This window comes from Odontesthes bonariensis, chromosome 13 (assembly GCF_027942865.1).
Source record: "Odontesthes bonariensis isolate fOdoBon6 chromosome 13, fOdoBon6.hap1, whole genome shotgun sequence".
Lineage (NCBI taxonomy): Eukaryota > Metazoa > Chordata > Actinopteri > Atheriniformes > Atherinopsidae > Odontesthes > Odontesthes bonariensis.
The window spans coordinates 16,289,197-16,423,362 of record NC_134518.1 but is presented as its reverse complement, the minus strand read 5'-3'; the positions used below and the strand labels follow the sequence as shown (position 1 = coordinate 16,423,362).

General features: G+C 41.7%; 8 protein-coding genes and 1 long non-coding RNA gene across 18 annotated transcripts; 6 read left to right on the top strand and 3 right to left on the bottom strand.

Annotated features, from left to right (window-relative positions):
• The first annotated feature begins 966 nt into the window (after positions 1–966).
• Positions 967–10,616, top strand: LOC142397646 (SLAIN motif-containing protein-like). The gene is made up of 9 exons (XM_075481180.1): positions 967–1,276; positions 1,742–2,373; positions 5,213–5,349; positions 6,079–6,207; positions 7,551–7,691; positions 7,922–8,251; positions 8,372–8,515; positions 9,209–9,506; positions 9,628–10,616. Exons 2-9 carry the CDS (start codon positions 1,751–1,753, stop codon positions 9,680–9,682), a joined length of 1,857 nt encoding a protein of 618 aa, XP_075337295.1. The 5' UTR covers positions 967–1,276; positions 1,742–1,750; the 3' UTR covers positions 9,683–10,616.
• A 431-nt stretch (positions 10,617–11,047) lies between these two features.
• Positions 11,048–18,844, top strand: znf711 (zinc finger protein 711). Of its 2 annotated transcripts, none has more exons than XM_075481178.1 (8): positions 11,048–11,198; positions 12,274–12,354; positions 12,459–12,558; positions 14,110–14,949; positions 15,033–15,179; positions 15,286–15,468; positions 15,721–15,855; positions 16,007–18,844. In XM_075481178.1, exons 3-8 carry the CDS (start codon positions 12,480–12,482, stop codon positions 17,185–17,187), a joined length of 2,565 nt encoding a protein of 854 aa, XP_075337293.1. In that variant the 5' UTR covers positions 11,048–11,198; positions 12,274–12,354; positions 12,459–12,479; the 3' UTR covers positions 17,188–18,844. The 2 variants fall into 2 exon arrangements, with proteins under 2 accessions (XP_075337293.1, XP_075337294.1); XM_075481179.1 differs by having other exon boundaries at positions 11,048–12,100.
• Positions 18,845–21,044: 2,200 nt separating this feature from the next.
• On the top strand, positions 21,045–24,441 carry kctd12b (potassium channel tetramerisation domain containing 12b). The gene has a single exon (XM_075481177.1). It carries the CDS (start codon positions 21,728–21,730, stop codon positions 22,577–22,579), a length of 852 nt encoding a protein of 283 aa, XP_075337292.1. The 5' UTR covers positions 21,045–21,727; the 3' UTR covers positions 22,580–24,441.
• A 52,260-nt stretch (positions 24,442–76,701) lies between these two features.
• rhogd (ras homolog gene family, member Gd) lies at positions 76,702–80,435 on the bottom strand. Its single transcript, XM_075481176.1, has 2 exons — positions 80,352–80,435; positions 76,702–79,704 (listed from the first exon to the last, which is right to left on the bottom strand). The coding sequence occupies exon 2, from the start codon at positions 79,673–79,675 to the stop codon at positions 79,100–79,102; it is 576 nt and encodes a 191-aa protein (XP_075337291.1). The 5' UTR covers positions 79,676–79,704; positions 80,352–80,435; the 3' UTR covers positions 76,702–79,099.
• Positions 80,436–82,257: 1,822 nt separating this feature from the next.
• fhdc2 (FH2 domain containing 2) lies at positions 82,258–91,976 on the bottom strand. Of its 2 annotated transcripts, XM_075481174.1 has the most exons (13): positions 91,912–91,976; positions 91,789–91,826; positions 90,146–90,705; positions 90,005–90,066; positions 88,375–88,477; positions 87,997–88,082; positions 87,669–87,769; positions 87,262–87,332; positions 86,960–87,067; positions 85,794–85,864; positions 85,221–85,338; positions 84,945–85,109; positions 82,258–84,851 (listed from the first exon to the last, which is right to left on the bottom strand). In XM_075481174.1, exons 3-13 carry the CDS (start codon positions 90,593–90,595, stop codon positions 82,971–82,973), a joined length of 3,216 nt encoding a protein of 1,071 aa, XP_075337289.1. In that variant the 5' UTR covers positions 90,596–90,705; positions 91,789–91,826; positions 91,912–91,976; the 3' UTR covers positions 82,258–82,970. The 2 variants fall into 2 exon arrangements, with proteins under 2 accessions (XP_075337289.1, XP_075337288.1); XM_075481173.1 differs by having other exon boundaries at positions 91,789–91,976.
• Positions 91,977–92,047: 71 nt separating this feature from the next.
• LOC142397250 (uncharacterized) lies at positions 92,048–102,906 on the top strand. The gene is made up of 3 exons (XR_012772686.1): positions 92,048–92,135; positions 92,373–92,665; positions 100,045–102,906. It is a non-coding gene; the product is annotated as an uncharacterized LOC142397250 (long non-coding RNA).
• Positions 102,907–110,383: 7,477 nt separating this feature from the next.
• LOC142397641 (UDP-N-acetylglucosamine--peptide N-acetylglucosaminyltransferase 110 kDa subunit) lies at positions 110,384–124,593 on the top strand. Of its 8 annotated transcripts, none has more exons than XM_075481167.1 (22): positions 110,384–110,762; positions 113,030–113,210; positions 114,288–114,531; positions 114,654–114,722; positions 118,078–118,194; positions 118,279–118,358; positions 118,637–118,832; positions 118,938–119,078; positions 119,181–119,281; positions 119,437–119,590; positions 119,783–119,884; positions 120,024–120,203; positions 120,555–120,713; positions 120,830–120,919; positions 121,177–121,302; positions 121,420–121,590; positions 121,729–121,845; positions 122,157–122,327; positions 122,561–122,713; positions 122,838–123,102; positions 123,273–123,396; positions 123,478–124,593. In XM_075481167.1, exons 1-22 carry the CDS (start codon positions 110,726–110,728, stop codon positions 123,656–123,658), a joined length of 3,159 nt encoding a protein of 1,052 aa, XP_075337282.1. In that variant the 5' UTR covers positions 110,384–110,725; the 3' UTR covers positions 123,659–124,593. The 8 variants fall into 8 exon arrangements, with proteins under 8 accessions (XP_075337282.1, XP_075337280.1, XP_075337286.1 ...); XM_075481165.1 differs by having other exon boundaries at positions 120,024–120,221; XM_075481171.1 differs by having other exon boundaries at positions 110,385–110,762; positions 113,060–113,210; positions 122,838–123,090.
• An 860-nt stretch (positions 124,594–125,453) lies between these two features.
• Positions 125,454–130,260, top strand: gcna (germ cell nuclear acidic peptidase). The gene is made up of 12 exons (XM_075480594.1): positions 125,454–125,633; positions 125,735–125,846; positions 125,986–126,058; positions 126,181–126,233; positions 126,338–126,404; positions 126,510–126,580; positions 126,984–127,403; positions 127,497–127,656; positions 127,779–127,923; positions 129,155–129,290; positions 129,403–129,607; positions 129,723–130,260. Exons 1-12 carry the CDS (start codon positions 125,544–125,546, stop codon positions 129,946–129,948), a joined length of 1,758 nt encoding a protein of 585 aa, XP_075336709.1. The 5' UTR covers positions 125,454–125,543; the 3' UTR covers positions 129,949–130,260.
• A 1,302-nt stretch (positions 130,261–131,562) lies between these two features.
• Positions 131,563–133,926, bottom strand: cetn2 (centrin, EF-hand protein, 2). Its single transcript, XM_075480593.1, has 5 exons — positions 133,623–133,926; positions 133,263–133,427; positions 133,025–133,153; positions 132,718–132,855; positions 131,563–132,346 (listed from the first exon to the last, which is right to left on the bottom strand). The coding sequence occupies exons 1-5, from the start codon at positions 133,623–133,625 to the stop codon at positions 132,257–132,259; spliced, it is 525 nt and encodes a 174-aa protein (XP_075336708.1). The 5' UTR covers positions 133,626–133,926; the 3' UTR covers positions 131,563–132,256.
• Between the last annotated feature and the right edge of the window lie 240 nt (positions 133,927–134,166).

The window sequence follows — 134,166 nt, the reverse complement described above, 5'->3', positions numbered from 1 at the left end:
TTTGGTTATAGCCAAAATTGTTATTAGTTGTTCAGATAGTAAAGTTATCTTTCTGCGTCAAAGATCAAGAATAATAATTTCTCATTCAACAGAGCGATGGCTTCAACGAAACTGAAAAATGTGATGTATGCGTCAGATCTGTTTCAAATATATTTCAGGGTTGGGCTTGTACGTGTACTCTGACAACAGGATGCAAAGAGCAAGAGGCAGCAGGAAGACGGACACAGGCCCTTGATTTTTCTGAAATCATTTACTGAAAATGTGATTTTTCCCATGGTTATAGTGCATCGTGTGTATCATCAGGGATACAAGATGAGTAACACCTGCCAAACAAGTTACACAGGTCCTTTTTTGCACCAATTCTTTCTGTATTTACATGCTGTCTGTACTTTGCGTATTTCCCACTGTTTAAACCGTTACTGTAAAAGGAAAAAAAGACTAATTGAAAATAGCAAGTCTATAATTACAAAACAGCCTATGTGTAATTCACTGTCTGATTATTTAAGTGAACGTTTTTATGTTATATTATGAAAGGATTTAAAAAAAATGGAATATAGGAACATCTGATCTCATAAGATAGAATATGGTGTTTGTATTCCTTTTAATTTTTTTTCCTTGCTGTGCTTAAAAGATAAACTCAAACACAAAAGGCATTTTCTCAGTTATGTGAGGGGGTTACAACAGTAAATGGGGAAATTGAAAAAAATTGCAGTGATTATTCCTTTTAAAAACAATCCCATACTCTTATTTTTCATTATGCAGTTATCTGTTGGAAAATATCTGCCCCTCCTCATTGTCATACCATGAGAGAAATCAAAGATCGTAATTTTAATTAGACTGTGCAGGGCGCAATTGTGCAAATGGCGACACCCTGTGGCTACAGCACTATGGTACAATAAGGTGTTATTGCAGTGCGACGTCATGCCATGGGGGGGCGGTAAAGAGCAGGAAACCCGAAGGGGGAGGAGCGAGAACTGTTCCGCTGCAGGTCTGTTCGCTGGGCTAACTATGGTCCATCAACAAGCTAGTTAGCAGCGCGACGTGTAAACGTTATTGGTGATGCGCTCACTTGCAACAGGAAAAGATGGACTAGCTACCTGAGAGGTTTTACCCCCACCCCCAGTGCCTGGACAATCACTATAAAGCCGTGAGGCATTTCCGTTGGTTGTAATTAGCCCCTCCATTCATGCGGTCGCTGGTGGACAGAGGAGTTTGAGCTCTGAGTGGCGGGGAAGCCCAGTCATCAGCTCGCTGGGACATCACGGCTCAATCACCGGTACGGTTGTTTTGTCGGTAGCATGCTAACCAGCTAACATTAACCAGAGAGCTCAAATATACTTGTATATGTAACTACATTGCCAGCGCTGCTAGTCTACAGTATCATCGTGTGACTAATTACTCAACTGTAACGACATAGTAGTAACAGGCGACGTGGAAATGAAAGCTGAAACTGTTCAGTTAACCTACCAGTGTTGTGTTTGTATTCGAGCAATAGTAATTCGTGTGGCTATTTTCGAAATCCTAATGTTGTTAAAGTAGCCAGACAGGACTTAACATCAGTGTTTAGGTCAGTTATAGAGAGCAGCGCAGCTGTTGTTGCTGCTGGCCAGCTTGTGTTCATTTGAACCCGGTGGTTAATCTGTGAAACATTTCACGCGCTTCGCTTGAATTTACTGCCATTTCCATATTACCGAACTGTTCTTTTTAGGGAGACTGTTCATTCTACGCTTTCTCCTAACAGAGTAGCAGCATGGTGGTCCCAGACAGTGCCAGCGTGGTCCCAAATGGGAACCCCACCGTCCACACGGAGACCTCCGAGCCCGCGTGCGAAGATGTTGGGGGTCAAGACCTGGCGGAGGGGGAGCTGGAGGAGGTCCGAAAGCTGCAGGAGCTCGTTCGTAGGTTGGAGGTCCAGAATGAGACTCTGCGCAACAGGGGTGGCAAAACTATCATCCCCAGAGGAGCCAACAGCAATCTCACTGCTGCTGTCAATATCAATGAGAGGCTGATTAGTGAGGGGATCAGGTTAGAGCACGGGGACGAGTTGGGCTGCACAGACTTCAAGCTGTCACCCCCACAGGACAGCAGTAGCAGCGGTGAAGAGATGTCCCCGTTGCCCGTGGCCAGCGCGCTGGAGGAAGAGGTAGAAGAGGAAGATCGGGGTCCGTGCAGGGGCTTCCTAAATCTGTCCTGCAGCCACGGAGCAGGACAGAGTCTGGGGCAAAGCGAGACACCAGAGAGCCCCTCTCAGGAAAGTTATGAGTCAGAGACACTTGCAGAAAGCGACTCAGGGGTGGACCAGTCTGGACTGGATGAAGTGGATGTCCTAGATTTGGAGGATGAGTGTGCAGAAGTAGAGGACGAAGACAGCTGGTAGGTGATATTTTCCTCTCTGGTTTCTACTTATCTTTTGAGTACCACACTTTATCCCACCTGTCCAGATTCTCCGTCGTCTGTTTCTGTTAGTAAACGTGCCAATAAACATGTATAGAAGTAATCTTCAGGTGAAGCTAGGTAATGGAGAACTACAGAGAAGTGGCATTTGGATTTATAATTACATGCAGCACAGGTGTCTTTTCCTGAACTTTTAGAACGGAGCTTGACATAAGAAAACATTTTACACACCAAAATTAAACTAATTACAGAGTTGGTGATCGAGAAAGTGTGCAGGATGTTGCGTTGAGGAGGAAAAAAGGGAGATGATTCAAATTCTGTTAGCAAATGAAGTGAAAACAATGAGAAGCTGCTTCTTCTCAGTTGAACATGATCCTGAGCGCTCAGGCGAGGGTAAACAACAGATGCACAAACTGTCTTCTACCTGTTCGACAGGTTAAGGTGAGCCAAAATTATAACTGGAGCATAAAGTGTAAAGTCTTTTCTCACTGCGTGCCTTAGGTGTTCTTCCTTATTAAAAAAAAAAAAAAAAAAAGTGAGTTCAGGAAAATGCTGCTGTTCTTACCGACTTGGCCTGACACAGATCTGCTTTCGCTAAGCCTCCTTAAACTATCGGCCAACATTAATCACACCATGAATGCAGGTAAGGCTGAAGCATTTAGAACACTTGTGTCTTATTTTGAAAAAAGATTAGCTCTGGGTTGTTTTTTTGTTATTGTTCTGATTTAGTTTGCCAAAAAAGGAACAGTAACAGAGGCCTAATTATGAATAATCCACGTTAAACGATGCCAGAGATCAGTGTAGACGTGACTGCTGATGCTGTGTTCCGGGCTGCATTGTTTGACGCAGGTACCATATTGCGCTCCTGGTGGCTTCTTAAGCAGTTTGAGCGTGGAGCTTAACGGCCAGACCACTCATGACAACGTATTTGCAGTTTCCCATTATTAGCCATACCATATGTGCTTTGTGAAGTTATCATCGCCAAAACACTGGCTAATCCTAACAGCAGCATAATCTGATCTGCTCTGGGCTGGTGGCTGGCACATGGCTAGACTGTTTTGAGTGCTACTGCACAGCATGTGATCTGAGCCCCCCCCCCTCCATGAGTATCAGACAGGCAATTTTATTTTATTTTATTTTTTGTCCTACCCAGGCAATTCAGAATTATTGCCAGCATCCACCGTCCTTGATTTGATTGTAATGACTGAAATCCACCTTCTAGAGCAGGGGTCCCCAACCACCGGGTCGCGGACCGGTACCGGTCCGCGAGACATTCCAAACCGGGCCGTGAGATTTGGGGGGAAAAAAAAAAAGACATGGAAATCGGGAAGTCTTTCATTTCACTCGCTAGATTCTATACTTGGAAACTGCATAGATTGCATTATAGGAGGCCGATTGTGCACGTTTATTTTTTTCAATGATGACTGTCTGTCTGTCATCATATCCTAATTTGTAAAAGCATCTGCTAAATGTAATGTCTGTTGAACGTAAAGTACAAAAAAAAAAAAAAAAGTATTTCCCCCCCCCCCGACCGGGCCGCGGGAACAAATTGCAGAACCAAACCGGTCCTTGGTGCTGAAAAGGTTGGGGACCCCTGTTCTAGAGGAAAAGAATCGTCCTGTTTTCATAATAATCAAAGGCTTCTATTATGTGATCACTGACAGAGATTTTACAGCAGCAGTGTTTACCTCAGCAAACTCTTTAATCAGAGGTGGGGTTTGTGTAGTCTGGTGTGGTTTAGCAGTAATGTTCGTGGAACAATAATCGCAGAGAAATAATAAGACGCGGTGACCACAAGTGCAGTATGAATGGATCAAACGGCAGCATTGGTGCGTTGGTAGCAGTGAACCAAGTGGCCCTCCCCCCCGCCTCCCCTTCAACTCTCTGGCAGGATGTGTGACCTGAACAGTGCTCTTCTTTATTGTTGCTCATTCCAGTGGGAAATGGGTCCTTTTGTGTTTGCCCAATGGGAAAATGATTTGGAGTTGATTGCTCCAGAACCAGTTGGCCCGGGCCTTTTTGTGTATCCAGCTCATGTGATCGCCGGTTCAAAGCTTGCGGTGACTTCGTGGGTGTTGCTGTCACCAGGGCAACATTGGACACACTGCAGAAGAAGCATCAGAAGCACCACATTTGGTGGACGAATTGGCCTTAAAAAGGTGTTTACAAAGGATCCGTCCACATTCCTACTAGGGCGACACATCTTAAGTTTCCTCTCCATTTAAAAGCATTTTATCTGTTTTTTTATTTTCTATTTTCTTTATTTTGCCTTTCTGTGGGTGTTCACTACCTGACGTGGATCCGGATGAGCATAATTTGTTTAGTGGGAGTCAGTGAGGCAAAAGTCAAGCCAAGATTAGACCAAGTTTGAGGAAGGCATTCCAAAACAAACATCTTGCCTGGGGTGTCAGATCACTCACTGATTAGTCTGATTAGATCAGTCACTTCGGTCAGGGTTTGTCTGATGTGGGATCTTTGCCGCAGCAGATTCCTCGTGCCAAAAAAACTATTCAGCGACTTGCTCTTAATTTTGAGTTCAGTCATGCCTAATATTTTGTACATTCTCCCTAACGCGGTGCTGTTAAGCGCATACCTTGCACACCAGCTCCGCACTAAGATGATGCTTGTGCCATTCATTTCCCACAATGCACTTACTGACAAACATTCTTCACAGGAATTTTTAATCAGAAGCAGATTAGGCTTAATTCGTCTCCTGTTAGTGCCACAGTTTTCCATTCTCTGCATTTCTCTGGTGTATAAGTTTTCCTCCTTTATTTATTTATTTATTTATTTATTTATTTTTTTTTTTTCTTTGCAGGTTGTACGTGTCTCCCAAAAAGCAAGTTGCAGATCCAGGGCCCGACTCGCCATTGAAGTGGTGTCGGCAGGCTCTTGACCATCGCAGTCCAGAGACAGAAATGGCTTGTCGGACGCTGATCAACCGTCTGGACCAGAGTATGCATTTGACACATAAATGTGTTCTGTGTTAAACTCTTCGCAGCACGCAGACCCCGGCATTGTAGATGAAGCACCTTTCAGCCTTTTTGAGATTTTAAGCTCCTCTTTAAGCCTCTTAGTAACTGAGATTTTGTGAGTCATGTTCTGGAACCTAATTCAGCACATTTACTGCTCTGCTACAGGCGACCCCTTTGTATTCTTATTTACTGCTCAACTCTGCGGTGTGTGTGCCCACATCTGTTTGTTTGAGTTGTCTGACAAAACCCGAGTACTTACATTGAATGCGTGCACACCTCTACGTGTAGACAGAAGTTTGCATTTGATCCAACAGACCCCATTCATTATTTATCACGCTCGCAGCTTCAACTTCCTGCACAGCAGAACCTGAACAACAGAGCTATTCACACCACAGCTGAATGAGTACATGAAGTCATGGGTTGGATTGGATTACCTTCCCCCTGAGACATTCTCCTTTTTAAACGGCAGCACAAGGCCATGAAACAGCTTGGTGGCAAAGAGAAGGTCTCAGTCAAACTGCAACTAATGGAGGAGCAGTATGTGCCTATAAAGCCTTGTAGAGGGAAAAACACACCTTTGTTGATCTGTGAACATTTTGTATATTTACAGTAACTCTTGTGTGAACGATTTACAACTAACCCTCAATAAACTGAACCACACGCTGTCCTCATGTTGGGTATATGATCTTTTCTGTCCTGTCCCCTGCAGCTTCTCGATGGAGGAACATGTACAGCAGCCCCTCAGAGGCATGCGCCGCAGGCTCGGCGAGCTCGGGCCTGATCTCTCCTGGGTACCACAAATCAACTAACAAATCCCTACTAACCTGTGGCAGCTCAGGTATGGCATGACATTAACACACTGCTCTCCAATGGGAATAACGTCACTTATTGTAAGGGAGTCGGTCAGTTTACATGTGTGCGTGCTGTGCCATCAACAGTGCAGCCTGGTTGGTCCTTTTTTTTTTTTTTTTAAAGGACCATTTCTTGTATTTGTGCATGCTTACGCACTTAGCTGTCCACCTATACTTGTACATTACTACAAACCATTTTCCAAAGCTGTTTTCTGTAAATGTTCCCGAATGATTTCCTGTTTCCACCAGATAACTATTCATTTTATTATCTGATATTTGATTTAAAAATATGGATTTCCTAACACGTCGATGTATAAGTGGGAAGTTATGGTACGGCGTATGTTGCTTTCAGTTGATCATCCCTGATCTGCATCGCAGACATAATCTTTCAACCCTCTGCACTACAATTAGACATGTTGTTTTAAAAGGCAGACCCGATATTCACCCTGACGAAGAGTTCAATTTCAGTTTGTTATTGAAATGAGTGGGAACCAGTCTGTGCTTGCCAGATAACACTGTGTCCTTTGGAAGATGGTCAGTAATTGTGTGAAGTATATGTCATTTGTACAGTGCGTACAGGAACGTGGATGCTGACTTTGTGGTGGCGTTGGTTTAAGTCACTTTGCACTTTACTTTCTAATATCCTGGACTGCACAAAGACCAGCAGTGCTGACGTTGTTGCCGGAAAGTCAGTAAATAACAAATCTTTGCATGTCCTTGGAAATGCTTGCCTTGTGAGATGCGATCCTGTCTAATCCCGGACTTTTTACAAAACGCTGCATCCCGTCTGTCCCGGTCTGAGTGTCAGGTGTGTGTCAGACAGGGAATCTAACCAGCACATAGACTTTCTTAGACTTGTGCTCCCGAGCAAAGCAGTCGGGCAGAGAGACACATTAGTTTAAACTATGTCGGGCAGTAAATTCTTAGATTTTGTCACTTTGATGGTGAACATAAAATGCACAAATTCTAACTTAATCAGCATTGTTATGTGTTACTCCATTAAATTACCTTAAAGTCCTCTTGTAGTTGTGTCCAACATTTGGTGCACTAATTTTGTGACGTTAGAAAAGGTTTGCATTAAGTTTCTGGTTTTATGTTGGGCAAACGCTCTTATTCTAAGAGCCAGTCCTCACTGGGGAGGTTTGAACCTACCTCCATCTTTATATGCAAAAGTTAAGTTAGTTTGTATATTTGTGTCATTTTTTTGTTACTTTTGGGATAAGCTCTGAAGCTTTTACTGGCCACTGTAATAAGGTGGTAGTAACTTTCAAAAACTGTGTCTGCCTGAGATTCTGCCTGTTGAAACGGGCAACCCTCTTTGCGTTTTCAGGTGTCACAAGCATGCACTCGGCCCTGAGCTCCCAGTCATCCATCGACAGTGAACTCAGCACATCGGATGACTCCATCTCAATGGGATACAAGCTCCAGGATCTCACCGATGTCCAGATCATGGCTCGCCTACAGGAAGAGAGTGAGTGGAGGTGTCGCGTGGTGTTGTCACTGTCACCTGTGAATGTGCTTGCTGGTCACCGTTTGTTGTAATTGATAAGGAAACGGAATATGCGAGCATGATTAGGATTTATTTTGAAGTCTGCGCTGTGATTGGAACATGAACGCGAATGTCTGTCTGTGTGAAGTGCTCTTGGACGACTCCCTGTATAAATAGTTTTTTGGTTTTAACTTGATGTTTTTTGGTGGCAGGTCTGAGGCAGGATTACGCCTCCACCTCAGCGTCTGCATCACGTCGCAGCTCCACAGCATCTCTGCAGTCCCTGCGTCGGGCAGGCACCTACAGTGACCAGGAATTTGACACCTACAGCCTGGAAGATGAAGAGGATGAGTTCTGCTCCGCCCCACCACGCCGACATCGCTTCACCCCTTCGCCGTTAGGCTCACCACGTTGCCTCTCTCCCTCCACCTCCAACCACGGTCAGGAATACTGCAGCCGACTTGGGGCGCCACGCACAAGAACTCCCAGACGATCTCTCCAAGGCCCCAGTGCAGAGTTGCTCAAATTTGCCAAGAGTGAAGGTAGGCTATAACCAGTAATAATTCAGAGCTGCTCCAAGCTTATCTGGCGAAGACTTCTGGCCCAGAGTTGAGTCAATATTTTTTTCTGTTATTAAATTCATTGTATGTGTGTGATTCCAGAGGAGTTGAGGCACAGCATGCCTAACCTGGCCCCCCGCACCAGCCTACGTTCCCTGGAAGCAGTCCGAAACAGCCGCAGCATGGAGGCTAACCTCCAGAGCTCTGGCAACCGCATGTCTCACCTGACTCACTCCCCCTCCACAGGTAACCCTGCCCTCTGCACCTGCACCCCACCACTCCTTCCCCTTGCTTTTAGCCCCCTGCAGTGTCACTTCATATCCTACATCTTACCTCACCCTTACCTCTGCGTGACCACAAGAAGTCGGCAGTCTTCTCTTGAAGATTTGTGTTGGTGAACGGGATTATTTAAATGTTCGTGCAGCAAAAATGTGACCGTTGCGTGACTGTGCTCACATTGCAGTGGCAGTGTTGGTGCAATGTAACATGCAGCCCACGATGATGCACGTGTCCACTGCTGGTTACCATTACGCCTTCATTATCTGAGAAACATTGTTTAAGGAGAATAACAGAAATAAAAACTGCTCTGGATGTTTCTGCTAGTTCATACAAATACCTCCTATCATTATGACGTGTATTAAAACACACATGACCCAGCTCACAGCTGTGAACAGTTTCACACAGTATCTTATACTCTAACCTCCACTTTCCCTGACTGCTTCCCTAACACCTCCCAGGTAATGTACAGGTCACCTTTTTTCAGTCACCAGCTACATGACTGTACCACTACCCCAAAGTTATCCTTTATACACCAGTACTGCTCTTCCAAAGCTTGTCTACAACTCCTATTTACCACAAAGGGATCAAAGTGTGTGTATACCAACCCCCCACCCCTCCCAACTATTCTTAAAGACCAACTATGCTTATCTTTTACTCAAGGTATGTCTTGTAGTCGTCTGCGTAGCAATGGCCAGTCTCCTCTCTCCATGCGGACTCCAATTAAAGCTGTCACCCCCGTGGGCTCCATGGCAGCTGGCCGTCAGCCTTCCAGAGGTCTGCCTGTTGTCCAGGCACCACCTGAAGGAGGGGGCCGCAGGGTCCAGTCGCCAGGGTCTGCAAACGGAGGAGCCTACGGACCAGGGAGAGCTTCAGCTGGAGCTGGAAGACCCGCAGTGGGGAGAGGTCAGGCTTTGCCATCAGTCTCCACAAGAGGTAAACTCTTGCACCCTCCCAGAAGGTGAGCGCCTAAAAGAAACCCTATTTTGAATATGTCCTTTTAATAGGAGTGAATGTGTTTTTATGCCATTCAACTCATTACAATTTGACAACAAACCTGCTTTATTTTGTTTTATTGACAGGTCTTTGGGTATGACTAAACTCTCAGATGAATCCTGGAAGGATGGCTGTTACTGAGTTCTCTGGTGATGAAGGATATCCACTGCTGCAACCCTCTCCTGACTTCTCCTCGACACAAAGAAGACAGCCACCGTTTCCACAAATGTGTCACTGCTACTCTCGGTCCCCATTTCAGACTGGAACGCTGGATTGCACTGGATTTATAGTTAATCTCTTTCCTTCGCATGAAACAATGTCAACCCACTCATGGAGAGGATGTGTAGGAAGATGAGGAGCTACACAGGCACACTCCATTTGTAATATGGACCAACTCTGAGCTTCCAGAAAATTTGTTTGTGTCAATTTTACTTATTTTTCTATGGTAATTGTGTGAAACTGCTGGAATATTAAGGGTTGTATTACAGTACTGTTGGTGTTGCTGGGTATGAAGGCCGTTTAAATGAAGATTTTGCTGGTTTGTTCATTATCTGTGTGAATTACTACTAGATGAAGGTGCTAATGTTGCATGCTGGGTTTTGTCGTTTTCCCTTTACCCCACAGCCTTTTCATCATCCTCCGACTCCAGTATGACAAATCTGCCAATGTGTCCAACATTGATCTGTGAAAGTGTTTGAGTGGTTCATCGTGAAATCTTTAGATTTGTGTTTTGCTCTTTGCTTACACAGCAATGCAACACTTTTAAACCACACTGCCCTTATCAATTATATTTGAAAAAAAAGGTTTGTGCCAAGGTGTAAGAGCTGCAACTGTTAATTCCATAAATAATCTTGAATAATTAAAGGTACTATTACAGTACTACTGAGTTTTCCATGCATTTTTACTGCATATCTAAAGGTGGATTTGAGCGTTTGCCTTTGGGAACCACTGTAAAAAAAAAAAAAATAAATGTTTATGCACAAAGGCCTTGTGCCTTAGTCAGCTATGCACCCTAATGGAGAGTGCCTCTGAAAATGAGCTGTAATGAAAATAATAAAGACTACCCTGAAGCTGTCATTGTATTTCTTGTTATTTTCAGCCTATGCACGCAAACTCCGCATCTGTTTGTATCACAGGCCACTTACTCAAACTATTCAGACAATCCGCAGCACAAGCAAGCAGATATCCCGGATATTTCCAGGGTGCGTTACCACCTCTCGAATGAGCGGAACGCTACCCACCCCTAGTGACAAAATGGCCTACAGGCCTCATCTGCGCATTCAAAGTCTTAGCGCACAGTGTACAAAGCGCGTACTTTTAAAAAAATGTTTGTGCTATAAAGTTTGAATTTCGTGTCATATTGTCTGGCATAAATACATTTCCATCAAGATAAATATTGTGTAAATTTAACTCTGCTCTTTTATGCATGACGCAAATAGTAAGGGATCAGCGGTAAACGAGGCCACGCATTGTCTGCCCCCCGCCCTCCCTCTGCTTGTCAGGAAGCAAGCTGATTGGCCGAGGCCTAGCAAAGAGTGCCCGGGGATCCAAAACTGCAGGCCGCACTTAGCTTACCGTCAAAAATATACCAAAACAATAACAGACAAATTCGACAGGGGGGAGAAACACCGATAGAGTCAGAAGACGACGTTATCAGGTAAAATTATTTTAAGTCGATCACAAAGGCACGTGGAATGAGACGCAAGGGCCCAGTCAAACGTAGCGGGCCTCTTTCAGCCTTTTCGAAAACAACATGGAAGATAATGCGGCACGAGCTGCGCCACCTAGCATAGCAAGCTAGCTAGCCTTCCGGACGGCCATCGTCGCGCAAATTTAGGATGAAATGTCAACAAATATTATCACATGGCGTAGTAGTTCACTACACATGCCCATGGCATGCATGCTGCCGTGTCATTGTGTGCAAGAAGTGATTGGTATGCTTAATTTGACTGGCTATTGCATTCTTTGAATTAGCTTGTATGCTAAAACAAAATGGCGCTTTGAAAATAAGCCCCTAGCTCGCTCGCTAGTTAGCTCTGGTGGGTGGAGGGCGGTAGCCCCCTTATTATGCATTGCATAACGGCGGTGTTTTCATTGGTGGCCATAAACTCCGAGCATGTGTAATTTCGTTTAGACTTGAGACCATTACATTTATTAAACGATTAGCGCTGCAGCACAGGGTTATTTTTCTGTCCAAGGGTGGTATATATCCGTGAAAATCAAACACTCATAACGTTACCACAGACCGCCGTAGACGTGCTTTATTTGCCTTATATTGAATCGTCATTTGACGACACTGTAGTAGCCCCACAAAACAAGCGACTGTCATCCGCCGAAGATCAGCTATCTGCGAGCTTGTCCCGGGCACACTGAGCGGGACAGCCCTTTGTTTCAGTTGGGCTCTAATCATCAGCCTCAACCAGCTCCAGGTGTAGGGCTTTCAACTCACAGGTTGATGCTGCATGTAGTTCTCCGGAAAGGACAATGGATGGAGCTAGTGACCAACAATCAAACTATTCCCCCTTCAACAGACAATGAGAAGGAAGTTTTCTACCTTGGGTACCAAGTCTTTCACTAGCAGATTTAAAACCTGATATAACCCCAAATTTTAAAATCTTAGATAACTGCATAACAGATAGTAAGAAATCCAGCTGTTTACTTGTCATTGTTGTCTCAAGTTAACAAAGTTGAGCATCAGTACCACTTGTTTTTTTATCTCTGTCTCTTATCAGAGTGATTGATTACCTTGATGGAAGGAAGAACATCGCCTATCCTATTGGTTTTATTTTAAGGTCTTGTCACTAAATGTGAAGGTATGTTTTTAATACTTGCCTTAGAGTCATGGTTTTACCATTCATTTTTATTAATGATAACAAACTAAGTGACTGATTTATATTGTGTTAACTATAATTTTCAGTCTTTTTTACGGAGGGAAGACATGGATCAAGGAGGAGGGGTGTTGGAGCTACACACTCAGGAGCTGAAGATGCCCCATGCTATGATCATGCAAGACTTTGGTAGGTGGTTATGTAGGACAAACTGACAATCAATATACCATAAATAGTATTTATGGCGTATATTATCTGGTCCTTGACAGACGATAAAGTACGTTTCCACTGCTTGGAACCTGGGGATGAACAGATGCACTGTGGGAAAAATGTTATACCATGATATGGTTCTGGTCAGGAGGCATTTACTTGTGAGAGTACCAGTACTTAAGAGATGTATTTTGCTCTTTAAGTACCCTCACATTTGACCAACTCAGACAAGAGTTGCTTGAAAACGGCGTCCTTTAAAGGGGAACTCCGGGGCATTTGAAGCGCAATCCCATTGCTAGAGGTTGTCAAATACTGACAGTAGGACACAGACTGGTGCAAATCGGCGCTCCCTGTGCGGCGATTGCGCTGTTTGCGCAGCCTGTCATGCTAGCCAAATACGTGGTGGCCAAGGGGCAAGTGCTAAACCTTCCACGTAAAACAACAACTTGCACACTGCAGAAACGTCACACCACTTTATAAACCATCCGACAATAAAGTCACAAGCCTTACCATCAAAACCATATGCATGGTTCTCACATTACTGGCATGGGGACGTTACAAAACAACTTTATAAACAGCATGTCACTTACACAACAATACATGCCCAGTAATATTGTTGTATGTTTTAAATACTTGAACGCAGTTTTTCTAGAGAAGATAATTGTTTTGTATATGGGATTATCGTCCATTGACTCTTTTGGGCTTTCACATGCGCGAGCATACCGACAACCGGTAAGTGACATGCTGTTTATAAAGTTGTTTTGTAACGTCCCCATGCCAGTAATGTGAGAACCATGCATATGGTTTTGATGGTAAGGCTTGTGACTTTATTGTCGGATGGTTTATAAAGTGGTGTGACGTTTCTGCAGTGTGCAAGTTGTTGTTTTACGTGGAAGGTTTAGCTCTTGCCCCTTAGCCACCACGTAGTTGGCTACCATGACAGGCTGCGCAAACAGCGCAATCGCCGCACAGGGAGCGCCGATTTGTAGCAGTCTGTGTCCCACTGTCAGTATTTGACAACCTCTAGCAATGGGATTGCGCTTCAAATGCCCCGGAGTTCCCCTTTAAATCTGAGGGTTTTCTGAAAAAATATTTTAATTGTCACTGTCAGTAAAAACATTTATTCCTCGGACACTGAAAATATAAAAAAATATATATATATGAAAGCGATTTGTGAGGTAAAACCTTTTTTCCTTATGTTTATCAATATTTATTTTAAAAAAAAAAGATTGATCTAGAATTGAAAGTCAGCCATTTATTCATCTGCGCGTAGACACAAACAGGTTAATATTTCTTATCTTCTACTGAGGACCTCAGTGAAAATGTAGGAAACTGAAATCTAGAGGAAGCCCTGTCTCCCTTGAAAAAACTAATTGGGTGTCAAAGTAGCAGGTACTCTTGGTTGGAGTGTTTCTCAGTTTTGCTGCATTGTGATAAGGACATGATGCACCTCCTCTCACATTTAAAAAAAAAAATTATATTCTCATAACTTTTTCCTCATGCATCTTTCTTTGTGTCTCTTTCTGACAGTGGCGGGCATGGGAGGTTTGGCCCATATTGATGGGGAGCACATTGTGGTGTCTGTGCCCGAGGGTATGCTCCTTTCGGATGTGATGACAGATGAGGGTATCCTCCTGGAACATGGACTTGAGGTGGAAGGTCTGGAGACTCAAGTGGTTGAAGGCCTGGAGACAGAGGTGGTTGAAGGACTGGAGACTGAAGTGGTGGAGGGCTTACATGCAGATGTAGTGGGCTTGGAGGCTGAGGTTGTGGATGGGCTGCAGACACAGGTCGTGGAGTTGGAAGCTCATGTTGTTGAGGGCCTGGAGGGTGAGGTTGAAGTGGAGGGCCTGGAAACCGAGGTAGATGTGGAGGACCTGGAAGCTCATGTTGTACAAGGCCTTGAGGAAGAAGTAGAAGTGGAAGGCTTGGAAGCTGAGGTTGTTGAAGGTCTGGAGGTAGATGTGGAAAGTCTTCAGTCTCAAGGAGTAGAAGCCCATGAAATTACCAGCGAAGACATGGTCCCCTCAGGTCACAGCGTGATCATGCCTGATAATATACTGGGGACAGAGGTTGCGATAGAGGAAGCTTTGGACACCCACCATCACCATGTCTTAACATCAGACCTAATCCAGGACTCAAACCACCACCACCACGATGACATGCCAGACCAAGTATTTGTGGCAGAGCTGCTGTCTGAGCACCAGGACAACACACTGGACCACCAGCTTGTGTCACAAGGTTTGATGGTGACAGAGGCAAACTCTGAGACCATAATCCATCAACAGCTGCCAGCTGAGGCTGTTCCCCTGCAGACAGATGAAGATGATGATGGAAGGAGCAGCTCTGAGGATTATCTCATGATCTCCCGTAAGACAGCTTGTTAAATGATAACACAACTGATATTAACATGTATTTCTCTCTGCATAACCAATAATGTTTGTGTTTACAAGTTGATGAGGTGGGAGAGAAGTTGGACATAGGAGACACTCCTCTGGAGATAAGCACTGAAGTAATGGAAGACAAGGAAATCAAAGAGGAGGATGACTCTGAAGTCATCAAAGTGTACATCTTTAAAGCTGAAGCAGATGATGATTTAGGCAAGTCACTTTCAAACCTGCAAGCAACACCTAACTTTTCTTTATAAACATTCATGTTCAAAATAATGTTGATCTATACGGTGACGATCCTTTCTTCCATTTCCAGGTGGAACAGAGGTAATAACAGAGGATGATTACCAGAACGGCCATCCTGATCTGGAAGCGGCATCATCAGGCAGATTGGGGGTTGGTCGTGACAAGATGGTCTACATGGCAGTCAAGAACGCACCAAAGGAAGAAGAGGAAGATGATGATGATGATAGTGATGATGACGACGACGATGACATTAGTATGTTGTCTTTGTTTAAATTAATTTAGTCTGCTTCACCAGAAAGGTTCCTTGGTTTTTAAATTCATCCAAGGAGCCAAAACAATAAAGTTGAAATTAGATCAGTAAATAGAGGTCTTTAAAATGTCAGACAGCTGAGTCGAGCAGTTCTCATTCTAACATGACTGTGTTAGCAGGTCTTATAGTTAAAGGAAGATTGAATGTTGATTCTTTTTTGATAATTCAGTGTAAACTGTCACAATGTCTGTGCAGGTAGTACAATTGATCAGGTGAAGAATGGAGTGGCTACACCTTTTCTGCAAATCCGTGAGGGGCTAGGTGCAAACCGTGTACTCAAACCCAAAGCTAAAAAGAAGAAGAAAGGAGATACGCGGCAGTCTCAGACTGGTATGATGAACAAAATAATAATGATGGGACATGATTAAGATTGATGATATTGACAGTCATTTGCTTTTATAGTGCTAGATACATACAACTAAGTGCCAAGAATTGCATATTTTTAAGAATTTTTAATATTTTTTCACATGGTCTCTTCCAGCTGTTATCATTGGACCAGATGGAATGCCTTTGACAGTCTATCCTTGCCACATCTGTGGAAAGAAATTTCGCTCACGAGGCTTCCTCAAATGCCATATGAAGAACCACCCAGACCATCTGCTCAAGAAAAAGTACCAGTGTACAGACTGCGACTTCACCACCAACAAGAAGGTCAGTTTCCACAACCACTTGGAGAGTCACAAGCTCCTGAGCCACAACAGCGAGCGATCTCCAGAATATACAGAGTACACACGGCGCTACCACGAGTCCAGCCCCTTGGGGTCTGACAAGCTCATCGTCAAGGACCGGGAGCCCAAACTGCATCACTGCAAGTACTGCGAATACGAGACAGCTGAACAGGGTCTGCTCAACCGTCACCTGCTGGCAGTGCACAGTAAGAACTTTGCACACGTGTGTGTCGAGTGCGCCAAAGGTTTCCGCCACCCGTCAGAGCTGAAGAAACACATGCGGACCCACACAGGGGAGAAGCCGTACCTCTGTCCGCACTGCGAGTTCCGCTGTGCAGACCAGTCCAACTTAAAGACTCACATTAAGAGCAAGCATGGTGCAGATCTGCCTTTCAAGTGCAGTCACTGCCCCCAAGCTTACGCTGATGCACGTGAACTCCAGCGTCATATAGAGATGGTGCAAGGCCACAAGACCCATCAGTGTCCACACTGCGAGCACAAGAGCACCAACTCCAGTGACCTGAAACGGCACATTATCTCAGTTCACACCAAGGACTTCCCTCATCAGTGCGACGTATGTGAGAAAGGCTTTCACAGGCCGTCTGAGTTGAAGAAACACGCAGAGACACACAAGGGCAACAAGGTGCACCAGTGCCGGCACTGCAACTTCAACGCTCCCGACACTTTCACTCTGAGTCGCCATATCCTATCCTTGCATACGAAGGACCTCCCCTTTAAGTGCAAGCGCTGCCGGCGAGGTTTCCGGCAGCCCGCTGAGCTGAAGAAGCACATGAAGACACACAGTGGTAGAAAAGTTTATCAGTGCCAGTATTGTGAGTATAACAGTACGGACGCTTCTGGCTTCAAACGCCATGTCATCTCCATTCACACCAAGGACTACCCCCACCGCTGCGACTACTGCACCAAGGGCTTTAGGAGGCCTTCCGAGAAGAGCCAGCACATAGCCAGGCATCACAAAGACATGTTGATGTAATGTCATCACAACACACACTCCTCTCCCGAGTAAATCTGTGTCACACACCCAGCAGTAATTTTAGTGTATTAACAAAGAAGTGACAGACGCAGGCAGAACATGAAGACGTTGTAATTGCTGTTCTGTGTTGTATTGGGTTTAAACCTCCTCCCCCAGGGGTAATGCAAGAACATATTTTAGATGGAGTGAAGTCTACAAAAAAGACTGTGTACACTGAGTGGGACAGCTGTAAATTGTCTTTTGTTGCAGAAAATCACATAAGAGCATATATTCAGGGTTTCAAATGTCTATATTTTTATACCCACTCAGCTGAAATGCTGCAAGATGACTGTGTCAGTGCTTTGTGGGCGTCATGCAGGTTCTTCAGATAACGCGGAATGAAGACAGGAGACGTTTGCCTCCATATACCAACCAGTATCTTTTCCCCATCAACCAGCTTTCACCCTGGCATTCCTGTTCAGTCCGTTCTGATCTTGAATGTTCAGGGGCCATTCATGAGTTCAGTGATGTTGGCACACATATTGCATCTTGAAAGAGATATTTCATTAAATTCAACAGTTTGAACTTTCATCGTTTTGGATTTTCCTCCCAAGCCTGAACACTTGGAGTTCCAATAAATGAATCATGTATTAATATTTCAAAACTTTATTGTGTTAAATATGTATTAAAAAGTGGAATTAGAAATGTTCTGGTCCCGTTAAAAGTTTCTGGCAAGGAGGACAGAGGTTCAGCCGGTATGTTAGGAAATCCCTTTTGTGTACACATTTCTGACTTAGTAATCTGGTGTTCTATCTGCTGTGATGAAGCAGATAAAATGCCAGTGTATTATTATTATTATTATTATTATTATCATTATTATTATTATTATATGAACACAACAGATGGTTGGCTTCACGTTTCATAACCCCTGAAGTGGTTGTATTGTATCTGCCACTAAGTTGCATATGTGTGATGTTACCTTTGACACAGACATACTCTGCTAACCATTTTGCAATCATGCCTTACATCTGTTGGTCTTTATCCCTTACGCACTGATGAACACAGCTAATCAGAAAAGAAGTGATTCTTAACTCTCAAACATGCTGTATCAATGCCATTCTCTCGGAGATTATGTGTTTGAGTCAGTAGAAAGCACTTTAATCATTTTTTTTTTGTACTTTAATGATGTATGGGAGTTAATTATCTGGGGATATATCTACGTGTATAAAGGTATATCCGTTGGGGGGAGGGGGACGTGCAGAGCTGAGGGGTAAAGATTGTTCTGAGTGTTAACTCTTAACAAGTGGGGCACGATTCATCACTGCATCATAATTGAATTGTTGAAAGTTGTGGGTGAAACCATTTAACGTTTTGTTCTATGGATACGTGATTGGGTTTTGTGTTTTGTTTGTGCTCACTAACAAGTCTCCCACACACTAGTCCTACAGTCCTAAATAACCAAACCCAATCCCAAACATGGGATTATTTCCTCCAAGTCAGTGGTCATTATATTGGCATTAGTCTTAAAAGTATGCACATATGCTGTCTCCATGAAATTGATTGTGGTATATATTAAAAATCCCTGCATTTCGTGTACTTTAGTCTATATTTTTCTTTCAGTCTGATTGTGGATAAACTACTGGTGGGAAGAACCAAAATAAACAATTATCTTTTTAAAGGTTTCGTGCTTTCTCTTCAAAAAGAAGGAAATCTATAAAAAAAAAACCTGCAGAGAAGTCCGTAGCTTGGTGTAACACAGATATATGAAAGATAAATGACATCTCATTCTGAGGGCAATGAGGCTGTGGTGAATGTTTCGTACGGGCACCACTAACATCTTAGAATATGGACACAACAGCCTCTTCATTTCTGTTGATTCCACAGAATACCTCATAAATCACCCACTGGTGCCGCTGTCAGCAGAAAACGCAGAGGATGGGCAGGCATATCCATAAACTCCTCTCTTTTCCCACTGCATTATTTAACAATCCCATATTATTACGGTGTTACCTCTTTTTTTTTTTTTTGTTTTTAGGATTTCATGCATTTTTTAGAATTGGCAGCAACAACAAGCACATTTAATATTCGGAATGTCCTGAGCAGCCATCTCTCTCCCTCTTAGGTTGCAAGTCTCGTCTCTGCTCACGCACACACACAGAGTGCACCTAACAGCCTCAGAAGGCCATCAATGTGATGAAAATTGACAGATATGCACAGATAATCCAGCTGCTGCTGGAAGGTCAGACCAATTTATTTAATGCAGTCATTTTATTCATATTTGTGAGTATCAGTGGGCCGCGGTATGGATGTGATCAGAATGATGAGCCCGCCAGTGAAAATCCAGGGTCACTGCTGAGGGCCAGTGAGTGAAAAGGTGATAATTGACCCGCAGTTAATGGTATTATTCCAACTTCACCATATTCAATGACTGGCAGGTAGTAATTGCAAATATCTCCCCACTGTTTTGAAGCAAGAGTGTGCTGTTTTGGACCGTACCGGGTTTTGGTGTTCCACGGCATGTTGTCCTTTAGATATGTCAGAGTCATGGACCGCAAATGGAGCTGGGACTTGAAAGCCCTGCCACAATACCTCCAGCTTCTGTGGCGGCCAACATAAACACAGTGGTCTGATGCGGGTTGTTGGCGAGGAGGCTGCAGTGGTGCAAGCCAGCTGAAGCCTGCGAGGCCTTCGGGGAAATTAGTGTCACATTGCCTGGAGATGGGCAAAGCTGACCAGCCTATTAGTCATAAAAAAAAGGCCTGTGTGGTGGAGCAAACATTATCGTGATTTAAAAAAACAAACAAAAGGTCTCTGACTCTCTAGTGTTGCCTGTTAATGTTTTTGAATGTTGGTTTGATGTAGCCTGATTAAAAGGGGGGGGGGGGGGGGTCAAAAAGGTTTCACATGGAAATGTTTCTATAAGACAACAGAGCAAACTGACCGTGGCAAAGACGAGATAAAGCGAAGAGTTTGGATAGTGGTTTATTATTCAATCATTTTCAACAATTCAGGGGTCTTAAAGTCAGAGCTTTCCCACATGGTGGGGGGATGTATCAAAACACATCAACAAAAGATCAGGCGGTAGCAGGTTTTCAGACGGAGAAATACTCACAGGGTTGATAACAAAACAACTTCTACCTCAATTTATAAAAAAAAAAAGAAGGAAAGAAGAAATCAATTTCAAGTGACCTGGAGGTTTTAAAGTTTCCACATGGCAGGTGTGTGAGCTGCCGGCTTAGATCAGATAAAGTCAGATTTCTGTTGAGCAGCGGAGATAAACTTTTCCACTTCAGCAGCTGGAACATGCAGTGCCGCCGCAGGGTCAAACACAGCTCACAAATAATTCAACAAGGTCTCACATCCAAGGGAAATAACAAAAGGGAAAATACACTTTTGAGCAAGGATTTGTTGTGCTTCCACAGCCATAATTATAAGCCTTTAACAATTAACATAAATCAGATTTCACTTTTATTTGCAGAAGCATGTTATACCCTAAAGTATCCAGCAGGTGTCCCTGTTTTCCCATTCTTCTGAAAGACACCGACTCTTATCATTTCAATTTCAGTGTTCCCAAAATATATGCATTGAAATGAAAACCCTAACCCATCTCAACTAGAGAATGGGTTTGAATTACATTACAAATGTGAATTAAGTGGTGCAACAATTCTGCTTTTTGATCACTTTCCATTCTTTTTGAGAAGTGTGCGCAAAAACGGAGCAATTAACATTTCAGCACTACTTTCTGCGAAGCTGGCAAATGCTATTAGCCTAATTCGACTTAAGAGATACAAGAAAGGTCCTCGGCAGAAAGGATATCTTGACCTGGATCCCAGCAGAGATGCGTCACGAGAACTGGGCGTGGCTACGCTGTAACCTCCGTCAGGCTCCAAAGAGAGGTTCATTACGCGAGACGGGTGCAGACAGGCTGAACCGCTGACCAGTTCGCGCAAATCTCAACATCTAAGTGATGGAATCGCAGGAGATATTTTTATTAACCTTCATCGTGTCTAATGAAATCTTCAAAATGCTCTTGTTCTCGTGGTTTGTCAGCAACTTGACACCTGTAGGTAACGCCAACTATGGGTTGCTCAACTGAAGTTGGACCACCTGATCCTGTTTGCGCCAGGGCAACCGACCAAAATTAGAGGAAGAAGAGTCGTTATGAGCTGTTGTGTAACGGCTGAATTTCCTACTTGGAGAACTGGTGTGAAACAGAGAATTTCATCCTCGGTATTTCACATCTATCTGTGCGTAAAGGACGCGGGCACCACGGATCCGCTCACCGCTGCCTGAAACACACCGCGCTATGTTGTAGCAGTGGAGGAGAAGCGCTGTAGTTAGAGTAGAGTGTCTCTCGCTGCTTTTACGGAAGCTTTTCATGCGCACCGAGCAATTGCAATTGCTCTGCGCACCGCAGTTTTTAGTCGCTGAGCTTCTACGGGCGATCCGCTGCGCGACCCGTAAGTCTTTAACACTCAACAGGCTAACTGCCGTCATTCTGCAAGGTTTTGCTGAAAACATCGAGAAGTCTGAGAGTGGACCAGTGCAGCAGAGGTAAATCATGGCTTTACCAGATAGTGGAAAATCAGGGGAGGAGGTCCCCTTCCCAGAAATAATAGAGCTCAATGTTGGTGGTCAGGTGTATATAACCCGCTACTCAACCCTCACAAGTGTGCCAGACTCTCTTCTGGGGGAAATGTTCATCCAAAAGTCAGCCAAAGGACTGGCCAGGGACACCAAGGGGCGTTTCTTTGTGGACCGCGATGGTTTCCTATTCCGTTACATCCTGGACTACATGCGTGACCAGCAGCTGGTTCTCCCGGACCACTTTCCCGAGCGCGGGCGTCTCCAGAGGGAGGCTGAGTTCTTCAACCTGCCGGAGCTTGTGAAGCTGCTGTCACCCAAAATCAGCAAACAGAACTCCCTTGGTGATGAGGGATGTCAGAGCGACCCAGAGGACTCCTCACCTGGGATCGACACAGCACGTAACCTGGGCTCCCTCGGAGCTGCTGCCGCTGCTTGTGCCAGTTTGGTGCCTGGTGCCATGGATGGGAAACGCTCGGGGTTCATCACTATTGGTTATAGAGGCTCTTACACCCTGGGCCGCGACAGCCACACTGATGCCAAATTCCGTCGGGTGGCACGGATCATGGTGTGTGGGAAGACTTCCTTGGCCAAGGAGGTGTTTGGGGAAACGCTAAATGAGAGCCGTGACCCTGACCGCCCCCCTGAACGCTACACATCCCGCTACTATCTCAAGTTCACCTTTCTGGAGCAGGCCTTTGACAAGCTGGCAGATTCAGGCTTTCACATGGTGGCCTGTAACTCTACAGGAACCTGCGCCTTTGCCCATGAGCAGACGGACGACAAGATTTGGACCAGCTACACTGAATATGTATTCTACCGTGAGTGAGACTATCGGCTTTGTTCCCCTGGCCCCCTCACCCTGCCTCAAAGAGACCCCTCCCTCTCCTCCAGCCTCCAGCCATCCTGTCTTTCTCTTTCTGATGGCCTCTGGTCAAGTAGATGTACTGTAGATGGTAGAATTTGTGCCCTTCCATCTCTCTGCAGCCTCCAGCTTTTATCCTGTGAACAGTACCCAGCTGCCGCTCTGACTCCTCATACCTTCTCTGCAGGTCGAATCTACAACTTTCCCCTTCACCCCCAAATCCATCCACGCATCCTCAGGTTCAGCTTTTTCCCCCTTTTAAGCCGCCTCTCCATCTAGTTGTAGTCCCCATTACTCAACCACAGCGGCTCCACATCCTTTCCTGCAGAGACTTATACCTTCTATGTACTGTTTCTTATTTGTACCTAATATACTATATATGCCTTGGTGAAGCACAATACTGTATCCAAGAGCTAATTTTATTGAAGAAGCACCCCAATGTATCCATATGACTATTAAACTAGTCATAAGGGCATAAGGGAAAGGGCTGAAAGAGTTGCCATGATGTACAGTGCTACTTGGCTGCTTTCTCAAGCAGATTGGACGCTCTCCTGCTCCTCTGAACTAAATTACCAAATAATTGGACATCTTATCAGCCTTGATGGATGTAAGCAGCCCCAGCACAAGATTGAAGAGTAATTTCCCTCAAATTTTATTAAATGTGTCCAGCACTATGTGGTTATGGAACGTGCCACAGTAAATCTGTTCAGTGGTTGTTTGAAATGATTGAGGTTTAATACAGCCAAGCCGACAGGAAAAGGATGCTGTAAACTTTTTAATTTGAACGGGGAAAGTAGAAGGTAGCGTGTTTGTGGAGCTTCTTATTTAGAAAGACGCTGGTTTTGTGGAAAAAATGTTTAAGTAGGAGGCTTTCGTGAAAAACCTCAAACATCAAGAGATCTCGTAGAAAAAATGAACAGGCGTGTGGACTGATTATGCAGTGGAGCTGTCTGTATTTTAAAAACCCACACTGGGAGGGCAGATAAGATAGAGGGTGTGACATGGCTCACAGATCAATTCTCTTATTTGGTTCTTTGTTTTACTACACAATAAACATCTTTTTTTTTTTTCTTACAGTGAACCACTTCTTTTTGGATAGGCTTACACCATGACTACTTGTTTTTTGCAAAAGAAGAAAAAGGTGGTAGTTAACCATGCTTTGACTAGAAACCATATTGTCATTCAATACTTGGCTCAGTATTAGTTGGAACAGCTTCCCATTTGATGATCGGGCTCACTTACTTTAAGTGAATACCCACAAAAGAGGGTAGGATTACACTGTTGCCAGCCAAAGCCAAATGTTTTCTCATCACTGTAGCAAAGGCACATTTTATAGTGACTGGGTATAACTTAAGTTATACAAAAGAGCCACATACAGCCTCAGGACTGGTTTGCACATCATATACCTCAGATTCAAATACAAGCTGAAGATGTTTACATTCAGCAAAGGATCCAGTTAATTATGTGTAAACACAGATGGAGTTAGGCAAATATCCAAAAGGTGGACGCTGTAATAAGATTGGAAATTGGATGTTTAAACATGTAGTGAGTTTGGATGTAGAAACAGACAGCGAACAGTGTAAGAGCAGGATTCCATCTGAGCTATAAAGTGTCAGGTTGTAGTTTAGTGTCTGACAGTTTCAAATGTTTTTCTGAAGTGTCTAGAAATTGCGATATTGTGTTTCAGTGTGATGAAGTGCTGTTGACATCTGAGTCAATATGTTGAACCTACTGCGGCGTGTGTCTGCAGGCGTAGATGACACTGAAATTAAAAGTGTTCAGCAAAAAGCAAAGTGATTTGTTAAATAAAAGATGTTGTCTTTCTATTCTGCTTGTATTTTCCATCCATAAGCAAAAGGGTTTTCACTTTTTAAATAGAAGTGAGCACAAACTGGGGAAAATGACACATGTCCCTTTTAATTTGACAGTGCAGCTCAGTCACAATTAAACCAAGTCAAATATTTACGTCAGTGGTTCCCATTTAAGGAAGTGTCCCTGGATGTGAACTCTGCCTGTTATTAAATGCTCAACACTCCTCCCTCAGACATCACGAGCCTCAGCTTTCCATCTGCATTTCTCCTTTTTTTCCTCCCCCCATATTTTCCTTCTTTTTTTTTTTCCCAGCCCAGACTTGTTTTGGACACCTGACCAGAAAACAGAGCCAAAACAGAAATGACAACATACAAACATAACAATCTCTGTTAAAGCAGATTACGATCCCTCATTTTGTTGCCAATAATTGACCCAATTTTGTTGGACAGACAAAATTGTAAAGATGATTGGTTCCAAAATTCAGGACTGATGAACTACTGTGAGCAACAATTTGCCATTTTCCATCCGACTAGAGATTATTTTTGTCTGCTGTCAATAAAAGTATTTTAACTAAGCAACAACATCGTACCAGAGGCAAATTGCAGTTAGAAAACAACCAGGGTTTATATAGGTGAGGCCATCAGGTGTCAATTTAAAAACCCTGGACTCACATTTTTTTAACCAAGACATTATCACATGCTAATTAGTTCAGTATAATACCTCTAAACCTGATCTCAGTGTGGCCTAGAGTAAAGCATCACTGATGAGCTCCACAGAAAAGTTGTGAAACATTTATGTGACTTCCTTCCAGGACAGTGCATCATTTTCCCGGTCCAAACAAACACACCCACAGGCAGCATTTCTCTGCTACTGCCCTCCGGCACGCTACGGCAACACCAGGGTGCCAGATTCAGTCTTTAGCACATGCATGGAAAGACATGCCTCGCATGTGAAATTCCAGACATCAGTGTCCTAAACCACTGTCCGTTTTCACCCTCGACAGTTGCCTTAAGGCTCAACATTCAACAGTAGATGTGTGAGAACACACACAGACGTTTGAACAGCGGCAGAAGCAAGGTGCACAGGCCACACTGTGGTGAAATACTGCTTTTGTAAAATCTCTGTTGTGAAACTTGTGGCTGAAAAGTGTAGCATACCTGCATGTGTGACATATAACAAGCAGGTTCTAGTTGTGTCCCCATAGTGGTATGCCTGTTCTATCCAGAGTGTTAAAATAAAGATATTTTACCATGACATTTTGGCTTCTCTGTCTTTTAGAAAAGAAAAAAAAAAAAGGAGGAGATTTTGCAATTTGTTATTTGACTTTTGACATTTAAGTTCAAGAAAGAAAAAAAAAGAGGAAGAGGTTTTTTTTTTGTGTGTTGCCGGCAGTGTTTTTAACCATATGTTGTTCCTGTGGTACTGTCATTACCGTTGGCAGCTTAACATGGAAACTCCTTTCCTCTCCCAGGCTAATCCTTGTCTCTTAGCTAGCTGGGTCATTGCTTACTGTATTTGAAAAAGAAAGGAACAGTAAGTGCGTCAGTGGAGAAGGGGATTGGAAAATGGGGCATAGTTTGGGCGAAGTAAGAGGAGGTTGGGAGGATAATTAACTGACAGAATTGCTGCTCCCTTCTGATCACGCTTCCTCAACATCTCCAGCATTCAGTGAATGTTATTTGTCGGCTTTCGGCATCCCACTGACAAAGTCATCACAAGGCCGTGCCGTAATGTGCTCCTTTGTGGTTTATCTCAGTTACTACTGTCACAGACAAAATTACGCAACGCCAGTCATACAATCACAGAAAATCAGCATTCAGATAACTAAAGGACGATGTCTTTGCAGTGAATTTATATTCGTACACGTATGATGATATCCAACAGAATTTCCTCACACAGTACAGAGGATCGCATCGTTGGGCGTGCTTCAGTCAATAAATCAATAAAAATAATATATAATAATAACAAATCTTCTCCTGTGCATGTATACTGGAACAAGGATGGTTGTACAAATAAATGGCCAAGTCAAACATTATTTTTGAGTTTGGTATCTTCTTTTTAATAAAAAAAAAAAAATGATATTTTGATTTAGAATGTTTTTTTTTTTTTTAAAGTCCTGCAGTTAAAAGTCATTGCAACAAAAATCAGTACCTGGCCCTCTTCTCCTTTCAAAACAGTTATAAAGTGTTCTACTGAACTCAAGTTATGTGATAATCTTGGCCAAGTTGTAGTTTTTACTTTAAGAAGCTCTACTGGGATTTTGAATAAAGTTTGTGATCATCATCAGGGCCGGAACATTCTTCTTCTACCAAACTTCTGGAGACCGGCCATCATCTTGTAGGGAAATACTTGAGCATGTCCCGTGAATTCACGGTATCTTCAATAAACACCATCTCCCAAACATCTTTGGTGCTCACGCTCCTTTGTATCATTGGACTTCCACTGCCATGCTTGTTGGCCCGGTTCATGCAAAACATATTTAAAACTTTTTTAAATTGGCAGCAGACTTCTTTTACACATCGCCTACAGATGCTGACGTTGTACAGCATCATTCACACTGATTTCCATTGGCAAACCCTGTGACAAGTCTGTCCATGGCATCATTTCAGCAGGACACCCACTGCAGCTCTGATTAGGAACAGTCATCAGGAGTCCTCCATCTTTGCACTGATTTCCAGTTAGTCACCAACCTTCAAATATAATTTTCCATCTTTGTGAAGTCTCGCATTTAGCTTTTCCATTTTTGTTTCTACTTTCACGCCTTTATTTTCAATCTTTGACACAATCTTTGAGGTGACACAATTCTCAATCATTTGCCATAAAAATGGTAATCCATATGGATGTATCAACATCTTTATACAAACCATATATAGATCCATTATTGTATAGTATCATCTTTCAGATAAACCACATGTGTCAACACAGAGTGAGCCGATTTCTCAACATCTTAGTCGAAGTGTACTGTCAGATGTTTGCATGCTGTTGTTTCTGATCATTCAGCTGCAACCATCTGTAACTCTTTGCTTCCTTATGTCCTGTCAGACTCAATGCCTTGTCTGCTTTTGGGTCTGCATGCCAGTACTTGTGCTCTGTCTTGTTTTGTTACGCTTATCTTCTTGCGTTTTTGCTTACGTGGATTTTTGTTGGACAGGTTGGAGGGATAGGTGGGTCAGCATTGGATTGGTGCGAGGGCCAGGCCAGGGCAGTGAACTAACTCTGCTTTGTCACAAACATGCTGAGCTGGCAGTTGGCAACTCTGAACCTGAACTGATGCAAACGCACTCACAGATGGAGGGAAGTTGCTAGGAGAGGATGTGCAACAACCCTCTGGTGTGAGGCTAATGACTTGGAGCTGTAAGGTTTTGGGTGTGTTCATTTTACTCATTTTTTTTGAGAACTTGTAAAAATGCATTAGCAGGCAAACCCTATTTACTTCCCTCATCCTCTCTTCAGAGCAATAAAAAAGTATACATTTTTACACTATCACACAAAAGAATCATTGCAGATCATTTCCTGGGAGTAGAGTTGAGCCAAAGGGTATATTTAGAGAAGTTGAGAGTGACATGTTGCCGTCGTCTGTTTTCTCCATCAATATGTGACATATGCGTGTTTGCTCATTTGCACATAGATGAGCTTTACTGTTCAGGTCCAACACGGCGGTTCATCCATGCTGCCATGTAAGACCACATACAAAGAATACAGTAACACTGACCTGAGGCATCTCCATCTCATTGTGTGTTGGGTTATTTATAGTGTGTCAGGCACAGAGCCAGCTGTGTACCCTATACACTGCCCTGCTCTGTCCTCTAGCATGGGCACACACATGGCTGTAGCTCGAGGGGAGGGGACACATCGAGGTGGAGCATCAATTGAAGTGCAGTCACAATTATGTGATATTTCTCCCTACATTAATATTCTCCTCAGATTACAGTTGTTCTCTTCTAAGCTCCAAAACACAGAATAACTGAAAGAAGAGAGCATGAGCGACACGTGAAAGCACTGAGCAAAAAAAGTGGTTGGAAGTAGGGAGATGGAAATTAAGTTAAGTTAGAGTGTTTGGAACAAATTGTAAGATAAGGAAAATTAAAAAAAAACAAAAAACAAATAGGCTAGAAAGGGCTCAAGTGGCCAGTTCTTCGCATTCAGTAACTCAGAGACTGTGTGAAAGGTTGGGAGCAGTTGGGAGCAGAGAGAAAACATAAATATGAATGATTGGGTGAAGAGGGGTTGAAGCTGTGGCAATAACTGCCAGAGGAAACAGTTGGTAGTCTGTAACACTTGCCCTGCCAGTCTTAACTAGCAACTGGCCTTCAAAGGACCACTTACTGCAATTCATTCCATATATTATGCAAGTATTTACACGATGCTGCATTGATACATTCAATAGACCTCTGGACCCAAGAGCAGCAGATGAAAGGGACCACAAAGCCATAATATGTACATGAAGTGACCTAAAAACTTCTCTCTTTTTTTTTAATAATTTCTTTGTATAATAATGTATCTTTTTCAGTTACAGTTACATACAGTTACAGAGCAAACTATGGCTGCAGTATGCCAATATTGTATTACTATTTTAGGATTCTAAAGAATCTAAAGATTCTAAAATCCCAGTGTCATTATAGTTATTGAGACATTTTGACAGTCATTAGACTGTAGATGCTTCCAGGACTTAACCTGATGTGAGAGCTGGTTTGTTATAAAGCAGGAACTGGGATGTCTTCCATAGAAACAGTTAAGAAAAAGGCATGCACTTTCAGAAAATAACGTGCAGGTGATCAAATGAAACATCTCTTTATCAGTCATGAGTTAAAGTCAACCACATAAATCAAGCCGCACCATTCAGACCCAGTCAGTGAATAAGTAAAATTATTGCTGATTGTCATCACACCTGAAAGCCACCCACAGCTATGAGCACAGGGCACTGGTTGATTGGATTTTTGTGTTTCAGGGACAAACGGACAGCTTGGATCCCGGCAAGATGAATTTTTTCATTATCGTGATCTCATGAGTCACGTCGTCATTCCTCCACTGGCAAAGGCCATGAAAAACACCAATACTTAAAGAATGAACAAAACGTTGAGAAAAACAAAGAAAACCTTTGTATGCCACTTCCTCACAGGGATAATCTGCTGTGCACACAGCAGGGAACAAAGCCCATCAAAACTGTTCATATAAGACAAAATTGAGCCCCCGGCACAAAAAAAAAAAACACCCCAAGAATATTAGAGCACATCGGAGGTTTTATCGTGGTTTTATGGCATTGAATTTATCAAGGATAAAGAATGGATAAAATATTCAAGGTACTTTAGAACAAAACGTGTGTGAGGACAAGGTCTTGGGTCTTTCAGCAGGATGACTGACTGAAGCACACATCAGACAGAAAGAATGAAAAGGAATACTGAAAGTCATAAACTAGCCAGCAATGAGCCCTAATCTAAATCTCATTGAAAACCTTTGGAGTGAGTGGAAAGAGCTTGACCATATGTATGACACAGAGCAGCAGACAGGTGCCAGAAGCTTTTGGATGTGATAATTACTGTTTGAAGGCTGCCACTGCCAAATGCTCTGCAAGCTGTTATTAGTGAAGGGTGTCCACAATTGTGTCTGGTCTACATTAAGTGTATTTTTTCACCTTATGGAACCCCCCCCCCTTTTTGTGCAATTTTCATTCTGCGATAATAGTCTATTCATAAAATCATTAGTAAAGCATGTTTTATTAGTTTTGGCATTCACCATTGGCAAATTTGGTTCGGGGATTTGTTTCTTTCTTTTTTTTTTGCATGGGAAATCGTGTTGAATGAGGACTGAGAATTTTTGCTGGCAACTATCTCTGCCCAAGGGTCTCACATATTTTCAAAACTGCTCACCTAATGAGCATTTAGTTTCTAGTTTCTATCCAAGAAAATAACTCAAGATAGAAACCGAGTCCAGTTTTCATGAATTTTAATTGCAAATCATCCATCACTGAGGGAGAGTAGGTGGAAGATCTGTCAGTGAGCAGTTTCTATGTCTCCGCTCATTTCACATATCTTAGTGTAAACAGTGAGCCGGCTGCCTGTCAGAGCTGTCTTTAGGATGGGATTCACCTTGGCCATCTGGAGACTTGGGCTCTAATCTGCCCCCTCTAATTATCAGTAATCTGAACAGTCAAGCTTGTCCTTGTTGCTGCATTTCAGGGCATGGTTGCATTACGGCTGCGAGCAGCAAGGAAAGCAGAAGCAGTCAGCAGGGGGGGGCCTGCAGGGACATTATGATGCCAGGCTGGTTATGGGCTGTGGAAGCCAAAAAGCTCAGGGTGTTTTTAAAGGAGAAGATAAAGAGGAAGCATGTGATGCAGATGAAAAAAACAGGGCACTTAAACAGAAATATCATTGTGCAAGTCAGCAAAAAACAAAAATAAAACAAATCTTATCGGCTGGTTATTTATTTCTCTTCATTCTTTCTTTCCTCATTCCTTCTCTCCCTTTTCTGCTTTTCAAACGTGGCAGCAGCTCTCTGGTCTCCAGCTGTTTGTGTCAGACATTTCCTCTACGTTATGTAGAATGACAGATTTGTAATTGCTTGGAGACTTGTGAGTGCACTCCAGAGATTTTTTGATACGAGCAACCATGCTTATGCACCAGCGTGTCAACTTACTCAGAGGAATACAAAATTACGATGTCTCATTACGCCGCCCATATGTATTTGCTTGGCGGAAATTAGTGAGAAAAGACAATGAATGAGAAAACTGTGGGAGGTGAAACTCACACTGTCATTAGGCACCTACACATCATATTGCAAAACAGAATTGTGAATTTGAGCAGAATATGTCGTAATTAAATGTAAAACATGCAATTGCCAAAACTGTGCTCCCTTTAGAAAAGCAGGAAATGGGCCATATGTATAAATTCACATTAAAAATGCTACTTCCAGTCTGAGCAACATTACCATGCATTTGCGGAGCTCTGGCTCCTGCACGTCATTGTAGCGTTACCATGGAGATGACTATATCCTCTTGTTTGCTAGTCCTCACAACCTGGAGCCAAAACACCTGTCAGAGGCCATGGTGAATTTTAAAAGAAAAGAACCCTCAGGCTGACTGACCAGGCCGTACGCAAGGTCATTTTTTACAAAGCTGTATTCTACATTCATGCAGTGTTAGGTGTTTAAGTCATATTTGAATTACATCAAAGCTTCCAACCCTTTGCGTAACTAATTATTAGACAGTTGTTCAAACAGGGTAAAGAAATATATTATATACTAAACTGTTACTGCAACCATATATTTGCGAAAACATTTAAAGCAGAGCAAGCGGGAATTAAAGGAAAATCAACATGGAAACAAAAAAAAAATCATAATTTGAAAACACATTGTGCCTCCTGCAGCTGTCCTCTGTCCATCCCACAGGATGAGCAGAGGCATGTGTGCATGCTTCTTAAGCTGCATAGACATGAAATTGAACTAGGCGCAGCTGTGAGCTCTTGGCTATGACCAGCAGAAGTCTAAGCTGCTAGCAGTGTTCAGTGCAACTCATCACCTGCTTTCATGGTAAATCTACTTATGAACAAACAACTCCCGTTCAGATATTACAGGTGGCAGAAGTTAGTAGCTTACTGGTCCAAGAAAAACAGTCCCTGAAGTAGTGTCTGGAAGTTGCTGTAGATCTGAGGGTCCTGTTCAATCATGCCTCGTTTAGATTTTGTTTTGATGAGTAGTCCATTAACTCCAGCTGTAGTCCACAGTGTTATGTTTTCAGGACATCTCAAAGTGCTTGTTTAGTGAATGCTTGAAGGAATTTCTTCAGAACTGGCAAAAAGTCATTCAAACCTTGAGAAGAAGCATAGTGTTGAAAAATTGTTTGGTAAGTTGTTGTTGAGCCAAGCTTCACATCAGTTTCTCATCTCCTTATTTTGTGAGCTCAGTCTTAGCCAGAGCAACTGTTTTAATGACTTTGAGTGTAAGTTGGATATAAAAGGTAGAGGAATATAGTTGACCTTACTGTGCTCTTCTTTAGTTCAGTTAGAAGCCCTGCCTGCAGACACTCCTCTGCTTCTGTGTGCATCACTTTGTCAGGAACTTGCTCTGCCAATCCCCTGCAGAGCGTCATGTAGCCATTATCTGGCAATTTCTGCTCCTAGTACCATAGCAGTGTATCCTTGGTAATGCACCTTCCCCAAGAGGTGTACCTGCTCAACCAAGCTGCAGAGGTCAGACAGGTAGAGAAGAATGATGGAAAGTCCCATCATATGCACCATAAAAATCATTTTGAAGCTGAAATTTTCTAGGGCAAAATAGTTACATATTATTAATTTAAATGCCTTCAGAGTCTATACTCTACATACTGTATGAGACTGACAACTGCATTTTGAGGAATACAACTAAAATACTGAATTATTAATGTACTATGATTATTACTTTACTATTCTACTTTTGGTAATTTAGAAAGTTGCTGGTATATCATATCTTCCTGCGGGATTTTCACTCACTGAAAGAGGTCTTGTGTAAAATTCTGCCGACTGATGACAACTACTGCCTGTTCTCGGCCTTAAAGCACTTTAAAGTCTAAATTATGTGTACATTTTCCTTCCTAATTATCACCTGGACTCCAAAAGTCCTCTGTAAAGGTTGCTATTTAAACCTTAATGGTACAAGTATGAGTCAAAGAAAACGCCACACATTTACTGTGAACTGTATAAAATCGATGGATGTCGCCACCTTCATAATCACAGGGTAACTTGAGCATATACCCTGCCTTATCATCTACTTTACTATAAATGGCACTATAACATCCAGGATGGGTAACATGCTCTATTAAAGAACTCATACAATGAGTAATTGAGACCGTAACATTGATAGGAAATAAAAAGAAAATGTGTAATCGTAGGATTTTATGGTATTATTGAGTCTGAGTGTGTGTGTATGTGTGCTTTGAGAGAGATTCGGGTAAAAGCATTGCAACACACAGAGGACGCATTGGCAGGTGCCAAACCTTTGCAACGGTGACACATTACAGTTACTCGTAGCACTAATAATGGCAATGAATGGATGTGTCACTCTAAACAGACGGGAGAGGCTGAAAGAAATGGAGAAAGACAGAGAGAGGGAGGGGAGAGGCTGTTTGTGAAAACGCTCAAGCTTTTGCATGTATATCCCTGGAGAAGTGGCCTGGGGAAAGGAGCTGAGTGCAGTCTTTAGCTGTTCTCCTCCATAAGGCTTAACAGTGGAGGAAAGCATGGAGCCCATCCCCCAGTGGATTATTCTTCCAACACTGTTAAGCCCCCATACTCCCACGTTCAGGCAGCCCTCAAACACATGTATTCATTACGAGAAACACTGAATGCACCATGCACACACAGTGGAGAACATCCTTCCACCAAACCCTCATTCCCCTGCATCTCCCTTCTTCGTCTCTGTCTTTGTCTGCTCCTCTTTCAAATGCTATTATATGGCCAGAGTTATAACACAAACTGCCCACATGTTTATAACATTTATACATGCATGCTCGAACACACACGGAAGACACTCACTCTTACACGCTCGCTTGAGCACTCATTTTCAGGTGTTAGGAAGGCCAAGTCATTTGGAGAATGGTCTGCACCACCTCCATTGGACACAAGCAGCTTTTCCTGTTATATAAGACAGGTTGGCGAGCCTTACTGAGGGAAAGGAGGCCATTGTGTGTTCACATATTTGGATAGTGTGCCCTCAGCTGTGTTTGTGGCCAATTGTATCTCTGCATGAGCATTAGGCATGTGACAGAGATTAGCTGCTCATTTATATTTTCGTAAACCAAGCAGCATGCGCTGTACTGTAAGTGACTGCTTCACAGAGAGTGGGAACCTCTGTGAATTAATATTACGTGACTCTCACTTTATAAATCACTGCATGTACACTCCATATGCAGGACTATCATTACCATTAAGCTTGGTCTGAGGCTTTATGCAAACTCACATGGAGAACTTATAAACTTTTTGAGAATCAAGTTTGACAATCTCGCTTTAGAGCCAACAGAAGAGCTTATTAGTAATACACACAATTCTTAGATTATAGTAAGATTATTGATTGACTCTCTTTTCCACATCACAAAATAGACAAAAGAGTAAATATGTGCCCAGGTCTCTGTGGCCAAAAACAGTATTATTACCATGACAACGCAAAAAAAAAAAAAAACATTTTGAAAAAGCCAACCTAAGGCTGCGAACCATTATGTAGAGATTAAATATCAAAGGCTGATTACCTCTTCACTAGTTTTTTTTAAAAAAAACAAGGTATTTAAAGAGAGAGAGATAGCAATTACATGGGCTTTCAAATACCATGAAGCACAGACTGTACACAAGCCACTCCATCTATTCTCAGAAGTCACACAACAGCAACCCCTGTTCTCACACAGGGATGAAACGAAGATTCAACCTGCCGTGAAAGATGGTTTAGCTTCGGTCAGGAGGTTTCACACCATCCAGTCAGTCACAGTTTTCCTTCTAATATGTTATGCATCTAAGCAGATGTGATGGAGAATTTGAACATCAAATCAAACTCCTCCCCTTCTCTCATCTCTCATTTGTTTCTTCTCATCCTGAGCAATAATTTTCTGTTCATTTCTACTTCTACAATACTTCTACATGCCCTTGTGCGAGTATGTTTACTTTTGTACTCTCTGAGACAAAATTTGTGCTAAGTAAGAACCCAAAGACTGAGGTGCTTCTTTCTGCGCCAGCCGAAAATTACTGACACTCTGATATGGTAAAGAGAAAGTGATTAGCTTAGCTTTGCTTTGCTTGGCTTAGCTAAGTTACATAATACAAGTAGCAGTAAACTGCAAGCCTTTTTTTTTTTAACAATGACAAAAAAATAAAGTGTGTGAAGACATGGTGTTAGTCAAACTCCCTGCAAGAAAGCAAATGTTTTTTTACCCATTATAGTCATTTTACTCAAACAAGACTCTCTTTCCTCTGCAGGAAACTCATCAGAGATTTCCACGGCAGCAACCCTGGAACCCCCTGCTCCCAGTAAAGTGAAAACCTCTCAGCCTTCTCTTACTCATACAGCGACAGTGGAACTAAGCAGCGCCAGCCGAACTCAAAGCCTTCCAGAAACCGGATGCAACACAACACTGAGCATTCAAACATCCCTCCCTCCTTCTCCTATGCCTCCTCCTCCACCTGCTGCAGACATCCCTGACCTTCCTCTTCCGTCACCCCCAATCCTTCCTCCACCTCCGCCTCTGCCATCCAAACTGCCATCCACCTCCAGCCCTCCTCCACCGCCAACGCCGCCCCCCGCTGAGAGCCCTCAGCGTCCTACTACCCTCAACCTAAAGACACTTCCTCGGCCCACAGTCAGGGAGAATGGCGGCCCTCCACCTGGAACGGATGAGGAAGAGGAGGAGAAGAAAATGATGCAAGAGGATCTAAAGAAATGCATTGAGGACTTCAGAAAGATTAGTTTGCCCAAAGTGTTTCCAGATCGCAAGAGGCACTGGCAGAGTGACTTACTCAAGAAGTACAATGCGTAGAGAGCTTTGTTGTTGCACCACTGTGGACATACTTGACAAGGAATTTAAAACTTCCTACTGTGCACTGGAAAAAATCTAAGTCTTACCAAGTATATTTGTCTCATTTCTAGTCAAAATATCTCATTATATAAGACACAACTGCCTAACAAGTACTATTTCAGCAAGACATAGGGACTTGTTTGAAGACAATACATCTTGAATATCTTGTTAAATGAAAAAGTCTTGAAAACAAATTGTTTTGAGTCACATATATGAAACAAGCTTTTCATATGATTGTTTTTCATATGAAGAGGTTTTTAAGCTAATTTCAAGATCACTTTTATCTCAAAAGTCCTAAATATAACATCTTATTTCAAGAAATCTTGACAAGTGACCAGTTGACTGAGGCTCATTTTGCTCCGATTTAAATTGTGGGAAGACTCTAATAGCGTTTGCATGTCAGAAGGACCCGTTTTAAGTGTAGCTTTTAGGCTGAGCTTGTCTAGTTATCACACAAACAATAACACAGAGACGTCTTTTCCCAAGATAGAAACCAACATACCCATAGAGATTATTTGTCACACAGCTATGTTCAACTATATTGAAATAATGTTTTCAATGACTTTCTTTACACTTAAAGGATCATTCATGTAAAGTCATTAATTAGAGATTTTCTGCTCTTCTCTCTGTACAATGTCCACTAATGAAGCGACAAAAAACCCCCAAAAAACCCAGCAAAGCTTTGTGTGAAGCTTTACGCTTTTGTATTCAATGACGCAAAATAAAGGAAAGAAGTGAAATTTCTGGTGCTAATCTTAACTATCTCACCTCATCAATATTAACTGCATGACTTCAAAGCCTTTCCACTGCCTTTGTACAGAAGCTCTGTAGTTTGCTTCATTTTGTGATTATCTTCCAGCTAGCAAAGGAAAGAATTCAGAGAGAGAATGAAGTGCACCAGGAAGCGGAACGGGTAATCACAGTCAGCCAGAATGTGGAATAATAATGACAGTAATGACTACATGAACGAATGCACAGTACCATTTGTTTCTCTATCTGCTCTGCATAAAATACTCATCCAGCTTCACTAATGAATTACAAGGTGCCTGTGTGTCCCTATTTCTTTGTCCACACTGTGGGACAAATGTGATAAGTAAGTCATTATGAAATGAGGGAAAAAAACAAAAATCTTTTCAGACATCTTGAACTACTTTTCAAGATCACCGGGAAATATGCTAAACAGCTCACTGATCGTACACACAGATCGCCTCACTCAATTAAGTTAATATGAAGACCCACAAAAGTCCACTTTTGAATGCAGAGTCGTAACTGAAACCAAAAGAACATCGTTCCGGTCCAGAGGGAAACTGTCACTTTGTTGCTTTAAATCTAACTTACTTTAATTTTGCTGTAGGTCACTGTTGTGTTTTACTTCTGCGTTTAGTCTGTGGTTGGTTAGGTTTAGGTAGCAAAAATACTTGGCTAGGTTTAGGAAAATAGATAATTAGGATACTAACCTCCATGATTTTGTAAAAAAAAAAAATATATATATATATATCGAAACGTGTCCTCACCATCGCCTTAGGTGGAACGTGTTACCCTGGTAACCAAATAAGTGGAAGAGATGGATTTTGATGGATGGTTTTTTTCTCTTTTGATCTTTATTTCATGATTAATTTGCCCTGTGCAAAGTCAACCTGCAGCTTTTCCATTTGGTCATAATGAGCCTGGTGGCCATCTGTGGTCAGATGATGTTGTCTTATCCTAAAGCTTCTATCACCCTTCAGTCTGGTGCATTTCAGCACCTCGTGGACACTAGTTAGCATTAAGGTTAAGGTAGTAATCCTCAGTTGTTGGCTGAAGCCAGTTAAACATGTTAACTAGCAGACAGGGTAGCTTTACAAGGCACTCTGGTAACCTCTAAAGAGCAATGCATATATCCTCCTGCTCTGAGAAGAGGATTAGCAACAGATTAGGGTTTGTCACAATCCTAAAGTGTGTCTTAACAGCATGCTACTCTTCTTACCAACTAAACGGAAGACAACAATTTATGTCATCCAGGTGGTCTTAACTAAAAGTTTTCACACCAAAATATGCACTCAGACCTTTTCCAGTTGGCTGCAGATTGCTGGAAAATCAATGGAAAGGATTCTACTTTGCAACTCATTAGAAACTATTGCCTCCATCAGCTTTTTTCTGGTAGTTTTCATCAGCTTGGACAGTGATAGTATGCTGGCCAGGATCCCGAACGTGGAGGAGTGTAATTTGACTGTCTGAGTCAGGACGGATGAAGAGAATTAAAGAAAGTCTCTCAGATTTAAAATTCTCATTTACTGTCACAGATCCAACATGGTCTGAAGTCTGAAGTCCTTAGACTTTGCCATCCAACAAAGGGAATTCTTATTCTTTGAAATTGAGAGGCAAAGCAATCTGCCAAGACTAACATAAAAACATTCTTTGACAGAATATTCTAGTAAGTGAGATCACATAAAGGATTCTGCAGATAGAAATCATCACTGGACAGTGGTGCTTTGCTCAATTAGGCTTTCTTTAAAGTAACTTCCTGAAGTTTTGAATGGATGTGCACCTGGTGCTTAGAGGTGCTTGGTTCCAGGCAAAGTCTTGGATAAATCACCAACATCCAAAGTTTCACCCAATAAAATGGTACTATAGTAAACTGAAGCAGTCCTTTATTGAGATGGGATATCAATGCAATTTAGCTATACAACTAGATTGATGAAAGAGGGAGAGGGGACTGATAATAAAACTCCTGCAATTATTTCAGGTTTTCAGGCCTCAAGGAAGAGCAGGAAACCTGCCACAAATATGATGGGCATTGCATTGCATCTTTGTTCCGTAAATGTATCAGTCTCTTTCCCTTTCTCTGACAGGCCGGGCCCCTCACATTTGCATGAAGGAGCACCTTGCAGATTTCCTTCAAACGGCCAGTAATACATTACCATCTCATTTCTTCAGGGCATGCGTTATCTTCAGTACAGTCAGCTCTCCTGACAATTAAAGCAGAGCTGAAAGTGATCCTTGAAAAATAGGGAGCAATAGTGAGGATAGTGAGATTTTTTTAGATTTTCAGCAGTCAGGAATAGTTTCACACTTAAAGAATAACTTTCTCCAAGAGTTGTACAAAGTGCGTGTTAATGAAATGTGGATTTAGGGGAGATGACAGAAAATTAGGCCTGGAACTTGTAAGTTCATAGAAAATAATCTTACATGATTCTCAGTACAAATAGGTGACGCCAACAAATTACTTTATCACATTGTAATACTTGACAGTCCAGTACTTTGCTATGAGTAGATTTCATTGGTGTAAAGTTGGCTAGTGTAAAGCCAGAAAGTGAACATTTTATCTTTATAGTAATAGTGTATGCCTAGCCAGCTGGGTACATCTCGAACAAAGAATGAGTAGATGCCTTAGATAATTTTTTTTTTCCTTTGGCTGATTTTTGACCAATTAGCCAACTGAAAACTGGTAGTAGTAGGAGTAGTAGAAGTAGTAGTCGTGGTAGTAGTAGTAGGAGTTCACTCACCATAGACGTTACTGTAGTTCGATAAATATTGCTAGCAAGGACTTTCTTACGGGAGTGGCACTGGCAAAGCTTAAAGTGATACGCCACCCCCAGGCCAAATTAAGTGTATCCCCGCATTCCCGAGACATAAATAAGTGTGTGGGAGCGTTTTCCTGGCGACCCAGGCATTGTCCGAATCTCACAGCACTGACCACTGCTTGGTTGCGCTCAGGATGATCTCTGTCACTGACAGATCCGATGCCAAATTAACATCATGCTGAATCACCTCGACTAAAGTAGACAAGGTCAGAGTTCATTAATGAGAGTTTTCCTGTGAGTGATTATACATATTTCCACATGTTAACCTGATTATGCAACTCAGGTTATGTCTAAAGTGTGATCCCTTCAAATCACAAAATCAAGACTTTTTACACCAAGCCGTTACCTTCATCCTGTTATGAACAGTCTACCAGTTAAGCGTGTGAGTGCACACATAAAAGTGTGTCCTTATGGCCCCAAATGGAAGGGCTGTATTGGATATCCAGTCGATCTTCGATACCTTGCGTGATTATATTGCATAGACATGTGCTTGCACATGGATGTCCTTCAAACAACCAGATGTAGTTTAATGTACAGCAGAGCCATTTCTCCCGGGAGCCTGGCCACGCAATCAGCAAGACACAAATGCTCTGGAGAGATGTAGACAAGAGGGCCAGAGAGAATTTGTCAGACTCTGTTCACAGCTTTTCCATTTCCATCATTAAAACCTGCACCCTAATCCAGCAGCTACTTTAATCTCTTAATTCTGTACCCTTTTTCTCTGCATACAGTCTGGTCCTGTTTAATTTCCCTCTTTCTCTGTGACTGATTTGAACTCACATATTTCCATAGATTCAGTGTGAAAGCTTTTACTGCATCTCACACATAGAAACCCCACCAGTGTTTCACTAGTGCCATTTTGCTTGCTTTTAAACCCTTCAAGTGTACATGCCTCCATGTGTAAGTGCGTGGAAGGTTTTTGAAACTCATTATTGCCCTGTCCTTGATTGTTGTCGACCCCTGAGCATGACTAATGGTACGTAAGAGGATATACATTAGCCTCACGGGTATCCAGAGTGTGGAGATGAGCAGTGGCATGAAATAAATGGAAACATTAGATCTCTTGATTACCAAGCATCTCATAAAACAGTGAATTTGCAGGATGGCACAGCAGATGGCCTGACAGTCCGTTCCGCGAGCCAAGAGCTTGGCCCGCTACTTTTCTCTGTGGAAAACATGACATGGCCTTTCTGAATGTGATTCACTCTGCCTTGTTGCTGTTTTGCAGAGACTGCTGCGTGACTGGAACAGCCTGCAATGCTCTGCATGGGAATTATAATTGATCAAATATAGAAACAAATATCAAACAGACTAAGCCCCCTGCAGGAGTCTAATTTATTTATAAGAAATTGTATTGATGGTACAAGCACACATTAGAGATGTAAAAGCCTGCACAACACAAGATTTGAACTGACTAAGATTCAGCCACATCATTTCGATACCTTTCTCAAGTTGCTCACTTCACTGTTCCTCTTATTGTTATTCTCCTTAATCTTGCAGCCAGTTTGGCAGCAGGTTTGTGCATGGCAATAAGTGCCCTGCTGACATGCTACTTTGCAGGCCATCTGCTGTCAACATGGAGAAGTGAGCGGCAGACAAGTTTACGGAAGCAGAGTTCTTTGGTTTATCCTGAACACTGACTGGTTCTATTTCTCCATTTTGTGAACTGCAGGATAATAACTATCTGAAATCATGGCGGGAAACCTGAACCCTGGGCATGTCGGAGCCCTTAGTACGTACAAAGAGATAAGGGGTCATGCTAATGGAGCTCGTTTTGATGTGTTTTTGAAGGGAATCTGAAGCAGTAGCAAAAATTTACATTGCTACAGGTGTTAGGAGATGGAAGCGTGTCTCACTCATGTTGTTGTAAGCAGCAGGCATTCTGCCTGTCGTCATTTTGTAGAAAGGAACTTCTGTGGAAAACACCTGAGCAAAAAAGATCATTTTATAGATAGATAACTGACCACATTTGTGTCGAGTTTAAAACACACAGAACGTGGAAGCAAAAAAAAGCTGTCAACAATTTAGAGAACGCTAACACCATTTAACTATATTATTTCTTTTTACATTACTTCACTTTAAGTACATTTTTGGAATTCGTTCTGAAATTCACATTCTGCTCATCCCTGTTACAGTGACTGCAGTTTTAAGTCCATCTGAAAGCTAGAGTTTTTCATTTTCTTATGTAGCTTGCGAAGCGCAGCCCAAGACAAACCACTGTAATAGTGAAAGATAAGACAGATCGCCTCAAGCTGAAAAAGTTACAGTGGAAGAGGAATTCATTGTCAAATGAAAGTGTGCAGTGTGTGCGCCCTACACTGTAGGGTCCAACGGTGACACTATAAAATCTAATATAAAAGAATTCCCATCAGAATGTCTGAGAGTTTCAAGCCACATTATGGAGACTGTGTTTGCTGTCATTGTGCCCTTATTTTATTCTTGCCTTCTATCCTTGATTGAAAGTTTCAAAGTTATTACCCTTTTGTTAACATTACTAATGAATATTTTTACCAAGTTCGCAGGATCCAAATGTGCCTTTAGACTTATTCAGCACGGCACACAGAAAAGGAAGAGATTATTATGCTCTTAGATTGAGAAGATAAAACATAAAAACTGACTTGCAAATGTTTACCAGTTTGGCACACTAGCAGGTAGAACATATTAAACTGCGGCACTATTAACAACAAGGCTTGGGAGTCTTTGGAAACTGAGCCCCACAGAGCTGCAAAGCCGCACTCTGTCAGGCAGAGGAGGTGTTTTGGTGCATTGGGAACAGATAGTAGTTTCCTGGCCTCTGTACTCCCGCTGCGTCAGCCTGAGTCACTGTACTCTCCAGGCATCGTGTATTGCTGAGGAGGCTCCTCAACACACAGAGGCTGTACATCATCATCAGCTCCTGTGTGCTCTCTGTGTGTGTGTGTGTGTGTGTGTGTGTGTGTGTGTGTGTGTGTGTGTTATCTGCAAGTGTCCCACAAGGCCCAGCAAACTCTTGAACAGCAAACAAACACTGCGGTAACAAGAGAGCCGGTCAAATTCCCTGCTGTTCCCAAATATACCCAGAGTATTGTTAGCCTACTTTTACTTTGCGCATCCAAATAGGTTGCATGCGTTAGTAATGCTGTGGCACACTGCCAGTCGCACATCACAAACGCCATGAGTTCATAACTCAAAAGATTTGTGCTGGAAAAACTAAACTCCCACTAAACAGCCGACCCTATAATTTAAGCTAATCCCTTTTTTTATCTTTTGTATTATAAATTCATTTTTACTAATTTGTTTTTTAACAATGGATCAAACATTTAATTTCATGTTAATAGAGGATTTCAGAGTGATGTTAAAAGTAATAGCTTCAGCCACTTGAGTTGTTCTGGTACAAAACCTTGAATACCATGCTGCCTCTATCATTACTCTGATCGTTTTGTTTTTTTTTCTTTAATTTTAGACCATGTCTTGTAGTCACAACTAACACCCCCGCTTGACTTTAACCCGAGGCTCAACCCGGCAAATTCGCACATACTGACAACTGGTCAAGAACCCTTTGTGTGAATTTTTAAAAACATACGATATATCCCTTTACCTTCACTTTCTGATGCACAGAGCAGTGGTGACTGCTGCGTCAGCAGTAAATGCTGACAGGAAAACATCATTCTGTGGTGCTCTCTTATAAACAAGTGACACGGTTTGTGTAAGCAGGATGATGGGGAGAATAGTCAACGAAGTTTAAACTGCTTGGATTGCCTTTTTAGACATTTTAGACATTGCCATGACAACACGTCTCAACAATGTTTTGTTACCAGCTTGGTAATCGCTGCACATATGAAAGTGTTTGGAGGTACTCTGTGTTAAAAAATGATACTCCGTACAGTATCTGAAGAATGACAAATTGGGAGTGAGAACAGGTTGCCCGACTGTGCTTTTTAATGCTCTACAACAGACAACTTAAAATGTCACATGGCATGCAAAATCTGCTCTAAAGGCTTTGCTTTTTCTACACAATTTTGTTGTCGCTTAGGTGACACGTTAACGTATGAATTCACCATATGAATGACTGATGACACCCTGCTGAATCACCAGTTGGCCAAGCAGATACCTGCTGGCAACTTATATAGGAAGAATGCTTACTCATAACACTTTAAAAAGTGATTCTCAAAGGTATGTCAATGTCATTAGTGTGCCCCAATGCAGGCAGTAATGACTGCCAAATACAACTCTTCAAAAAATTGGAACTCAATTTACTACATCGGTACTTTGCAAAGACTCAGTTACCTGAAGCAATTTTTTACCCTTTGAAATAAAGGTTGCTCTTTCTCTGAATAGTGGCCAAATGGAGGACCAGTTTTCTCAGCGGGTCACGTTACAATTGGTCCAGTAGATTAACCATATTGTATTGAAAAAGCGAGGAAAAAAATGTGATTTCAAATCAATTGCCTTAAAGGCAGGGTAGGGGATCTTTTTCTGGAACATTTTTTTACATATTGCTTGAAATACTCTTCACACCCCCATTGCAACCAATTAATTAAAAGTTTTGACACAAATATGAAAAGTTTTAGTGGCCTCTAGAACGTAGCCTGGCTGACGCGTCCACAATCTCGATGAGATGGTGGTCTGGGAACTAGGTGTGCATTTTCTCGTATTTGAGGCGTGGTTTACGAATGCCTAGAGCCGTTTATTGGGCGCTACGAATGTCTATCAAATGACGTCAGGTTCTTCCCATGCTGCTTTGCGCGCGATTCATAGCCAATTGTATCACTTATACCAGATGACGACAGAAATTCGACGAGGAAGAAGAAAAAAATGGAAAATAAAAGTAAACTTGCGCTCTAAGCTACTTAAATTGACAACAAAGTAGGCCTATATGCTATATTCTACATGAATTTTTATGTTGTAGAGTTGTGAATTTATTTTAATAATGGAGAAATTGAGCAGCCTTGCTTTGTTGTCTACAGTAGTAGATCAACCCTCATCTTACTTTGAAGCTCCCAGCTCCCAGAAGTGACGTCAACGAAGCTTTAGCAGCAGAAAAGCTATCAGGCTTGTGTTGATGATAATAATAAACTCCTGGACTATGTACAAACTTCCAAATGCATCGTTTTGTGAGTACAGACCATATTTGTACAACTGTAGAAGTTTGGTGTCATGACATGTGATTTTAGTGTGGTAATTTTGGAGATACTCCCAGGGTCCGTTAGCGCTTGTACTAAGCTATTCGGGATAACTCGGTAACTCAGCTGATGTTCAGCCAATATCGGAAAAACTTCGGGTGGGCTACTTGGCTGGATGTCACGGTTCAAATGACCCTAGGGTGAATCTACTCCGAAACACTTTCTAAGGCTGCATTGAACGGTAACGTTGTGTCCGCTGTCATGTTGGATTAACGCTCTACAAGCTTCGGTGTAGCGCATAGACGTCGTCATCGTCTTGCTGCCCCCCCCCGTTCTGTGATTGGTTCCCAAACTCTAGCAAAAATAAGGGCGGTGGTTTCCAGGCTGACTTTGCAGTGAGAATGAAATCGAGCGCAAAGCAGCATGGGAATTCCCAGGCTATCTAGAACGTACAATCTAGGAAAAACAGTATCCAATCATTGTGAACGGACCGTTCACAATGATTGGATTCTGATACCGTCTATCAAACTGCAATCTGCTCCTCCCTCCCCCTCCCCCTCCTTCCCCCTCCTTCCCCCTGTGCGCGTACCCTGCTCCGTGAACGAAGCTTGGCAGGAAGCTAAACTAGAGCCAGCTTGGTTAGCACCTAGCATTATTAAACGTATAGTTAGCATAAACTAAATACTAAATACTAAATACGGCAACGATCGATGCTTGCTGTCAGAACAGCGCTCGTGCACCTTCGTGCTCGTGCGCGTTCATGTACTCTAGAGGCGTGCCTTCGGGGGGAAAGTGAAGAAAAGGGTTGGGACTTTTTACCTGTGTATTTTCAAAATGCAGCTTCGCTGGACTCAAAATCCAGGATCTCCTACCCTACCTTTAATAAATTGGCCCATAGTGTGTGGTCACCAGCCAAAGTGGTGAGGAGGCAATTCAATATGATTGGTCAAGGTCTGTCAAATACTATAACCATGTAACCTGCCTCGCAGTCAATTAACTTTGGCCCATGTGGGTTTGTCCCAGTGCCTTTTTCGTGCTGCTGTCGGACACAGCAGAGCCTAACTTAGAAAAGACAGTAATGAATAAAAAACAATTTGAAAAGAAGCATAAGGTTGGGGCTGAATAGTTGAGGAATAATAAAAGAAAATAAAAAGCAGAAGGTGCATGAAGCAGGTAGATCAAAGTGATTCAAAATGGCAAACTTTTCTTTTGGTCCCGCTGCTACTTCTGCCTCTACCAGTGGCAAAGACCAGGAAAAGCACCACTTCTTGCGTTTTTCCATTTGATTTAATTTCCCATTGTATGGGGAAAGAGTGGTGAGTGACTGGACGAGTTTTCTTTGTTTCCACACTGAAAAGTTTTTGTCCTGTTTTGTTTTTTAAATGGGCTACATTTTCTATTGAAATGACCTATTAAAAAGTTTCATTGCTCTCCATAAAGTGGTACAAGCGCTCTCAATTTATTCTATGTTTTACAGACTCAAGCAAATTGACGGGCCCAACTAGGCAAACAATATGCTAGTGGAGCTTAGTGCTAAGCAGAAGAATAATCACTCAACAGCAGAGACACTCATCCTCCCCTCCTGCAAAATAAGTGCCACAGTAGTGCGAGGGTCAGATGTTGCATCTGACAATCCAGTCAAAGGAAGAATCAACGATATGCCAGATGGTTTGGGTTAAATACTCCAAGTACATGTTCCCATTAGCATCACTATTTTCCATGTGTGGCCAACATCAAGGACTATTACCAGATTCAAGACCCATTTAATTAGGATGGCTTCCTTTAAGAGCTATTGGGTGGAGGCTTCCTTTCTTGCTCTCCCTTAGAGAACAAAAGTGGAGCGTGCAAAGCACTGTATTGAAAGCGAAAACCATCAATCTCACTTTATATTACTTAGTATATTATTACATATATATGCCGTATATAAATGATTTATTTCATGACCTGACTGAGTTAATCAATTTGATGCTGATTTGATTTGATTTTCATGTGACGATTTTACCTCTTGATTTAGGGGCTATTTCACTCAGGTTTAATTAATGGAGTGCCTTAGTCACAAAGAGTTTGAAATCCACTGACATATATGATAGGACAACAGTACAATTGTTAAGGAGAATGGTCTGGCTGCAATGACTCAATGTCCTGGGATTTGGTTAAACTAACACTCTGAAGAATCAGGACTCAAGAGGAATAAAGACTTGATTTTTGTCATACTACAGTGCAGAAAAACCAAGAATATAAAGATTCCATAACAATATACATAAAGAGCAGATAAGATAACAACAGACTAAAGTCTGTTGGAAGTGGGGCAGGTGGCCATTTACCACTCGTTTGGTTAACAGCCCAAGTTAACGAAGCTGTTCAGCATTCTTGTGGTTCTGTAAAATCTGCAAGAAGGAAGCTCTTTTGAATTCTGGACAGACAGATGCCATCAACTTTGGTCTGTTATTCTTTGTGCCTTCCTCATTACACACCGTGCTATTCACACCGTGCTGTGACACTGTGAGTCAGTACACTCTCCACTGCACAATGGAAGAAGTTGAGGAGGAGGACTTGTGACTGTCCTGCTCTCAAAAGATCAGTGTCTGTTAGAGACAGTCCTCCTCTCAAAAACACCACCATAGGTATGTGCTAATGCAGGCTAAAACGAGCTGTATTAGCGTTTAATGCGACCACCTAGTGGTCGTGAGAGCCACAACATGCAAATTGTAAAATGGCATCCTTGAAGGTAAGTTTCGTTGTAAAAAGAATGCAATTTAGCTCTAACCATGATCGTTTTTGAACACAATACAGACAGTTTTTATTTCTGGCTCTAATCAAGAAATTTTCTTGCCTAAACACGGCGAGGAAGGGATTTGAATCAAAAAACAATTGTTTTCAGGTGTGTTGGTCTTGAACACACCACGAATCCACCCTCTCTCCCCTTTATAAGAGTTTTGGTTTGTTGAAAAGAACACTTTAGGATCATATCTGCTTCCACGTGAAAATTCCCCTTTGAGTTGTATTTCTGGGCTGCTGTTTGTAGGACTTTGTAAGATTTATAAGGTCTCTTCATTTTTCTCCAAGAAGTTTATTTTTGCAGTCCCAACTGCCAAGAAGTGGTGGAATACAGCTTTCAGACCCGGTTATGCACAAACACAACAGTTAGAAGAAGTTGAAGAGTGATGCTGATCTGTAAGACCTGCAAATGCAAAAAACAAAAGCTGTGTTCATTGTACGGCAGTACAAAATTATGGTGACTGTAAGGGAAAAAATTGGAAAATAAGTCGGACTATGATCCTCGTCCTCATTTAGGGTTCCTTGGGAATGATCATATTTAGTAAAAGCCAAATATTTATATGAATGGATATAGTTCAGTCTTAAACATATAATCGATAGTGTTAAAAAGAATGTCTGTGACTAACAAGTGATTGCAGCTTTGCTTGTGAATATGTTTTCTAATTTCAGCAGTAGCCTCTCTCAGGTGGCCTCTCATCTTATTAAGGTGGCCAAGAAATAATTACCTCTAAATGAATTGGGTGGGAAGAACAATGCACTTCAGAACAGACTGCTCTTGTGTCATTCATTATGTATAGGCGCGCTGACAGCTTTGAAGTGATCATCGTACTGTTTCATTCTTTTACTAGAGTCTTGTAAAGTCTTTATTACATCCTGCGGGTGTATCTCTGTCTCCAACACATCAAGGTGAGTGAAGGAAATGTTCTTTCCTGCGACAATAGCTATTACAATGTACAAACAGAATTCAATAAAGAAACGCCACTCACAGAACATGCTGGAATTAGTGAGATTCAATAAGAGTCTGTCACATGGAAAAACTCTCACTGAATGCCTCTATTTAATGGAATACTGAATTAATGGATTAATGAATGGCTGAGAGAGTGAAATGCCAATTCCCCGTCCATTCAATTTCACACATTACTAGAACTCCGCTTTTGTTCTGGTCCATTTGAGATGTCGCTTTTAGCTTTAGTTTTAGCAGATTCTCGAGTTTCACAAACAATTACAATCAAAAGACATATTTTAGGAGTCACAACATGTCAACAGCCGTGCCTACACGTGTGAGAACACATTATTATTCAATACTTTTGGATAAATAACATCCATGTATCATCACATTATCACACAAGAAGCAAAAGTAGATAGAGCAGATCCAGTTGAATAGATATGTGATCGTAAATAATTTTCTAGTTTTAACACATCCCTACATTATCAATTGCTTCCACTCAAGGGTGTTGGTGCGTTTTCTCACATGAAGTTCCTTCTTTATCATTTCTATTGGATTGAGAATATGACTTTGACTAAGCCACTCCAGAACATTAACCTTCCTTTTATTGAAATATTCTTTGGTGATAAAACTCGGGGCCATTTTCTCGATGCATGACTCGCTTTCTTTTAAGATTCTGTTCACATGTCCTGACGGTTTCCTTTAGAATTTGCTGGTATAGTTGAGAATAGTTGTTCACATGCTTTATATTTAGCATCTTGGAAACAGATCTACTCTGTGAGGAGACAACAATCCTTTGGTAAAAGTAAAAAGTAAGGCTCAAATTGGCTAAAGACTGCCACCAAAGGGTTAGATTCCAATTTAAGTGCATTTCAGAAACCGTACATTTCACTTGTACTCAAATAAATTGGTTGAATCAGTACCTTTGATGGTTTTTTCAAACTCGTTCTGACTAAAACATATGTATTCGCACTTGAGGGAACATTAGGCATACTTTTGCAACCTCTGGCTGTAATGTATAAAATGAGAATCTTTTCTTTTTTTAAACATTTAGGCTTCTAATCCCCAATATCCAAGAAAAAGTGGGTGACTACAAGGACATTGGACATTTAGTGCCCCCCAAAACACGTGTGCTTTATTTTGTTCGTTGGTCTTTTAATCGGCATCGTTCAGTATTGAGATCTTTGTCATGAATATTTTGCGTGTATATTTTTCGTGACTTACATAGTAAAGCTGTCATCTGCAGCTGGGATCGAGTGGTAATCACTGTGCTTAAAAAAATCACTCAGAAGCAGCAGGGTTTCTAAGACTATTCACAGGAGATGTGTGTTTGGAGATTTACAAGGCTATAAGCGCAAATTTTCTGCCTAGGAACCTTCCAAGGCTCCCCAATTTGGCCACGATTACATGTGGTCCTTGCACTGTGTTGTTTCACGCTATAGTTTTAACATGGCTGATGAAATCAGCATGAAAAGACAAGGAGCTGCATATTGGGAATGTGTTATTTATTTTAGGCTTTCTTTATACTTTATTCATAAGCTCTTTGTCCTACTTACATACTGTAGCTTTACTAATTCTGTACTTGTTCTTTTGTTGATAGACATACGAAAACAGACAGAGCTTCTAGTACATTCTTTCAGTTTTATTTAGCACTTGCATTCAGTTTCAGAAAGTAATTCAAATTGCTGTTTGGTGTGGTATATGCAACACGGCTGCAACCTCTCTGCGTACAGCCTTTGCAGTGAGTCTTTTCACACATTTCCCAGAACAAAGTCCTCCACAGAGGACACGGCACAAGCTTTCCTCAACCAGTTCATTATCTCAGTAAATGTGACCTTGCTTGATCTATTGATCTGTATCTTGCGTAATCCAGAATTTCAAAAGACCCTTTGAGTCATGCCAGTCATTTCAATATCACAGTTCTCGTGTGGCCATGGTAAAGTTTTGGGGCAAGCCCAGATAATTGGATTTTCTCACCTCACACTGTACTGTCACAGAGGTCTGGGGAAATTAAAATCTTCCTTGTGCAGTAAATCAATACACAAACAATCCCTCTCACTCTTAAAAACTGCTTCACATGCACGGAAAAGCAATTAACCCACTGCAAGAATTGATTTGGTCCACTTCAGCTTATCTCTTTTGGCGTGGCCGAGCTTTTACACACCCACAGGGCAGATCAGAAGTTTTCCTTGTTTCAAAATCTGACAACATCTCAGGATTAGCACTGATTTTATCTTCACCAAGCAATTACCTGCTATGATAATCAATGCAGGGCTGCCGTCTTTAATAGTCAGTGGTTTCGCCTCCTCTGCAGGCTGCACAAATGACGGTGATTCATCACAGCACCACACTGCACTGCTGGCAATGCTGAATCAATTCTCTCATCATGCACACATAGAAACATTTGCTTGCGACTACAGTGGCAGCTAACTAACTCTCTGTATTCTGTTGGAGAGGTCGCAGAGACCTTGACGCTGATTCTTTCAAAAGGAAGTGTTTCATCACAAGGCTTGAAATCAGGAATTCATAAATTAGAAGCCTGAGTGGACGCCTCCATTTGTTTACTCTTGCACACCAGCAGGTTCGCAAGCTTCCTGCAAACGTAATCTATCTTGGTGAGGTGGCTATTTACAACTATTATCCTGGAGAATTAATTACCACATGCTGGAACCCAATATTCAGAGCTTTGAGTGCACAAAGGCAAGGGTAAAAGTCTTTTGTTTGATGCAGTGAATTAGGAAAAGGCCACCACCTTGTCGGGGGCTTCAGAATGACAGCTTCTACTTCACTGAGCTGCAGTAATTGCATCTGCGATTCTACCTCTTGACTTTCTAATATCTGATATGCACACATACATCAACTCATGGAAAACAAAATCCACCGCAGTCCCACTTGTCTCTATCACCCGGTGACATCTGCTAAATCCTGCAAATGTAACATCTCAAATGCAGACATTTTTGACAACCATGCCGCAGCTGAGTATCCCTCAACAGGAAAGAGACGGGACCGGAAAAGTCAAAACAGGAAAAATCTGCCTGCTACCACATCAGACAAACTGGATACATATGGAGCAAAATCAGAGGGAGGTGCACAGAGCAGTGGTACACACCCTGGGAGCAGGACACTTCTTCTCTGATGTCAAAACATTAGCTGAGACAGGGTTTCTCAGGGTGACAAGGTGGTGCACTTCTAGTATTTTCGTTTAAGGGCAAAGGGCTTCCTGCTTTGTATGTGGAGTTTTTTCAGTCCCTGCGCCTGTGTGGTTTTTCTCTGGATGCTCAAGTTTCCATATAGAGTTGGGTTAAATGGAGTCTCAGTTGTGAGCACGTCTCTCTGTGCCAGCTTCTCATGTGACCCATACAGAATAAAGTAGGTACAGCTAAAGGATGGATGCTTAAGCAAAGTCAGAGATAACCGTAAGAGTGAAGGGAGAATCGGTTTTTCAGTTATCCATTATCTATACCTGCTTTATTCTGTTCAGGGCTAACACACAGACAGACCACAATGCACGCTCACACTCACAACTACAGACAGTTTAGAATCATCAGTTCACCTAACAGCTAAAGGAAACTCTTCCAGACACAGGGAAAGCACGCAAAGTCTACACAGAGAAGTCCCGGCTGGCAGATCTGAACCCAGAACCTACCGCTCAGAATAGAAATATTACACTGTTTTATGTATTATTTAAAAGTGTAGAGTGCTGTGAGAGCAATCACAAAAGATTTATGTGTGTACAGAAGGTTCATCTAACAGAGCAGCCACAGGCGAACTTATTTTGTAACCGGGAGGGAAAAGAGCTGAAGGAACATTTGTACTCAAAGCTGATTGTCATCCGAAACGTCAAAAGAAACCGCCATGATGAGTCAGACTTAATAATTAAATGTCTGATGCTAAATCCTACATCTGATACTAATTCTGATAATGTTTACTTGGTACAAATGAGGAAGATGCTGAAACTAAAGCATATCTTCTAATCAAAGTAAATCCCCCAAGAATAGACCCAAAATGATTAAACAAGATTTATTTCCAATTACAGAACAATTTCACCAAAGAATTTATGTCATGCTGTATTACTGGGACACTGCATTTACATAGAAGTGCAGCTCTCTGTCACGACTGAAAGGTTTTACTCTTTTTTTTTTTCTTGTAAAGATTAATTTCTAAATTTTACTTTAAAAACGATTACTGGAAAAACAACTATGCACTTTTATCCTGCTTAGCTCTGGCAACTGAATTTTGTTTTACAGCTCCCCGTGCAAACCAAAGGTTTAATCTTATCTAAGTCTATGTCTATGTATCAGATTAGCAAAAACATTCATTATTTTTTTTTCTCACTTAGTTTGCACACAGAGGTCACATTTCACATTACAAGCAAGACTTCATGCATGGGAAAACACCACAGAGCCATTTGAAAGTACAGGAGCAACACTCCAGATGGGATCAGAACAACATGATTATCAGTTAGAAGAAAAGTGAGATAGATGTGACTGTAATTATAACTTGGGTGTGAGTGAAAAATTACTCCTGTGTTGAGTGAGTGACATAAAATCAATGATGAACACAAATAATGGTTAGATTACTTGACTTGACCATGTCAGTAAACTCTCGTTTAAAACGCCACAAACTACTTGTTTTGCCCCTCATCGTTCCCAATGTGAATACATTTAAGCATGTTTAATCTGACAATACTATGAAAAGTTGTTCCTTTTAGACAAGTGTTCTAAGCCATAGAAAAGATTATTTTCATGAAAAATAATCAAATATGTAATAATGACGACAAGAGGTGAGCTGTTAGGGGTTTCATTTATTTTGCAGCCCTTATTTTTGATACTTTTACTTTTTTAGCTTTGTTTTAATGGATTACCTGAGTACTGATCACCATCTATAATAAAAACCTGCCTGTCTGTTGTGTTTGTGAATTTGTTAGCTCTGCTCCTGAACTGGTCTAATTGCACAACTGAGTCACCACCTGACCTCAGCTTAACAGAACTTTTCAGAGATAAGATGAGGGTTGATCTACTACTGTAGACAACAAAGTATATGCTATATTCTACATGTTTTTTTATGAATTTTTATGTTGTAGAGTTGTGAAATTATTTTATCAATGGAGAATTTGAGCAGCCTTGCTTTGTTGTCTACAGTAGTAGATCAACCCTCATCTTACTTTGAAGCTCCCAGCTCCCAGAAGTGCCGTCGACGCAGCTTTAGCAGCAGAAAAGCTATCAGGCTTGTGTTGATAATAATAAACTCCTGGACTATTTTCAAACTTCCAAATGCATCGTTTTGTGAGTACAGACCATATTTGTACTACTGTAGAAGTTTGGTGTCATGGCATGTGATTTTAGTGTGGTAATTTTGGAGATACTGCCAGGATCCATTAACCCTTGTACCAAGCTATTCGGGATAACTCAGTAACTCAGCTGATGTTCAGCCAATATCGAAAAAACTGCGGGTGGGCTACTTGGCTGGATATCACGGTTCAAATGACCCCAGGTTGAATCTACTCCGGAGTATCGCTTTAATTAAAGTTATCTATCCATTTGCTATACCCGCTTAATCCGTCGCTCGGGTCGCGGGGTGCTGGAGCACCTCCCAGCGGTCATCGGGCGAGAAGCAGCGTACACCCTGGACAGGTCGCCAGTCCATCACAGGGCCTTTATTGAAGTTATGTCCCAGTCAAAAACTTTTTGATTTGACAGCAAAAACGGTTACTGCGTTAGCAGGAATGACACCCCACACAGGAATGACTTCGGTGTAATAGTGTTTTCCTGCTGGCTTCTTGTGATTACATCTGGTTTGGTCTTCCTCTGCGTGACAGGCATGGACTGAACATCTTATTCAGGGCTCTGTTCAACACAGTAGGGAACAACATCCTCTGTGCTGTTTGGTAATCCGAACAGATTGGCAGATAAATGTTGTACTGGCTAAATCCATGGCTTGCTTATTTAGTATGGGCAGTGTTTATTCGACATTTTGTTTGGTTCACTCCCAAAGGAACCTGCGCCTGCATCTGCTGTCGAATTTGACTTTTTACGAGACAGATGCTGCCATTTAGAGGTATTGACAACACCTACAGGTTGTGTGTGTCTCAGTAACACAGCCCAGGTCACAGTGACTGATTAGAAGCACTATACGAGATTTGTCACTGCCATGAGACTTTATGTGCCAAAACATATGTTTGGACATAAAGCCAGTCTCTCAGCAGCTGTTGAAAATGAAAATGATGTTTGCAATGATTAAGTTGCAACTATGAGCTGAGTCTACCCACATTTTCCTGGAAGCAAACATTCAAGATTAGATTAGTCGGATTAAAGATGCTGCAACACCAAACCGCAAATGGAAATAATGACAGCATCATCCGGATACAAGTGGTCACAAAATGTCTCAAAAAAGATTTTAAAAATCTGATAATTGTTACATTGACCTATATTCAAATGTATTTAAGTAAAAGTATTGATTTTGGCATTGACAGTTTCAAAAGTATCTGCCATACAAATTTCATAAGTATATATAAATTTGGGGGTACAGCCCACAAGAAAGGCAAGTGGGGAATTTACATATTTACAATGAAAAAAAAAACAGGAAAAAAGGAAAAAGAAACAGAAGAGGAAACTCATCATGTTAAAAAAAATGTATTTAATCAGTGGAAGAACAAACTCAGACAAACTCAGATTGTACCATGAGATCAAAAACTGCATTTTTGCTGTGCTTGTTTGTTTATCTCAAAGAAATGCATCAAATTAACAGTATTGTAGAATTTTTCTTATGTCAGACTTATAATATTTTAAAATTGAAGGCCAACCGATGACTCAATCCTGCGATATGAAGTCTGGTAGAATGTTGTGAGCAAAACCGTAGAGAAAAAAACAATGAGAAAATATGCTTTTAAAAAGCACTTGACCGTAAGGTGCAAAACACTTTTAACATTACACCTACACTGCACAATAACAGGAGTCTCTGTACAAATAGAATTGGGGTGTAAGAGACCAAAAAATTTGAACGAGCGCATTCACAGGACTGCCAACAGAGTGTCTAGGATAAATCCCTCAGATCCGCGTTCAACCCTCTTAACATGATATCATAGATTGAGGATTAGAGAGTCTGCTGTGAATTCACAGCGTCAGCCAGACCTTGCAGTCTAAAAAAGGCCAGATTCTTGATGGTTACAGGCTGGAAGAGTTTATACTGCCTGTCAAACAGGGCATAAACAAAAGGTGAAAGCAGACGTAGCAGGAGAGCAAAGCGCCTCGCCACTGTTTACAGAGGCACTGAGAGTCTTTTCACTATTCAACTGTGGATTACCACTTCAGCATGAGCATGCATACCAACCCATTTTGTGCAATGATAACATTTACTTAGCTTCAGGTGGGGTGTTAGCAAAACACCATGTGATGTGAACGCGCTGCAATGCATTTCCCACACAGATGGAGCGAAATTATTTTTCCTGCACGCAGTTTTTGCCTTGAGTGGATAAATCGTGCTGCAAGTTTATGGAACAATTTGTAATCACATCCACGTTCAGCTCATGAACTGTTGGTTTTAAGACTTGCTCCTTACACACAGCTCCACTTTTGCGAACGGGGGGGGAGGGGGCTCATTTTGTCAGTGGGGATGTGTTGAGTGTTCACACAGGAACTGAGAATATGTCAGGTTCTGTGCTGGATCAAAGCAGCCATCACTCTCTCTCAGTGAGGGAAGACAAAATGCAGACCGTCACATCTGGCTCACTCACTCCTGCTGCTTCTGCAAAAGCTCAAACCCTCTTTGACTTCGTTGTTATCTCTGTCATCACATTAATTCCTTCAACTGCTTCTCTGCGATGCTCCTCTCATCTCTTGGTCTCTTTCTTTATGTATCTACAATGAGCTGAGGCTGGATTCTTGAATCAGAAAGAGACAACATTAGTGTTGGTAAGCTCTACGGGGAGACAAAGGATGAGTGTTTCTGAGTGTTTACATACTGAGCCATGTGAAAATGTAATGAAATTACCAAACAAAAGAAGGCCAGGGGTTGCCTGAGATAGAAAAGAATTGCTTTGGACAGAGTTAAACCTTCTATATGTAAACAAAAGAGTCCTGTTCACTGAATTAAAAGAGAGACGGCCTCCTGGCAGCAATGGGATTTGTTTGTCCATGCAGGGAGTTAGTGGCATGTAATACTAATGGGACAAGATTGCTCCATGATCACACTGAGCTGGCAGAGATCTCCTTCCACGCCAAGTTAATGTTTGTTTTTTTATTCACCAGAGGCTGCGCATGTCAATGAACATCTGACAGCTCTGCTTCCCTTTTTTTCTGTCTCCTGACCCGACATCACGCCAGATGATTCCAGCTTTCCCAGACCAGTAAAACATACAGCAGCACTCTGGCAGCAACATGCAGCCCTCCACTTCTCTACTACCACATACATTATGTAGAAATGAGCAGGGCTTATTGTCCAACTAAAAGAAAATAATCTCTAAATTATTCTTTAATAATGTTAGATAACAAGAGGGTCACACAAGGGCCGACCGCATCCGTCTCTGATCTGATTGAAAGAGGGTAAAAAGTGATTAAAAATAAATTAGTGATAGCTGCTTTCTCCCGACTTTATACTCTGTCAGTCCCAGGAGCTCCGGCATCTGCTGCATGAAACAAGTCTGTATTTGTTTTGTTTCAAGCAGGTAGCTTCAGTTCCCAAGGGAGGTTTGCTGTTAATGACTTAGCTAAGACGGAGTGTAGGTGTGAGGGTGGGTCGGGATTGAAAGAGAGGGGAATAAAAGCAAGTGCCGGAGCTAATCACCAAATGCGAATTAGTCTTTCAAATTTATGCAGAAGCGTTCAGATTTTAAGACTGAAGAGATTGAGTGCAATTTGTGTGATTTCAAGGTAACTCAGGCAGTGGCAGCGTTATTCATTGCTGTCAAATTGCTGCTGCATCTGAGTTTTCAAGAGCAGATGATGAATTTCATGTGCAAAATGGTGCTTGTAGCTTGGGTTTAGTTATTTGATTAAAGGAATTTGGGGAAATGTGTGCATTCGATTTTTTGCCAACAGAAAAGAAGAGCTGTGCGACTATAAAAACATAAAAAATGTGATTCTGCTTTCAACTCTACATGAACAAGCCTTCTGGAACAATCTCTTTTGGACAGAGGATGCCAAAGTGGGGATATTTGACCGTAAAGCACAGCAGCATGTTTCTTGAAAACTGAACACAAAGTTGCTGACTTGGAAAAACTACTGCTATGACATATACATCTTTTTGCATTATATACCTAAACCATATAGTCAGTATAGTAGAGGCAGTATAGTCACTGAAAAATGTGCTCTGGCAAACGGTAGAGCAGGACATTAAAGGGTTAAGAGAGCTATGCATAGCCAAAAGTCAAAAGCTAAAATAGATTATCACATGGTGCCATGTGTTTTTGTTCATCTGAGGTGTATATACCTAATTGTAAGACTTAATAGGGAATAGCTGAACTTTTATTTTGTCTGATAAAACATCAAAGCTGAAGGAGGATGTTTTGTCTTTCTTTTTCACATGGTTGCTTGTTATCACCCTCTTCCCTTGCTTTCCTTGTCTCTCTGTCAAATTGAGGCAAAAAGACAGATTATAAAAAATGGAGAAAAAAAAACTCTAGAGCCCGACCACGCTTCTAAATGACCAGGCTTTGTCAGGAAAGTGTATTTCAAGAAGAAATGAGATTGAAAATCAGCCACAATCTACATTAATTTTGTCTGTTATATCTGTTAGCCTTTTCTCTTTTAGCCACACAAAAAAAACCTGAAACGTTTGACATTGACATTGCTAAGTCGATTATCCAAAAATAATCTAAAAAGCTAATAAGTGCGTTTTACCCGAAATTTCAATTAATTTCTTTAAGCACAGCTGGGTGCATTTAGTACTGTGTATTGACATATTAGTTTATTTACCACTTACTACCCACTCTGAACAACATGTGAAGTCTTTGTCTCTATGACTTCACTACCCCGCTGGTCTCCTTGCCCGCCAGACATTCACGGCCAATTGAATTCTCAGCAGTTTTAAGTGTATCAGGGCTGAAACTGAGTGTGCCTGCTCACGGATAGCCCAGTGGGATTTCTGAGTCCACCCAGCCCCTGGCTGTATTACCTCCATCTGTTTCCTGTGAGGGAGACCCAGCTGCGGCAAAATAACAGCGGAACATTTGGGAGAAGCATCAGCCTTATTTAGAAGTCACAGCACTCTCTTCCCTGCCCTATTTTCTACTCCCCGTTGCGTCTGTGCACAATGTGCTGCATTCAACAAAGGCCCATTTCTTGATGCTTGGACAAATTATGTCTGCTTCCCACTTTTCCTTCCCTCCCTGTTTGTCTATTCTTGTCATTTCCTGCATTCATTTAGGATTTGCACTCGTCATACTCCTGTTGCTTTCCTCCACCTCCTGCTTTCTCTCTCCCATCACCTTTAACCCCTGTCTCTAAAGATTGCATGCCATTTAGGATGCTTGTCTCCCTGTAGGCCTAAGAGATGACTGCCTTAGGGGTTTGTCTTGTCTAACCCTCCCTTTATAGATTGTTGACTTCCTGTGTGCTCAGTCGTCGGCAGAAATATGAACTACAACACACACATGTACATGCAAAGGAGAAAATCCTACATCCATCCCCATTTTCTGCTGTTTATCCTCTTATCAATAATTCACATCTTGCCAATGGAAGCCCAGGCAGGGTGAGGTTGTGGAGGCTTTGAACAGAAGGTCATGTCTCACTGGGGCCTCTGGGGTGGCATTAATTAGATACTTCCTGGTGCCCAATAAACAAACATCTCCACTAGAACTATTCTCATTACCTATACTCTCACAGCAGGTCCCGAAATCCTTGACATATCCACACAATGACACCAACCGCTTTCGAACTTAACTGCATACCTGGGAGGTGTTCCTATGAATTGCATCCCTGTTCAGCCCCCGAGCATTGACACACACACACACACCCCCACACTCACATAACCTGACCTCGATCTTTTAGCAAGCCCCTGTTGGCAGCTTCTGTTACCCATAGACACTAGTGAGTTTATGTCCTCCCTCATCCCAGCTCACATCTCAGGTCTGCCCTCCTAGGTGACCTCTAATGGGCCGATCCTGTCTTATTATCCCACTCCACTCAACTGAGTTTCTGTTCCCACACTGTATTACAAGAGTGATGGTTCACTCACGTTCCCCATCAGGCTGTCCCAGGCAGCCTCCTCCATCTTTGTCTGTAGTCATCCATCTCTCCACTGAAGCGGGAAGGAAAGAAGGACACTAAAAAGTAGTGGGTGTTTAGGCAGACAGATACATTGTAGGAAAGCAAGATGTTAACTATTAAGATGTTAGTGACTGTTAACTACTAACCAAAGCAAAACCGAAGAGGATTCAGACTCTGCTAACAAATTATTAGCATCGTACTGACATTCCCACAAGACATAAAAACACTCTTGACCACAATAAGTCGAATGCGCAATAAGATTATATAGCAGTAGCCGACCCACACACCCCTCATCCCACAATAAGGCAACATCTTTGTTTCTGTCTTCAGTTTACAGACAAATCCTCAAACTAGCATTCCCAGGAAGTGAAACATTTTAAGGAGAGGTACATCACTGAGGAAAGTGATGTGTCACTAGATGCCACTGATTGCACTACTTGGAATCGGTTTTCAGCTGCTGTCACACAAAAATATGACCGCCCATTTAACTCTGCAGAGTGTAACACATGCTCCCTCTCCAAGAAATATATAAAACAAGGATGACTTCTCAACATCACATCGAGCATTAGGCATGTCCTGTGATAAAAATTACATGCCAGTACCTTGAGAAGCAGCAGTCTTTTCCCATATTTCCTTTTTGTCAGTAAAGTGACAGGTCCTGAGGCAGGACTCCTGGTGATGACAACACCGCCTCTTCTGTAAAAAGGTGGGGGTTTTAACATTTCACTCCAAAGAAAGCAAAAAACTTTAGTTCTATTGTCGTTTTCCACGTCAAGCTGCCTAAACCAAAAAAATTTCCGAAACCCAAAGTGGATTTGGTGTCTAAACCTAACCAAACAGCTACTGAAAAATAAAGTGATAAAAGCTGAAAAATCACTAAAGAAAGGGGCATCAGAGCAACAGATTCTGCTATTCAATAAAAACACAATTAAGAGCCTTGCGATTGGGCCACTCCATCTACATCAACTGCCACGAGAACTGGACTTCTGTGAGAGTACAAGTACAGTCAAGTGTCCACGGTGAGAATAAGCATGCCCTCCACAACAATGCCTCTATTTGACTTTCCACTGTCATTGTTTCCATGATGTCGAACCGTAGTCTTGATTTCAAGTCATTATGTGTCACTAGCTCATAATAGGCTGTCAGTGAAATCGGGCTCATGTCATGTATTTCTGTGAAATCTGGTTGCACCCACACTGTAGATCCCTAAAATTTGCAGCAATGTCTGCAACATGTCATAGATGTCAATTGCAAATATAACAACAAACAGTGAGATGAACTGACCCACTGTCAGGAGGGTTTTCAATCATATTTGATTGAAAACCCTCAAACGATGAAGGTTCCAGCAAACCCAATTGCACAAGAACCACAACATTAACTGTGGGCAGAGTAGACCCGAGCTGGGCATTGAGAGAGAGACAATATATTTTAGGTTGCCCTGAAAAAATGTGCAGTAGAGGTTTTTTGCTAATTTATTCAGTCAAGCCTTTGTACAAGCCCAAATCCCCACCTGCTTCAAGATGATTACAGCTGATTGTGCCACCAAAAAGAAATCTGCCAGAAAGACAATAGACGAGATACGCTTCAGTTATGATTAACAATGCTGTACAGTAAGTGTTGTATGATTTTTTTCACCAATAAACCATCTAGGAGATTTAAAATCAGGATTCAATCAATACATCTTCTGCTTCACTGATGTTTTTTTTTCACATTTCCTCTCATCAAATAATCTCACTGAGCACTGATAACAAGAATGATTAAGGTCCCATCTTGTAATCTGGTTATCCACCTTTCCTTAATGCATCTCAGGTACAGTAACTGACTGCTGAGTTTGAATTTATCACAAAGGGAGCATTACTCATTCTCCGTGCGTCATGAATGTCTGTACAAAAATTTCATGGCAATCTTTAAGCCCTGCCAGCAGCACAGCTATAACCGAATAGGTACTGCAGATTAAACTATCAGATTCTCAACTCTGATACTAATTCAAGGCTCCTGTTGTTCAGAATATGAGCCAAAACATCTTCTGAAAATCAAATTACACCTCAGCAGTGGTTTATATGTTAGAGGACCCTTGAAAATGACAACTTTCTTAGATTGTTGCCCTTCATTGTCAAACCAATCTGTCTCGATAGCTAACCACAGTGGCCAAATATACTGACACGCACATAACTCCACTGCAGGCTACAAACCCACCGTTTATCTCTGGGGCTGCCAGGCAGGAGAGCGCAGCGCATACAGTTTGCCTTGAGGCATTCCATGAGCTTGTCTTTCCAGCAAGATAAAGGATGAAGGGGTTGTCTTCCTTCCCTGCATGGTGAGTCTGATTTACAGGGGAAACGGAGAGAATCCAAGAAACCCATCCCTCCTGCCTCGGCTATTAATTGAAGGCCAGCAAGAGGACTGATTCGGCTAGCTTTCCACTGGTATGTCCTCAAGGGCCAGATGCAAAACTTCAGATTGGAATCTTGTGTTTCTCCCTAACTGAGTAAGGATAATACGTGCAAGCTTTTGTGCACTTTTTATTTTACCCTGCAGCCAGTTGTGTCAATGTCTCAGAAACTTCTGACCTGAGCTCTTTTGTTTTTTATCCCTGACCTCAGGTTGACAGTACCAGCTCACCAAATATCAGCTTGCATGAGTCAGTTGCCTCCAGAGCTCCTCATTTCTTTTTAAATCCACAGCTGAAAATAAAGGCTGGTGGAATTGGATATTAATTGTGTTCCATCAGAGTTGATTACTAGAGAGGTGTGCCCAGAGCTGTCTGTGTGCTTGCACACTAAGTGTGTGTGTTTGACTTCATGTCTGTGCGTGTGTGGACACCGCGTGGGCTGGTGAATCACAAACCTATTTTGGTATTGGAGAGCATCAGTGCTGAGCATATAATTACAGTCGTCTCTGTCAGTGATGGGGAGTCTTATGGAGACCAGTACATGATGGGCTCTGCAGGTTGACTGAAACACACTTAAGGAAAAAATAACAATAACAGTCTACACTAGCATGCATTTATGTGTTGTATTATAATGCATTAAGCCTCTTCAAGGGGGCAAGAAAATTTCACGACTCTCTTCTTATTGAAACTCGGTAGGAAATCTCCAGGGGACATTAAACAAACATTGTCCTCTAGGCAACTAAATCAACCACATACTGTTTTGAAGTGCTTTTGTTTTCTTCTTCTTTTACTGTCTTATAAGCCATTAATTTGCCACGGACTGGAAATAATAATTAGGCTCGAAGGTTATTCTGATTATTCTGCATCGTTCTTTCTCGTTCTCCTCCACATTTATTTATTTTGCTCACCTGGATAAAAATACTTTGCACTCATTTGATTTATAAAACTTTTTTTTTAAGGTTTTTTCATTCATTAAAGACACTGAATACTTTACTTCTTGGCGCAAGAGTTATAAATGATGTACAGCGCCAGCTCCAGAACTGGCTGTTGTGATGTCTCCTGAACTCGTGACATGTAGAGCACAGTAGACTTTTATCTTTTTTTATTTCCATTCAGATCAACTGATTGCTTCCGTAAACGTATTGTGTTACAATGTTTAAGTTTTAACAAGTACTACCAAATAGATTGTCCATTAATATCCTTGAATATGACCCGTGTCAGCATCCTTTAAAGAACGGCCTCACGGGCGTCAGGAGGAAAACACCATACATGTGAGTGTTTCTACATCAGAGCAATTGTCATCCTCAAGTTTTTGTTTTAACACGCCTTAATGTCCTCCCGTTGGTGCCATGACAATCAACACTTTCAACCATGGAACTTGAGTCAACACACAGACAGGAAAAGCTTTACACTTCTGGGTTAGGATTATTTAATAACCCAACCTGATTTACAAAAACACATTTGTTACTTCCTGGTCAGATTTGGGCCATAGCATTAGGGTTAGAAAACAATGATAGTTAGAACTAAAACGAATAATTTTTACAGCGCCCTGATGGATGCCACTTTGCTTGCCTTGGTGATACACCAACACCACAACACATTATGACAACTCTGTCACTTCACTTCATGATTAAACAGTGACATCACCTGGGGCTGGATAGGAATCAAAAGTATTTGGTTAGGATTGAAAATAAAATCATGGTCAGCACTGAAATAAATTATTTTTTACTATGAATTTATTTAATCCAAACCAAACAGCTGTCACCTGAGTGGAAGTCATTTTGACTCTTCACAGTTGCTCTTAGGACCAGTAGAGGTCACATATTCTTTGAACCTTGTGGGTCCTCATTGCCCGCATGAACAAATGATCCATTGGGTTACCTTTGGGAAGAGGACGGTCTCAATAAGAAACATTCAGGGGCATTCTGGGGGGCCATGTAGCTCAACTGGTTAAGCAAGCAAGTCCTCACTGAATCTGGTTTGAGAGCAAAACCCTCAACTGCTCTTGTGTTAAAATAGTATTTGAAGTGTGTATGATTATAGTTCTGTGAAATAAATCCTCATTTCATGCCAACTTTTAATTTCTCAGAATTGGCTGGTATTCAGTTGAATCCGTTCTCAGCTCTTTTTGCAAAGTTTTTCCCAAACCACTGAATAATAAATGCCCAAATCTGTCTATCTCTGCGCTTAACGGTTCGATTTAAACCTCAATCCACAATGCTTTTTTTCAAAAATACATTCAAATTGCAAACTGCTGACACTGGATGTTGTGGTCAGGGTGCAAAAAAAATTCTGAGAGTCTTGTGAATCTGCAGATTTGTTCTGCCTTTCTAACAATCCCATGAGCAGTCGCCTCAGAAAGTTTTCTTGATCATCTAAGCCTCAACTTTGCAAACAGCAACCTGAAAATGCTTGGTCAGATTCTCAGAGACTTTTCTTTCTACGTCTGCAAAGTTTGAGGTGACTTGGAGGTTGATGAGTGTTTCGAGTCAGTTGTTAAAGCTTTGATATCATGCTTCGTCCGACTTTTCTTCATTAGAACTGAAAACAAGATATATCCCTGACAAGCTGTTTCAGGCCATTTCTTGTATGTTAAGACTAAAATCAAAATCGATGGAATGAAAAAGGTTACTACAAAGGTTAAAGATAAATTCTAATCTAAAAGTTAAATGTTTACATAGACACCACATTTATTTTACTTTCTAAAGCACTTGAGAGCAGAGGTCGCGGTGTCCATGTCTTACACGTTAAAATTGACCTAAACGGTTTTAATAGATTCTCCTCTTGATCTTCTTTTCACTTTTAGCATTCAGCTCAGCACTGTATGCATCAGGGATTCTCACTTGATGTTTTATTCAGGACAAATCTTGTTCATTTATCCAATGTGCTTTGTGCCAAGTAGACAGAGTCATCTCCTCTCTTCAGCTGTGAAATTAAGACTGTGGGAAAGAAGTAAGTCTGGAGGCTCTCACATAAACGCTGTGGGGACAAACATGTGGCCAATCTGATAACTACATAAACATCAGTGTGTAGTAAAGCATGCAGTGGGAGCATGCCTCTGTGCAAGCATGTTTAAATGTTTCATGCACGATTTAAAATTTTATTTTTTTTGCAGTAATTATAATGTACAGTGAAAAATGCTGTGCTGTGTATTTCCATGTGTTAGTTGACTATTCTGCACAACTGTTAGAGTCATGAACACACAAGTATTTGATTGGGTGCACATAATCGTTGTGACCTTCATTATGGGATCACACAGAGAAGATGGGCAGGAGTCAAATGCACTCCGGAGGATTGCGGTGGGGAGGAGGTAGACTTTATTACAGATTAATGCAGGATCCCCAGGGGGAGCTGGCTTCAATCACTCCACACAGCTTGCATCCCATGCCATTAAAAGCGACTGTATACACACTGCTAAGCTGCTGAAACACATCTGGACGAGACATCTTCCTCTAACTGAACCATCCAGTGATCAGATACACCAGCTAAGAGGAGCTCAGTTGAGAGTGAGTTTAAAGATAATGATGCACCTTTTTTCTGGTGAAAAGTTAAAGAAGCAAAGCAAAATGCCAGCATGCAAAGTGTTTTTGCACTCTCTTTGTGCTTTTCTTGCCCTCCTCTCCGCACTGTTCGTTTCCCCTTTCAGTCAGTTACGCTCCTCAGGATGTGGGTGTCTACGTGTCAGTCCGCAGATTACCGTAGCCTGTGATCAGGCTAATTTCCTGTTTCCATGGTCACAGATAAGCTGTCCTTCTCGGTGCATCAGATGTTTTAAAAAAAAACAAGTCATCGACTTGAGCCCTTAAACATGCAGTGTGCACACACGACTTCGTACACAAACAGCGACACAAATGCACACAACTTCAGCTCATCTCATCCAATTCTGAACAAAGGCAGCAACCTGCAGAAAGGATGAATAAAATAATATTTTCCATTTGTGTATCTTGAGTCTGCATTACGATGGATATCATATCTATCAAATGATGGGCATATCCACATCTCAATTTTAAATCATGCATTATACAGTAATTAAAGATGTGCAAAAAATACAGTATTAAGACTGATATTGCCAGTTTCTACTTATGGATGAAAAGTATATATATATTAAGATTTCCATTCAATAGTTCTCGGCCACCTTTGTCAAGTTTTACCCCCAAAACCTTAATTTCAGGGCTATGTTGTTGTATTACAGGCAGAGTGTGATTTAGCATTATCTTAGTGAAATAAGCAAGGCTTTCCCCGAAAAAGACGTTCGTCTGAATGGCAGCATAAGCTGCTTAGCACACTGTATATATCTTTCGACATTAATGGTGCCCTCACAGATGTGCATGTAGCTAATGTAATGTGCACTAATGCATTCCCTTACCGTCACAGATGCTGGATTTGCACTGATTACAAGCTGGATTGTTCCTCGTCACTTTGAAGTATGCGGTCTTAATGATTTCCGAATTCAGTTTCAGATTTTGACTCTTCAGACCAAAGGACAGTTTTTTACTGCCTCATTTCATCTTGGGACAAGAAAAGGTGTCGGGTTTTCTAAATCTTGTGGAATTTTAACCTGCATTTGCCGATGCAACAAACTGTGTTCACAGGCAATAGTTCTTCTTTGGATTATCTAAAGCTATTTCATCATATCATCTAATAATATCAAGTACTGTTGATGATGAAATCTCCAAAGTCCTTCTGGACCGAACGTAGGTATTCTTCAGTTAATAATCATCTCAAATACTCTTCACCAGCAGATGTTGTTTGTCTTTTAGTTATGGAACTGATGATTGTCATTTCTATTCATGGCTGAACACTTTAGGGACGTTTTGTCCATTCCTGTTCTGATGATGGAAATAACAGTTTGGTCTTGCCAAATACTGCTCAGGAGCTTCCTGTCACATCACACAATCTTGTACAGCAGATATATCCCCTCTGCTCATACTGCAAGTATAAGCTGTTAATCTTGAAGCTCCACTGTGTTTTGGTTTTGACCCCTCAGTGGTACGAATTCTCCAAAAATCTCAAATAAAGAGCCTGATTCAACTAAGTAGGATGAAAATATCTATCCACCCATTGCTGGATTCCTAAGAAGAAAAATGTATTAGCTCAAGAGCCAAAAGGTGTAAATGGAGTCAGAAGCGAATGCATTCATTCCTCAAAGGCTCCATTAGAGATGAAATCAAAGAGATAAGGATGTAGGGAGATTAAAGAAAGGAGGCAGAGACAAGAGGAAACAGTTTCTCCTTGCTCACTCCTTGAAAAGCAGCCTCCCTTGGGAAATTATTGTTTTCTTTTAGTTTTTTTTTTTAACTGAATACATTTTCACTGGATATCTAACATAAGCTAAAGCTGACACTAATGGTTGTCACAGATGAAGCACTTACTGCTGTTTCTCAGCAGGATGAGACCAGCATCAGAAATGACTCCTTGAGGGCTAGCAACTTTTTTTTTTGTCTTTTTGTTGAGATTCAGCTTCCATCCTGTGCTTAGATCAGACCACGAAGTTTATGTACAGGGGCCAAGTACAACAATCTTTGCGCCAGTGACGTGTTCACTGTCCTGAAGAGGCTCAGCAGCAGACACTGATCTCACAGTAAGCCATAAACATCTCAGATACAATCACATGCACACAGTTTAACTTCTTCTCACACTGCTCTTAAGACAATGGGATTAATACTTGAATTGTAAGGTCTGTTTCATACGGGCTGTAACTGAGTCAGCCTTATTAACCAGAAAACCATTGCAAATGAAAACAGACTTTGGAGAGATAGAAATATTCTTTTTTCAAGGAGCAGGAATGTGTATTGAAAAGAGACTGCCTCTGACCATAAAAAAAACGCCACAGGAAATTAGCTCCCCTCTCCTCTGGATAGCATTTTCCACCTGGTTAAGCTGCACAATCTACTTCAATATGAGCAGGACGGAAAAATCTGCTTTTCAAAGATGAGATGGTCGAGATCAAAGCGTTCATTGCTGCAGGAGACCAGTAACCGAGGCAGCCCACCATGTTCTGTCCCGACACACACAAAGACCACAGTCAACTACATGTGGTTGAAATCAAGCACAGTTCGGTCTGTGTGGCTTCTTGTTGCTGTTTCCGACTTGCAGTTGCGAGCTCATGAAGTTTTCAATACTTTGAACTCACTCCGTTTGGGTCAGCACCACCTTGCCAAGTGACCTTTTGTTCGCTGCCTGCATTGACAAGTTTTGAAAAGGTTCCGCTCTCTTGCTTGCGCTGATGCATATCAGAAAACATAACAAAGGAGGAGAGACGAGGAAAGTCAGCAGAATGTGAATGTGTGGCTTGTTTAGACTTAACGGTGTTTTGGTTTTATGCTATGCTGTCATTTTGGTGTTATGACAGCTCAGAGAACAAAACCAAAGCCATAGCTTGTAATTGGAGAGTGAAAAAAAGTCTCTCTGCATTTGGGCTGTCATAAGTCTCATCCACAAATCAACCACAAACCGGACCTCTCACTTTGTCGTTCCATCCCTGCAGAGGTGTCAGCTATGCCTCTGAAAAGTGTCAGAGTTAACTTGCTCTGGCACCTCCAGCCATCTGGCCTCTCCTCACTGCGGTGAAACAGACATCGAAGAAAGACAGCATGCGAACAGCCTCTTGTGGATTTACTTCGACTGTGCACCCACATGACACAGGACATCTAATAAGCCCATTTTCATCCTTGAGTTTGTTTTTTCAGAAGCTCTCAGACGAGCAGGAATGTGTGGAGGGCACTTGAGGACTTACTGTTCTCAGGCTGTTACTTCAGTGATTCATAGGCAACAGTTTCCATCCTCCAAGCAGAAAAGCAAGATAATTAATACTTCAGTAGACCTGTGCGTCTGTTCTTTTCTTCTTTCTGTTCCGTTCTTCTGTTCTCTCCTCTCTTCACTCTCTCATAATAGCTCAACGCCTACAGGCCTTCACTTTGGCTGCTTTATATCTTCAGAGTTGTGAGGACGTTGGTGAAAAAAATTCAAACAACAAATTCAATAAAAATTGTTCAGCATTATTGCAAAATGTTGCTGAGCAGCAAGCGTGGTTGTGACCGCTATCGCCTCCAACACTAATGGATCAACGTGTTTTGGCTTGCAAAATCCAAGTGTGAATGAGAAATTATGTGGATGTAGCTGTATTCTTACATTTCCCGGACAAATAAAAAAAAAAAACTGCAGTCAGTCTACTACTGTAAAGTTTACTTTGTAAGAAAGTGAATAGGCATTATTTCCCAAAGTGTAAAGTGTTTCATGTGATATGCATGCTACTTGGGGAGGTAAAGAAAGTTTAGGTCGCCCTGCTTCCATCTGTCTACCTTCAACCCACACTCTCAGATTGAATTTGCATTCTAAACTGCTCCAGCAAAATCCTCTTTTCCCAGTCGTTATTTGTTTTCATTTGCTGTCTTTCCATCACTCTCACAGCACCACATTCTATCTCCTACAATCGGAGTCCTGTTTTGTTGCGAACACAGCCATCAGCCTTCTCTCCCCTCTGTGTTCCTTTCCAATCTAATTTTCCTTCTCCCTTTGTTGAAACAGTTTGATTGGAATGCAGAACTGCAGCTCTCTCGGTCTAACTCTAGCTGCAGGCTGTCTATTAGATTGGGGCTTTTTTATCTTTAGACAAGGAGAAGAAGAGGAATCACCCCAGTTCCATGACTGAACAGTACTGCCTGCCCTTTCTGGCTTTAACTGGAACATCATCAAAAGGAGAGTGAGAGGGAGAAGAATAGGGGAGGATAGACAGTGCTGAGATCAAGGTCCCAGCGGAGGCCATCACTCCCACTCTGTGCACGCAGATGATTCACAGAAAGGATATCTGTTGGTCGGCCCACCCTCAGCTGCACATTTCTGTGAAACAGGCAAAGATGGAACGCAGAGAAACTTTCACCTCTTGCTCCTACATTCAGAGGCAAGAGTTGCCATGTGACTATGCATAGTGAAAAGCATCTGCGCTTACATCACTTATAACATGATGTAAACAGAACACTCATTCTGTTTGGTGTCATAAAATACATCAATTTCAGCATGAAGTGCTGCAGCAGCATGCTTGTTTTTAATCATCGCACATGACTTTATCTTGAACAGTGCAGGGTTACTTTACATTCACATTTAGTCGTTTAGCAGATGCTTTTATCCAAAGTAACCAATCCGATCCAATGACAGCATACAAGGTACAGAAGGGCAAAGTTAGTGCAGGTTGGACATTTATCTCTCAAATGGATTTGTTCTGTTTTTGCACTCTGAGAAGGATACACTTGTGCAGAGTGCTTATGAGGTGATCAGCATACTACACTTGAAATCATCTCCAGACCTTTTATCTGCTTCCTCCATCAATAAAATAAAAGGAAGGACTAAGTCTCACCTGTATATAGAAACATTTTGAGGCAACTGCGATGTAAAAGGAATTGTCGCCTTCAAACAGCCTTTGGTTTGATGGTACGGGAAGAACTCTGCTGACACAGACTTGGTCGAACATAGAAGTATTTTATTGGCCACCAGGTCCTTATCAGAATTACAGATTGATGCATCGAATCTTGAGAGATCTTCCAAGCCCCAATGTCCACGTCCACTGCAATCTCTCCCACACTGGGGGGTGCTTCTCCCCTCATGTAAGGTAAAACCTTCCCATATTTGGTCATTGCTGAGCAATCCCAGAGGGGCCCGATAGTCAGAATGAGGAGGAGGTGGTGGAGGACAGGATGCTGGCAAATCTACTGGCAATCATGGACAATCCCTCTCCCACCCTCTCCACAAAACACTGGACAAACTAAAGAGCAGCTTCAGCAACAGACTCATTCAACCAAGCTATTCTAAGGAACGATACAGGAAATCGTTCCTCCCAACCACAATCAGACTTTATAACTCATCGACCTCTGTCAGGGCCACTATTACAGAACTGGCCTAAATCTATCTATCACCTTTTGCACTCTGTACCTCAAATACCGGAACATTTACCTCATATCATATGTGCTATGTGCCAATATAACCCTATTGATATTATATATCATATTTATACAATGTTCTAATCTTTTGCACATGGTCTCTTTTTAAAAATCGATTATTCATAAACTCTTTTTCTAGGTTGGACGGGAACGCTTCCTTAAATCAAAGACTCAGTAGGCACAATAAGCCCATATTCAGTGCTCCATGTTCATACTCAAGTTACAATACTTTTTACTTGTATATTATCTCATAAATAGGTAATCATTGATGTTGAAGGACTGGGTGTGTCAAATCTTCTAAATTGTATAAAAGTGCTTGATTTTTACTTCAACTTAACAGGTTTATTGTTTTTTACATTATACCCCACAATGTTTCCATGGTAACCAGAGCTCCACCGCTGTTAAGCAGTGGACACATAAAGTAAACAGAATACATCGTGTGAACATGCCGTTAGCCTTATAGCAGTGTCTGTGTCCACCTGCGGGAAACTGCAGTTCTATTTGTTACATTACTGTTACCAAATCCCACAGCCCCACACTCACTGTCTGCATATAGCCTCTATATAACAAAAATGTATGTTCAAATGACAAAAGCTTGAAATGACCTGTTTTGTGTTCTTTAGGTCCATCCATCTATCCATTTTCTATACCCGTTTAATCTGTCGGCCGGGTCGCGGGGGGGGCTGGAGCCTATCCCAGCGGTCATCGGGCGAGAGGCGGGGTACACCCTGGACAGGTCGCCAGTCCATCACAGGGCCACACAGAGACAAACCAGACAAACAACCACACACATGCTCACACTCACTCCTAGGGACAATTTTAGAGACACCAATTAACCTAAAATGCATGTTTTTGGACAGTGGGAGGAAGCTAGAGTACCCGGAGAGAACCCACTAATATATGGGGAGAACATGTAAACTCCACACAGAAAGGCCCCAGCCGGGAGTTGAACCTGGCTGGAACCCTGTTCTTTAGGCCAGTTTGGGAAATATTTTTTGAAAGATTATGTTTGAAAATTTGCTTACAACATCCAGAAAATACATTTACCTCATTGTGTAAGTAATTCAAGAAGGCAGTTTGGGACTGCCTGTGAAAATTGGTTATGTTTGACAGAGACATTTATTATTATACTAAATACTCATAAAGAGCCTAAATATGGACAACGAGCCATTCATTAACCTGCACCTTTGCAAGTTTTATTTCAAAGTCCTGTTTCTATGACAACGGTTTGGGGTTATTTTCAAGCCGGCTTTGTAAAACTTACAAATCCAGTGAATCTAGCGATGAAATCACTTTGGATGACCCGAATGGATGATCTTAACGGACTCTGTTGAGTGTGTTGCAGAAACAGCTCATCCGTTTTCATCTTGTTTAGCTATAACCCTGCTCAGTTTAGTCAAAGGGGAGGTCTTACCAACTCAACCCTGGCAGAGTTCACTGTAACAATTTGTTCTGCACCAACACAGGCCGTGACGCAACTTCTACAAGCTGCAAGCACGCACTCAACGGTGTCCTCATTGTACAGCATTTACAAACAGACCACAGAGGAAACGGGCTCCGAATGTTGCTGCGGTGATGTTTACAGTGAGCCTTTGGTGGAGTTCAATACGTGGGATTTATTACACCCTCAGCCCTAAAGGTCAAAATAAATTTCTTAGAGTGAGCAGCGGCACGCTGAATTTTTTCAGCTGCAGAAACTGATTGAACATGTTGGTGTCTGTTAAGTTGAATGATGGCTCTTAAAGCCAGATGGCTATAGACCATTAACTCCAAATGTACAGAGGAAAAAAAAAAAAAAAGAAATAACAGGCTTTGAAGAATGACAATCATTCAAGGATCACATGAGGTTGAGCAAGAGAGCTGTGTCCATCTAGTGTTTGGACGTGGTAACTGACATGAACGTGATAGAAAAAGAACTATCGTAGAGTGCTAAAGCAACTTAATGTGGTTTCCTGAGCTGAAAATATGAGTAGCTGTGCATGCTACTGCATAGCTGTGGGTTTAAGCTTTATTCTGCACCTCAGCACGGCTCTATTCTTCCATTATTTCTTCCATCCTGCTGTGCAGTAACGCCCTGCTTTGATGTAGTTCACAAGTGAAAAGGAAAAAAAAAGATCAAAGGTGAGAAATGGTCGCAATAGATAAAAAGATTTTATACTTTTGTTATTTCTGAAACTTTTTTTTTTTTTAAAAGAACCTGGAGATCAAATTCACACACACACACACACACACACACACACACACACACACACACACACAGGTACTTATACACGCACACACACATATATATAAATATTGTAGTCTGCTTTAGTTGAATGGGTTTGGGGGTTTTGTTGTTGTTGTTATTGTCCTTTTGTTTTTACCTGAACTGAACTATTTGGCAAGTGAATGATCTAACAGGGTAGTTTTCAGACTTCTGGGCCTGCCTTGCTCCACAGAGTCAATGTGGAGGTGGTAACTATAACAATAAGCTCCTCCACCTTCTGAATACCCTGAAAGGTTGAGGTAACATCCTCAATCTCTCTGGGTATGCAACCCTTTGTTACCACGAGTGATAATACAGTGTATACAGTATCTTTCTGTAATTCTGTAGAGATTTAGGGCTTGCAGGCCAAAAACAAAAAGATAACAATGCAATTTTATAACATTTTTAATTCAGTTTGCTTTGTGTTGCTGCGTCTGTCAGCAATGTACCACCAGGGTGCTGTGTTCTTTCAGGCACTATATTCAGTAGCAACCTTGAGGGCAAGATCGTTAAATGGAGACATCACATATGGGCTTTTACTGCCTTACCTATTTTTATGGTTCAGTTATACTTTGAGTGTTTTATGTGTAATGCAGTCTGCTGCTTGCTCCCTAAAACTGAGCTGAAGGGGTTTTGTGCCACACAGTAACTTGTATAATCAAATGGCTCTTAAGTTGCATATCAAATACATAACATATCATATACAGTCAGATTAGCGTTACAGTTATTGCCAAGTTTGAACTGGGATATGAAAGCTTAATTCTGTTGCATGCAACATTCAGAAACCTGTCTGAATTTGTAGACAATCAGCAATTTACGCACAAAAAGAGATTGTTAATAAAAATAAAGCATTTTCAGTGTCTACACTGTTCAGCTTCATTGTATTTAAGAAGCATAAACACATTTTCATAACAGAAAAAAAAAAATAGGGATGGAGGCACGTTTTGTTCAGGTAAGGAAGGACACATCTGCCTTTGAACAAAGTTTTTAAATGGGGCAGGTTTCGCAGCGCCACTGCAATGGACCCATCATTCAAATGTAACCTCTGAAAGATACAGGCCCTCAATTCGAACACAGCTATCACTAAACTTCCAAATTTGGGGCTTTTGTTCATGTTCACGTCTTTGTTGACGACTTTGCTGAGCTGTAAAGAAACAACTTGATGTCAGCTTGGTAAAAGAAGGGTGCATTTGTAGATGATCTTTGGAGGGGTTCGCAGAATGGGCAGCCTTCCTTGTGCCGCAGTGATGCAACTAACCTTCAAACGATGAAGCCCATGAATTGGAACACAACTTAGATGGCATGTTAAAGTGGTGTGCTCTTTTCACAATGTTTAAGGCTCTCTTTGTTGGAAAACGTGCTATAGTCTGTCCGTGCAACCAGGCAATCTTCGGCCCCTATTCCACTGTGTACGAGGATATTCAGGTTGGAGTCCCTGGAACAGTCCCCTCTTCAAGTTAAATGTTTCCCTCCTTCCTCAACTCAGAGCAGAGGTTTGTTTTGGGTTGTTGGAGTGGGTAGGTCAGGACTGACAAGGCCTCAAAGAATCTGAGGTTTTTCATCAGAGTGTGGCATTCTTGTGTTTCACCTACACACAAGTATTGAACTTGCCATTTCCCTCTCAGCACTTGGCATGCCAGAGGCCCAGGCTGTGACTGACTGAGCTCTGGTAGACTGGAGGGCATCCGGTTTATTTCCACTGGTGAGAAAACCACTTTCAAACAAGACACAATGACTTTTGTCTATGGCCATGACTGGACTTCATCTGGAGATGATTAGGAGATCTCTGGTGCTTCAACAGCCCGTTCTGGGCGTTTCCATCGAAAAGTGTTCAATTTTGCATGAATGGACTGTGGTACAGCCTCTCTGTCTTGGTTTGCGTATTTGTCTTGAAGGCAGCCACTCTGCTTTTTCCACTTTCATAAGTCATCCAGCTCAGACTCCTCATGCAACCTGTAGAGAAATGCAATTATAACTGGCATTGTACTGCAACAAATGTGTAATCCGTCGGAATAAAGGCTGCAGAGCCGAAAATAGGTAATTAACTAATAGACACGATCCAACAATGTCCAGGAATTCTTGTAAAAACGCTGTGGTATTGGTCAGATTGAGAATTCTCATAAAAACTCATTATTTCGCAACCCACTGAGTACCCTTCAGCAACTGTTCTCTTCATTGTGGTCTGAATATATTTCTCCATGCAGAACACATTAATCCACTTCCCCTGAATAGTTTCAGTCAACTGTGGCACATTTTCTAGATGGGTCTCATTTTCGAAAGAAAAACGCTTCCATGCATCTTCATTCAGCACAGTTACATGCACAGTTGAGTCGAGACACGGTCACAGCTTGAGTGGGCTTATTTAAGTGGACCGCCGCCTTGTCCTAGTATACGTGCATGGAAGTGGATTCAAGTTATTCACCGAAGTACGCTCGGCCACTTTGTAATGTCCAAGCAAACATTCAAGGCATTCTGACGCTTTTAACTTTCTGTGTGGGAGATCAGCGTACATGTAAGTGTAGCTGAATTCACTGCACGGATGTTGTTTTTAAGTTATATGAATGATGATTTTGTGAGATGAAGCTGTTATCCAATCAGGTCTTTAGGAGAGCAGAGAGCGAGTCCTGAAATGCTTTAAGCGATCAGGAATAGACACATAATCTTTATGCACTGCTTTCCTGTCAGTTTCTGTTACATTTACATTACAACTACTTTGCAGTCCATTTGCAGACAAATGGATGACCTTAACCGACCCAAGTGTCAATAATCTGTCTGCCTCCATGAAAGTGTGTTGCAGAAACAGCTCATCCGTTCTCATCTTGTTTAGCTATAACCCTGCTCAGTCAAGGGAAAAGGGAGGTTTTCGCAACTCAACCCTGGCAGAGTTCACTGTAACAATTTATTCTGCACCAACACAGGCCGTGACGCAACTTCTACAAGCTGCAAGCACGCACGCAACTGTGTCCTCATTGTACAGCATTTACAGACAGACCACAGAGGAAACGGGCTCCGAATGTTGCTGCGGTGATGTTTACAGTGAGCCTTTGGTGGAGTTCAATACATCTGTCATTTGTCAGAGACACCACCCATAGAGGTCAAAGGAATTTTTCAGTAAGCAGCAGAACTGAACTGAAGCCACAGAAACTGATTGAACATGTAAGTGTCTGTGAAGCTGAACGATGGCTCTTAAAGCCAGATGGATACAGGCCATGTACGGAGGAAAGAAATACATTTTAAACATTAGAAAATACAGGCTTGGAGGAATGATACTTATCAAGGATCACAGAGAGATGTGTCCATCTAGTGTTTGGACGCGGTAACTGACAGACCATGAACGCGATAGAAAAGGAACTATAGTAGAGTATGCATGCTAAAGGAACTTAATGTGGTTTCCTGAGCTGAAAATATGAGTAGCTGTGCATAAGAGTGTGATTAATTTCTTTACGCTGCACCTCAGCATGACTTTGTTCTTCCATTGTTTCCTCATTGCTGTAATGAGCAGGAATGTCATGATCGCACATAATTCACAATTGGCAAGTTATCTAATCAAAGGAAACACTTGTCAACAGAGAGCAAACCCATCTGGTTTTAGGCACCATTTTATTTGGCATAATTTAAAATCATTTCACTGTTAGTTCATTTATACAAATATGCTTTTGTTACTTATAAAACAATTACAAAGAGATTTCTACAAATCAAGTTCCCAGTGTAAAAGCGTAGTACCACGCACACGGTAGCATACAGCTCCAGGACACAGACACAGAGAGCCCACAGGTGTATTTTCCACTCTAACAGCACTATCCGAGTGAAATTGGGACAGAAGAAAGAAAGACAACGAGCTCACCACAGATGACAGTTTTACATGTCGTGCATATACATTCAACCCTCTACACACTCATTTGGGAAATTTCACACATCTTTTGGCAGATCTTAATCCGCCTCACTGCTGTCAGTCATAACCTTGTGCTTATATTGCGCTTTACTTCTTCTAGACTTACACAGACCACAAATTAGGTTGAATTATTGAAGTTCGGAGCATAAATGACATAAGTACAATAAGAAGGTTGCTATTATTGCTGGTAGCTGTTATCTACAAATGAGCAACCAGATGTTAAAAAAATATTGTTGTTTTTTTTTAAATGGAAAAAAAAAATCTTCAATGTGACAAAGCGCCACCAACGCAGCGCTTGTTGTTCGAGTAAGTCGCGCTTGTGCTTTGCCCTCACTGCATCCTGCAGAGCAGGGATGTAAACCACAATCTGTTAAGAGGTGTGGGCCCGAGAGCTCCGCTTCACAAATGCACACAGACTTGCCGCGCAAGATGTCAGTTTAGCACCTGTGTCTTACAAAAACGGCTGCAAGAAGAGAGCATTTACTGGCAGCAAGTGCAGCAGAGAGCTTTTGTAAGAGTACAAAAAAAAAAAGAATAAAATCTGAGTTGGTTGGACCAGTACTTAAAATGTCTCACCGTGATGCGAGAACTGAGAACCTTTGGATTTGACACAGGATCACCGGCACTGTCTTTGGTTTAGATAAGGCACCTGACCAATTTAAAGACTCCTTGCATATTGAACATAAATTTGTGACTTGGGCTAAAAAGGCTTTTGTGACAATGCTTCTTCCAAGATGGGATGACACGTGCCAAACCAAGACAATACAGGACAAGAAGTATACAGTCCAACACAAGCCATTTGAAACATATTGTGTTCTCATATGCTACAGTGAACTGAATATGCAGTGGTTTTTGCCTGCCGACCTTTAGACAATAACGTGATTGACCAGGGAAGCATTCTGGAGTTTTACTTTATCGTATGTGATCATCAACAACAGCACAAATACATTTTACTGATCAAATAAACATAGGCTATTACAAAAAATATATTCAACTTTGGCCATAACCGCACATGTAAGTTAAAAACATTTGAGGATTAAGAAAAATCATTTACAGAGTAAATTCACTATTAGACAAAATACAGTCTCTTTGATGTTACCTTTTCAAAGAGGAATTCTTAGGCGTGATTTTAATGGCACTCAAAGCGAGCCACAGGATTTCAGACATAGACAGAAGGGAGCTGTACTACAATCTGACTTCCTAACTATGTTGGCCCAAAAAAAATCCTTTAAGAGGATGGGTTAATTTTGCAGACACCTTACGACACTGCTCCTCTATTACTAAAAAGGGAGACTGGTCCGCTGCTCTTAATGGATCCGGCTTATCTCCAAAGGCCCATTGGCTCTACCATGCGGAGCAGTTAAGAGAGCAGTGCAAGCAGCTGGAAGGGCAGCCTGCCAGACAGTTCTAGCATACCGGACCGAGTATAAGAGGAACTGCAGCAAGAAAATTTAACCTTTAATCTGTGCATTTGGTAAAGGGTTACTGGCATTTGTCCAGGAGTCATCACACCGTTTCTGGACTCAAGCTGCTTAAATTAAAACTTGTTCACCTTCTACATTGATGTTCATCACATCTGAACAGACAAGTCGCAGCATTTGAATGGTAACTTTGCTTGAGACTCATGAGATGCAACCTAGGTGAGAATATGAGGTAGTCATTAGTTCTCCACCTGAACAAAGGCAGATCTCCTCTTTCCAGTCAAACATGGAAGCTTGCTTGCTTGGTTGGTTGGATTGGATGTTATGGCTTGTGGCAACCATGATCAGCTTTTTATAAGGCGAAGCAGGCAAGCTATAAATCAAGAACCGATGTAAAATTGAAAGTGTGTAAATATCAAAAGTTAAAAATTTAAGAAGAATAGAGGAGATAAGAGTCAATTGCCCTTATTACGGCATAGTCACTTTGGTGATCATGGCAACACAGTGGGATCCTCCAGGAGATCAGTAAGGAAGAAAGGAGCTGAAAACTGACAAAGATGGTACTGTATGGAAGCAACCAGATGGTAACATTAAGTTCCTTAGCCTTCCTTTGTGTCAGTGGATCCCCATCATCCCTCTCCATAGTCCAAATCTGGGAACCATTTATTACAACAGCACACACTTCTTGGAATTCTTTTTCGTGACTGGATACAACACTGCCCTCACAGCTTCAGCAAACACCTCCCTGACACCATCCTGCAGCAAAGCAGAACACTCCATGTATTTAACAGCCCCAATCTGCTTGGCCAGGGTGTTGCCCTGCTGCTGGGTAGTAGGGGCCAGACCCTGCTCCTTTAGCTTCTTTACCGTTTCTGCATCGCTTCGCAGGTCTCTCTTGGTGCCCACCAGCAGGATGGGCACATTGGGGCAATGGTGAGACACTTCAGGGTGCCACTTGTGCCTGACATTGGCATGAGAGGATGGGCTGCCAATGGAGAAGCATATGATGAAAACGTTGGTCTGGGGATAAGAGAGAGTACGCAGGCGGTCATACTCCTCCTGGCCTGCTGTGTCCCACAAGTTGAGGCTGACAGTACGGCCATCCACACTCATTTGAGCGCTGTAATTGTCAAACACCGTGGGAATGTACTCTTCTGGGAAGGCATTGGTTGTATAAGAGATGAGTAAGCAGGTTTTACCGACTGCCCCGTCGCCCACAACCACACACTTAATGGTCTGCATCCTGCCAACGACCACTGGGGCTGTAGCACCTGACAACACACACAAAAAAAACACCTGAATAACTACCAGTAACAACTCTTCATACTGTGTAACATCAAGTATTTCATCGCCAGGTAAAGAAGAGAGCCAATTCCAAGCACCCCATTCCCAGTGTGAGTGAGATGCCATTACATTGAGGGTAAAAACGCTAAACCCGCAGAACTTTAACAAACACGTTCAACAGCTGTGCAGCTTTTAACCCGGTTAGCAACGAGGCTAATCGTCGCCAGTATTAGCTCTTTGGCGCAGAGTTAATTACCGTTACATAGGTATGCTACAGTCTCAGCAGTTCATCAATTAACAGGCGATAAGAAAGTTGCCCTCCGCCTGGTCAGCGAACGATTCTATATTGAAACGCACTTTCCCCTAGTGTTAATAAATTCTTGTTATTCACTTTTAATACTAGGCGTTCCCCCTGTGACTAGCATTAAGCTAAGGAACTAGCGCATTTGGTGGCTAACAAGCTAGCAAGTTAGCAAACAAGCCGAAAATTAATTTGAAAACACTAATTAAAAAGGTCTGTTTCTGTACCCAAAACTTTCCAATAGTAACTCCAAATATTTATATTTATTGTAATACATGTCTTAACGATAACAATTTGTTGTAACGGTGAAATCTGAAGGACTTTGTGACTTACCGCCACTTGGCTTTCGATCTTTTCTTTTTTTTTTTTGCCTGGTCTAGTCAATCACAGCCGCATCCGGGGAGCTGTCCATTACGTAACAGTTGACGTCACGAAGTAATGCACGCAGGTAATTGTAGTTTCATTTTGTAACAGTTATTTGTATGACACTAGATGGCAATGTTCAGCTGTTTTATTTTTCCTCATTATTGTTCAACCTCTCCTTGTTGGACAACCATGCTACGCCTATATGTCCTTGAAAATAGTTTAAAATGATGCAGAATTAGTCTCGTTCAAACAAGCTACAACCCACAGCCAACTGTAACCAATGCATTTACACTTTTAAGGTACCTGTATTTTACCTGAGTTGTTGAGTAGTTATTTCATTGGAAGGTACCTTACAATATTTCAGAGGTTTGTCTGACTTTCGACAGGCTTGCTTCTAAAATATGCATTATTACAGTATGGAATGTAATAATGCATATTTTAAAAAATTAGACCCCAAAGCTTGACAAAAACTGCCATGTAAGTGTCAGTGCAACGATGCAACGATTTTGCACAATAGGTTGCTCATACTTTCTTTCCAGTCTTTATCTACTTTTTCTTATGTAATATTTTGAATGTAGGAATTTACCTGGAATCATTTGTCTTTTTAATCAGATAGTACCCTTGCCTTGCTCCTCTCTGGCACAGAGTTAATTGTGTTACTTTAGCATTACTGATAAATCAGTGTAAATTGTATTTTGTCATTAAAACCAATGTTGAAATATTCTTATATTCTATTTTTTTTTTAAACTGCTCTGAAATTTTACAACTTTAAAATAAATTATGGGTATATGAGTATATAGTATGAGTATATGCCACTTAAATTATTTTTTGTTAAGCATATGTTCCTTTTCAACACAGCTCAACACATCTTGTTTTCTTCTTATCGCACAACCGGATTTTCTTTGAATGGGAGCTGTTTCAATTCAGTCAATCTTAAGCGTAGTTTTGCAAACATCTCAATCGAGGTCTAGAGAATCTGCTATGATTTTACCCTTTTTTGTGACCTAGCGACAATCTTATCATTGAAAGGCAGTGTGTTTACGTACTGCACATATAAAAAGGCCACATACAACTCTGTTTCCATTGTTTTGGGCCTCATCCTTACAGCACTGATCCTTAAGTTCAAATATCACCTTCAGATTATAAGTGATATTTAGGTCATTATGCTCACTTGCCAGTGCTTTTATATTATTGCAGAATACATGAAGCCAGCTTAAAGAAAAAAAAAAACAAAAAAAAAAACAGCGGTCGCTTTGAATTACTCAGTCCTGCACCCTAGGAGACCTGTTGATGATGTCACCTCTATACACTGCACTAGGTTAAAAGGCCACCCTTGACCAACAACCGGAGACTGACGAACACAAAGAGGCACCAGTTTATTGCTTTTCCCAAGAGGTTTTGGCGTCACTGCAGACTACAAAGAGAGAATTCCCACTGAGACCTGACACCCAGTCACCATCCACCCCAACTCTTGCACCCCCCACAATTTTGCCGGGAGATTCCCTGGGACGTCTGTAGCATTTCCATGACAACAGCCGCTGACAAGGAGTGGGGGGTGAGTTTGTCAAGAGATGCAGCGAGAGTTTTGAGACGAGGGGGGGAGAAAAATGAGAGTAACAAGAAGACGGCAAGAGCAGCTATCAATATAGAGTAGAGCCCATTAAACCAAAAGGTCTCTAAGAAGGCGCTCACCTGAATACAAAAACTTAAAAACATAATTATTCATTGATCTATATTATAGGGAGTATAGGGAATTATTCACTGAGTCTGGTCCTTTTATTTTTTTTTCTTTAGCACAAGTTTTTTGTGTTTACCTTGAATCATGCGGGAACTTTTGAACGTAACTGAGGAGCACAGAATTATGACACTGAGATTCACAACTTTGTCTTTATTCATCTCTTCTTTATAACAAATCCACATAATATAGTAAATAATGCTATTTAATAAAGTTATAGATTTCTTTTTTCATAAAATAGAAAAAAAAAAACACGACATTGAAAGTATCCATCTCCTTTCAGCCTCCTCTTCAGTTTTTAAAGTGCATCAGAAGTATGAGGCTCCAAACAAGAGGATGAACAGCTCCGCAAGTTCAGTTTGAAAACACTGATGGTTAAGGAGAAGGGGCAGTGTTCACAACATTTGGACAACTTTCCTAAAAAAAGAAAAATAATAATTAAAAAGTTTTTTTTTCCAAATGAGAAAGATTCCCGACATTTTCCCAAAATATAACTCTTTTAAAACCCAGAGTGCCATCCACTTGGTAGGATATTTTTCAGGTGATTTAAGTGTTATACATATCGGACGTTACAGTAAGACACATCTTTTGCTGCCCCATTGCCTGCAAAGGACACAAATAGGTGTAAAAAGAGGTAGATTGTAGAGGATCCACTTTCCTGCCACCGTATGAAATACAAGATAGAAAGTTTCCCCAATGCTCTCAGTGCAGCTTCCTTTAACATATATAGAATCTAAGCACATATATATACATATATTTCAATGAAGTAGAACTGATTTTAACCACAGTTTAATTTAGGGCTGAAGGAAACCAGAAATCTATAAACAGAGTCCACGGAGCAGGCCCTTCCATCACCTCCACAGTGGCTGAGCTGCGGCTGCTCGAGGCACTTTGGGACCAGGTATCCTTGAAGATGCCGGGATTTTAGAGTTGGCAGGTGAGGTGCTTGTGCTTGTTGTATTGCCAGTTTTAATTTGGGCAGCCGATATGACAGACGTGCGTATGGTCTTGGCTGTAGCAGAAGATGGGCTGTGGGCGGTTCGAGGCTGGGAGGGAATCTGACTCTCGGATTTTGGGGCGAGACGTTTGGAGACACGGACAGGAGTACCTCTTATAAAGGCTGGCAGGTTGCTGCCAGAGACTTTCTCTATCTGTACAGCTCCTTCTGAAGTCCTCCGGGTCAAGGTGTACTTTTCTGGAGTCTTTGACTCACTCACTTTTTTTTCCCGTATGCTGCTACTTCGTTTCACCTCAGCCTGAACAACAGTCGTCCGAGATGAGCGCATCGACATGCTGCGAGGAACAGACAACCGCGCAGGAGTAGATGGGTTTGTAGGGATTGAGGCTCCGTTTGAATGCTCAGTTTTGGAGCGCACCCTGGGAATACCTGTGCTATTGGAAGGAGCTGCACGTGACACAAGTCCCCTCTTGGCCCCTATTCCACTGCATACAGGGATCTTCATGGTTCGAGTCTCCTTTGATGCTGTCGACACTGGAGTATTACCTTCTCGAAGCTCAACCTCCCTCTCCTTCCTCCACTTGGAGCAGAGACTTGGTGTGGGTTGTGGGAGTGGGGAGGTCGGGGGTGACAGGGTGTCATAGGATCGGAGGCCTTTCACCAGTGTATGGCACTCCACTGTTTCACCTACACGCAAGTACGATCTGGCCGTCTCCCTGTCGGCACTTGGCAAGTCGGAGGCCTCCTCTGGCTGTGACTGGCTGAACTCTGGTAGACAGGACGGCATCCAGTTATTTCCCACAGGTGTGGAAACAAGCTCTGAGTCAGTCTCTGTTGTTAAAGCTGTATCAGGCAAAGGCGTCGCAGCTTTTGTTTTGATGGATGTAATATCTTTCTCATCTGGAGAGGATTGGGATTTGGTCTCAGAGCTCGGCAGCTTCAACAGCCCAGTCTTGGTGTTACTATCAGAAAGTATTCTACTTGGATGAATAGACTCTTGTATAGCATCACTGACACAAGAGCTTTCAGTTTTACCCTGAAGAGGACAATTACTGTCCGTCACTGGCAGGCCAAACCTTTGTTTGTAAGTGGAAGCCTGGCTTTTAACACATTTGGCTGGTGTCTCAGTATTTATAGTTGCAGAGTCTGTACTGGAACCATTCAACGCCAGGTGTTGAGAAAAATCTTTTTCAAATCCTTTTACCTTCGGTTGGCTTTGTAGCATGTAGGAAATGCTCTCAGGCCCATATTGCTTCACTGTGAAGCCCCTTCCATGCTGAGAGGAACTAAATGTTGCAATGTGTGAATCTTTAATAGCTTCCATACTCAGGTTTCTTGCTCTCCTCCCTCTGACCAGAACAGTTTCTTGGTCAATGGGGGAGCATGTGCCATCAGTCTCTGGCGAGCTGCAGAGTACGGCACTGGTCTCATGGTCAGAGGAGCTGTTTGAGTGACAGCTGGTTGAGGTTGGGCTGCTGCCCAACACGGGGAAGCTCTTCAACGGGGATGAGTCGTGGAGATATATGTCGCTTTGGGGGCGGTGTGTGAATCTGCGGGAACCGGGGCTTCTCAGACTACGACGACACCAAGTGTAGCTCAAGTTCTTCTCTAGAAGTTTCTCAAGCTCATCTTGGTTCTCCTGACCGTGAGGCTCTCTGGCGAGGCTCAAGCCCAGATCCAGCCCAGTACACACAGCCAGAGAGCGACGCTTTTTCACCATCTCATGCTGACGTTCCAGACGTTTCTGCTCCTTCAGCTCACGTTCTTCATTTTCCTACAAAAAAAAAAACGGGGAAAGCAGACAATTTGTCATTTTTAACCAATCCTTGAAGCAGTCAAACCTGTGCATTAGTCAACAGTGGCTGACCTGGACAGCTCTTTGGAAGCGATGGCAAAACAAATGAAAGACCCTGCAAGCCTCCTCAAGTTTAAAAGTGCTGTCATCTTCACAGAAGAACTCCACCAGAGCTTGACTCGACATCCTCATACCCTCCATCTCATCGTCTGCCGCCTTCAGACGCTCTTCAGCCCTCTGCACACAGATAGAAAAACATGTCTTATCCCTGCTGTATCTTTCATGAGATTGCCTGATAAATTAGATGTTAATTCATAGAGCGAGTACACATAAAACTGTGCTGCTTACCTCCAGAAAATTTTGTGTATGCTGCTCAATCTCTGCTTCAGTTTGTGTATTTGTCTTAAGGGAAGCCACTCTGTTTCTTAGCTTTGATAAGTCATCCAGCACAGCCTCCTCACACAACCTGCAGAGAAATACAATTAGAATAGGCGCTGTTTTGAAACAGACGGGTAATCCGTCTGAATTAAAGTTGCACAAGCAAAAGTGGGTAATAAATGAATGGAATTGATCCAAAGCATCCAGGGATTCTTGGAAAATGATAGTGGCTTGGGTCAAATTGAGAACTCTCATAAAGAAAGTCATTCCTTGGCTCTTTTCTTTGGTAGAGAATGAAAGGATAGCAGAGCAAAACTCTCCAGCAGCTTTTACATTGGATCAGAGTACCAGTGTTGTCTTAACCCACTTTCACTAAGGCAGCTAATCAAAGCTGGTAACTGGACTTCTTGGTGTGAAAACAAAAAATGCATAGTTTTAGCAGACTACAAGGGGTATAGTTGTTATTGAGTAGGGTTTGTATATCCCCTCAGACATAATCCCTTGCCAGATCTGATAGGATCCAAATTTTGAGAAAAGACTGACCTGGAGGCGGAGCCAACATGGCCTAGTTGGCTGGGAAATGACAGTAAACTCTGGTCTTTTTTCACAGCTTCCTGTGGAGACGAACACAAACGATTATGAAGCCATTGTCTCAAATGAAGATGCACATCATTCACTAATGGTGACAAAATCATGCGCTCTGTGGAGCATTGTTCTTCTTCACTCTGCGGAGAGTTTCTCTGAGCTACGAGTCTATTTCATTTATCTTAACTACTGTGTGTAGGAGATGGTTGTAGCATTGGGGTGATGAAGGTGAAGCCAGTGGATTTAATAACCTGCATTCTTTCTGTTGGTTAGCAGGGGACAATTCCTAAGGTTGCGAAATATGATCAAATAAGACTTCATTGCCAGCTTACACTAAAAGCTGAACAAATAATGACCTGATTTCACAGAGACTTCTGTTCTGCAAAGTTATTTCCTATTACACTAGTAGAAATTGTAGGTCACAGTCAGCGGTTGGAGGTCTTCTTTGCTGTGTGTTTAAGTTAAAATGATATTTCTAGACACTGGCCAAGTGAGGAGACACATCAAAGGGTCCTGCCATCGCTGCAGGTATTTGACATTGGTTAGGTGTACAAGAACCCTGAGAGGAACAGTCTGCTTCTTCTTCACACACAACTGCTGCTCAGAAATCACAGAACCAATGAGCCAAATGTGAACAAATGCATTTCAACACTTCCAACACTCCAGTCAGTTGTTTGTTTTAACAGGTTTAGTATCTGATAATTACTCATTGTGACAATGCTGGTATGATTCTTGTCTGAACCAGTACTGTAGCTTCTCAGCAAAATCAATTTCGTCGGAACGCCCCTAATTGTTTTTTGTCTCTCCTTCCTGGTGTTACTGTGAACAAGATACAAACTAGTTATTTATTGGTCAAAAGCCCTTCAATAAACTAAGTGCTAATACTGTAAAATACTACACTCAAGGATTGAAGATGGTAGTCCCCAAACCAATGGCTAACTGGTGCTAACTGGTGCACTGGTGCCATCCGTTTTTAATATACAGTCACAACCTCTTCCGAGGCATTGAGGTGACCTTTCCATACCTTACTTCTCGAAATCATCATTCCTGACAAGTATTTCTCACAGCACCTATTTGGTATGACAAGTATTTCTATTAAACTGCATCTTAATTTCAGATCTTACCATAGCAACGAAATGCAGCAAATTCATGCCCGGCTTGTTGGCTTTGGTGTCAGCCAGTTTGAGTAGTGATGAAATTCGAAAACCAGCAGCATTCCCTGCGTATCCACCCTAAGAAATTACAAAGAGGGGTCAGAACATACACACATGACAACTTTAAACAAACAGGGAATCAAAACCCAGGTGGACAGCCAGAATGACGCCCCTGAACACACACACCCAGGACACACAATTGTAAAAAATAAACGGAACTGATTCGGTTTTTGCAAACTAAGAAATAAAGAATGAATAAAAAAAGCACTCACAGCATTCATATAGTTTCCAGCTTTCAGCACCAAACGGAGGATAGAATGTAATTCTGGGCAGCTCAGCAGCTCTAGGAAAGTCAAGAGAATTAATATGGAGCTTAATATTGAAGCCTAAGGTTGTTGAAATATATATATAAATATATGAGCATGAATTTTCATGCAGCAGACAACAAGGACATGAAAAAAGTCAGCAACCTCTGCAGAAAAATAGGATTTATTGCGAGTTTTTCCTAAATCATCAAGTCATCCTAAAGGCTTAATACTTATTTTCATTCTAATACTTATTCTAATTTTCATTCTGGCATCTGACATAAAAACAAGACTAAACATGGGCATTTTGGCAGGCCAGCACAGTTCCAGATCTTAATGGCGGTGGAGTACACAACACCCTGCTGTTACTTTACCTCTGGCCGCCTCCCTCAGACATCTGGCTGCCACACACAGAGAGGTCATAGCCGGGTCAAACTCCTGTTGCAGGATCATTGCATCCAAACGAAGTCGAAAACTGGTGAAAGAGTAAAGAAGGGAACCGACTGATCAAGGGGGATGTCTTGAGTGTTGATGGAGACTAAAAGGCACTAGAAATCAGTCATCTGTTAAACAAATATGCCATGACAAAGTGAAGAGGGCTATATGAAAAACATGAAAGAGACGTTTTAAAACTTAAAAATAAATAAAAAATGAGTCTATTGGGATATTTTAGCTCCTTTTTCTGTTTAGGGAGGGGTGTACCTGGGGACTTCCACCAACAGCAGCATGAAAAGATCAGGCTCTCCAAGGCAGCTCCGCTCCCCACTAAACCTCCTTAGGCGAGACTCCTGAGATAGATTATGAATAGAGGATGAGTCAAAGCTGAAAAACAGCTTTCATTAAATTTGAAGAAGAAAAGGAAAAAAAATAGCAAGCGGTTAAGAGTTTTGATATCTTTCAATGTCCTCCTTTTCTGGAGTCTGACCACTTCATACAACGTATGGCGTAATGGCAACTTTGATCATCCTAACCAAAGCCAGATGATGGGTAAGAGAAGCAGGGGAAAGGTTGGGGCGTGGGGGTGGAGTGAAGGGTCACTGTTGTCACTTTTGTAGTTGTATGCCAGAAAAAGCACTTTACCTCCTCACTGTCAGGCAGCAATTTGCAGAGCTCTGCGAGCTTCTCTGCTCCATAACGATCTCCAGCACCATGCCTTACATCTTCAACTATCTCCCGAGCAGGCCTGCGAAAATACGTTGACATGTATTTTAGAATGACATCATTTCACAAGCCAAACTCTCTTTTAGCTCGTCAGAAGGTGCGATACTCCCAGAGAAACCTATAAGACCTATTTTTGCAATGATTACGCAACAGTAAAGCTCGTCTAATTCATATAAAGCAAAAAGCGTTATCCAAGGATGGCAGATTGACGCAACACTGGTGACGCAAAGGGCAAATAACATGAAGTCATGCACAGGAGACATCTAAAGGATCTTTGGGCGTCAAAGTGAAGAGCAGAAACAGCCGAGTGACTGTTTAACCCCAGACTTTCTCAGTGACAAATGAGTTCTCTAATCGAGTAATTTTTCATCACCCTCTGCCCTCCAAATTCATCTTGCAGCCTGTCACACATAATCACACCATGGCTTACAGCCTTTCTCTTAAACAAAGTCTCCTCATTCATAGCTCACCATCCACATCTAATCATTTAACACCAGCATATAGACATGTAAAGTAAATAAATCATTTTCTAAATGATTCATTCTTAGGCTTTCCTTTCGAGCAGAAATTGTATGACGTGTAAAGATCACTAAATGGAATGATACTTCAGTCTCAACTCAGACAAAGACAACACAAAACTGGATGTTGTTTACTCTACACCCACATTTAAACGGTAGCTGTGTCGCTCTTCACAACGAAGAGCAAACGAGTGCCAAAAGAGACAAATGCTTGTGTACAGAAGAGGATCTTTTCACATAAAGACTTTCCCTGCAAGTCTAGACAAATCCGCTGTAGAAAGAAAACCATCAGCAGTTGAGAATTTCATGGTGGCATGAAAATGTCGCAACCCAGCAGTGTTGCACTTCCCCACTCGATGTAAAACTATGAATAAATCTTGCATGACTTTCAACACAAGAAGTTTGTTTCAGGCGTTAAACAGTATGTAAATGTAGCTAAATGATTATGAAAAAGCTATTTTCATCACAATAAGTGCAGCTTTATTTGAGCCAGGCAAACATAGGCCACTAAAGAGGCTTTAGGGTATGAATGAATATGACAAGCAACCGGTGGGGTCTCTCTCGGCGGGGGGTAGCTTTAAGATTAGACACTCTTTATAGGCATCAGCAGGTGTCAACTCTGACTCCTTAAGAGCCACTTACTCATCAACCTCCCTCAAAATCCAGCCCAGCTGCTCAGGGTGCACCCTCCCCTTCAATACACCAGACATCCCCTCTCCTGATGGGGCTTCACACTTCCGACACCAGGCCATACTGACATATGGCTCTATTTAATAGTTCAACTCAAGTAAACCACTGTCCACCTGGGCACAGCTCATTTGACTTCTCTGTTCACAAAAACTACTTTCAGTTTTCACTGACTCGGTCACATGCTAGCAAAAAGCCTAGTGCAGCTAATTCTAAGGACTACAGCAACAATTCCGACCAAAAACCCCAAACTGCAAAGATATTGGGATATTCCCTTTTAATAAGCATGAAACTGTTTCTTCTAACCAGTGACTACAACATTAATAAGGAACTAAGAAGCTTACATCTTGAACTGGCGTAGAAATATTCCAATGTTCATACTGCGTTTAGAGTCCAACAGGGAAATCTGTAAAGAGATAGAGAGTATGTGAGAGCAAGTAAAAAGAAAGGCAAATGTTGTGTCTTTGCCACTCTAATGATCTGACCTCTTCGGTGCTGTCCTGTGGGGATCTGCAGCGCAGGTGCGCAGAGCGCCGCCTCAGTGTGCTGATTCTGTCCTGTGGCTTGCTGTCCTTCTGACGAAACAACTCATCTAGGGAATGGAGATCTATGGGGAACTCCTCCTCGCCTGGGGCTGCCCCACTCCACACGCTCTTCCTCCCCTCTACCTTCTCTTTGGGGATACAATCCCAGTTCAGCTTCCTCAGCCGGCTCCGGCGGACACTGTCTGCCCGGCTAAAAGGTGAGGAGGATGCAGGTGGGGGCGGGGGAGGAGGAGGGGGAGGAGGAGGTGGGGGTGGCAGAGGGGCGACCTGCACCTGACGTGACTCCATGGCTGTCACTTCCACAGCGTCAGGGGTAGCAGCTTGATTGGCAGGCTGAGTTCCATGAAAGGCACGAGATTCCTTGATGGCCACAGTCAGGTTGATGTGCATAGAGACTGTCTGGTTGTTGGAGGGTGGGATTACAGCGGGTGAACAGGCTCTGCTGCTCTCCTCCAGTGACGTCTTCCAGCGTGCTCTTGTTCAAAGTTCGATCAGTAAGTCTAGGAAGCAAAACAGCAGAAACGAAATCTTCTCTCAAACATTATGGATCAAATAATATGAGCTAATGCCAATCTGTCAGGTCCAACTCTGGCTTACCAGCCACTTGACACCTGGCGTTATCTCTGCTGTCATTATTAGCGCGACTTCAGTGAACCCTGATCTAAAAATCTAATCTGTGATTCAACTTCCAGTAGAGGTTCAAGGCATTTTTTGGAAAAGTATTTGCTTGGCAAGATGTGGTCTCCCCATATATGGGCTGTTCAAACAGCTTGTCCCATCCTGTTCAGTTTCACCTCACTGCATGCACACACACCTCCGCTCATGCCCTTTCCCTTCTAATTACAAATAATGTAGACACCACAGGCAAAGTAAGACTCACATTTAACCACAAAGCTAAGAAATGAAGGGTCACAGATCACGTTTAAATGTTCCCTCCTCGTTAAGAAGGTTAACATGTGAAAACTGGCTGAACACACTTGCACCAGCAAGTTTTATGCGGGATTAACAATGCATCTGAGAATGACTCAGAGGTCTCACGAGTCTGCTTTCAGGGAAACTCTTTAATCATCACACTGCTTTGGTCCTAGACTTGGCCAGAACACATCCTCTCGTCCTCTCTCGCGTAGTCTGCAGGTCTCACGTTTGGGAAACTAAAGCAGGGATGCGCTTCGCTGGCTGGCTGTTCCATGGGGAGCCGCATGAGCGCGCTACAAAAACCGCCGCCTGTGATATCAGTCTCCATCATTTTATAGATCTTTATCTTATTAAGTGAAAATGACATCTGAGAAGTCGTGCTGCTGAAGAGATCATCAGTATGATGACAACTTTAGGTAAAACTAAGATATCACACGAATGAAAACGCAAAGAAATAGTCGGCCTATTCAGCGTAATTTCCTTCAGATTTTCAAAGTTTTACACGATTTTTCATGTTGGCATTTGATGTAAGATAAGCAGCATCTCACAGCCTCATGGTTTATATAGGTGCAATGTGGGTCATCCCTCCATGTGAAAAAATGTGAAACGCAGCAGCACTTGAAATCAAAAATGACAAAACGATGTGAAAATCAGGTTGTTTGACTTACCTGCCGTTGACGATCTCACTTCTCCGCTGAGGTGAGTCCTAAAGTTCATATAAAAGTTCCAAACTTAATCTCACTGCTGCGATAGATTTTGTTTTATACAACTTCTTTATCCCAGTGACCTACCGCTCCATTTGCTGCAGTTTCTTGCGCTCCTCAACTTGCAGGGAAACTTCCACACTGTTTAGCGCGAACGCGCAAGCGCGCACACATACGCTGATATGCCTCTGTTGTATCCTCCCAGTTTTCCCATGGGCGGACTGAGGGTTTTCAGGTGGGACTCGTACACTCGATCCTGGGACAAATTTCATCAGGTTTTGGACTCGGAGGATGCCATGACCTGGCTGAACGTAAGGAATGTTTTGCAAGTTGAAAACAATTTGATAAAACTATTAAGATCCTCTAGAAAATCAAATGGCTCAACCTGAAATGTTGATCCTCTTTTAAATCTTGAGAGGAAATTGCTTTAATGCCTTTACTTCTCATACAGTGGTTGTGTGACATTTATGAATTCCTGATAATATTGCAGATGAAAGCTTGTCCAACACCAGAAGCTGTCCAGAAAACTTGATATGTATCTATTTCAGGCTAATCATCATAGTGGGCAGGACTCTGATCTGTGATTGGTGCAGAGGGCCTTGATCATGCCTAGGGGACAACCTGAGAGAGGCAGCAGATGGATATCAGACATGGGAAATGATGTTTGTATTTCCACTCTGTACCAAGAATGACACATGTGTGAAAGCCAAGAAGCTAGAAGTTGCCTCAGGGTGCTGAAATGTCCAGGGTTCTGGGATGCAGACCCATAACACCGACCTTTCTTCTAAGGTGCTGGAGCACTGCTGGCCCATGTCACCTGGTGCTCCCAAGTCCGGCTCAGGTAGCCCCATTTACAGACCCTGCTGACAGGCGGTCGTCAACACTTCTTGGGCAGCAGTAATTAGCAGGTTATGACCCCAAAGATTAGTCTTTTATTGTGTCTGAGCCGTGGGGCATGGTATGGCGTATCGTGCCAGAATAAACCTCGCTCAGGAAACTTCACTTTCTATTCAGTCACTCACTTCACAGTGCACTTCTCAGAATACAAGGAAATGCCTCTGTTTAGAGACAGCAGCCCTGCTCCATAAATGGCCTGAGCCACCTTGCACAAATCTAAATATTATGCTGGTGTTTATGCAGCACAGACAGACAATGATTTATGAATATAAAGGAGTTAACTTGTAATTGTGCACTTGTTTCACCAAGATAGTCAAATTGAGCATCATAGCCTCTTCTTCTCTCCAGTCATTCTTTGTGTAAAAGATACATTAGTGGGAGAGTGGGCATATAACGATATGAACATTGTTTTTATTTTATATTTCATTTTTTTGTTTGGTTTTGTTTGAATAATCTTATGCATAGTATTTTTCTGATTTCTAAATCTGCTGGGCTTTTTTTCTTTTTTTTCTTTTCTGAATAGAGAAATAAGACGTAACACATGAGCGCACTGTGCCAACTACCACGTTGCTCAGCCCTGAGTTCAGTGCAGCGGTTGCAGCCATGCAGCAAGCGTTAGCCATTCATCGTCTCCCCCTCTTAATCTCACTTTGAAGTCCCAATGGGGTTGCATAACGTTGAAGGCTATTCCACACGCTAAAGATGTACTGAAGAGTTTACAATAACCGAAAGTAAACATTAGCGATCACATGTAGACAAAATTACGCAAGAATTTGTTGAGCAAAGTCCTTTTGATACGCTGATTAAATTCTGTATAGTGACCCTGCAACAATTGGCTTTTTCATGCTTCAGAAATGAACACGGATGTAAAGTCGTCAATATAATAGATTTTTTTTCCCCCAAATGCCCCATTTATATAGTGTGTAAAAGAGGCTGTAAAACTGTTCCCTGGGAAACTATTGATATCACCCAATGACAGCTTCGGTGTTATTCTGCCTCTGGTGAGTCTGGTCTGCCTTCTGGGTCTTGGCCATTTCTATGGTAGTAAATAGGTCAGTTCGACTGTGGCTCAGCAGGGGTTTTTAATACATGCATCGACTTAGTGTGTGTATGTGTGCGTGAGAAGACTGCATGCATGCACACACACCTGGGTCTGATTCCAGACTGGGACAGCAGGTCTGGGGAGGTATTCCAAATCAAAGCCAGGTTCCTCAGATCATGTGCAGTTATCCAAAACAGCCTGACAAGGATCTCTGGCTTTGGTCAGACCGTCTGATAAGGAGTGACAGCAAGAGACGGGCAACACAGGCACAAAATTCTCTCATACACAAACAGTTGTGCACAGACAACCGTGCATGAGAACTTGGACTCCACTCAAAAGTTTGGTCACACCCTAGCTATTAATTTTAAATGTGTAGATGTGTCCAATTGTTCGCGTGCATACAAAAGACAATTAGCCAACGATGCAACCATTATGTAAAGAGACAGAAAGCTCAGAGAAAGCTGGCAGTCCATTTGTGGAAAAACACTACCTCTGATTTTTTTTTTTTAAGACTCGTCTGTATGGATATTGACTTTTAAAGAATTTTCACTTTGCACTTTTGCATCAAACACTAGTTTTTCCTGAGCAGACTGATTGAGAGAGCAGGCAAGAGGCACAGCTGAGCTCTGTTCCTCGCTTCGTTTTCATCGTAGACTGTGCACAGCTGATGCTGCGCTATCTTTACCGCACTGTCTACAGTCACGGAAATTTTAGACATTCGGGTGCATGTGTTCTCGAGTGTGTCTGTTGGGTTGTTTGTAAGTTAACTTCCCCCCAGGTCGGATAGAAAACATATGGGTGTGCTTGTGGGGGGTGATAGCCTTGCATATTTTGTGGGTGTGTTTCATTTAAACTCAGCAGGATGGAAGGCAGTCAGAGGCGCCTATGGTCAGTTGTCCTTGGGGGTTGGGTTGACTCTGTTAGTCTTTGCACATCTGGCCACTGAAGCCACTTCCGACTCTAATTAGGATTTCCTGAGACTCAATAAAGGGGATTATTGGCCTGAAAAAACACCGGGGCAGACTCTTCCACCGTATGTCACCTTCTTGCTGCAGCTGCTACGGTCATTACACTGGTCAGACCTACTGTCGCACTCCACTAGAGGTGTACAATGGCACGGTGACATACAACAACATAGACAAATCAACCATTTCGTTGCTTTTTGTTTCTCCCTACCCATGTCTGTTGTTTGTGACATGTAAAATGCCGATATTCAACCCCTGCTCAAAAGTCTCCTCCTTCTGAAATTAATCAAACCCTTTATAAATGATGTCAGAGAAGAAACAGAAAGTAAAATTTTCCCAAAGAGGTTGATGAGAGACTCACAAGTCTTTATACCAAGATGTGGTTGGGTACAAAGCCCTGGAACAGAGTGCCGCATTGATAGGAGGTCCTGAGTGGCTGCTTGTGTGGCAAGAGTGATCACACAGTTAATATTCAAAGGACTGAGTCCGTTGTAAAAAAGCCACTAAATAGAGATTGACAAAGCGCGTCGTCCTAACAAAGGCTTCTCCCTAAGTAGGCTGCATATATAGCACGGAGAGCAGTGAACGGATGGGCATTGCCGCGGTGGTCATGTATAGAGTCTATAGAGAGTTATTAAAGCAGTGCCTCCAGCTCCTCATCAGCCACCCTCACAGTTAACTGCAAACCCAACCACACATGACGCGAGGTGTTAATTAATTTCTTAATTTGGACACAAGTCTCAGCAGAGCTAAATTGTTTCAACACACCCACATCAGTTAATATAAACTATATAATGTTGTTTTATTTGGCTTTTTTCTTCCCAATTAAATCTGCACTGTTGCCATTGGTTTCCATTTGATAGCTCACTGCAATCTACGTGCTTCACGTTGAGTAAAGCAAATTCCCCTTCTACATCACCACACACACACTCACTCTGCACATATGCACACAGACAGTTACTTCAACCATCTAAAACTAATTATTCCGCCCCTGGTTTTCTGTGCCAACTAGTGATGTCACCCACTGAGAGACAGTGGGGCTGTTGGCTCTGTGGCTGAAGGCAGCCATGCTGACGAAAAGGAGAGAAGAGGAGAGGAGAAATGAGGAGAGGAGGAAGTTTAAAAGAGGATTAGCAGTTGAGAGGTTTGCAAAGTAGGAAAATGTTGGGAGACCCCCAGAGTTTTGGCAAGCTCTTATGTTGGGGCTGCAGGGATTAAACAACCTGCTCCTCTGGTGAAGCCACAGAACCCAGTCTTCTACTCTCTGCACGATCCCCATCTCTGAAAGACATTCAACCAACACATTTAAGGGTGACAAGAAAACACAGAGGAACTCTGAGGGCCAGGTCCCATGAGGACTCCCCCTGGGATTAACCTAGCTGCTTCTCTCTTCCTATTATTTCCACTGGCATTCACTGAGCCTGTGCTGAAGCCTATTCATCTCCCCTTTACTTGTTGCATAACAATACATCCTGCCTTGTCTAGCAGCACTGGAGCTGTTGGTAAAACAAGGCACCCTTGGGCCCCAGAAGCCCTGAGCCAAGGCCCAATTCCTTGTGTTATGGGGGAACCTTTTGACACCGTAGCTGTTGGTTGAGTGATTGGACATTTGGGGTACACGTCATAACTGAGTGAAGAATTAATGAATGGCGTAATACTTTAAAGAAATACTTCATCGTGATGGGAAATAATGATCCTTTCTGCCTGTGTATATTTGGTCATTTTTTTCCTCTGTAGAGTGTGCTGGGGTAATCATAAGAGACAGGTTGAGACCACCACAAACTACAGTTGAAGTCTTTATCTGAAAGTAAAACTACAGATTACCTCAGCTTAGTGTAAAGACTAGAAGGCTAACAGATGGTGCTTTTTCTTTTTTTCTTTCTTACTGTTCAATCAACAACTTGGACATTTTAACATTATTGTTGACACATTTACAAAAATTAGCATGCAGATTTACTGTAGAAGAAAATGTACTATATAAATAGAAAATCAATAGGTCCCTGAGTAATATCAATTAAATGTGAAATGATCAAGAAATGTAACTCCACTTAATGATATCAGTTTCAATTCTTAAAAAAGGATGATGATAAATTAAAATCATGCTACACACTGTGGCAGCAATAATCAGAACAAGCCACAAATGAGACGTATAACGGCTGTCCTAAATAGATTCCACAGACTGTAAGCTACTTGCACAAACTAGCTTTGACAAACAGATGGGCATCAGGCTTGGCACAGGATTTATCAGTGGAGGTCAAAGTTTCTGTGATAGCACGCTGCATAATGTCAGCCTCCATGGATGATGTCCAAGATTAGGAACAAAAATAAATAATTGCTCTGTTTTATTCATTTATTTAAATTACAATACTGAACTTTACATGAAACCATAAAAGATGCTTTGTAAATTCTAGCTTTTCACCTAATCCTAATCATAACCCACCTGAACTTTTCTTCTTCTGTGTACTGGCTTCTTATGTTACTCTGGGTCAGTGGTAACTCTGTGCATTCACAGAGCACCCAGGCCAGTTTTTATGCTATTAAACATATATGCACATGAGTCATTTCGATCTCAAAATTCAGTTTAGTATGATTTAAATTTGACTAATGTGTTTACATGTGGCCCCGTGGTGGACTGGTGACCTGTCCTTGGTGTAACCCGCCTCTCACCCAATGACAGCTGGGATAGGCTCCAGCCCCCCTCCACACGACCATGACTTGGATGGATGTTTACATGTATTTTAAAAGTCTGGTTTTACAAAACAATTGGATTTTTTTGTAACATCAAGTAATTGCACTGCTTGAGTGTATAATCTCTATAGAGAAGCACGAAGGTGTGACAGGACAGGACGAGATAGAAACGACTTAATGTGAATCAGAAACTAGCATGGTTTCTTTTCCTCCTCTCTGGAAATCACGTGCAAAGCCTCTCTCCCTTCCTTCCTCTTGCTCTGAGACAAGGAGATCTGGCATGTTTGGCAAGGGGAGAATAGGGAGTGAACAAAGGGATGAGTGACCAATGCAGAGTTGCAATGACCAGCTGAGTTATTTGGTCAAAATCCAGTAAAATGGAGGCACAGACTGTTGCTAGGTTGTGCTGTGAGAAAGAGGGAGCACCCTGGCTGAGCTCATTGAAAAGAACAAGCCCTCTGTTTACTAACAAAGATATACCACTTTAGAAGCCCTGCGATTACCACCAATTAGTATTATTACCCACTATTACCTCCCATCATTCTCTTTGAGGCTTCATTAACCGCTCAACCTGCTGAAGGGGATCTAAACAACTTACCAGTAGGGTGGGAGGAGGCCTAAACAATAGTGAGTGATGGGTGAAAAAGATATATTTTTCATGGAACAGGACTATTCCATGGATTCACTGAATTGCTTCATCTTTACCAAGACGTTGCTGTGTTATGTGTCCATATAAGTTGCAGTAATATTACCCACTCAAAACACTATTCACAATTCAACCACAATTTGTATTGATGTGTTTGTTCACTACTTAGACAAAGTCAAAGGTCTGACACGGTATCAGTCCAAGGGCCTCCTGACAACTATGGCGTTACACACCAGAACACACAAAACTCATTCTTAGAACAAAGCACACTCTCTCTATCACGTGTATACTTCTGACTGCAGTAGATTGTAACAAAGAGTCAGAACGTGAGGATTGAGGACAACATTTTTTTTTTTTTTTTACCTATTGTCCAACTGTTAAACGAGGAATGCTGATGTTTCAACATGAAGACAGACTAAAACTTTGGTTGCTTACAGATATTTTTTTAAATTGTTATTCAATGTGGCATATTTGCTACTTGAAGTAGTCTCCAGAAATAGCTTGGATTGTTATTTAAAGATTACTGTGTTGTTGGTAATTTACATATTCAGATTAATAAGATGGGCCCAAGGTTGGGATCCACAGTGAGACAGGCTGGTAAAATCCCTAAAGTATCAAAAGATGTCCGTAATGGGTTTTGTACTTTTGCGCAACAAAAAAACGAAGTTCCATTCCTACGTTTTATTGTGAAAAAAAAAAGATCAAGAGATAGGGAGTCTGGTAAAAACTAAAGGAGCTCAGACATTTGAAGAAGGAGAGCATTTTGGCTTGTAGATGTCAACTGTAAGATACAACTGTGTAAACACGAGAGGCATCGTCCAGGCTAGAAAAGATAAGGAAGACCAGATGCGCTGCTCCTCGTGTGTACCCTGCAGCTGCCCCTGGCTCTGTGTTGTGAAGGCTAAAGGAAACAGACTCAGAGGATTATCTTGGGCTAGGCCCGAACAGAAACCACAGAGTCTGAGGAGTGAAAGACATAGGAGTAAAGAGAGACCCCCAAAAGGATAAGGTAAAGCAGAGAAAAAAAACCATTAAATTTTGTGTGTTGAACCCCTAGAGGCCAATGTCTTGTTTGAAGAGCCCTGAGGTTAAAGTCAGAGGTCACAGGTTAGGCACAGAGGTTATCAGCAACTGTTTGGGGTTAACTACAACTGTCTGACTAAATGGGCACTTGCACCGTTAAACTGATTAACCCAGAGAGGGTATTCAGTGGTTAAACCTGGAGTGCAAGCTCACATCCATCCTACAGACACAAGTGCTGTGATCTAGTCTGTATTCGGGCAGAATCACCGCAGATTGGACGCCTGGTTGTTCTGGGTGTGTCTGAATTTGGAGCTGGAGTGTGAGAGGAAGTCAGTGGGGAGTAGAGGTGTTGAACCCTGCCATCCTGTTGTTAGTGGTCACACCTGCCAGTTGTTCCGAAAGAGAGTGAAGAATTAACAGGAGGTGCAATGTTTGTATATCGAGTCCAGTGAAATTTAACTGAGAGGAACCAGTTAATTATTGTATAACCAAAACAGGACATGGAAATAACTCATTTCTGTATGCCCCAAGGGTTTTGCAGAATACATGTGGCTACAACAGACACAACAACCCTCCCAAATACAGCCACTTGTATACAAATACACATACGTGTGAATGGTAATGGCAGGGATCTTGTTTCACGCCTCCCTCATTCATCTGGGGGATGCACCAGAGTGCATTCTTAATTCTTAATGGTCTTCCAACTGTGACTTAAGTAAAAGGTCAAAAGGAGGAGGAGAGGACAAAGGGGAGGTGTTGAGAAGAAAAGGGGAAAGAAGAAGACAGTTCATTTAGAAATTGGCAGGTTCTTCACATGGGCATGATTCCAGACACAGACTCATTCTTTTTTTTGTTCCGTTGTGTATCATTCTGATTTTCATCATGTTGAAAAAATTCTATGAAATACATTTGACTATTACTCGCTGTCACCCTAACTAATCCTTGTGCATATGTTTCAGGACGGCAGTCATGGCACACTTCAGACCCTCACAGCGAATCTGTCCATGTAAAACATCCCTCTCTGCTTCGTCTTGGCGTCGTCATTGTTTTGGCTCTCGTCACACGGGGGACCCCACAGTGATCATTGTACGTCTCAGGCTGATCTCAGTCATCTCCAGTGAAGCGCAGAGGAGTCACATATGAGGCATTGCAGTTGTAATGCTTAGCTCTCACAAATACTGTGTTCAAGCACAAACAGCACGCCTGATTACTCCCATCGTACACAGTGGCAATGTGGCCATCAAAGTAGTTCAAAGTGGCATGATGTGGCACATTAGAGCTATAGGGTCCAGGGGCACAGATCTGGGCACAGAGCAGGTTATTCATATGTGGGCCCTTTGAACCATGACTGGCAAGAAAATCCCTTTGAAGTGCTGTGTGGTGAGCCCTAAAATCTAAAGCTGGTTTAACATGTTGAAATGGATCTTTGTATTCTTACTCAGTGACCACATTTGCACAAAGAGGGCATTCCCACAAAGTCGTGTTTGATTATTACGGATTTAACTTAATTGCATAGAGCAGAGGATTAAACTGGGAATCAGAATTACATGTTTAAGTGTCTTTGTTAATTCTTAGCTAGTTTATCACCACATACTTTATATGGGTGTGAAAACATGGGAGGGTCAAAAACTGTGTAGCCACAGTACTCCAGGGGACATAATAACATAGCACTCCCATAAAAATAACAGAAAGCTAAGGGTACTTATTACAGCTTGAAGAGCTATGTGTTGTTCTGTTAGAATGGGTTTCAAATAAATGAACATGACCATCATTTTTGCAACTGTTGAAATTTTCTAATATCAGCAATGACTACAAACTGACTGTTTTGTATGTTTTGTGAGGGTAGCAATAAGACGAATAGCAATGTCATGACTTATCCACAACCATTCATCTCACAGTCCTTTTCCCACTCCCATTTCCCCAGGTGCACTGGGCAGGACTTTGCAAAGCAATGCTAATTATGACCTTGTTGGTTTCTGTATTGTATGTCACACAAAGGGGGATTTGCTCCATGCAAAAAAAAACAGCCCTCCACAAACTTCATATAAGCTTGCATCTCTGAATTGCTGCTCATGACAAAGCCTCATCTAACAATATTGATTATAGCAAAGCAACAACACATGTCCAGTAATTATACTGCTTAACAAATATTAAAACTATAATTTAAGTTACAAACAAGTAAAATCTTAACATAGTTTGAAAGCAATTCATGAAGCAGTCAGCCATGTCTATGAAAATGTTCAAAAGTCATGGATGGGGAGTTTGGCTGGTCAGAAATTTTTTTTTTTTAAAAAGCGGCTCCATCAACATCAATCTTTTCACTGTATCCATTTACTGTATATGCCCATCTTACACCATGAATTTGTAAATAATTCCTGTTTGTGTTGCTTGTCGGCCCAGGCTGTGACGGTCCAGGTATTTATTGTATGTTTTTCTGGTTTCTCTGTTTAGTTTCCTATTAGTATAGCCTTGCCATTTCCTCACCTTTCCTCAGTTCCCTCCTTACAGTCGTCAGCTCCACTCCCTTCACCTGTATCAATTGCCCTCAGCTGTACCCACTCACTAATTACTCTTCCCACAGTAGTCTTTCAGTTCTTTTCAGTCAGAGTCAGATCCTCCGTCAAACTACCCATAATTTTTCCCGTCTATAGAGCCAGCTTCCTTGTTTTTTTGTACAGTTAAGTTTTTGTTGTTTCTTCTTTAGGTGTTGTTTTTCTAGTTTAGTTTTGTGGTTCTCCAGCATTGGCTGTGATTTTCATTTATATTTATGATAAACCCTTTAGGTTTCCCCCTGGCTCCTGTCCAGTGTCTGCATCTGGGTCCTCCTCCTTTGTCTCCATTGCCAAACCGTGACACAGGCAGCCAGTATATCGACACTGTTCATCTGTACAGCCAGAGATGAAAGCCACTCAACCGGACTGAAGCAAATATGACGGCAACCACAGTCCCCATTGTTCCAGAGCTGAGTGTTTCTCCATTTTGTTTTGGCCTGAAATTTACCACACTTCAAAGTAACAAAGCATTTGGATCAAAATATTTTCCACCAGTCCCTTCCACGCTGTTGTTGAAATCTTATTTTCTCATTTAGAGTTGCTGGAACAGCCGACATCCTTCAGGCCAGCGTGTGCTTTTCAAATTTTTTAGTCGAAAATTAATGGCCCTTATCTGCAGCAAACACGTTCTCTGGTGTTCATGTCAGTGCTCAAGTCTGAGCCAATACCCAACTCTTAATGTACACGCACTTCCCCTCTTGGGGCTGAGTTCCGCTTTTCTCCAGTTCTAGGCCTTCACACCCTTTTTCAGCAGCCTGTGGATTCGTTTTCAAGACCCATGGAAACTAGGCTCTGTATTGCTACACACGTCTCACGTTTTGTTTTACTACTTTTTAAGTAGATAAACCTCCACGCACACACAAGCTGAAGAAGATGGCCTGTTTGTGCCGACAGGCTAGTAGTCTGTCGCATTAGCCACCACAATGGTCTTCTTCCTGTTCACATGTTATTACGACACATTTTGAACTTGTTTTTTTTCTCAGTCCCTTATAAGAAATATTTGTTGCTCAGATTAACAGACACATGCTAGCTTGGAGCATGTGATTGCTGTCTCTAACTGAAATCTAGTTTGTTCTTTTTTTGTGTCCATGTTTAAGTGATAGTTCTGTCATGTAAAATATGAAGTGTTTGGCTTATTGTGACTATAGGCTGATGTTAACTAAAACCACACATTTATAATGGATGCCTGTAATATCTATTTTTATCTGCCAAAGCAGGAAAACTACCAGTGTGAAAAATAATGCAACTGATATTTGATACAGTTGTCCCTTGTAGAGTATAACTATAAACGAATAAAGCATTAGTTCTCGATATCCAGGTGTTTTTATTGGCAGAGGTCAAAAAAGCACAGCTCATTTTAAATATATCACATATTAAGTTTGTACTGTCAAGACTGATTTAGTACTCGTCTCTCACTGTGTGCCATTACTTCTCCATGAAAAGGCTACATGCTAAATGTTATTTATTACCATAGCCTGCAAGAGGAGCCATGCTACAACACAGCATAGAAGAAAGGGCTTCACACAAACTAGAAAAACCTCCACAAGTTTTTGAGCTTGACTAAAAGCTGCATCTGATAATTCAGTAAAGTAAAGACACAATCAACTTTCAACTTGACAGGTGATTAAAGACTGGGGAGTCTACTTCGTGGTGGCTGCGCTGTCAAAGGTCGCCCTATCCATTTCCTCAATGACCCTTGTTTCTCCATCAGCAACCCCTGACCTTTACCCCCCCCCCATATTTGGACCAACCTTCCAGGGGCTTTCTCTAGGGGAATACTCAAAGCCGTGCAGAAAGGTTACAGACTTGTTGAAAAGAAATGTAACATTTTCAGGGAAACGACTGCAACTTTGTAGGGAATTTCTCCAAAACGAAAGTCTCCGACTCTTGATATTTTCACTTTTCATTCTTCCAGTCCGCAAAACATAAGCTGTTGTGATTCCTGGAATTGTTTCACAGGAGATAACACAGGAAAAAGAGAGGATGTGGTTTTCTGAATCTGAACAGCTTGCTGATAAATCATAAATAAATATCTTTGACTTTACAGTCACCTATTTTCTGTAAGTAATAGAGTGAGGAAAACTTTTAGAGCAACTCTTTAGGCAAAGTCAATTCAGCCTCCTTGGTGGCCTTTAACCTTGGTGTGTGCAACTTTGCCCCCACAGCTGTGTTTGGGTGCTGTTTCAAACCATCTCCTTGCTGGGTGAAATTACTCTTTCTTGTAGAAAAAGTAAAGGCATATTAAAGGCCTTTCTTCTAAAAAAAAAATAATATCTTAATGTCAGAAAGAAAGTATAGACAAATGATTTATTCATACTGATAAGGGGATTATTCTTAAATATTCTCAGAGGAATTTGGTTTCTTGATATAATTCACACCAACAGGCCAGTGCATCTATGATAATGGTCAAGCCTACATATTCCCTGTTTATGTGTCTGCATATGTGTTTATAATGTGTTCAGGAGTGAAATAGTCTCCAGAATGTTTTTGTTTTAATCTGTGGCAAGACTAGTGGAAGTAGTGGTCGACAAGTCGCAGTTACGCCTTTTCCTCTGGAATCTTTCCCTGTCCCCTCCACAGCCGCCTTGGTCCAACCCTTTTCCGACCTATGCTGTGTATGCACAGATAGATACGCGTGGATACAAGACTGCACATGTGCTCTTGCCCATAAAGTACATGTATAAAGTACAGCAATTACTTTTACTCAGCCAAAAGAAGAAAACAAAAATGTCTAAGCAGTCTTTTAAAGATCAAAGCTGGCCTGGAAAGGCCCAACCCTGAGCAATGTTGGGCAAGATTGACAATATTTACCAAATGTTGTCAAAAATGGATTGGTCAAACACATTCAAATCAAAAGTGTATTGTATCTCGAAATGAGCCCCAGTTTCCGCAATATTCTACATCTGTGCGTGTGTCATATAAACAGGATATCTAGAAAGGAAAAGCACGGGTGGGAAAAGACGGGGGGGAAAGCAAGGACTGGGAAAACTGCAACAACTGCATTTACAAATAGTTGTACAATTACTGTATGAAAGGGACAACTCAATCACCACATTGGAGAAAGAGCAAATATGCAGATCCGAATAAGAAGACAACCCCAGACTGAACTGCTTTACCTCTGAACTATAGCTGGGAGCTGCAAGAGGAGATGGTGAATGAGATATGAAGCATCCCACCAAAATCCAGCTCTGAGCTGCTGCTGCTTATTATTAGTATGAAGCTTATCGTCTCAAAGTTGGTCTAATCCTTTATTGTGGCATGGAAGCTGTTACATAAGTTGGAACGGCGTCAATAAGACAGACAAGGGAAAGTTCTCACACACTGGAAGGGCCATAATGAGTTGGTCTTGACATATAAACTGTCAACATGTAATGCAAACAGGAGCAATAAGTACACACTTCAAACACATGCGCTTCCTCTTAAGCTGCTTATATGAAGTAGGAGTGGAGACCTTTGGTTTTAGGGTGAACAGTGGTGTATTGTACCCTGAGCCTGCTGAGAGGCTGATTTCTTCTCTCTGGTGGTGACCTTAATTCAGAACAAAGTGTTCTCTCCAACCATGACTGACTCACAAGGTACTGGCTATTATGCAACCAGAGGGGTTAGTGATGGATGATCCATTTTTCTGGATAAAAGGTTTCGCAAAATGACTTCTACGTCAGAATGGGGTACAGCAAGTCCTGTTTGCTCAAGGCTGGCCGCAGGTCAATTATGCTGTAACTGTCACTGATCTGGAAAACCATTTGAAATATGAAGAGGAACTCAGACAGCGAGCAAAAGAGGCTGTACAGTAACTTCCAGGTAAATGACTAGTCCTATTCATCAAAACAAAGAGGACCCATCACATTATAGGCAGAGCCCTGATATATTTGGTAGAATGATCTGAGCTTGTTAGCGCTTTAGTCTATATTGTTTTGGTGAGGATGCCTCTTTGGTCCCTTGCTCCTTTCATTTTGAGTTAAAAGAAACAAGAAAGATTCAACACCACCACAAAAGATACCAAAGATAAGAGACTGAAATAATTGACCCACAAAGTATCTTGATGAGCAAATAAAGGCTAAATGTGTAAAACTGCAAAAGTGATAAAAAGAGTAGTGATTTCAAAATGAGAGTGATTGTGCTTGTTACCAACTTACCGATCTACAGCAGTATCCTGGTTTGTGTTGAATGAAGAAAAAATAGAAAAATATGGGTAACCAACTGTGCAAAATAACCTATGTATACAAACACACACAGAAGAGCCAAGATGTTCCCCAACTAGCCAGGGGGAGCATCCTCTAATCCTTCACCTCCCTAGACATCTTGTCTCTGAGACTGCACATCACTCAATGTCCCCTCAGGTGGATCTAAATGAGATCTGGCAAAGCCAGGATCAGTGGTGTAGTCCATCCAAAGATGCGTTTTCATTGGAGCTTTACTTCAAACTCTGGGAGAAGTTACATCTTCACCATTAAACTGCACTGCAGCGTGCAACATACTCTGTGCATTCGTGAAACCTTCGAAACGCAGAGAGAGAGAAATGACAGCCCTCATATGAACTGGGATTTCGGGCCAGAGGTGGGTGCTGTTGCTCGGGGGAGAAATTCCCAGAAAGTAAATTAATGAAAAGATCGGAATTAAGAAGGGTCAGTCAGTCGGTGGTACTGATAACAAAGACTGACAGCAGCTGTGATGAGAAGAGTCGCCAGGTCCTTTCACTCTCTTCTTGGCAGAGAGAGGAGCAAAGGGAGACACGGGGAAAGAGGAGCAGGCAAGGTGAAATGAGAAGGGTCAGGCAGTCACAGGGACAATAGATTATGAATGCAGAGATTTAAAGGAGGCACCAGGCAGGTCCTGACTCCTTGACTGCAGACACCTGTGCTGACGTGTTCCCTCTCTGCTCTCTGACACCACGATGGGCACAGAAACAAACAGGGCTAAAGTCAAGTGTAATGACACAAAAGTATTTCTGCAAGCTAGATTTTGAGGATTTGATTTTTGTTTATTTTCCCCATATGCCACAACTTCAAATCTTTCACAATGGGGAGATTAGAGTGATGATAACGCCAAACAAAACGTGTTTGGAGCAGTGCTGATAATGTCTGACCTAAAACTGTACAACTTGAGACGGAAACAAACTGCTGAAAGCACTGCATGTTTGTGCATACTTGTTATGTTCAGACATAACTTCCAACCACAAAATTCATGGCTATAAAACGTCAGTCTGCACCTGACAAATGTCTTAAATAAAGGCCTGGAACATGAATCAAACAACCTGAACCTGATCATTAACCTGGCTGGCAGCAAAGTCCAAAATCTGCCTGTTTCTCTGCTTAAGTTTGTTTTTTTACAGAGCAGTTTGTGTAAAAGCTCAGCTCTGACAAAATGGGGACTGTTATGCTTCGAGTGAGATGCGTAGAAATAACACAAGACATATCTCACTGTGTTAGTGTGTCAGTCGCTGGATGCTGGCTTGTCCAACAACAGTAAAGTTGCTCTTGAGGAAATGCCTTTGTTCTGTGCCTTTTTTATGTCTGCCTCACAGAGAGGGAGCTTATAGCGACAAATATGTCTGTTGCTGCAGGCCATCTGGTAAAGCAAAGAAGTATTGCACTCATGCAGAACTTTTGGTTGTCTGCTTTGCCATTTAATCTAAATAAGTCTATTCTCTTTTCTCATTATCAACCATTTTACATGTGTGGCTGTTTGTACTTGCAGCACTCGGTGTAGTTAGTTCAAATACCATCACCCGTTTGCCCTCAAGGTCAAATTCAACATCATCATTAACCTAATTTGTGATTTGAAAAGATGTTTGTGTCTACTTTTATCCAAATATCCAAATGAATACATATGTTCCTGCAGGGCTGAAAGCGTTCATTCTGAACTATTGGACGTCTGGAAAACTCCAATAACACAACCATAAAATCAAGAGGACTCATTGATCTGAAAGCCTGAAAATGTAATTGGGTTATGTGAGCCTTTTTGTTCCAGAGCAGGATGAGGAAGAAGATACATTTTTATTTCATGTAGAATGAAAAAAACAGTTGATACCTACTTTGGTTTGAAAGGTAAAGAAGTGCTAACTTAAATGTGAATTGATCAAGAAAGGTAGTGTGGCCAACAGTATGAAAATCTGCGGACAAATCTAAAAGAACTAAAGTGGAAATTTTACTTGTCACTATGAGCACGAGAATATCAGTATTAACTGAGAGGAAAGCTGTCTCAGTGACATGTTTCAGGGGGATACCTGACTGCTATTTGTCAAATATGTAACTTTATTCGATCTTTTCCAACAGTTAAATGTTTCTCTTAGGTCATGCACAGTAAGAGGTGAACAGCTTCTCCCGCTGTATCCCTAAGCAACCCCGGTATTCCAAAGCAATACAAATAATCTAGGTCATCAGTGTGCACTGGATCTTATCCTAAATTTAATGGGCTGCAATAATTCAGGCCACTCATTTGGTCAAAGAATATTCTGTCCTGCCAATTAAACAGCACAACAGACTCCAAATATGTCCAAGTTTTGGTGAGAGTTTAATAAAGACCAGTCTAAATTGATCTGTGAGGGAGCAAACCTCTTGCCCTCACGTGTTTCCTAAAATAGCTTATGAGAAAAGAGGCTCTGTTGTGTGAGGCTGTCACAGACTTTTTGGGCAGGAGAAGATGTGCTCACTCTTACAGCCTTCCCAGTGACTGCAGAATGCACAAAGATAAAGCATGTCATAAGCAATTGCCATAGACACAAAGTGTCCATGACATCATTCTGTGTACAAGTGACCCCCGAGCAGAGTGAAGGGTGAGAGCAAACGAGAGGAACGTGTGGAAGAGTACACAGACCCAGCACTCTCAGCATGCTTTGAGCACACAGAGAAAAAAACCCCACATGGGCAATGATGTCAACTGCTTTCCCATAGAGGGACTATGGGAAATACTAGGGTGCAGAAAGCAGAAGCCCCCTTTTCCACATCTTTAAGACAAAAATGGCATGTTAATGATTACCATTTAGGGGGCCACACTCAGCAGCGTCATATTGAATATGAAATGAGTAGGTTTATTACTACTCTGTGAGCTGATATGACTCTGAAACATTTGATTAGCGTACGCAGGAACAGGCTCTTTCAGCGATGTGAAATGAGCAACAAATTAATAGCAGAACACAAACCTTTCAAACCATCATACTAACAATTAAAGCTACACTTGAGTGTCTTGCTAAACTGATAAAACTACATGTGCACAGCCACTTTGTAGTGCTCCATAAAAATGTCTTTCAAATGTCTTTACAGAGGTTGCCCCCTGTTGGTCATTATGTATAATGCATACATACCATTTGCACAACAGTCCACATCCAGTACTTGCACAACTGAATTATCTTTCTTTGTTTGTGCTTCATATCTCACGCGAACATGTTGGAAACAGGTTGATAAAACTATCACACAAAGGAATAGTTGGTCGTAATGCTAGAAGTTTATCATGGTCAGTGTTAGGAAATCTTGCCTTTCTTGAATTCAATTTGGAAACATTAAGACAAAATGTATAAATACTGTGCCCCCAGCTGTATTTTGACATGCTATACAAAACATATCAAAACAAAGAAATCCCATGGTTAACCATCAAACAACATTTAATTTAGTGCCTGTTTCAAATGGTAAAGAAAAGCTAAGCTGACACTTACACTGATGTGAACACTACAGCAGGTTTACAATGTTTGTGTTTGGCGTTATCCGGATATAGCCGCATTGCTTCTTTTGCTTGCAGGATGTAAGTACATTTCTGTTTCTCTTTTATTTACATTGCAAAATATAAATAAAACCAGAATCAAATTATTTGCAAGTAGACCCTGTAGTACAAAGAAAAAAGAAAAAGTAAAGAAAAAGAAATTATGAAGAGGGATTCACCACTCTGTGGAAGACTGTGTGGGCAAGTAGTTCAAGAATATTGCTAAAAATTGGGGGATTTTATCGCTCATAGCACATAGTATCCTTATAAAATTCAAAGAATCCTAAAAAAACCCAAAACGAATTGTATATAAGGGACAAGGCGAAAAACGAACAATCAATTGCTGTGAGACTAACAGATATTATTCTATGGTAGATATCTGTATGGGCCTATTCAGTCAAATTAGCCAACACCCACTGAGCGCTCAATAACTGCTTAAATAACTCAATATAGGCCTACCTTAAGCACAACTACCACCTTTTCTGACAATCTCAACGAAAACTAAAAAATAATGATTAGAAATGTAGCTTTGTGGCTAACTGTTCTAATATTTTGACTTAGGTTTCACAAGTCATTTTAAAAATATAATATGTTAAGTGTGTGAAATTATGTTATTTTCCTGATTTAATAAAATGGCACTCTTTGGTTGTGTTGTAAATATCCAAAAGCAACCCAATCTCACGTAATCGTAAATTCTGTGTTTCTTATTTTATTTCCTCGACACCTTTATTTGATGTTTTATCTCTGTCTCTGAACACTACAACAAACAGGAACTTCGTCTCGAGTATCCCGGAGCTGTTTTTTTCCCCCATGTGCACTTTGTCTCACTGCACCACTGTGTTCTTCCGCACCATGCTCATTTGTAATCGTTTTACATATCATTCTTGAGGTTCGGATGCATAGTTATAGAATAGTATATTAGATTTAGATTATATGTTTGGATTGTATTATTTATTTTTGTAATAATCACCACATGCATTGCAACGTACATATTTTCCCTTCGAATGGCGATGTCTGGATCTAGTTTATCTCAAAAACGAGTTCCACCCAATTCGCCATTTTATGTTTTATAGCTGCTTTGTTATAAGGTGGAAAGCAGCTACAATCTGTAAACTGCACGTTTTGCCAGTGAAACGTAGTTATAGTAACAGCGTTATTGGTTGATTTTTTTTCTTTTTTTAGCTACACACTAACTACTACATTATTTTAATTTAGCGCTTTACGAAGTAGGTAAGCCATAGTTTAGGTAAGCTAACCGGCCCTGGCGTCTCAGACAACGTGTTAGCTTGTCGCAGCCGAGGAAGACGAAAGGCAGCTGCAACATTTTCTCTATAACTGTTATCTACCAGAAGACACGTTGACGACCATCGTGCAAGACACGAAGACTGAGGAGATGGCGAGCTCAGTGGGAAACGTGGCTGACAGCACAGGTTGGTTGCTTTTATTAACTAGAGCTAGACTGCAAGCGACTAGCAGGTTGGTGAAACCTCCCCGATGGCTCATGCTAAGTTGGATGCGTTTGAGCAAGTATCACACACGTAAACTGGATTAAAATCAGTAAAGGCCAGTGTCAGATTAAAAAAAAGATGATTAACACCAGAAAGTAGCATCGTAGCCTGGCTTTCAGCTCTGCACTAATTTATCTAAGGTCACTGTACAAAGGGGCACTTCTAACGTATTTGTTTTTAGAAAGGTAGCGTAAGTGCATGTAGCATCGATTTGTAAGGGAAGAACGTGATCCGCGAAGGTTATATTGATAAATAAGGTGTACAAACCTCCTAACGATGTGCTAAATGACACGTTTGAGTAGTGGGATTTGTGCTAAATGTCTGAAACGTTAGAAAGGTTTGTAAGCTAGTAGTACGACATGAATACGCTCTTGTACTTTAATAGTGTCCTGAAAAAATGTCTAATAATTCAGTCTTTATTTGAGAAAATGGCTGCGAGCTCCCATCAGTTATGGCCTCTGGTAGGCCCTGTGGCGACCTGCTTATCATACCGAACGCATCCTCATTTGCAGTCGGCGCATCTGCTGCAGATGTTTAATGATTGTTCTTTTCTCCCTTCAATACTGCTTCTGAATCATCCCAAAGTGGCACTTATACCCGATTGTGGTCAGTGAAAGCTTTTCACCCGATTATTAACTCGTACAACTGTGTTGTTATCAAAGCATATTCTTCGATTATGCATCCAAGCTATGTTACGTAATTGTCGTGAAAGGATGACCTGTGGCAAGCCTTATTTAACGTTAATTAGCTATTTTTGGTAAGTATTCCAAACATCTATTATTGAGTTCTTTCTCATTAAAGATAGCAGATATCAGTCATGTCGATCTTTCTGACTTGACACAATTGAAGTTAAAGTTGAATTCCTTGCAATCATTGTCTAAAAGTAATTCCAGATTTCAGCGATAACAATATAGCCATTTGGGCATCTGAAAAAAAGGAGTTTTGGGTATCCTTCTTATTTTAACTGGTTAATGTAATGTTATGGATAGAAATAAAAATAAAAACTCCAGCAAGGTTTGATGTTATTACAATTAATCATAGTTACATGTATATGACCTGGCTATTTTTAACACGCCTTGCTGTAGGAGCCTGATTTACAGCATTCTTTAGGCATTACATTCCTCTCCTTGGCTCTACCATTTTGCAACAGTAAGTTGACTATTGCTTTCGGAAGACAAGTGGTCATCTAGCCACCCACATAGCCCCCAACAACTCAAAGTACAGGCTCGATGACCACTGCTCCTTATTCCCTCAAAGAAGAGGGGCACATGTGGGGAAGGGCCAAGGGACATTTAATGGAGTCAGCGTACAAGTGGGTGTTGGCACATTCACCCGGAATGGGCCCCAAAGCCATGACTGATCCTGCCTACACCTTGCTTGATAGTTGTATCCATTTACAATGTATCTAAATGTTGTTTGTGCCGCTTTCTACTTGCAGAAGCCTTTTGCTAATGTGAGTATGAGTCTTGTAATGTAAACCAGAAAGGGTGTTTAAGATTTAGTTCTCTAATGGTATTTGGGGGAGGGGGGGTTGGAAAGCAAGATTAAATCATTATTGATACTCTTGTTGACTCATAAGCTCTCAATGACTTTAAAAAAAAAAAATGAAATCCAGAGTTTCAACAGCGTCTTCTGCCAGGGCATAATTCATCCTATAGTTTCTTTCATCTTGTGTATTTTAGTCATTTTAAATCACCAGATTTTGAATAGCTTTTTGAGGTTCTACGGGGTGCTTACCCTGGTTTATGTGAAGTAAAATCTCTTTATATGATACACGAAGTGAAAGTGATGTGAAATTTATTTATATAGCACTTTTCAGCAACAAGGCACGATAGTGTAGTCTGAACTTTAGTCAAGTTCTTTTTGATCCCTGTATGTATGAAACATTTTGAAATACATACTTGATTATGTGAGCAACAAAATCATGTTTTGTCGCGCGTAGAATTGTAAAGGATTTATTTTAAAAAATCCATGCCATTTCCAAACTTTGCACATTATTTCATCTCGAGTTTTGTGTTATCCCTTGTTTTTGCTCATTGTTTTGTTTTGTGCTCAAATTTGTTAGTCATTGTTCAGTTAATGAAGCATTTCCATCTCTTTGTTTTCTATTTTCATTTGTCTGATTTTAATTTCTTCCATCACCTCTAACGTGTTGTTTTCCCCCTCCTTGGCTTGTGTTGGTGCTCCAGAACCAACAAAACGTATGCTTTCCTTCCAAGGGTTGGCTGAGCTGGCGCACCGGGAGTACCAATCAGGAGATTTCGAGGCAGCTGAGCGCCACTGCATGCAGCTGTGGAGGCAGGAGCCTGATAACACAGGCGTGTTGTTGCTTCTGTCATCCATCCACTTCCAGTGCCGAAGACTTGACAGGTGAGGTGGGGGTGGGTAGTAAGGGAGAGGAGAATCATGTGCTTTGAAAGTCATGGTGAATAATGCACTTCTGGACTTGGAGGTTCTCTGTAACAACTGAGTTTTCTTCGACAAACCCCTGTTACTCCGTTCAAGGGGAATTCCTGTATTTTCAACATTAAGCCTCTTTTCTGAGTCGTCTGCAATGTTTTAGAACCCCCCTCACCGCTTTTTTGATGTTTACTGCTGTCTCTGGTATTTGCCTAATTTTGATTCTTCTCAACCTGCTTCAGAACGGCTAGTCATGTGCATGTATTAAAAGGTCCGTAAAAGCACAATAAACATCCGTTTTCAAAATAATCAACTCACCGGAGTGGTTACTGGTGTGCACTGGTAATCCATATCAAATTTCGTAGCGAAAAGTTGCTTCTGTCGTGTTTTATTTGACATTTTGTAAATCCCATTGAGTTGTACTGAAGACTGGATGTTCGTCGATAGCGGACATGTTTGTAGTTCTCTCGTACCGGAAATGCTGCTAGGTGTATTGCATTTCCGGTGCGAGAGAACTACAAACATGTCCGCTATCGACGAACATCCAGTCTTCAGTGTGATCTGGTGCGCTCCCTTTAGGGCTCACTTCTTGGTGATTGTGGCACCCCCTGGCTTTGCAGGTGCCAACATGCGGGTTTAACATGTGTCTTGTTCTTCTTCGCTATAACACATTGCTCACAGATGCTTCTCGTGCTGAAACTGATGAATTAATTAATGAAGACATGTGTAATAGCCAATGTCAATTTTTCAAAACCTTTAGATGTGGAGATTCAGTTTGAGTTAAATGCCAGCGGGATAGTTTATATGTATTTAAATCATTTAAGTTTTGGTTTCACTTTTTATGAATCTCCTTGACATGTGAGATTTACAAATGTATTCAACGGTGTTCACCTTGATCTCCTGTTTATATGTTTAACCATACACCTTTAAACACAGTTGTCCTTTTCACCTCTTGCACCTTGATGTTTCCTCTACACAAAACATCAAGCCAACACTGCCAGTGCCAGCCAGGAGTGTAACTATTGTGTTGCCATTATGGCCCTACAGGTCCGCTCACTTCAGTACCTTGGCCATCAAACAGAACCCAATGCTTGCCGAGGCCTACTCCAATCTGGGGAACGTGTACAAGGAGCGTGGGCAACTGCAGGAGGCCATAGAGCATTATCGCCATGCACTGAGACTGAAGCCAGATTTCATTGATGGGTACATCAACCTGGCAGCAGCTCTGGTGGCCGCAGGAGACATGGAGGGAGCAGTGCAGGCTTATGTCTCTGCATTACAGTACAACCCGGTAAACAACACGCTATGTGTTAAAGTCCTGATTTGGTGTCAAAGTTTGATCTGTTAAGTGAGCAAACATGTTTAGATTTTGATTACAGTTGTAACTTTTTTTCCCTTTTCTTTCTTATGAAGGATCTTTATTGTGTGCGTAGCGACTTGGGCAATTTGCTTAAAGCCCTGGGACGTTTGGAAGAGGCTAAGGTATGTTATAGCAGGTTAACATTTCTATAGACGTGGTGTTCATGTTTTTGGTGTATTTTTCTTTTTGTGTCCATAATTCTTTTTCTAATGTTTTTTTTTTAAGTACCCACTAAGGCTCAGATTCTCCTTTTTTGACATATATATATATTTATGAATGGATCTAAGTCCCTTCAGATCAAGCTTTTCAGCTAAGTGAAGGACAGAGAATGGTAGTATCTCATCTGTTCTCAGAGCCATGAGCTTGTCACCCCAACTTAGCAAAGTCTTTGAAAATATTGGACTGGGTTGAGTCAACAACCTATAAGAAAATTAGGTCTTTGGATTTTTTTAAACATTTTTTTTCTTCTATCATAACACTGTAAACTTTCTGTTGATTACTTTTTAGACAGCCTTATTTTATTTTTCAGTATAGTATACTTCTATATGCTTCTTCCCTCTTTCACTTGTAGTCCCACAGTCCTTTGCTGTTCTCCGACCTTTTGTCAGAGGTCTGCCCCTTCCCTGTCAGGAAGAAAGGCTGGAGTTGTAAATTTATAAAGATAATCTAACCTCGGCCATTCATTTTCATATAGTGCACGTTGGAGGGAAAATGCTGGCTCGGTCTTTAAAGTAAACATGAATCGATGAGAAGCTAGTTTATCTTTGAAGTGCAAAAGATAAGATGGTTTCTAACCTAAAGGCTATACTCCTGTATTGTATATAAAGTGCCCAGTGACATTTTTGTTTGTTTGTTTGTTTTGTTTTTTAATCTCAGTTTGCTGTCAGTACAGTTGCTGCCAGTGTGGGTTGTTGTCCCCTCCCCCCCGGAGTTACAATTTTAATTTGTGACTTTTGAATACTTTGTTTATTACATGGGGCTTCCTTGGTTGGGTCAAATCTGATGTTATGGAGTTGTCCTGCTGGTTACAGGCCATCTTATTTCATGCTAGAGGGGGGTAAAGGAGTGTTGTGGAGCGTTAGGGTGTCACAAGCTCCCCAGCTCTGTTGCTCTGCCCCCCCGCGCGCTTGCTGAGGATTGGTGGAGTGTGCGCGCTTAGAGCTGCCTTCCTGACCATTTGACTCGTCGAGGCACACTGAGGGCTGTTCGAGTTCACATGAATTAGTTTTAACTGTGATTGAGTTACTATTTTTTTTTATTCAGATGGTTATCCCTCCTGATACCCACTTATTTAATCATGTGGACTTTAGAAAATTCTCCAGTGCCTTACAATGGTCAAAGTGGTGTCAGGCAGACAGCTCACTATCTGTACTCCACCACCTGCGTCAGATGCTGGTTTAGAAGAAGACAGAAACATGCGCAGCAACAGCGATGACCTCTTTATTTCAGACCTGTGGAGGCTTCTAGATACAAGTAATTCAATTTTTTCCCTACCCATTGGCCAGGATTCAAGAAAGCAGGCCAGGATAAAGAAATCAAAGTTTTAAAGATATTTCATGAAAATGCTAGAATGAAAAACAATGATTAATATTTCTTCCCTTCTCCTTCAAATATGTCATACTATTCCTAAAGCAGTGGGATCAGTTCATTTGGGCAAGATCAAGCCAGTAACTGCCCTCCTGTAGTTTGAATTGAAACCTGAATTGAAGGACAACTGGAAGTCTGTCCATATGCCACTGATAAACTGTACACATCAAAGCCTTTCTTCCCCCCCAGTTCCCCCCATAAGCATTCCCCTTGTTTCCTTTGAAATAAAGACATTCATTGCATGACTGAAAACTAAGAATAGTATAATAGCGTTTACGTTTGTTGTGATTTGGTGTTTTTTTCCCCCATATTTTACAAAAAAAAGAATGTATTGTTTGAAAACTTTTACTAACGATCTTGTTTTCTGATTTTGTCTCTTTTGGTTTTTCCACAACTGATATTGTTATTTAGAAGGTTTCAGGTGGGTGACACTATTCCTGCGTAGGTGCCTGGAGGAAAGGAACACTAGGGCAGCCTCAGTCCTCTCCTCTTCTTCCAGCCAGCCGTGACCGCCACTCTGACAAAGTCCAAAAATATGGTAACGGGTTTGTAACTGCCACCAAAAGAAAAAACCACCTCACTTCATGCTTGAGCTCCTCTGTCTTGTGGGTTCCTTTGAAGAGCAAAGAAAAAAAAGTAACATACCAAATGACAGTTAGCATTTCTTAGAATATGCTATACTAATTACCCAATTTTATATTAAGTATAAAGAAACTGGAAGCTATAATCGTGAAAAACAATTAAGAACCCTCTAACTCTTACATGTTGGTTATTTTTCCTGTTTTGTTTTGTTTTTTCCCTTCTTTATTTGGAGATGCAGCATTCTGATGATGATGCAGCTAGTGCGCTGTGGGTCTGCAGTAACGCAGGGGCTGCGCAGCGTTATCCTTCAGGCAACCAAAATGGCGGAAAGCGCACGCATGCAACCCCAAACCCCTTTATTCCCTTTGGCCTGTTGGTTGCGGACCTCTCCCTGCACAAAACCAGCCTCGCTCCCAAGTGAACCCAAATCTCAGACATGTTTGGCTTTTGAAAACACATTTGTTTTCTGAAATCAATTTTTACTTATTCAGTGAAAAGTGGCACTTGATAGTTCATCATAATGATTTATTTCTAAATTTTCCCATGTTTGGAAATATGTTGCCACTTGTAAATTTTTCAACCCCAGAAGCCCCCCTCTTCTGAGATAACACATCGGTACCAAGTGTGTGCTAGTCTGGTGTTGCAGAAGATCTGCCAGGGGTTGTTGGTCTGCAGCTGTTTCACCAGGCCATTCAGCAAGCGCAGCGGCGAGCAATCACTTTGCCAGGAGCAAGGTCATGCAAACAGCGTTTAATGGTGCATTGTGGTTGTGGCAAGAGATCCACGCGGCGCGCTCGCGTTTGTAGCGCATGCATTACAGGGACCAGCACCTGCACAAAGTGTCCAGCATCCAAGGTTGTGGGAAAATATGTCAACAGGAAATGTGGCTTCTGTGCAACTATTGATGGTTACCATCATTGTTTTATTTTTGTAGTTTTCTAGCTTGCTATTATGGGTCGGAGAGTTCACAAACTGATCAATGTTGACATGATCACTTGGTAAGGCCCAATTACAGTTGGTGAAAATGTGGTCATAACTGCAGGATGACGGCCTATGTGTGGGTGTCGGTTGGATCCGCGCAGCGTAGGAAAAAGCAAAGCAGCTTTGCGCGGCAGACTTGCGCCAGCGAGCCCATGCTGTAGACTCACTTTTTGCCATCATGGAGAATTGTCACTAATTTTGTTTTCTCTTACTTTTATTCTCAATCTTCTATTTGTTTTTATTTTACTATCCCCCTTCCTCTCTACACACTACCTCCCATTCTACCTCTTCTCCTTTCCTGTGGTTTTCATTGTAAACCCATTGAAGGCTTGCTACCTGAAAGCCATTGAGACTCAGCCCAACTTTGCAGTGGCTTGGAGCAACTTAGGTTGTGTATTCAATGCCCAGGGAGAAATATGGCTTGCCATACACCATTTTGAAAAGGTATGTTAAGTGCTTATTTATTCACTGACTTCTGTGGCATATTCTGGTATTGTCTCGTGTTACATTCTTGGTTTCAACTTTCAGGCGGTGACTCTGGATCCAAATTTTCTTGATGCATACATCAATTTAGGCAATGTTTTGAAAGAAGCCCGCATCTTTGACAGGTGAGACTAATGTGGCATCGCTGTATGATACCTCTGAAAACATTTGTAATCCCTTGTCTTTAAATGCACACCCTACCACACCCCTTATGGAATTAACAGTGACTCAGGTTTTTTTAGGCTGGGTAGACTTTCTGCACTTGCATAACCACTATTGTGTTCAATTTGTGTATTCTAGCACAAAAGGTGCTGAAATAGATTTGTATCACACTGTTAATGCCTCGTGTGTTGTGAGAAGTTATTTGAAAAGATAAACTTGTATTCATGACTTGTGTTTGCAGAGCTGTGGCTGGATACCTGAGAGCCCTGAGTCTTAGCCCCAACCATGCAGTTGTCCATGGAAACCTGGCCTGTGTCTACTACGAGCAGGGTCTCATTGACCTGGCCATCGACACCTACCGTCGTGCTATTGAACTGCAGCCCCACTTTCCTGATGCCTATTGCAATTTGGCAAATGCCCTAAAGGAGAAAGGCAATGTAATGTGCATTTTAATGCTCCAAAATCTTGAATATTTCCTGTGTTCCTTTAAGTGGGTAAACATTTACCAATTTCACTGAAATTACCACGTATTTCTTATCCAGGTGTCTGAAGCAGAAGAGTGCTACAACACAGCTTTGCGTTTGTGCCCAACTCATGCCGACTCCCTGAACAACTTGGCCAATATCAAGCGTGAGCAGGGTAACATTGAGGATGCAGTTCAGCTCTATAGAAAAGCCTTGGAGGTCAGTTAATAGGCAACCATTTCTGTTACTTTCTGTTCTAAGCTGGTGTTCTGTAAATGTGAGCAGAATAACTTAGTGCTTTTTAAAAAAAAAAATTATTAGGTGTTCCCAGAGTTTGCAGCAGCTCACTCTAACCTGGCCAGTGTGCTACAGCAGCAGGGAAAACTCCAGGAGGCCCTCATGCATTACAAGGAGGCAATAAGGTTTGTGACTATAAACACGTCACTTATGTTATTCTCCACCGTTCATATAACGGCATTTAAGCGAGTTGGTTTCAGACTTTTTATTTTATTTATTTGTTTAAGTAAATGGCCAAATCAAGTGACACAAGTGTAAACTTTTTTTTTTTTTTTTTCAGAATCAGCCCCACGTTTGCTGATGCCTATTCCAACATGGGCAATACACTGAAGGAAATGCAAGATGTGCAGGGAGCGCTGCAGTGCTACACCCGGGCCATCCAAATCAACCCCGCCTTTGCTGATGCTCACAGCAATTTGGCCTCAATTCACAAGGTAGGGGGGATTTCTGTTTTTGTTTTTTTTTCCATGTTATTGCATCACAGGTGAACCACATTTGCATATGGCTTTACTTTTGCTCCTGTATGTGTTGAATATGTAGATAAACATTTGTAATTTGTTGAAGACTAAAACCAACTGTTTTGAAGGTCGATTACATTATAGTTTCTACTTTAATGTATTGATTAGGATTCTGGAAACATCCCAGAAGCCATTGCGTCTTACCGCACAGCCCTGAAACTCAAGCCGGACTTCCCTGATGCTTACTGCAACTTGGCACATTGCTTACAGGTTTGTTTAAGCTCAAATTTCTTTTTTGTTGTTTTTTTTTTTTAAATTTAATGGTGGAATTACCAGTTATTTATTGTTGACGCCTGGAAAATGAAAAGTAAGACTTTTTTGACTCTTCATATTCCTGTCGCTTCTCCAGATCGTGTGTGACTGGACAGATTATGATGAGCGGATGAAAAAACTTGTGAGCATTGTAGCTGACCAGCTGGAAAAGAACCGCTTGCCCTCAGTGCACCCACACCACAGCATGCTGTATCCATTGTCCCACAATTTCCGCAAGGCTATCGCTGAACGCCATGGGAACCTATGTCTGGACAAGGTACACGCACTGATCAAAGCAAGTAACCTTTAATTTATATTTTTTGAGGGTTATAAGGTGGCTGGTGATGGCAGTGGCTGTCTGCGGGGTTGTGGGGAAGGTAAGGGATGAGCAACATGCTCAGAATACTTTACTTTATCTAAAAGAAGCTGGACAGCTGGTGGTGAAGGGTTGCTTATGCAGACGATAGGCAGAGGGTATTATTTAAGGATAGACAAGAATTTTAGGTTAACTGCTAAAATTATTGAAATGAATTTGTATTGGTCTTTTGTGTCTGTAAGTACAACTTGTCCCATATGAAAATATTTCTTCTTCTGCAGTTGAGGTCTTACGCCATTGCTTATTCCACAGATTAATGCACTGCACAAACCTGCTTTTGAGCACCCTAAGGATCTGAAGGCCAGTGGCGGACGACTGCGTGTCGGCTATGTCAGCTCTGACTTTGGGAACCACCCAACTTCCCACCTGATGCAGTCCATTCCTGGAATGCACAATCCTGAGAAATTCGAGGTATGTGAATTATACACTTGACTTGACCTGTGTATTTAGCTCATTACAATGTGATCTTTGCAGTGGAATAAAAGACAGACTTAACTCAAATCTTTTCCTTTTCTTTTTTCCTCAAGGTGTTCTGCTACGCACTCAGCCCTGATGATAGTACTAACTTCCGTGTGAAAGTAGTAGCAGAAGCTCATCATTTCACAGACCTCTCACAGGTAACATTTATTATCTAGAGTTTCTTCTTTTTAATGTTCATGTACTGGGAATTGATCATTTTTACCTGGTCTTCTAAAGGAGAGTTATTAAGTGCTTAAATAGTGGAGATCTTCTTTTTTGCAACATCTGCAAGTCCAGTTGCCTTCTGTTTAAGCACTTGGATGACATAACCTTAATATTTGAGAATCTATAGAGAATTTTACTTTGGACACCAAAAAAGGCCAGCCTCTTATAGAAACTTGCCTTTCAATTCTAGATCCCTTGCAACGGCAAGGCAGCTGATCGTATCTTCCAGGATGGAGTGCACATTCTGGTCAACATGAACGGATACACCAAGGGAGCCCGAAATGAGCTGTTTGCTCTTCGCCCTGCTCCCATTCAGGTAAGCTTTTCGTGTAACCTTGTGGAAATAAGTGCCAGCACCTTTTAAGGTCATGTTCAGTCTGGTATTTATAGATTCTGATGTACAAGCTTTAAAGAATATTTACCTATTCAACAGGCTATGTGGCTTGGTTACCCTGGTACCAGTGGGGCTCCCTTCATGGATTACATAATCTCTGACAAGGAAACATCACCTGTGGAAGTAGCTGAGCAGTACTCTGAGAAACTTGCCTACATGCCCAATACCTTCTTCATTGGAGATCATGCCAATATGTTCCCTCACCTCAAGGTTTGTCCGTCCGCATATTGCTACTGTTCGTTTCTGTGCATTAAGGGTCGACTCACAACATTAGGTTTTTCATGAAAAATAGGAAATTGATTTGAAGAACTAACCAGTGTTATGATTTATTCTTTCTTTGCCCCACAGAAAAAGGCAGTGATTGATTTCAAGTCAAATGGACACATCTTTGACAACCGCATTGTTCTTAATGGTATTGATCTGAAAGCCTTCTTGGACAGTCTGCCAGATGTCAAAGTGATAAAGGTGAGTAAGGAATATTACCCTTAGAATAAAAAAAGAATTGTTAGTATAGTAAAATCTGTCAGTGGAGCACTACACTTAAGTGTTTTGAGTAACCGTAGACATTGTTTGACTTTGTGTTCATGTTACATTTATGATTTTTACATCTCAATGACGGGGCACAAAGGAATAACTCCCCACCTTCACTGCCCATACATTGAGTTAAAGTCATCCTACGTGTGCATATAAACCCCTCTGTTATAAATGTTAGAAAGAAAGGGTTTGATATTGAACTATGTCCAAGGTTTTACATTGAAACTGTCCTCTGTGACTAGATGAAATGTGACAACAACCAGGAAGCTGCTGGGGACACAAATGGCGCTCTGTCCATGCCGGTTATCCCCATGAACACAGCAGCTGAGGCAATCATCAACATGATTAATCAGGGCCAAATCCAGGTCACAATCAATGGCTTCACAGTCAGCAACGGTCTGGCAACAACACAGGTACGTCTAAATTGGACACACTTATCAATATATAAACACATATTTTGAGAAAGGTGACATGTACAGTTAAGAGATGCAGGAGCAAACAGTTTGGCTTGTTGCTTTTTAAAATGTTAGCTACAGTTACATGTGTCGTCTCTGAGGCTTTTGGTTCAAATTTTCACCACTTGGCACACTGCAAAGACTCAAAGAAAAAAAACATTGAGTCAACATTGTTTTGTTTTGTATTTCAGATCAATAACAAAGCTGCAACTGGGGAGGAAGTGCCGCGCACTATTGTTGTGACAACCCGCTCCCAGTATGGTCTCCCAGAGGACTCCATTGTCTACTGCAACTTCAACCAGCTCTACAAGATTGACCCCCCCACTCTTCAGATGTGGGCCAATGTAAGCTAGTCATGTGATTCTAACAATAGCTCCAAATGTACATGCAACTCTGTGCTAGGAAAACTATCACTTAATTCTAAGGTTTGGTGAAAGATCTGTTTTTAAACTCCAAACATTTCTGCAGATCCTGAAACGTGTGCCCAACAGTGTGCTATGGCTTCTTCGCTTCCCTGCTGTTGGTGAGCCCAACATCCAGCAGTACGCTCTGAACTTGGGTCTGCCGGCCTCTCGCATAATTTTTTCTCCAGTGGCGCCCAAGGAGGAGCACGTGAGAAGAGGCCAGCTGGCTGACGTGTGCCTAGACACTCCTCTTTGCAATGGTCACACTACAGGCATGGATGTTCTCTGGGCTGGCACTCCCATGGTAACCATGCCAGGTGAGGATACAAGTATGTATTAAAGGAAAGATCCACTCCGATTCTACTCGTTGAATTATACAAAGAAAACAAAACATTTGACAAAATAAAAGCATATGTAAAAGATAGATAGATTTTAAAGCTGAGCAGAAGCATCTAATGAACAAGTCATAAATGGAGTATGTTTATTTAAAACATTGTAGGTGAGACTCTTGCTTCCCGTGTGGCTGCTTCACAACTCAGCTGTCTGGGCTGCCCTGAGCTAATCGCCCAAAGTCGCCAGGACTATGAGGACATAGCAGTCAAACTGGGCTCTGACATGGAATAGTAAGTAGACGCTGATCTGACTACCTTGTTTGTTTTTTTCTTGTCAACTTGCATATCTGACGTGCTCTTCTTCTCCTGCAGCCTGAAGATGATCAGAGCACGTGTTTGGAAACAGAGAATCTGCAGCCCCCTTTTCAACACTAAACAGTACACAACAGACCTGGAAAGGCTCTATCTGCAGATGTGGGAGCACCACAGCAATGGCAACAAGCCAGAACACCTGGTCAAACTCCAGACAGTAGAGACCAGTGAGAGCGCCTGAACTGGAAGCGCACCTCTTCTCCAGCGCATCAAAACAGTTTTTAACAATTATCAGCAACATAGTTTGAATGGTCAATTTCCACTCCAGTTCCCTCTCATTTACTCTTAATGGGACTCTTAACAAGGAGCCCACACTTTCACATTTGTCCCCAATGAAATAACTTGTTGAATCGTCTGCATCTCCTGAGCCAGATTGAGCCTGAGACTTTCTGGCACCTGGTCTGAGACTCTTGTCCTGAAACATTCTATATGTATTTGGTAAGCATGAGAGGATTGTGAATGCCCCGCTACCCTTCATTACGTGGAACAGTGGATTACCTTTTTCTTCTGTAAGTGTGCATACAGGACAAATTGCAGCTCGTGGAGAGAATGCCCAGCCGTCATTACTTGTTGATCTATTTATAAATGGATTAAGAGTGTTGTGCTTTTTAAAATGAGTGTTACACCATTAAAATTATAACTGGCTCAAGTGTCATCGGCTTTAACATGCAATTGTGAAACATTAATTGCATCAGATCTTCAGTTTGTCTTGCGCTGTCCTTGAATGGCTGCAACAAGTAGATGTGTAAGTTTCAACAAACTAGTCTGTATGACTTCGTCCCCTCAGCAAATACCAACTTTTATTAATTTTGTCAATCGAGGAATCTGTTCAGTAGGTATTGTCCTTTTTAATGATTGAGTTTGTACATATGATTGGACTGTTGGACAGAGGAACTTCTCTCAAGTCCTCAAAAAGCGCTGAAATTTCAGTTATGTGAGCTTTTTTTTTTGTTGTTGTTTGTTTTATTTTTTCCCTTGTTTTAAATAACAAAAACCAGGAACGGGCTAGGTAAGTATTTTCTAAGCAGTTTTGTTTTTGTATTGTCTGTTAACTTTATGCTGTTGGTGATGCTGCAAGTCTCTATATATAATAAAAAATAGAGATTGCACAAGTCATTGCTTCGTCATGCTTTCAGTTCTTCGTGCCTTTAAACATTTTTCACATTTCTGTTTACTGATAAATTTCTATTTGATAGATATTTTAAATGTTTTCAGTTTAAAAGTACAGGTATTAAACTAACAGCTGAGGTCTTAGTCTGACAATAATAGTTGGGTCAGTCCAATTGTCTTTTCACGCATAGAAAGCTTTCAAACTGAAATTTAAAAAAAAACGGGAGCATTGAAATTGCATTCTTGATGAGAGCTGTTTCGGTATTCTGTATGCTAAAGAGAAAAGCCTCAGTGCCTTATTCCCTTTTTAATGAAAAATTATTAATTGCCGCCATTACTGTATATGTGCAGGGACTATCAGTACACCGCGGTCGTCTTTCACTAAAGTCCTTTCCCTTACATTCCCTATCAACCCCATGATTTTTTTTCAACGATGAAAAGAAAAGGCCTCTTGCTTATTTGCTATTCCTCCGGACCTGAAGTGACGCTGTTGTTCGTGACATGCTCCGATTGGTCAAAATTCTCCATGACAACTTCCGGTGAAGTGCGTCGCACAATTTAAATTTACCTTCACTGTTTCCTTTTCAACCTGGTTTTTAAAAACAGAGACACTTTTGGTAATCATATCTCAATCAAACTACATTTAAGAAATATGTATAAATATATATATATATATATATATTTTTTAAATGACGGCTTAATGTGATGTATTCTCACGGAAAATATCGAACGAGTATATATTTGCTGCTACAGACAACTTTTACTAGCGAGTTGCTAACCATAATGCTAACGGTTTCTAGTTACCGATATGTTGCTGTAGGGCTTTAGTTTTTAGGTTTTTCTTTTACTTACAGGAAATTGAAGAGCTTGAATTCTACGTTTTAAGCCTATTGTTTTGTGTGTCTCATAAATCACAGGCTCACTGTGGTGCATTTACAGTTTTCATTTAAGAAATTATGAACGATGAGATCTGCAAAAAGTTTGAAAGAGTTGCTAAAAAGATGGGATGGATGGATGAGGGAGGACTGGACGCAGCAGCAAATAAGGTTTGTTACCTTTTCAGCCCATACAGACATGGATTTGGAAAGTACAATGTTAGGGACACGTGTGATAACTTACAAAGTAACTCTGCTGCCATTGTGTCTAGTTGATGAGTGTAATTGGAAAGACGCGTCATGTTGGAACAAGTGGTCATCAATCAGCCTTTACCTCAACTAACACGGTGCTGAGCGAGTCGAGTGATGAAGAGTTTGAAAAGTGTGAGTAATTATAAACGCCTTACAAAAATGTGACTTCTGATGTGTGAACATATAGTTATATATGTATATATATATCCATAAAAGTGTTTGTGCGAGATTAGAATTTTAATTTAGTCATGTTTCACTTTTAATTTCTTAGTTCTTGTGGAAAAGTTCACACCCCGAGCTAAAGCTCCTTCACAGAGGCCTAGCAGTGCAGCAAAGACAAAAAGGTATGTAGAACATATGAAAAGATTTTCATAAAGCTGTGTGTTTCTGATTGGACTATATTACACCTGCTTTGTCTTGTAATACTGCTGGTCAAGGTGCTAAATCGAAATCTTGTTCTGTTCAGCTCCAAAGTTTCTGTGGTGAGCTCGGATGATGATGATGTCACTTTTGAGACATGTGAGTGCTTTTTTTGTTTGTTTTTTGAGTCTTCTCGTCTAAATTTGTGCCCGTTAGATGTGAGACAATCTCACTCTCTCATGACCTCTTTTTGCTCATTAAAGTTCTGCAACGAGTAAAAACTCCTACTGCCAAACTCAAGAAAACCTCAGAGAGTGGGATTGAAGATAGGTGAGGTTTTTAACGTTTTTTGTTTTTTTTCTTCCTTAGAAGCACAGTCGCTGCCAGCAGTGTGTGTTTAATGTTTTTATTTTTTTCCCCCTGTTCATTCCACAGCCTCAAAAACTTCATAGTGGATGACTGCTCATCTGGTGATGACTTTATTGAGACCAAATCAACTTTTAGAGGTACTTTAGTGCAATTTTCGTTAAACAAGCCTTGCACTATTATCCTTAGGTGATAGGCAAGCGACACTGCAGAATGCAAATACAGTGCCTTAATAACCGTGTTCATCATCCCAGTCTCAAACTCCGGCAAACTGAAAGAGGTTTCATCGAGAATTTGCCTCTTTAGCACCATACATTTTAACAAGCCAAGTTTCTGATATTGGGAACACAGTCTTGCTGTTCCTTAAATGTTGATGTAAACTTATGCAATTTATGGCTGAAGCTTGGCACTTTTGTTTTAAATCCTTTCTTTTTTTGGCGAGTAGAATGAGCTGAGAGACTGAGGCCAAACGATAACCAATGTTCACCTATCTATAGTCTGATTTTTGCATTAAAGTGATTTTACTTGTCCTCCGCTCTGCAGTTCCTCGGGCGAGCAATACTCCCGTGGCTCGGCAACCATTCAGGAAACCACTCTCTCACTTGAATTCACCAGTGTTTATCAGTGACAGTGACGATGATGAGAATGTTGTCATCAGGAGCACTTGGAAGATTCGTCACTCAAAGCCCAAGCCACAGCGAAAGGCTAACAGTAATGATGAGGAGGACAAAAGTGATGAAGAAAACCGTTTGCCATCACTGCCTTTGCCTCCCAGCCCGGTTCCCTTTTCTCTTCCCCCCAGTAAAACTCAAACATCAGTCCCTACGCCCAAACGCACCTTTTCAGCACCTTCTAGACTGGATGAGTCGAGCGGTTCTGAGGAGGAGTTTGCATCTCTTCTAGAGAGACTGAAAAAGAAAAACAATCTCACAGGCACTTCTTTCTCACCTAATACCACAAAAGGTAAAGTTACTGCTTTCTTTTGACTGTCATAATGGTCTCTAGCTATTTTCTTTGTAGTCGTGAGACCAATTACCTTTTTGTTCCTGAAAGTAGAATCCGGTAAGGAGCCTGTTGTTTCAGCTCCTGTGAGGACTGCGACACCAAGCTTTAAACCATTAAAGGAGAAACCTCAGCATGTGAAGACACCAGGGAAATCCTCCATCATGAGGCCCACAGTCAGCCAGTCAGAGCCCAGACATGGTCCCGCCAGCAGGTACGTTTATCCACATGTACAGACCCGATCGCTGTTTTAACATGTGAAGTGGTTTGAATGTCTTTCAGTCATTAGGTTTTCCTTTTTAAGTGGACATTTGTCTCGATTCATTTGTCTTCCAGGGTGGTGCTGTGTAAGACCCCAGGGTGCTTTTTGCAGTCGCTCACAAACCCTGACTCCATGTATGGGGCAAGTTTCAAGAAAAATAAGGAGGAGCTCACAAGCAGGTTATACCGCCTGTACAATACCAGTGTGTTTGACAATAAGGTGAGGAACGACATTTCCCCCTTTTTCATTTACATTGTGTACAGTTCAGATCATGTATATTTAATCAGTTATCAGTTGTTTAAAAACAAATGATGCATTCATTTCCGCAGGTTTACACAATATAATAAGAAAGATGTGGTTTTTGTTTAGCTACCTTTTGATGTAATGATCCAGGTTGAGGATTTTCCAACTCTACACCCATATGAACTCTGGTTACTTTATCCAGATATAAAGAACTGTTGTCTTGCTAATTCATCTGTCCATCAATCAATCAATCAATCAATCAAAAACACATTGTTTGAATAGCACGTCTCATACAAAATTAATTGAGCAGGGCTTTACATGGAACAATGCAAAAAAAAAAAAGAGTCAAAACAATTAAAAAGAGGAGTTTTAAAAACGATTCCCCAAGCCCTCCTACTACAGATGTCACAGGTTAGTAGTATAAGAATAGCAAAATCATTCAGTTCTATAGTGTCGAAAGTGTATGGTTGAATATGGATAATGAACATGAAGTCTTTTCGATTTAAACAAAGATAGGAAAATGTTAGTGGTAAAAAAAACAGAATCAGTGAAAACACTAAAAGTACAAAAAAAATGCATCCAAACATCAAAAATTAAACCCAGAAAAGCTTTATTGATGGCAAAAAAAAATGCTAAAAGACCAAAGAGGTTTCTCTTTTTGTTGTTAATAGTATCAGGTCTGTTCTAGCTGCCCTCAGGTCGTTAAGAAGGCTGTTTCACAGAAGTATGTTAATAATAATTAAAAAAATTAAAAATTTGCCTCACTGTGGGATTAAAGGGATAGTTCGCCTCTTTTGACATGAAGCTGTATGACATCCCATATTAGCAATATCATTTATGAACATTGACTTATCCTCTGCTGCGTCCTGTGAGCCGAGTTCCAGCTGAGTTTTGGCGTTGACGAAGGTAATCCGGCTAGTTGGCTGAGGCTTAAAAAATAAAGCGTTTTGCTTCTCAAAATAATATGCGTTCAAAAGAGTAATACATTTGCATCACAAAATCATTCATCCAGAAAAAGTCAGACCTCACAATCGACCCCAAAAAAAAAAAAGACTTGTCAAGTTAGTTTTGATGCATTTGACTGAATCTGAGCGTTTTATTTCCACCATTTTGACATTACAACTCAAAGCTGGATTCAGTTTGAGAAGCAAACATTGTTAATGAGTAACGATTAATTTATTGTCCATGTCTGGCTTTACCCTTCAAGCTCCCGATCAACATGTCAGTGACCTGGAATAAGAAGATGCGGAAAACAGCGGGTTACTGTATTACGGGGCGGGAACGTAACGGAGGAAGCCACTACGCCCGAATTGAACTGTCAGAGAAAGTCTGTGACTCTGCAGGTGAGGATTTTTAAGTCGCATGGTCAGTAGTAAATATTGTCCCTGTAGAGTGGATAATAGTATCATCCTTCCTTCCTTTTTTTTTTTTTTTTTTTTCCCCCCTCCATTCCAGATCGTCTGAGAGACACACTGATCCACGAGATGTGCCATGCTGCAACATGGCTGCTAAACAACGTGAGGGACGGTCACGGAAACTTCTGGAAGCTGTATGCGCGCAAGGCCACAGTGGTGCATCCTGAGCTGCCCATGGTCACACGCTGTCACAGTTATGACATCAAGTACAAGTTCCAGTATCAGTGTACCCGCTGCAAGAACACGTAAGTCTCTTTTTTTTTTTTTTTTTTTTAGGTGAAGGAGTAGATTTAAGCATGCGTGTGCAGGTCTAAGAGTTAATTTCTGCTGAGTCATTCCTTGCATCACGACACTTCACAGGATCGGCCGTCATTCCAAGTCGCTGGACACGCAGAGGTTTGTGTGCGCCCTCTGCACGGGCCAACTGGTCTTACTGACGCCTGTGAAGCCACGCGCTCCCACACCTTTTGCCAACTTCGTGAAAGAGCATTATGGGAATGTGCGACAGGAGCTGGCGGGACAGACGCATGCGGATGTGATGCGAAAACTCAGCGCAGACTTTGCCTCAAAAACCAAACTCGGTTAAAGCTGAGCCGGTAACCTCGGATTAAGTTCAAATGTCAAACATACCTCCATTCAACTTGTCTTACATTTCTGAGCAGCTAAATCATTTTTTCATGTCTTCTCTGTGTTTGTATGTGATCGGAGTTGGTGTAACTGGGAAATTTAAGCCAAAACAGCATTGTGTCCCTGAGTTTGTGTGTTTTTGTGCAGAGCGCATGCTGTCATTGAGATCTTAACCATCCCAGGGTTTTAATGCCCAGTGGAGATCAGTTTTTTATGGAATTAGCATAGTACTGTACCTAGATCAACATCTTAATTGATATTTGGTTTCCAATGTGACCTTTTTTTTTTTTTTTTTTTTTTTTTTTCTATAAAATTTACAAATAAAGTTTTCATTTGTAATGCTATCATAACAAACATTTCATCTTTTTATGTGCTAGATATCAGCGTCCAAAGAGATGGGTTGTCACTTACTTGGAGCAACGTTCCTAACTTTTGAAGATTTCTTCTAACCCTAACTTTGACACAACTAAATTTCTACGTCTCCTTTTGAAGATCGTACGATATTTAAGGCCATGTCTGTGTGAGAGTGAGTGGTTGCTGTATTTTGTTCCATTACTGTGTTTCTGCCATCAGACCGACGGCTCTGCCTGGATGCAGTAGAGCCGTCTCTGACTTGTAGAAATAAGAAAGGGAAATCCTGCTGTTGACACAGCACTGCGATAGAGTTGAGGTTTAAGGCCAGATGCGTGAAAAAACGGCATATAGAAGCAGTTGTAATCGTTCATAAGGAAAAGAAGAAGAACCTCGGAGCATACCCGAAGATGAGTGGAAAATATAATTTATTTGAATTTGTTTTATTTGTAATAAATCATGTCTGCTGGGAGAAGTGAAACTGGATTATTTGTAATTATGAGGAATTTTTTTTTTTTTTTTTTTTTTAACTATCAGGCATCAAAGTAAGTTTTCGGTCATGGACGTTCACTGCAGTGTGACAACGCTACAGGTCCAGGGTCAGCCTCAGTCTACCACCTTGTTGAGATGGTCAGTGTGTGGGTGAGCTGCACCTTGAGCACAGCACTCATTGTTCCTTTACTCCTGGTCATCACACGCTTACTCCTCCAGGCAGATTTTTTTTTTTTTTTTTTTTTTTTTTTTGGAATGGTCGTGCCATATACTTTTGATTGATATCCGAGAATACGTCTTCACACAGCTGGGGTAAATTGACATTGTTACCATTTCATCAGTTCCTCCGGATGATCAAAGCAGTTTCTATAAGATCGGAAAAGAGCTTATCTGTGACCCAGCATCTGAACCTCTGCTCTGGAGGACCGGTGTGAATTATAGGCCTACAGGAGAGTGGATTTATGAAAACTAAAGACGGGACCGAAAGTTTAGTTGACTATCTTTAAATGGAGGCTTTGCTGGAATGGATCTAGTTAACATGCTGTAATAAGATTACAGCAGCTTCCTGTAAAGTGTTTACTTTGGAAAAAAAACAAACAGCTGAATTTAGTTGCTGCAGTGAAATCCCTTTAAGCTTTTTACGATGTGTGAAATCCAAGGCTAAAAAACTGAGCCAAGCTGTATAAACACTGATAACCGGAGCTTCTCATAAAAAGTGATAAAGACGAGACAAACTGCTTCAGTATATTTAATCTGTTTCCTAAACAGGACTATGTTGTACGTCTACTCATCGGTTCACAATATACAAAACATTCGGGGATACGGAGGAGAAAATATGCACAACAGAAGGATAAATACTTTAAGGATAAATACAAGAAAAATACACCAACATTTGTAGCGTTATGAAGGGACCTGTAAGGAGGGTGTGCAGGTCAGAGAGGTCTGTTGGGATTGTGACACTTTTAAGAGGCACAGGCACAAATCCACAGGCAGCACAGGGATGAGACGGCACTCCCCATTCATCCGAGGTTAACCATGACAAAATGATCTGATAAATCAACATAAAAACAATGCAACGATCAAACAATCTGAAATAATCCATCAAATAAAGCATCGGAATGTACCATGTTTGTCACCGTTTGGTGGCAGGCACTGAGAACTTGTTTTCATGAATAGATATACATTTTCTTAAAAAGTCTGCAGCATTTTAAACGAGACCGATTCTCACAATGTTTTTGGCAGGTGTAAAGTCGATTATCATGTAAATCAAAAGAGGACTATATTTGACATTTTGCTAAACGTCTTGTTGAAAATGATGGCACGATACAATAATGAGGGTTTTTCTGGACGAAATGTGCGGGCATCATTCCACATAAAGCCACCACCGGTCCTCTCGACGCCACCCCGATGTCCCTGCACTCCCTTCAGTACAGGCAGGTTTTCTTCATGATGCGTAAAAACTCCTGCTGGTTCACTTCTCCGTCTCCATCCCTGTCAGCTTCATCAATCATTTCCTTTCAGGAACACACAGTATAAGGGGGAATGAAAAGGTGCACAGAGGGACGGTGCAAGCAAGGTTGAGCTTGTTTGATTCACTGGCAAATGATGAGTTGATGTTAGTCAGAATTAAAGCTCTGCCCTTTGGCTTTGGAGACGCAACCGACCTCTAAGTGGCACTCGTCATCTCGCCGCCTAAATGGCCCCAAGACGCCACATTTTTAGGGTTGATTGACAATGACTTTTTGATCTTCTAAAGAATAGGGGCACATTATCCCTTAATTGGCAAAGGCCAAAGCTACCAAAAACCTACTTTAATTATTTTAGCGCAACTGAGAAGGCGCTTATGTCTCTGAACTCTGCTTTATTGAATAACGTTGTGCCTCACCTGCAGCTCCTCGTCTGTCAGGTTCTCCCCGAGCTCTTTGGCCACTCTCTTTATGTTCTTGAATGAGATCTTGCCTGTCTCGTCATCATCAAACAGACGGAAAGCTTTCAGGATCTCCTCTTTGGAGTCCTTCTCGGCCTGAAATTGGAGAGCATGGAAAGCGGATTTAACACAAACTGAAATTCTAGCTGTAAACTGAAGGAATAAACTCACAATCAACTCAAATAAATGGTTATTCCATATCAGGCTAAGATGGTTCAAAGTTGTGGGGGGAGCTCTAATACGTCCCTGTTATGTGCATGTTTACCATTTTTTGTGTCATGACCGCGAGGAAGTCTGCGAAGGAGATCTTTCCTGTGCCGTCCTTATCCACTTCACCAATCATCTTCTTGATCTCCTCTTTCTTTGGCTCAAACCCCAGAGCTCTCATTGCCACCTGGACCAGAATCAGAGACATGGACAGTGAGGCGCACAGAGAAAACGGCCTTCTCTCTCCATCATACGCTGAGATCAACGGTCTAGCTTTTTTTTTCTCTCTCCCATACCTTGAGGTCCTTCACATCAATTTGTCCAGAGCCATCGGTGTCGAACAACTCGAAGGCCTCCCGGATCTCCTGCTTCTGCTCCTCAGTCAGCTCCAGCTTGGCAGTTGTCTTCTTGCGAGGAGGGGGCACCGGACCCTGCAGGGATGGCCTCTTGGCACTAGTTGCCTGTTGGTGGGGTGGGGGGGTGTCACATAAATTGGATCATATATACAAATGTTTCTGTAGAGAAATCTAGTAGTTTTTCAAAACGATGAAAAATAAAGTGAAAACCTCTTAAATTAGCGCCAACGTATTGTAGTATAATCAAAACACTGCCACGGGTTTTAAGCTATTATTATATTTAGGAATATAGTCACTTACCATTAGTTATTGTGTATTTTACTGACAAGATTGCGAGTCTTCGTTTAAGCTTTAATATCTCCCAAAAATGCACGAGAGAGGGGGGGTCATGTAACGGTTTCCTCTTCACATCAGTCGCGCGCATAAAACTGTTTAATTATACCCACTGTAACATAAGTCCTTCATAAACAAAAAAAACTCCTTTCTATTTCGCATAAATGCCTATTAAAAACGTGGAAGGAAAATACAGTTTCTAGCTAACAACACACAGCAGCTGCTGTCACGGAGGCTGGACGTTTGATTTCCTCATGCTGTGAACCCGCAGACAGGCTCGTTGTCGTACAGCTATGGAGGAGTCACCGCAGGGTGCAGACAGGAACGAACGGGAGACGAAATCAAACGCTGGTGTCGGGCAAAAATATGATTGGTTGCTGAGAATCACGGGGTCACTTTAACGTCAGAGCTGTTGAATGAATTTTAGACAAAAGAGGATCTTTGGTTGAAAAGGTTAAAGGTATTTGGTGTTTGTTGTGACATTGCTCTCGTGTCTGTATTAAAAACGGCT

Excerpts from the sequence above, each read along its gene's own strand:
- gcna (XM_075480594.1), top strand. The coding sequence starts at position 125,544 with ATGAACGATGAGATCTGCAAAAAGTTTGAAAGAGTTGCTAAAAAGATG. Across the intron at positions 127,657-127,778 it reads AGACATGGTCCCGCCAGCAG|GGTGGTGCTGTGTAAGACCC; the intron begins GTACGTTTATCC and ends TTTGTCTTCCAG. Across the intron at positions 127,924-129,154 it reads CCAGTGTGTTTGACAATAAG|CTCCCGATCAACATGTCAGT; the intron begins GTGAGGAACGAC and ends TTACCCTTCAAG.
- cetn2 (XM_075480593.1), bottom strand. Across the intron at positions 132,856-133,024 it reads CGGTCATGACACAAAAAATG|GCCGAGAAGGACTCCAAAGA; the intron begins GTAAACATGCAC and ends CTCCAATTTCAG. Across the intron at positions 132,347-132,717 it reads TGACAGACGAGGAGCTGCAG|GAAATGATTGATGAAGCTGA; the intron begins GTGAGGCACAAC and ends TGTTCCTGAAAG.
- znf711 (XM_075481178.1), top strand. The coding sequence starts at position 12,480 with ATGGATCAAGGAGGAGGGGTGTTGGAGCTACACACTCAGGAGCTGAAG. Across the intron at positions 14,950-15,032 it reads GGATTATCTCATGATCTCCC|TTGATGAGGTGGGAGAGAAG; the intron begins GTAAGACAGCTT and ends TGTGTTTACAAG. Across the intron at positions 15,469-15,720 it reads TGACGACGACGATGACATTA|GTAGTACAATTGATCAGGTG; the intron begins GTATGTTGTCTT and ends ATGTCTGTGCAG.
- kctd12b (XM_075481177.1), top strand. The coding sequence starts at position 21,728 with ATGGCTTTACCAGATAGTGGAAAATCAGGGGAGGAGGTCCCCTTCCCA.
- fhdc2 (XM_075481173.1), bottom strand. The coding sequence starts at position 90,595 with ATGCACATCAACCTGACTGTGGCCATCAAGGAATCTCGTGCCTTTCAT. Across the intron at positions 90,067-90,145 it reads CACAGGACAGCACCGAAGAG|ATTTCCCTGTTGGACTCTAA; the intron begins GTCAGATCATTA and ends ATCTCTTTACAG. Across the intron at positions 84,852-84,944 it reads GCTTCCAAAGAGCTGTCCAG|GAAAATGAAGAACGTGAGCT; the intron begins GTCAGCCACTGT and ends TTTTTTTTGTAG.
- rhogd (XM_075481176.1), bottom strand. The coding sequence starts at position 79,675 with ATGCAGACCATTAAGTGTGTGGTTGTGGGCGACGGGGCAGTCGGTAAA.
- LOC142397641 (XM_075481165.1), top strand. The coding sequence starts at position 110,726 with ATGGCGAGCTCAGTGGGAAACGTGGCTGACAGCACAG. Across the intron at positions 118,833-118,937 it reads CCCTAAAGGAGAAAGGCAAT|GTGTCTGAAGCAGAAGAGTG; the intron begins GTAATGTGCATT and ends TTTCTTATCCAG. Across the intron at positions 120,920-121,176 it reads ATTTCACAGACCTCTCACAG|ATCCCTTGCAACGGCAAGGC; the intron begins GTAACATTTATT and ends TTTCAATTCTAG.
- LOC142397646 (XM_075481180.1), top strand. The coding sequence starts at position 1,751 with ATGGTGGTCCCAGACAGTGCCAGCGTGGTCCCAAATGGGAACCCCACC. Across the intron at positions 5,350-6,078 it reads GATCAACCGTCTGGACCAGA|CTTCTCGATGGAGGAACATG; the intron begins GTATGCATTTGA and ends TGTCCCCTGCAG. Across the intron at positions 9,507-9,627 it reads CTCTTGCACCCTCCCAGAAG|GTCTTTGGGTATGACTAAAC; the intron begins GTGAGCGCCTAA and ends TTTTATTGACAG.